Source organism: Adiantum capillus-veneris, chromosome 1 (genome assembly GCF_014529385.1).
Source record: "Adiantum capillus-veneris isolate H3 chromosome 1, ASM1452938v2, whole genome shotgun sequence".
Lineage (NCBI taxonomy): Eukaryota > Viridiplantae > Streptophyta > Polypodiopsida > Polypodiales > Pteridaceae > Adiantum > Adiantum capillus-veneris.
In genome coordinates, this window is record NC_140931.1 from 176,755,430 (window position 1) to 176,899,608 (window position 144,179).

The 144,179-nt window shown below is 43.2% G+C and overlaps 1 protein-coding gene and 1 pseudogene across 1 annotated transcript; both read right to left on the reverse strand.

Moving 5' to 3' along the window:
* Positions 1 to 2,649: 2,649 nt before the first annotated feature.
* Positions 2,650 to 66,205, reverse strand: LOC147466056 (membrane magnesium transporter-like protein). Its single transcript, XM_086523589.1, has 4 exons — positions 66,010 to 66,205; positions 15,683 to 15,735; positions 15,491 to 15,591; positions 2,650 to 2,996 (listed from the first exon to the last, which is right to left on the reverse strand). Exons 1-4 carry the CDS (start codon positions 66,080 to 66,082, stop codon positions 2,903 to 2,905), a joined length of 321 nt encoding a protein of 106 aa, XP_086379715.1. The 5' UTR covers positions 66,083 to 66,205; the 3' UTR covers positions 2,650 to 2,902.
* Positions 66,206 to 73,053: 6,848 nt separating this feature from the next.
* On the reverse strand, positions 73,054 to 73,914 carry LOC147466057 (homeobox-leucine zipper protein ROC1 pseudogene; annotated as a pseudogene).
* Between the last annotated feature and the right edge of the window lie 70,265 nt (positions 73,915 to 144,179).

The window sequence follows — 144,179 nt, forward strand, 5'->3', positions numbered from 1 at the left end:
CAACATATGCTTTCTCAATCTACGCTTTGCACCCTCTAAATTAATCTTTTTTCATGTTATCAATGCCATTTTGGTTGCACCCATTCCTGGCCATTCTGCTGTGCTGTGATGTGCTCACTTTTGGCTCTTTTTTTACCTAGTTAGACGAAGGGCCATTTGACAACCCATTGGTCCCTAGAAAACCCCCCACAAACATCTCTCTTGATTCTTGTTAAAACTAATGGGTTAGCATCGTACCATATGGCGAGATGATTTGTTGTTGAATAATGGAATTGACGTGGTGCTTGGGATTAACGCTTTTGTCAACATACATGTACTTTATGTGCAATCATAAACGCACAAGAAAGTCATCCCATAAAGGATGTCATTCCTCATGATATATGCACAAGCTGACATAGCTTAGGGTTGGTTTTGCTTTAGAGGATACGCTTGCATCTTGAAAATATTGTAAGTATTCGCACTATCTGGGACACAATCTCTTTCACTTCACTCATTGCAAAAAAAAAAAAGGCTTTGGGTTGGTTTTGCTTTGGAGGGCCACTTCTAGGATAGAGGGGCCAATAGAAAACCGGTTCCTCTCCTAGGACCTATTGGCCCCTTTTAACAAATCTATTTTGCTCTAGAATTGGGATGGAGTGAAGCTGGTGTTGGATTGGTTAGCATATGGTTGAACTTCATCCTCGTTGGATCCCTAGTTTGAGCCTCGCTGGCATATTGGCTCAAGTTATACCCGATGTTGGCTTCTTATTCATGGCCGTTTTCGGTACACACATTAAATTTTGTTTGGTGTTGTGCATCCTGCGTGCCTCACCATTCACCACGTGGCTTTTATCCCTGACATTCCTTGCAACTCAACTCTCGAATGCACCCTCCCAAGCTAAACACGGTGCAACATAGTGGCTGCAATTTGTCGCTCTCTTAGGTGGCCTTAACTTGGCCCCTTTACCCTATAGGTGAAATCACGCATGATTTTATCTTGAGTCCATGTGACATCACATAAACATTGACCATTACAAAAGAAATTCATGAGGAGTTTGGGGCTAGTAGAAAAAGGACTTGATTTCTTGCAAATCTACCTTGGTTCACAATGTGATTTTCCTTCTCTTCATTGTGCCACGTTCTTCTCTTGAACTCTTTAAGCTTCTTCTAAAGTTCTAGCTATCTTATATCCTTTGCTACCTCTAAAGCAATCCTTTTTTAACAACTCTACTAGTTTGAGCACATATTTTGAGTGAAAAGCCCTACTTAGAAAAAGATTTTCTTGCATATGTTACTAGAATCAAGGCCCTTCTAACATTGCAAAATTCATATGCCTTTACTGAAGAATTACATCGCTTGTTATCACATGCTTTGCTTTCATTCTGATTCTTGTTATGATTGGTTACCTTTTCAAATTGAATTTAAAGCATGAAAAGTTTATAATAAAAATTTTTAACCTATAACTTGATCTATTTATTATAGTGGTTGTCTCAATGGAGCCAAACAATGTTGAAGGCAGTAAAACACAAGGTAACAAAGAATATTAAAAAAGACAAGGTACGCTTCTTCAATGGGCTAGTCTATTAGAGCTTCAAAGGAAGATAAGAGCAAGAGAAGCTTTCCAAGAGAGTTGGCTTCAAAAATTTGATTGGCTTGTTTGTGATCAAGAGGTCGCAAAGATTTACTATAATGTTTGTTGCATTGTTCTATTTCATGGCATATTGAAGATATGGTTGAGGTTATTGTGTTTTGAGTTGAGTGAGTAATATTTTGAATGTATGCATAATGATGTCTTTTGTTTACAACTTGGTCTATATGGATTTCGACCTCATGAATGATGTCTTTTTGGTCTACACTACCATGTGCATTGTCATATTTGGCACATTGGAAGTACAATTGAGGTTAATACTGTAGCTTACTTATGTTTTTAATGTACGCCAAATGATGTCTTTTGTTTACAGCTTGATCTATATGGATTTTGAGCTCATGAATGATATCTTTTGGTCTACACTACCATTTGTGTTGTCATATTTCATGACACATCGAAAATATGCTTGCGGTTAGTGTTTTGATGCTTAATGATTTCCTTTGTCAACAGCTTGCAAGAAGAGTCCAAGGGTTTTGATTAATCTGTTTTTGACATTTGAATCTTTGGAGTTCAAAATAGCCAAACCAAATCTCAATACAATTGATCAACATACATTAAACATTGTGGTGGTTGAGGCAAGCGATTCAAATCCTGTAAGGATTTGACATATATGTAAGTTTTGTAGTATGCAAACTTTCCTCTTTCACAACTCAATAACTAGTTGTCTTGGCTTTGGAAGGTTGAAAACTTCTTAGCGAGACTATAATACTCAGAAAATAACAAAACTTAGTAAAAAACCTATCTTAATTGTTTCTAAACGAATTATAACTAAACCCTTTCAAAAAGGCCTTAGGCAAAGCAAGTTAGAAAAGCAAACTAGTGAAACAAGCAGTATAAGAGCTGAAAGTGAGCATAGCACACAACCATATTGTTCAAACAAAAAACGGACAGAGTTCCCCCCCTCTCTCTCTCTCTCTCTCTCACACACACACACACACACACACACACACACACACACACACACACACACACGGTCTGCCAACCTCTTATACATACACAGACATCCTATCATGCAATCTAGAAACACTAAAATCATGAACTTTGTTAGTGCCAATATACGAATTTCACAACAAATGTTGTATGACATATAGGACATGAACTTAACTTGCACATTTGAATCAAAGAGACTCCTTCATTCAACGAACTATGTTTGACAACTATTGCACAGAATCCCGGCTTTAGGAGTGTCTATTTGCAATACCTTGCTAAAAGAGCCATTCACAAATGCTATGTGACGCCCTTGTCCATATGAAGCCCAAAAAAAAGAGGCTAACTTTAAAGTTCCACCTTTTTCTCCATCTTTAAAGGAAACAATCGTCCCCTATGAGTGAATGTCATGAAGTCCAGGTTCTCAGAAAGGTGTGTGAGCCTAAGAAAGACAGCAGTCAAGAATTCTCTCTCTCTCTCTCTCTCTCTCTCTCTCTCTCTCTCTCTCTCTCTCTCTCACACACACACACACACACTTGTACCGTGTTGCATTACATACAATCAACCATAGGTCATCATACAAGAATAAAGGTAAACCCATGCAGCATATACGACGATATGGGTGGGAAAAATACCCGATACAATCCGTGAGGAATGACATGAACTCTACAGGCTGACTAAATCTGTCAGGTGCTCTCTCCGCACGCAACGATGCAGCGAAACATATATATATACATACACCTTCATAAGTTCAGAATAGTCTGAACTCACAAATTATAAGAAGGAATAAAGCACTCATAAAAATATAAAAGCAAGGGACACAAGAAAAGAAAAGAAAAAACAAAAACAAACAAACTAACTAACTAAATCACTTTGTTTGCTACCAAACAAAACTGGAAAAAACAAACATTATTAACTTAAAAATGTTTTTAGAAAAGGCATGCGTAAAATAAGTTGACGCTTTCCCGCCTTCCCTGCCACAATGATCTCAAGTATCATAGCATATGTGTGTTAAAAAAGGGTTTGCAGGGAAACACACGCAGCTTGGAGAAGATGAAGGAAGCGTAAGGCACACAACAGAGAGTAGTAGTGTGCAATGGAAAGATAAGTTAGCCCTAGAGTGATGGGCGTATATACAATGCACGGGGGAAAAAACTCCTAGTGAGGAAAAGAATGCCCCGGCGGTCCTAAGTGTGTTCACACACACCACTACCACATGTATATGGTAACAAATCCCCCTTGGGAGAGATACGATGAACAAAATCTGGCACATAATGAATAGGGAAGTGCAGGGAAACACGCACAGCTTGGAGAAGATGAAGAAGCGTAAGGCACACAACAGAGAGTAGTAGTGTGCAATGGAAAGATAAGTTAGCCCTAGAGTGATGGGCGTATATACAATGCAGGGGGGAAAAACTCCTAGTGAGGAAAAGAATGCCCCGGCGGTCCTAAGTGTGTTCACACACACCACTACCACATGTATATGGTAACAAATCCCCCTTGGGAGAGATACGATGAACAAAAGCTGGCACATAATGAATAGGGAAGTGCAGGGAAACACACACAGCTTGGAGAAGATGAAGAAGCGTAAGGCACACAACAGAGAGTAGTAGTGTGCAATGGAAAGATAAGTTAGCCCTAGAGTGATGGGCGTATATACAATGCACGGGGGAAAAAACTCCTAGTGAGGAAAAGAATGCCCCGGCGGTCCCAAATGTGTTCACACACACCACTACCACATGTATATGGTAACAAATCCCCCTTGGGAGAGATACGATGAACAAAAGCTGGCACATAATGAATAGGGAAGTGCCATGCCCCGAGTGCATGATCAATCTACAAAGGGGAATAAGCCCAAAGCTTTGTAGAAAGCTTCGAACTTCTCATGAGGCAATGCCTTTGTGAACAGATTTGCAAGGTTGTCCTGTGTTGGCACATACGCCAAGCTGATCTCTCCAGCTAAGAGTCTCTCCCTAACATAGTGGTAATGCACCTCAATGTGCTTTGTGCAAGCATGAAAAATTGGGTTCCTCGCAACTGCCAATGCGCTCTGACTCTCAGTGGAGATGATGTTGGCAGTGTCTTGTCCAACACTCAAAACAACCACAAGGCGTCTGAGCCATACACACTCAACCATAGCAGTGAAGACTGCCCTGTACTCAGCCTCACTAAGGGAAGTGGCCACAGTAGGTTTCTTCTTGCTCAACCATGATATGCATGAACTGTCGAGCATGGAACAAAAACCACTTGTAGACACTCGCATGTCAAAACAACCAGCCCCATCTAAATCCGAAAAAGCATGTAAATCTGGCGACAATGATCCCCCTAAAGATAAACAAACCAAGATGCAAAGTGCCACTGAAGTAGTGAAAAATCCTCTTGACAGCTTGCGAATGCCAATGCTTAGAACCTAGGCTATGCATACAACAAGTGGGAGCAAAAGTCTCTTCATAATATATGCCTTTCTGTTATGCATAACCTTTTGCAAGAAGTCGAGCCTTATAGCGATCAATCTCACCATCCACCTTACGTTTCAGCTTGTAAACTAATGCATAACAATCAAACTAATGCATAATCACATAAGCTAGAAACAACCAAAGCATAACAATCTAATGCATAAGATGCATGACGAGAACCTGAACGTGTACGACTGGACAAAGGTGCATCCAATTTACTATTACGCAAAGTATGTACCAGCCATTTTGGCATACCTCTAGCTTACTCATTCTCAACCCTTGGTATCGCACGACCCACACCTTAGAATGGGTCGGCGAAGAGTCCTTTCGAGGATTCTGGATGTTGTTAGCGATCTCCCTCGATGCCATACAATTCGGTACCAGTACCTCAGTTTGAAAAGGAGGAGATGTCACGTGACACATCCAACCCTATGTGTCCGTGGACAAGCTAGAGCATGACCAGGGTTCAGTTCAGTCAAGTCAGTCTAGAATAGGAAGTGTTCTGGCACTTTTGTGAGTCTGCTCGCAGACCGTTCATGTCCAGACACGTACATGCATATCCTCTGGTTGCACACAGCATGATCATTAGATTTCCATCAGAACCCATCACGAGCATTTTTACAGTGCATAGACCTATTTTTGACATTTTTCACTTATTATTTTTAAGTGACTTTTGTTGGAAACTAGGTAGGGAAAATAGCAAGTGAAGTATATAAGAAAACCTAGCACTAGCACTTTCTGGCAGAAGAGGCAGTAGGAGCACTCGCTCAAAAGGCAACTTCTCAGCAGAACCCCCAGATGCCCTAGCGTTTTTGCTTCACAGCAAGAAGCTAGCGTTTTTGGACCAGATCAGCCAACGTTTTTGCTCTTGCAAATCCCTGGCGACAACAAACCAAGTAGAAGCCCAGTGTTAGCAGATTCTCCGCAGCAAGACTATTTTCAGTCCTAGCGTTTTTGCATCTGCAAGACACTCCAACGTCTTGCAGATTCATCGCGACGGAACATCAAGAACCACCAGCGTTTTCAGTTTTCAGCAGTCAGATACCGCAGTAGAGTCCCCAAACCTCGCAGATCTCACCTTCCCGCAACAGATCCTAGCCGCACGGTCAGATCCAGCAAAGTTTGCAGATTCAGCCCGGAAAACGCAGATTTCAGCATCTGCGTTTCAGCTCGTCATCGTCGCATCGTCATCATCGACATCGTCACCGACATAAAGTCAGAATTTAGCAGATAAATATTTGCAGATTTCAGCCATTAGCGTTTTCACATTTCATCCCGTCTCCTCGTCGTCCTCATCGTCGTCGACATCATCGGCAAGTCCAAGCATTGTAGAGATTTGTGCAATCATAAGTAGACCGCTCTCGCCATAGAGAGTGGGGCCTTCGGAGGAGGGTTTTGACAACATTCTGGTGTCGTATTCTCTTCTCTCAATATCTCTCAGTCTCAGCACCTTCACTCACAGTGTCCATTCACTTTGTTTGTGTCCATTGCACTCTCTCGTTAAAGAACGGAAGGCTCTCCCTTCCCTAAGTAAAAGGAACCTTGAGCACAATTAGGAGCACTCATCTTGAGCAAAGTTCAAGATTCATTTCCGCTACACCTTACACAAGAAGTAGCTGCCTTTGACATACCGCACCATCCACCTGGAGCTCAACCATCTGTGAGAAAAACTCAAAACCCATGAAGCTTTGAAATTCCATCAAAGTTTGCTCTATCAACACATCTTCAACTATAATCTCTATCCAAGGGCGATCATGCATTGTCTAGAATCTATAGCCTATCCACGGACAGCCCTCTGGACCACTAAACACAGGGCACGGTCTATCTGAATATTGTATGAAGACCACCTCAACTTTGAGTGGCCCCGGTCTCACTAGATCTACGGAGATCTTCGTTGGCTTATAGCACCCGTGATCACAATCATCTATGGATAAATCACCCCCTCCCAATGAAAATCAATAGAATCTGGAAACTCTATGGAACGAACAATAGTCACCTTTGCGGAAGGCACAGATGTCATTGTTGTATTGAACACATGAAAGGTATGCCAAAGATAGAAGCCACGTACCTCAACATATTAGGAAGCCTAAACTCTACGGTATTTTTGGAAAAGCTAACTTACTAGAAACCTAGACACCTGACATCCGGCCTTGAAAGTAGCAATATCAAAACCCCGATACCACGAGACCAAAAAGATGATCTCTCTGAAACAGGGAGAGGAGAGCGGGCTATCAAGGTGGAGACAAGCTCCTTTGAAGATGTGATAATATAAAAGTGGGGCAACCAAGAAGTTCTATCATGCCCTCTTCCGTAATGGCCAAAGAAGAAATTAGCCATTCCCTGAAGTTGCCTCTTAAATATGAGCATCTAATCATGCAGCCCAAAATGCCTCTATGACAGAGAATCTAGATATGGTCCCGTATCTTCTGACTCAACACATCAGCAACACTGAAAGATTGAGCTATGGCCTATAGAGAATTCCGACAATCCCACCTTGACTTGACCCAAGTTCCGACTCCAAAGCCATCGCAGAATCTCCAATGAAGCTCAAATAACAATCAGAAAAAAGAATCTCCACATCCCAAAACTCAACCGAAGAATCTTCAGTATCGGACAGCAAGGTAGAACATCAATCAGCACAAGAAATGTATCTTCACTAAGAAACAGTCTGCATCACAATCCAAAATGGAGAGGCTTCAACTTGCATGAAGAAAGACTTGGAGAAGGACAAGTCGAAGGAGCGGATGAGGCCCCAGCCATCCAGCACCACCAACCCAAACCAGCACCACGAAGGAAAAGAAGGGGGGGGAGGGGACTGCCCGCCCCACAAGAGCTGCGACAATGACGACCTCAAACAGCAATGTCGATCAGCGCAGCCACAGCTAAAGTGCAATGGACACAAACAAAGTGGTGAACACTGTGAATGAAGGTGCTGAGACTGAGAGATAGAGAGAGAAGAATATGACACCAGAATGTTGTCAAACCTCCTCCAAAGGCCCCACTCTCTATGGCGAGAGTGGTCTACTATTGATTGTACAAATCTCTACAATGCTTTGGACTTTCCGACGATGTCGACGACGATGAGGACGACGACGAGATGGGCCGAAAATTGAAATCGCTAAGGGCTGAAATCTGCAAATCTTTATTCTGCTGAATTCTGACTCTATGTCGGTGACAATGTCGATGACGACGATGCGACGACAACGCGCTGAAAATGCAGATGCTGAAATCTGCGTTTTCCGGGCTGAATCTGCAAACTACGCTGGATCTGACTGTGCGGCGAGGACCTGCTGCGGGAAGGTGAGGTCTGCGAGGTTCGGGACTTGTTCTCCGATGTCTGACTGCTGGAAACTGAAAACGCTGGTCTTCTTGTTGATCCTATCGCGATGAATCTGCAAAACGCTAAGGTCTCTACCTGATCCAAAACGCTAGGCTGAATTCTGTCTTCTGCTGCTACCGGTTGTCTTGCAATGCAAAACGCTAGGCTGATCTGCTGTTCTAATGTCGCCGGGAATCTACAAGTGCAAAAATGCCAAGGCTGGTCTTGGATGCAAAAACACTAGGGTCTCTTGCTAATGCAGAAAACGCTAGGCCTGCTGGGGATCCTGCTGAAAAGGTGTCTGTTGAACTGAGTTCCTGCTGCCTCTTCTGTCAGAAAGTGCTAGTGCTAGGTTTCTATATATACAAACTTAGTAAATTTGCCCTACCTAGTTTCCAACAAAAGTCACTTAAAAATAATAAGTGAAAAATGTCAAAAATAGGGAAAATAGGTCTATGCACTGTAAAAATACTATTGATGGGTTCTGATGGAAATCAGATGATCATGCTGTGTGCAACCAGAGGATGCATCTAATCCAAGTGTCTGGACGGTCTGCGAACAGACTCACAAAAGTGCCAGAACACTTTCTATTCTAGACTGACTTGACTGAACTGAACCCTGGTCATGTTGTCGAAAGCTGCCTTAGGATCTGGTGCAATCTTTGGCGTAGATGGGGATGGGTCGGAAAAAACTCCTGATGAGGAAAACTCTTCTTCGCCACTCCCATGCTCACCACCTCCAAGCGAAGTATCCATTCCGCTTCGATGATGACCATCCACTGAAGTCTTGGGTTCTTGTGGTCTTGGGTTCTTAAGTTCACGAGGAACTTGGGTTCTTGTGGGTCTTGGTTTCTTGGGTTCTTGGGGGTCTTGAGGTTCTTGAGGTTTTTGAGGGTCTTGGGGTTCTTGAGGTTCTTGAGGTTCTTCTTTCGCTTGCAATCTGTGTTAGAGAAGGATCTTCTCTTCACCCGAGTTCTGCTCTTTTCCGCGGGCGCACCCCTTGACGGCTTTGCGTTCACACCAAGGTTGCTTTCTCCCACCTCACGTTGATTGGCCGGCCGCTAAGTGCACGGTCCGCTCTCAATGAGTGAAAAGAGGCACAAGGGGAGGCTGGACAAGCCCTTCTTTCTTGAGTTTCCTGTCACTCTTCAAAAACACGATTAGGAATCGACACGCCCAAGAGGACTTGGGTTACGTGCGACCGCAACAAGAAAAAAAAAATATGTGGTTCTTATGGTTCTTTTCTTGAGTGATACAGAACATTACCAAAGCTCTGATACCAATGTAAGGTGCAGCGGAAGTGAATGTTGAACTTCGCTCAAGATGAGTGCTCCGATCTGTGCTCAAGGGTTCCCTTTACTTAGGAAGGGAAAGCCTTCCGTTCCTTTAGTGAGAGAGTGCAATGGACACAAACAAAGTGGTGAACACTGTGAATGAAGGTGCTGAGACTGAGAGATAGAGAGAGAAGAATACGACACCAGAATGTTGTCAAACCCTCCTCCGAAGGCCCCACTCTCTATGGCAAGAGTGGTCTACTATTGATTGCACAAATCTCTACAATGCTTTGGACTTTCCGACGATGTTGACGACGATGAGGACGACGACGAGACGGGCCGAAAATTGAAATCCCTAAGGGTTGAAATCTGCAAATCTTTATCTGCTGAATTCTAACTCTATGTCGGTGACGATGTCGATGACGACGATGCGACGATGACGTGCTGAAAACGCAGATGCTGAAATCTGCGTTTTCCGGGATGAATCTGCACACTACGCTGGATCTGACCGTGCGGCGAGGATCTGCTACGGGAAGGTGAGATCTGCGAGGTTCGGGACTTGTTCTCTGATGTCTGACTGCTGAAACTGAAAACACTGGTCTTCTTGTTGATCCTATCGCGATGAATCTGCAAAACGTTGAGGTCGCTACCTGATCCAAAAACGCTAGGCTGAATTCTGTCTTCTGCTGTTGCCGGTTGTCTTGCAATGCAAACCGCTAGGCTGATCTGCTGTTCTAATGTCGCCGGGAATCTACAAGTGTAAAAACGCCAAGGTTGGTCTGTGGATGCAAAAACGCTAGGGTCTCTTGCTGATGCAAAAAACGCTAGGCCTGCTGAGGTCCTGCTGAGAAGGTGTCTGTTGAACTGAGTTCCTAATGCCTCTTCTGTCAGAAAGTGTCAGCGCTAGGTTTCTATATATACAAACTTAGTAAATTTGCCCTACCTAGTTTCCAACAAAAGTCACTTAAAAATAATAAGTGAAAAATGTCAAAAATAGGGAAAATAGGTCTATGCACTGTAAAAATGCTCTTGATGGATTCTGATGGAAATCAAATGATCATGTTGCGTGCAACCAGAGGATATGCATCTAATTTTAAGTGTCTGGACATGCACGGTCTACGAACAGACTCACAAAAGTGCTAGATCACTTCCTATTCTAGACTGACTTGACTGAACTAAACCCTGGTCATGCTATAGCTTGTCCACAGAGACATAGGGTTGGATGTGTCACGTGACAGCAGGAAATGATAAAGATGCATCAAACAAAACCCCCACATCAACTTCCTACAATTGAATGGGAAGCACGCAAAAAAGTTCAAAGGAAACATAAAAGCAATATCTTGAAAACAGATGGATGCAAGACATAAAAAAGTGGTTTGTGATGCCTCAATAGACTTCCAAGTGAATGAAGATTTTCTACAACACCAATGTATTTTGGCTTGAGAGGAATCCAATGGGTCATGCTTCATACACTACACCACCCATATTGCCCTGAACTACAAAACCATGTTCTTCCCTGATAGAGCAAATTGTACTCACTTTTATATGCTTGAGCCTATCCCCTTGTTAACGATACACACTATTGCAGCCATTCAGCTTAGCTCCCACTCCTTTCGATGTGAGACAAGAGTCCCATCGACTATGCACAATAAGCTCACTACAAGTTCGAGAATCTTAAGTGTAATAGACTTGGAAACCCCAAGCCAAAGATCAAGAGGAACACGCGAGAGAAAACTGCAAACAAAAGAACTGAACTTGAATAGACACACACACAGAGCACGGTGGAGTTTCGTTCCCTGACGCACTGGCCCCAAAGACTGGCGCCTCTTCCAGTATTTCCTCATTGTTGCTTCGCAAAGGTGCAACTCTCCGAGGGCCCACTTCTCCGAGACTCTCCGTCCAGATGCTCTCCAGAGATTGGCCCAAGGGGCTCTTATAAAGAGTACAAGGGATGCCTAAAAGGAAAGCCCCAAAAGATCCTAAACCAAAAGCACTTTGAAACCAACCAATAGCCTCACTAAAGGGCGGTAGCTTTGGCTTTCATCCGATCAATACTTAATTTAACTTGTACTCTAAGACGCAAAGTAACTTCACAAATTAACTTGTAACTAAAATTCAACACTTCAAAACAAATCACGACTTGGTAGCTAGAATGCTGCCAAGTAGACAATGACACCCTGTTGGCCCCAAAGGTTGGCACCCATTTCGATATTTTTTCATTCCAATTAAACTAGAGAAAACCTGTAAAATTCTACGAGCTGTCCCACTGCTATTGGGCTGAAACTTGCCTACTCTAGCCCAATTTCAGCAACATAACGACAATAGAAGGTTTCACAGACAAATCCCCATGTACTAGGTGACTTTCCACGCGAATTAAAGCACTTTTGCAAACCTGGTGAGAAAATAGAGCACGCTAAATTCTCTCTTTTCACCCTTTAAAACGCCCCAAAACGCCTATTTAGCAATTCCCTACCTTCCCCGAAGCTCCTTGGATCTTTAGGTATCAAAAAGGGTTTAAACCTGCAAAAAAATTACGGCTCTTTGTTTTGGGCTCCGTTTTGCATGTTGGTCGCATCTGTAGCAAGCCCTCGTGTTCCCGCACCTATTGGGCTACTTGTCCTTTGATTTGGACGAGAATTCTCGCGAGAAATCTCTTCGAATCAACCTGTACCTGCTGGGGATGAGCAGTTAGCTAATCCGGTACATGTGCAAGAGGCTCTTGCCTCAGCAATCGCACATAAACCCACATAAGTGTATATACAAATGAATAGCCCTTCATCTGGGCATCACGATTTTGTATTCATAAGGGGAGAGAGGTGCACCAGACAAAATCATCGTGCTACATAAGACAGAGGAGAAGGCAAGCTTTCCATTAAAGTTGTGATCGCCTGCACCACCTACTCACACACACGGTAGTAACTTAATGAAGTCAAATCAGCTCCTCGAGTTAATTTCCTAGTACCCACCAACTTATGAAGTGTCGTGTGGGGCCTAAATGACTTTAACGGAGCCTAGCCACCCTTTTACTACTGGATTTCAATGCCGATTGGCCCAACCAACTAGTGGCTGCCTGGCCTTCACTGCTGCGGGTGAAACTCTTGGACATAGCCCATTTCACACTCGCCATACAATGTCTGGCCATTTGTGACTTCAAAAAGAGTGTCCCAAAAATTAAATAAAAATCAAGGGAAGCAAACCAACAAATAAGGTTAGTGTTTGTCACAATCTTGTGGCATACCCCCTCTTGAAATCGCAAGCGTCCTTGATTGCATGCCAGATATACATGCCATAGATGATTTAGTGTGATTAGCACCCTTTTATCATAACATGTATCCATAAGAAAGGTCATGAAACATAGATACAAATGAATTAATGAAACCTTCATACTTTTCCCATTTTTGTCTATCATAAAAATGAGCATTGTACTTTTAACACTTGTCAAACAATGGGCACTTCTATTGCATTGAATCCGTACATACATATGATGTGCTAGCTCCAGTATCACCCCTCTTTCGAACACGTTGAGTTGGGGCATGCGTGGGTTGTAAACCAAAGGCTTCAAGGTCAAGCTGCAATACATTTGGTGACTCTAACAGTTCACTCTCTTCCATCCACTTTGCATCCATAGGTGGATAGTTTTTGAACTTCACCAAATAACGTCTTGCAACTTTCCCCTTAACTTATCTTTCTTTATGTGCCAAAATTTGCTAAGGTACCAAGATCTCATCAAGTTCCTCAACTTCAGGTTGATTTTCATCTGGCATATCTTCCGGCACATCACCCCCAGCATCACACCTCTTTCGAACACGTTGAGTTGGGGCATGCGTGGGTTGTAAACCAAAGGCTTCAAGATCAAGCTGCAATACATTTGGTGGCTCTTAACATTTCACTCTCTGCCATCCACTTTGCATCCATAGGTGGATAGTTTTTTAACTTCACCAAATAACGTCCTGCAACTTTCCCCTTAACTTTTCTTTCTTTATGTGCCAAAATCTGCTCAGGTACCAAGATCTCATCAAGTTCCTCAACTTCAGGTTGATTTTCATCTGGCATATCTTCCGGCAACCCACAAAAGGTCTTAAAAGACCCATGTTCGAAGGAACAAGTATCTACGCCACTCCGCTACCTTGCAGGGGGCTGCTAAAGTATCCCACTGGCTGCAAAGAGTACGCAACAGCTAAGACCTCGATGCAAAAAACCTAACCTCAAAACCCGTCCCAAATATAGCATTGTATGATTAGACCATGTCCCATTATATGGCATATAAAACATTGGTTTGGCCTCCACGTGACAACAATCCTCTGTGTACAAATCACTCCCTTCCACTCAAAAGCATCAATCTCAAGGAACTGCTTCGAGGGAGCCTCCCAACCACCTTTACAGATGGGGCAGATGTATGTAGGTGTACGAAACGCATGAAAGGGGTGCCAAGATAGATTCCATATGCTCCAACATAACAGGCAACCTGAGCTATGTAGGAAGCTTTGGAAAAGCAATTTTCACTAGAAAGCGAGGTACCTCTCACATATGTCCTCAAAGCCAACAATATCAAAATCCTTGTACCTTGGAACAAGAAAACAAGCTTTTCCTAAATGGAGAGGACATAATGCCATGAGAGCAAACTTCAAAGGCACATTCTTCTAAAGATGAAACAATAATTAATGTGCTCCGACATAAAAGAATATATTTCTCAATACGCCCATCTCTGAAAGTCATAAAAGCCCACAATCAATATCAAATAGAGCTCCTAGAATATAGCATCTGCTAATATGACCACAGAGGCTTTGTTAGAGAGAAAATTTTGATTCAGTCCCCTATCTCAAGTTTCTCTTAGAAACTGAAAGATGAAGCCATATATATTAATTGCAGGCTCCTGAAATCCTTCTACTATCCCTTCCCCAAACCGGACCACCTTTCTCTCTGCCCACGGTAATAAGTGTCTGAATTACGATGTGTCTGAACGTGAGTGAGTGTCTAGGTGTCTGTATTGAGTAATTGTGTGCTGTGTGAGGGTATGTATGTGGGTATGTCACTGAGATGAAAGTGGTGAATAGAACCTTAACCCTGCTTGAGAAGTCACGTATCAGTGGAAAAGGACAGTGTGTCAATAGCAGGCTGGGGTTATAATGCAGCGGCCACAGGCAGCAGAGTAATAGCTGTTGGATGCAGCAGGAGGGAGCTGAGCTAGGCAAAATGACGAAGCAGCATGTAATGGCAGCTGGGTGTGGCGGGGGGTGACAGGGAGCTGTTTATACCCTGCTACTTCTATGCTAGCAAAAGTAGGGAGACGCTGGGGTTGAAGGTAAGTACGGGACGGGAGCAGGACTGTGACAGTACAGCAGGGGAGGACATAGCAGAAGCAATAAACAGGAGACAACAGCGTTGTGGCGTCTCCTCTCTGGCCCATGATTTGTGCTAGCCAAAAAAGTTGCTCTTTTTTCTTGCAATCTTTCTGCTGCTACCTTGCAATCTCGGCCACCACTATTGCAAAACTGCTGGCATCAAGAAAGTGTTTGATGAGTGGAAGAGCATTAATTAGGAAGTTGACAGATGCCGTTAGGATTAAGTGCCGTCCATATCGACAAAATAAGAAGCAAGGAACTGCCTTGCACACAGCAGCATATCAAGCTAAGCTAGTTCACACTAAACCTTGAGCATTGCCACTGCAGGCTAATATCTTCCACTTGAATCACAGGACGTGAACTGAACAGATTAACTAAAGGACTTTCTCATCACATAACCTCCAAAAACACAGGAGCGATTGAGCAAATTAACTAAAGAACAGTCTCACCGCAAAACCTCAAAAGCACAAGTAACTTTGAATATAACTTTAAATAATATGAAACCTACTATACATGTTGATGAAATCAGAAACATGCAGTGCTTACCTATCTCCCTCCAAATCAGGTAAAATTGGAAGGAACTGCCCCGGGACTCTTAAAGCAGCCCAAAAGCAGAGAGCAAGACTGACGCAAATCTCTGTAACAACCTGGATTGACACACGATTTTGAATCAAGAGCATTAAAAAAATCACGTCCCCTCATTGAGGTAAATGGAAAAGTCCTAGATGTAGAACATACTTGAAATGGTGGCCAAAGAAACTCCTCATCTCTGACCTTCAGAATGCCCCGATCTATAAATTTGTTAAGTATGTCAAAGTCATTATCTGAAAGCTCTTTACTGACAAAAAACATAAACAATTTGCTTGACAAACCTTGCAAAAAAGCAGCTAGGCTAAAGGTGCCTCGTGAAATAAACAATAAGATGAAAAATGGGGCCAGCAAATCAATATGAGAGCAGTTCAATTCAAGCAATGCAGGCATATGGCAATCAAACGGGCAGACAAATCATGTATCCAGGCAGTGAGGTCGGCGTAGTATCCCCAAATATATATATCTAAGGGTCACATTCACCACCGAGTGAAAGTTGTCTATGAGCAGTCTATGAACAGGCTGCAAAGAGGATGGGGGCCACATGTGGCTAAACTCTTGCGAACAGTTCACGGCGTTCTCATAACTTTAAGAGAACAGAATTTGCAGCACAGCCTCTGATGACAAAGGCACTTTTCTAGACCTCACTCTCATTCACAGGGTTCAAGAAATGGATCATGTATAGAACATCATAGGCATCACAAGTGCAAAGCATGATAGAGTCACACAAGGTATCCCCTAAGAGTATGGACTAGATTTGGCTTGAACTATGACCCTTTCAATATGATCTATCAACCGCCTTCAATTAGCTCTCACTAGGGAGAGAAAACAGTTAAACGTTGTGACCTCTAGTGGCTATGGACAATGCGGACATGGGATGATTCATCCAACCCGTTGCCTACAAAAGATGGGAGTGTTATCATGCCACTTAAGCAAACCTAGACTGAATCTCGAAAAAATCCCAATTCACCAGTAAAAACGAGTGCCGGTCAATCATACCGATGGTAAAGGGGGCCAGCTTCAAGAAGACCGGCTCTAAGATGTCAGGTGCAGCGGAAGTATTTAAGGATTTAGCTCGGTACTAAAGGGTTCTATGTCGACGACAATGACAACGACGACGAGGTACCGAAGGGTTCTGTGAGTCCTTATGCTGAGATAGGCAGGAGCCAAGCCAAAACACAAGGGGTACTAGGTGTTGGGGTATTGTGTCGACCACGACGACATCAAAACTGCTAGCGATGTCGATGGCTCGAATTTGCAACCATGACGAGGCAAGGGCTGAATGTTATCGCTGAGGACGACGACGGCTGAAATCTGCTGGCTGTTCTGGCTGAAAACGCTGATGATCAAGGCTGAAAACACTGGCTGTTCTGGCCCTCCAGGCTTCTAGCCCTTCTTCTCCTGCTGCCTCCTCTGCCTGTCTCTAACGCCCAAGAGCTCCCTTTAAAGGTGCATGAGGTTGGGTCAAGCAGTCATCCAAACAGCCCCACGACCAAGGAAGATGTAGGTTGATAATCAATAGTTAATAAATGCCAGACTAAAAGGTGGTTCACATGCGACCAAACACCTACATGCTAAAATGTTGTCTTGTGCAAGAGAGGGTATGCAACTATGACCTGCCTGAACATGCACGTCCTTCTAGAGGCTCACACAATGCCATGCCAGATCCTAAGCTAACCAAGACTGACGCGAGACGGTAGCAGAAGCTTGTCCACGTGGCGTAAGTGCAGTGCGCACGTGACATCCCCCCCTGTTAAAGGTGAGGCACAACTGCCGAACTTCCTGTACTTCTGATGTTGAATGCTTTTGATGCTTGTGGATGCATAAACTCCTCCAAACTAGTGGATACTGCGGATGTAAGTACTCTTGCGATGTAACCACCGACCAACCGAGTTACTAGGGCCTTACTATTGTCACAACATACCAGCCTTGATGCTAACTCTGCCTTGCAAGCAGGTACTACCACTCGAATAGTCCTGGCGTGAAAACATTGCCGATGAAGCTAAAAGGTAAGGGTTTCCAAGAATTGCTTGTCGACGGAAGTGAATGCACGCTACATGCGAATGCGAATGCAGAAGAGGGTTAGGGATTCTCCAACTCCTTCCATATCCGCATTAGAGGCAAGTAGATCTTGGTACTCAAGATCTGGGTTTTTTTGTATCCGATGTCGATCTTCCTTCAAAGACATGACGATGAAGATGGGAGTTGGTATTGGATGCTTGATACTAAGGGTGCTGAGGCTAATAAGTCCGGGATAGGGACATGAAGCTTCTCTACGTAAAAAAACCGGAGAGAGGTTCTTTGGGTTAGTTCTTGGTTCTTTGGGTGCTTGGGGTTCTTCCCTTGAGTTCCCGAAGCCGAAGCACGCACAGAGCTCTGATACCAACGTCAAGTGCAGAGGAAGTGTTCCAAGGATTTAGCTCAGATCTAGTACTCCGCACAAACACAAGGGACACTTTACTTCACTTGAAACAACTGAATTAAACTGAATGAAAAAGAGAGACACCAGAGAGAGAGAGAGAGAGAGAGAGAGAGAGAGAGAGAGAGAGAGAGAGAGAGAGAGAGAGAGAGAGAGAGAGCAAAACGTCGGGTCCCAAACCCTCAAGGGCCCCCTTGCCAGCAAGTACTTTCTTTATCCTTGCACAATGCTAATACAATGACTAATGCTGAGATGTTGGTACTAATGGATACTGATGCTACTAATGTTTTTATCCTTGCACAATGCTAATACAATGACTAATGCTGAGATGCTGGTACTAATGGATACTGATGCTACTGATGTTGGGTACTACCGAGATAATGAAGGGTACAGCGGGTACTAGGGGGGTATTGAAGGTATTGAGGTACTGCGGAGTACTGAGAGGTGCGGAGGTACTGATGGTTTCTATGTCGATGACGATGACGACGGCGACAAGGTACTGAGGGGTTCTATGTCGTCCACGATGACGACGACGACGACGACGAGTTACTAAAGGGTTCTATGTCGACGACGATGACGACGACGACGAGATACTGAGGGGTTCTGTGAGTCCTTATGCTGAGCTAGGCAGGAGCCAAGCCAAAACACAAAGGATACTAGGTGCTAGAATACCATGTCGACGACGGCGACGTCGACGGCGAGGCTATGGCTGAATGCCGAAACTGCTAGCGATGTCAATGGCTCAAATCGGCAACCATGACGAGGCTAAGGGCTGATGCTATCGCCGAGGACGACGATGGCTGAAATCTGCTAGCTATTCTGGCTGAAAACGCTGATGATCAAGGCTGAAAAAGCTGATGGAGAGGAGGCTGAAAATGCTGGCTGTTCTGGCCCTTCTTATCTTGTTGCCTCCTTTGGCTGTCTCTAGCGCCCAAGAGCTCCCTTTATAGGCACATGAGGCTACGTCGAGCAGTCATCCCAAGAGCCCCACAACCAAGGAAGAAATAGGCTGAAAATCAAAAATTAATAAATGCCAGACTAAGAGGTGGTTCACATGCAGCAAAATGTTGTCCTATGCAAGAGAGGGTATGCAACTATGACCTGCCTGGACATGCACGTCCTTCTAGAGGCTCACAAAATGCCATGCTAGATCCTAAGCTAGCCAAGACTGACGTGAGACGGTAGCAAAAGCTTGTCCACGTAGCGCAAGTGCAGTGCGCAAGATCAAGAAAAACTGCGAAGGGATACACAGCTACACCATAGGGCGCCAAGACGAGAAAAGCAGCCACCAAAAGGAGACCAAGAGAGAAGCCAAAAGAATGTCAATGAAGCCATGGCAACCTCTCTCTCTCTCTCTCTCTCTCTCTCTCTCTCTCTCTCTCTCTCTCTCTCTCTCCCAAGAAATAAAAGGAACCATCGTTCGTGCTAAGTAGAACACATTCAAGCTAGGAAAGAACTAAAAATTTATGGAAATCCGATCTCCAATTTTTTTTTCCGCGGCACCTATGGCTTCACGCAAGGATCAGTCGACTCCCTCTGCATCTGGAGATGCGAGCAGGGATCACAACGAAGATTCCAGCAGAGAGTATGGCCCGCCTCGACCTACTCAGGCGGAGCGGCGAGAGATGGAGCGTCGTCAATTGATCGGCGATGTGACGAAGATGATGCTCAATTTTGCGAAGGACCCAAAACTTGCAAAAAAATACGAGCGAGACTTCTTTTCAGGAAGTGCATGAGCAGTGTGGCAGAAAACCATTACAACACCCTCGAAACCCGCTCTCAAGAAACCTTCTACTCACAAGAAATATTCAGAGAAGGAATTAGAAGAGGTGGTTGATGCACGGATTGCTCAGCTTTTTGACGTGCAAAGGAAAGCCAAAAAGCACGGCAAAAAGCAAAAAAAAGGCACTGACTTCGTGGGTTATTTGGGTCGTCAGTCGACATTTGACAAAGCAAAGAAACAGAAGAAGAGTGTTCACTTTGAAGGAGTACCCAGTTCTTCTTCTTCTTCTGCTGACAGTTCTTCTAGCTCTTCAGATTCGAGCGAAGAAGACAGAAAAGGTAAAAAGCGAAGCAAGAAACAACGCTTCGGAAAGGGCAAGAAAAAGGCAAAGAAGGCTAAATCTCGCCTAGAAACTGACAGTTCTACTGAGGACTCGTCTACAGACAGTACACAGACAGCTCAAATTCCGATGACGGAAACTTTTATGCGAACAAGAAGAATTTTTATAAAGCCAACCAGTATGACTTCGGAAGATAAAAGCAAGAAAGTCCGAGAGTTTAAGGAAGGTGGACACTCGATTAAATTTGATACTTTTTCAGGATACTCGGATGCTTCGAAGGCTTTGTCTTTTATACAACAATTTGACATCGCTTTCGCGGGAGGACGCTACTCAAAGCAATCGAAGATTCGGAGAGCTGCCTCTTACTTTAAGGGGAATGCTCGCACTTGGTGGTCCACGCTTCTTCTAAACAAGACTGCGCCAGTTAAATGGTTGAAATTTAAGAAGCTTTTTATTTCTTCTTGGTTGACGCAAGAGTATGAATGAGATATACGAGCTGCTTGGAACCATCTTCGAATAACCAAGAAAGATACAATCAATGCTTACTGTGAAAGATTCTGGAGCTCTTTTACCCGCCTCTTCATTCAAGAAGATCTCGTTCAGAGAATAGATTGAGCGGTTTACCTTGGGTCTACCTACAGAGATCCGAGATCACTGCTTGGAGCAAAAGTCAACTTCTATTCAGGAGTTGATGATTCATGCGAAGCGGGGCTTCGCCATTCACTCTAGCAGTCTGACCTACCCCACAGATGAGGCCATGACACAACGAGCTGAATAGACTTCTGGGAATGAAAGTAGAAAGAAAAAGAGCAACCCAGGCTACATTTTTAAATACCCTTGGCCTAAAAAGTAGTGTACATCAAAAGCTATACACTCTAAAAACATTTGGTCCAAAAGCTGACGCCTAAAAGTTGCTAGTGCGATTTGCGGAAATCCCTACAGCTACCATGTCATCAGTCAGCACAAAACCCCAATCGTTCCTACAACTACCATGTCATCAGTTTTTACGCAGACTTTGAGAGAGTGTGTGTGTGTGTGTGTGTGTGTGTGTGTGTGTGTGTGTGTGTGTGTGTGTGTGTGTGTGTGATAAACTGTTGACATGTCCAGACACTAAACAGCAAAGCCAACCTTCAGATCACGGCCGAGGAGCCTAAACCCTAAGAAGAACAAGCAACAGAAGAAGAAGTCCTACCAGCTAATGGGACCCCGTCCGATGGGGCCCAAGTGACATAAAGACATTCAAAATAAAGCTGGATCCACACACACACGCATAGATTGATGACGTGGCAGCTGTACAGAAAGGCCTAAAATACCGCTGACAGTGCTGACGTTGCATATTTTCGCAAAATGTGCTCACAGTACTGACGTGGCAGTTCTACGGATTTCCGCAAAACGCGCTGGCAGATTTTGGGCATTGCTTTTGGAACAGATGCTTTTGAGTTTGAAGGCTTTTCATATAAACTGCTTTTGGGCCTAGGGCCTTTAAATATGAGGTCATGGGCTCATTCTCGTGCATGCTTCCTAGAGAAGGTGCAGAGTCTGGAGTACCAGATTGTACTATGTTGATACAATAGGGGCGCCAAGGTTTGGGGCCAATACTCTCTGGGGTGAAATTCCGCCACTCCGTGTCGCGTGTCATCTCTTTCTCTCTCTTTCAAATCAGTTGTCATTAAAGTGCTAAAAGTTTGTTCAGTCTGTTATTTTCTATTGGCAAGTGGTGCCCATCTTGTGACAGTGTATGTGTGTGTGCGCGCACGAGCGCCTGGCTTTAATGATTTTGCTCCACTCGCCGAGGATCTGTAAGTAGGTGAGAACTTATGCTGCTTCTACTTCTTCTAGGATATAGGCCCCTTGGCCGGGATCTACAGATTGGCTAGGCTCTTCAATGGCTCGACACGTAAGCAGTTTGTGACAGTGGAATGGCTCTCCTCTTGTGCAGTCCGCACCACACCAGATTTAACCTGCTAATTCATCAATAACTTTCTATAACTGGAGGGCACCACGTGCCAACGAAAAAGATGAGACTAAACAGACTTTTAGCACTTCAATAGCAACTGAACTGAAAGAGATGCACGGCACACGAGACTGGAAGTGACGGAGTTCCACCCCAAGAGAGCACTAGCCTCAAACCATGGCGCCCTTTCAATATTTCTTTATATTACTTCAACTCACTACAACCCCGGTACTCGGTCCTCTGCACCTCCAAACAAGAGCGTGCCAAAGAATGAGCCCATAGCACATACTTAGAGCCCCTAGGCCCCTTAAAAGCATATTACATAAAAAGCTTCAAACTCAAAAGCTTCTAATCCAAAAGCTGGCCCTGAAAAGCTACCAATGCAAATTACGAAAATCCGTACACCTGCCACATCAACAATCAGCAGCACAAATCGCGGAACTGCCACGTCTACATGTCAGCAGAAGAAACAGGTCGTCAGTACTATCTTGCCACATCATCAAATGCTACGCAATTCTTCTGTGCGGGTCTTGCTTTATTTTAATTATCTTTGGGTCACTTGGGCCCCATTGGACGGTGTCTCGTAAGTTTGTGGGAACTCTTCTTTAAAAATAGGCAACTCAATCCAAGATTATATGCCACATGCTTTCGAGCTCTCGCTGTTGCTGCCCCTTCTCCCTCCCCTCGCACTGCCCTGTCCCATCTCCCCACTACCCTCTCCCTCTCCCTTCGGGATCCACCCCTTGCTCGCCCACCTGCTACCGATTTCTCCTCTACCCGCCCCCTCCCTTGCCAGCGCGCAGCCTGCCCGCATCCCCCCCCCCCCCCCCCCCCCCCAAATCAACACGCAGCCCGCCCCCTCCATTGCCCGCAACTTCCCTTGCCGCCCCTAGGAAGGAAAGTTGCTTGTTCAGTTGGACTGGGATCCTCGTGAGTGGCGGTGGCCTTTGTTAAGCAATGATGGAGCTCCTTTTTTGAGTACTCTATCTCTCTTGGGAGAAAGCTTCTTTTGTGGACCCGACATCCACCTCACCGTCCACGCCAACCAGAAGTATGGACGCTATGGACCACGTGGAAAGCTCGATGTGGCCACATTCTCCCTTGCCAGCGCGCAGCCTGCCCGCATCTCCCCCCCCAAACCCCCCCCCCCCCCCCAAGCGCGCAGCCCGCCCCCTCCATTGCCCGCAACTTCCCTTGCCGCCCATGCCCCCCCTAGGAAGGAAAGTTTGGACTGAAATCCTCGTGAGTGCCAGTGGCCTTTGTTAAGCAACGATGGAGCTCCTTTTTTGAGTACTCTATCTCCCTTGGGAGAAGGCTTCTTTTGCGGACCCGGCATCCACCTCACCGTCCACGCCAGCCACAGGTATGGACGCTATGGACCACGTGGAAAGCTCGATGTGGCCACATTCTTGGCTCTCAGTCCTCCGCTACGTCCGCCGTTCTAACAGCCATTTGGGCAAAGCTACTACATACTCTTCGCAATCAGTGGGATTCTTCAGCCAGCTCCTCTAGGGCAACGGAGCAACATCATTGCGTCTTTCTTCACACATGGGCGAGATCGTCACTTCTTTTCTTTTCCGTTGACATCGTGGCCACATCACATAAAATTATGCACGCCCATAGTGGTTCCTTTTACATTCATTATACAGACCACCTTGATGTTTACATAGTGTACACATTGTTAGCCCACTTTTATGCTTCCTTTGGGTGATAGGCCACTGAGCATCTTCAGAGGTCTCTTATGTACAAAGAATACAACCCCTTTTCTCGCCACAGAGAGAGAGAGAGAGAGAGAGAGAGAGAGAGAGAGAGAGAGAGAGAGAGAGAGAGAGAGAGTCTGGGAACACCCAATTTCACTCAAAAAGATAAGTACAGCTATAAGCTCATGGAAGTCCACCACAAGACCATATAACCAAGAGCTCCACCATGTGTAATGACATAAAGCTCCACCATGTGTAGTGACATATTACTATGACATCCCCACTAACATCATCAATGCCCAATAGTAAGTGTACAACCCAAGTATGAACGTTTGATCATGCAGACACAACACACACGTGCACATGAGCATACACTCATCTGAAGCTCTGTGAACTAAGTTTCTGCCATTTTGCTCCAGAGATGGAAGTAGGTAGACGGAAGCCTACCACTAAAGAAAAGCATGCAATAGAAAACAATAGCGAATAGGAGTTACACCATAATAAAGATAGCACAACTTGAACGAAAATTTCACATTGCCAAATTTGCATATTCGACATAACTAAACCATATACCTAGGTGAATTTGAGAAAAGCCCAAATGCACCTATAAGAAAAAGTGCAATTATAAGCTCATGGCAGTCATGCACAACACTTGTAACTGTCAATCGCATTTTACATAGTATTGACCATATACGACGATATCGCCACTAATGTTATTAGTACTTAATAGCCGGTTTAGGACATGGCCATTTTTAAATGCTCTTTTTCTAGAAAAGCCCGAATGTTGGACCAAACAGTTGTACTTCTGACCATGGATTTGAACCTAGGGTCATCTTTGTGATGACAACTACCACGACGGGAAGTTCTACTAATTCTTATAATTAAGTTGCTTGGTTTTCACGCGGCCATAGAGAGCACGTGTCTACGTTAACTTACTCCCAGCCACTCGGAAGGATCGCTCGCTTGTTCTGGCTCCGCTCGCCTTGCGGCCTACTGCAATGGTCTTGGAGCTTGAAGATTGGCAATTGGCTGGGCTCTACCACGCCCACACATGACGTGAATCTGGACCCTCATGCTATAACAAATCTACCTCATGACCTATGAGCGTAGCCACCCTACCAACACAACAAGAAGTATGTAGGGCCATCGGCTTTATACCTTTCAGCCTTTCGGGATCCAAGTGAGGCACTTGGCCCCCTCAACCTTCGCACTACACAATCCTCTCTCTGCAATGAACGCACGGAGTGGATCTTCCAGCTACACGGACCGCCTACAGACACGCGTCGAACAAACCGCCCAACCATAGCCACTATATGGCACCTCCCCGTGCTGGGGCCAGCATCCGAGGACGTAGGCGTGCACCTGTAAGACCGAGCGTCCCATACCACCTAGCCTCACCTCCTCGAGGTGACCTCGCGCACTCCTGGCCTCACGAGCTGTCACAAAAATACGTAAGCGTAAACTGACGTTTAATTGCACTTCAAATACTCAAGAGAATTAGAGGGAGAGAGAAAACTTGACACTCCATTGGGGACCAGAAGATGGGTTGGTCCCCCCCCATAAAGAGAATATCTTTATTACTAAGGGAGAATCTTTACAAGCGCAGGAACGGGGCATACGCCCGTCCTCTATTCTTACTTCTGTTCTATTCTGACTACTGACTGAGAAAGTGTTTCCACTTTCTTTCTGCTTAGGGGATTTCCCATCTTCTGCGAGACTGGTTGGAAGCTCTCGAAAAGAGAGTCTATCTTCCAAAACAGCTCATCGGAAGCTCTCACAGAGGAGAGTCCATCTTCCGTTATGTGTTGCCTTCATGCTCATTCATTCATGCATCGAACACAAAAGAGAAACAAGCAAAATGCACACGCACATGCTTGCTGTAATTTTCTGCACATAACCTGAAATTCTTACCTGTGCACACCCCTATGCCGAAACAGAGGTCTTCTTCGCGATGGAATCGCGCCAAACTTGATGTAGACTTAGGATAAGGAGAGAGAAGAGAATTTCTATGGCTGATCTGCTGAAAACAGCCCTAATCGAGGTGATTAGGGGCTGAAAACAGAGAATTACAGCAGCCGCACTCTGCTAAGAGAGCGTCTACGGCAGCTTCTCGCGATGAAACTTCACCAAAAGGTGTCTATGACTGTGAGATCCCTTGTTCTTGACAATGGGAGCACAAGGCTACCACATATGTCGCAAGGGGCTGCTCTCAAGATTCAATGGAGGGCTCCACCGCGTAGAGCACGCTCACATTAGGGGAGGTAGGTGCACTGCCAGGGAGGGGAGCTCCTAAATAGCCATCAGGGAGAGGGGACGCTAGGAAGAGAGAGAGGGTGAGAGTGAGAGTGAGAGAGAGTGAGTTTGCATTGGTAAGTGTGCCACTTGGCACACTTACTTTAAAAACTTAAAAACCATTCAACTTTTGACTTTAAAAACTTCTAGCTCATTAATTAAAAATGTGCAACTAACTAACAAATGCTACCAATGATTCTTTTATGAGAACACCAAAGGTCTGCCGGCGCAATGCCGCACTTGCACTGCACCGCCTTTACTTGTTCACACTTGTCCGGCCGCCTGCCTGGGCACGGACCGTTAAATTTAATTTAACGAAACTTACCCTAAGGCTTTATTAGCCTTAGGGTCACTGTTCTAAGGACCCCATCTCATTCATGTGCTTGTACTGACGCGCGTATTTTTCCTGAGCCTAAAATCTAAGGCTACTGCTTACCCCTTTCTGAAGACCCGATTTCCCAATCACTAGGGCTTCAGGGTAATTTCTGCTAAGGTCTCTCTGAGGTGTTGTGGCCCGCATTTAGGCTCACCTGAGGCCTTAGAACTGCTAGGTCTATTCTGGTGTGCACACAACTAATTAGATAATTCTTTTCTCGTAAATAAATTAATTATTTACAAAGTCTGACTTAGTTACATCCCTCTTGGTTCTAAACAGTTGACCTCAACTGTAGAGCGTCAACATAACTGTGCAAGATGTCAGGGTAGTCCTTGAGATCGGACTCAGTCATCCACTTTGCATCTAAAGGAGTGTAATTCTTGAACTTGACTAAATACTTTCGATGTAGACTCCCCGACTTGAGTTGTCTCTCCGAGTGGTGTATTATCTGTTCAGGTTGAAGGATTTCCTCGGTCTCTTCGACTTCTGGAGGATCTTCTTGTACGGGCGCCACTGGAGGAGGTCCAACATAGGGTCGGAGGAGACTGACATGAAAAGCATTATGGATTCGCCAATTATAAGGTAAATCCAATCTGAAAGTCACATCATTGACTTTATCTGTAATTTTGAAAGGGCCGTAGAATCTATGGGAAAGTTTGACAACTTTCCCTTTGCCGACCCGCTTTTTCAATCTAGCTTTCTCAAACCGAAGCAGGACATATTGTCCTTTTTCAAGATTGAGATTCCTTCTGTGCTTGTCTGCTTTCCTCTTCTGTTGCTCTTGAGTAGGAAGAATCGCTTGCTTTACTTGTTGATGGGCAATATCAATATTGCGCACAAATTCATCTGCGGCGAAGATGTTTTCTTTGGTCACCATAATAGGAAGCAAGAGTGGCTTCCCGTAAATAATTTCGAAGGGGGCTTTACCAGTTGAGGAATGTATGGTATTATTATACGCAAACTCAACTATTGGTAAGTACTGTTCCCATTCGGATTGTCGTTCCGAAACATAGCACTTGAGGAGATCTAAAACAGTGGCATTAGCGATTTCGCTTTGACCATCTGTTTGAGGGTGATAAGCTGATGAAAAATCAAGCTTAGTTCCCAAGTTTTCAAACAATGCCTGCCAAAATAGACTAGTCATGCGGGGATCTCTATCGCTGACAATAGTCTTTGGCAATCCATGGTGTTTAAAAATCTAAGCTAGAAATATTCTAGCCATGTGATCAGCTTTGATCGTCTTCTTTACTAGAAGAAAATGGGCTTGCTTACTGAATCTGTATACTATAGTCCAGATTGTATCATTTCCATTCTTGGATCGAGGAAGATCCGTAATAAAATCCATGGCAATACTTTCCCATGGCATGTTAGGCACAGGGAGCGGCTGAAGCTTGCCATATACTTTATGTCTGTCATATTTTACCTTTTGGCAGACTAAACACTCACGTACATATTTTTCAATGTCCGCACGGAGTGTTGGCCAAAAGAAATACCTTTCGAGGGCACTAGTGGTGGAAGCAATTCCCCGATGCCCGGCATAAGGAGAATTATGTGCTTCATCCATCACCTTTTGTCGTAAGGGCTGAGTTATGCATATTGCTTGTTGACGATAGAGTGTATTATCCCTGATAGAATAAGGTGGCTTTGAGTGACCAGCTTGAAGATCTGCCCAAATTGTGGCGAAGTCTGGATCTTGAGGATACATCTCGCTAAGAGATTCTAGTTCCTCATGATAAATTGTTGTTAGTGCATTGATCTTTGGACGCCTCGAGAGAGCATCTGCAACTGCATTCTTTGTTCCAGAAGTGTGTAAAATCTGAAAATGAAACATTGAAAGAAAGTTGGCCCATCTCATCTGCTTTTCTGATAACTTTCTCTGTGTGAGAAAGTAGCGAAGACTTTGATGATCTGTCTTGATAATAAAATCAGCTCCTAATAGATAGTGTTTCCAAATGGAAAGAGCTCTTTCCATTAGCTCTTTTTCGTATATGGAGGCATGCAACTCTGCATCTTTAAGGCGCCGACTTTCATAGGCTATCGCGTGACCTTCTTGGTTCAAAACTGCTCCTACACAATCTCCAGATGCATCGCAGTATACCTCGAAAGGTTTGCGAAGATCAGGGACGGTGAGAACAGGTCCGTGACTGAGTAGATACTTAAGCTTTTCGAAAGCTTGTTTTTGTCCAGACCCCCAATGGAATGGAATCCGCTTCTTTGTCAGGTCATGGAGGGGACCTGCTATCGCGGCAAAAGCTCGAATGAAACGCCGATAATAAGAACAAAGGCCAAGGAAACTTCGTACATCATGTACTGTAGTTGGCGTAGGCCATTCTACAACTGCTTGAATCTTATCAGGGTCCATTCTCACCTGGTTGTGAGATACTATATGGCCCAAATAGTGGATTTCTTTTAGAAAGAACTCACTCTTCTTAGCATTCACAAATAATTTGTGTTTGCGTAATTCTTCAAACACTAAGGCGAGATGCTTATAGTGTTCGTCTTCCATCTCTGAGAAGATTAAGACGTCATCAAAGAAAACGCCTGTAAAGCTTCTGTATGAGTGGAAGATTCTATCCATCATTCTGTTGAATGTAGCTGGTGCATTAGTGAGCCCAAAAGGCATCACTAGAAATTCATACAACCCGAAGGTTGTTCTAAATGAAGTCTTATGCACATCCTGAGGAGCTATGCGGATTTGATGATAACCGCTCTTCAAGTCTATACGACTAAAGACACTGGCTCCTTGTAACTTATCAAGAATGTCGTCAATCCGAGGGATTGGAAATCGATTCTTGATTGTGATCTTGTTTAGAGATCTATAGTCTATGCACATGCGGAATGTGCCATCCTTTTTCTGTACTAGCAAGACAGGTGAACAATATGGAGAAGTACTAGGCCTTATTAAGCCCTTCTCCAAAAGTTCATTAGCCTGCTTGAGAATTTCCTCTTGCTGCATTAGACTAACTCGATAAGGGGGCTGATTTGGAGGAGGACTTCCTGGGATCAAATCAATTGTATGATCCTCATGTTGCGAAGGTGGGAGTTCATTTGGAAGTTCATCTGCAAAACAATCTTTATATCTTTCTATCAACTTAAGTCTTTTTTGCTCTAAAGAGGAAGAAAGTTGTGAAACAGACACATCTCTCTCTCTTGCAAAAATCAAGTACGCTCAAACACACACTTTCATTTCTTTCTTGATGGCAATGTGATTGGCGATAGGAATACGCCAATCACCTGCATCTGCAAGTACAAGATACTCCTTTCCTTTATGAGCAAAAGATAAGGTTTTCTGAACATAGTCAGGAATGGGATGCATCTTGTAGTGCCAAGGCATTCCCAAGATAACATCGCATCCTTCAAGTGAAGCTAGTAAGAAAGATTCTTGATCCTTGTAGTCGTCGACCTTTAGATTCAACTTCCCTATGATTGGAGTAGAGTTTGAGTTCTGCCCTTTGAAAGCAGATTGCGCTTGAATAGAGACTCCAAAACGATTGGGCTGCAAGTTCAGGTCGTCAGCTAGCTTGGTAGAGATGAAGTTGTCTGTACTACCAGGGTCAAACAAAATAAGAGCCCGCTGGTTGTTGATACTACCCCATGCTTTGAGAAGAGCTCTTTCTTTTCCATCCTTGGTTGTATTTCCCTGTACATCTGGGACTGCATTGGAAGAGGGTGGTTGTGGAGGTTTGATAGGACAATCACCCTTCATATGACCAACTTGTCCGCACTTGAAGCATCTTCCTTCACTAATGTATGTTCGCAACTCAGCAGGAGAGAGATATCTCCCTTTCTTGGGCTGATTTGGCTTTGCTTCTGCTTCGGAGGCGGTTCTTTTCTTCTTTTGAGAAGAAGTAGAAGAGGTAGGCTGCTCATGGAGAGCCTTCTGCTTAGCATGGTAAGTGCTTTGCTCCATCTTCCTGGGAGCACCCTTGTCATGTATTCCATCAGCTATGCGGGCCGATTCCATAAGTATCTGCAAGTTACCTCGAGGGTAAAGCTTCATAGCCTTTGGCAAGGCTTCATGCAAACCTGCTTCAAACTTGCACATCTTCTCCAAATCGTCAATCTTCTTGAATGGAGTGACTTTCAAGAGAACGTCCCAAAACCTATCCACATAGCGTGGAACACTTTCGTTCTCTGACTGTGAAAGTCGATCCCATTCTTTCTTTACCTCTTCCTCATAGTCTGGAGGAAGGAACTGTGCGTAGAACTCCTTCTTGAAAGCAGTCCAATCTTGGGGTTTGCGATCTTCCAGGATAAGGGTTAACCACCAATTACTAGCGGTGCCTTTCAGGTACAAACTAACATGGCGAAGCTTGGATCTTTCTTTAAAATTCCCTTCAACAAATGCAACTTCAAATTGGCGGATGAAAGCCAAAGCTTTGTCATTATCACGCCGTCCATTGTAGGTGTCGAATTTCACATCTCTATCTCCCGACTTGAATGTTTTCTGCCTGTGGTGCTTCTTCTTATGGTGCTCCTTCTTTCTATGCTTAGACTCCTTGGGGACAAGAGTCCTTTCCCTTGAATGTACTTGCTGCGACGGATCGTCGAGAAACATGTCTTCCGGAGAAACTGTCTTCCAGATCCTTCATGAAAGAGAACTGAGGGGAATCAGGGGGATCCTGCTCTTGAACTTTTGGATTAAACCGCACATGACGTTCTGGAGTTTTCTTCTGCCTCTCGTGCATGCGGGAAGTTCCAATCAAAGGATCTTTTCTTGGTTGTGGCGCCTTTGGGTTCTGCGGAATTTCTCCCGACCCCATCGGCATTTTCTCCTTCCCTTTTTCAAGAGTATGGAGAATCTTTTGGACTTCTGGATGGGAGAGAGCTTTCTCCAACTCTTCCACCTGCTGTTGAAGGAGAGAGAACTCTATCTCGCGTCCTCCCATTTCTGCAGTCTGCCAAGAGTCGTCAATCCCTTCAGGAAGAGAGAGAGGACCTTGCTCTGATACCACTGTCACAAAAATACGGAAGCGTAAACTGACGTTTAATTGCACTTCAAATACTCAAGAGAATTAGAGGGAGAGAGAAAACTTGACACTCCATTGGGGACCAAAAGATGGGTTGGTCCCCCCCCATAAAGAGAATATCTTTATTACTAAGGGAGAATCTTTACAAGCGCAGGAACGGGGCATACGCCCGTCCTCTATTCTTACTTCTGTTCTATTCTGACTACTGACTGAGAAAGTGTTTCCACTTTCTTTCTGCTTAGGGGATTTCCCATCTTCTGCGAGACCGGTTGGAAGCTCTCGAAAAGAGAGTCTATCTTCCAAAACAGCTCATCGGAAGCTCTCACAGAGGAGAGTCCATCTTCCGTTATGTGTTGCCTTCATGCTCATTCATTCATGCATCGAACACAAAAGAGAAACAAGCAAAATGCACACGCACATGCTTGCTGTAATTTTCTGCACATAACCTGAAATTCTTACCTGTGCACACCCCTATGCCGAAACAGAGGTCTTCTTCGCGATGGAATCGCGCCAAACTTGATGTAGACTTAGGATAAGGAGAGAGAAGAGAATTTCTATGGCTGATCTGCTGAAAAAAGCTCTAATCGAGGTGATTAGGGGCTGAAAACAGAGAATTACAGCAGCTGCACTCTGCTAAGAGAGCGTCTACGACAGCTTCTCGCGATGAAACTTCAACAGAAGGTGTCTATGACTGTGAGATCCCTTGTTCTTGACAATGGGAGCACAAGGCTACCACATATGTCGCAAGGGGCTGCTCTCAAGCTTCAATGGAGGGCTCCACCGCGTAGAGCACGCTCACATTAGGGGGGGTAGGTGCACTGCCAACCCTGAAAATGGGGGAGGGGGGCTCCTAAATAGCCGTCAGGGAGAGGGGGTGCTAGGAAGAGAGAGAGGGTGAGAGTGAGAGTGAGAGAGAGTTAGTTTGCATTGGTAAGTGTGCCACTTGGCACACTTACTTTAAAAACTTAAAAACCATTCAACTTTTGACTTTAAAAACTTCTAGCTCATTAATTAAAAATGTGCAACTAACTAACAAATGCTACCAATGATTCTTTTATGAGAACACCAAAGGTCTGCCGGCGCAATGCCGCACTTGCACTGCACCGCCTTTACCTGTTCACACTTGTCCGGTCGCCTGCCCGAGCACGGACCGTTAAATTTAATTTAACGAAACTTACCCTAAGGCTTTATTAGCTTTATTAGCCTTAGGGTCACTGTTCTAAGGACCCCATCTCATTCATGTGCTTGTACTGACGCGCGTATTTTTCCTGAGCCTAAAATCTAAGGCTACTGCTTACCCCTTTCTGAAGACCCGATTTCCCAATCACTAGGGCTTCAGGGTAATTTCTGCTAAGGTCCCTCTGAGGTGTTGTGGCCCGCATTTAGGCTCACCTGAGGCCTTAGAACTGCTAGGTCTATTCTGGTGTGCACACAACTAATTAGATAATTCTTTTCTCGTAAATAAATTAATTATTTACAAAGTCTGACTTAGTTACACGAGCTAACCACTGGCACTCTGTTACTGGGAGTCGATAACTGCAAATGAGGCCTTGGCCTCCCTTTTATAATAATGACCGGCCACACTGGCCGAGTTCACACTACGTCCACCCGGACACTAGATGCCCATCTCGACGGCATCTAGGCTAGATCCCCTCTCCTATAGAGGGACATAACATACTTTCCCCCTTAAGAACCATTGATGTCCTCATCAATGAAGTGGGGATACTGAGCTTTCGAAGCTCGGAATCGGTTAGAGCTTTCAAAGCTCTAACCGATTCCCAAGTAGCATACCTTTCAAATTGACCTGCCATTTAATTAGGTACTCGTCATAAGCCTTTTGGCGCAAATGACGGGTACGATGATCTAAAACCGCCTCTGATTCTTGAGAAATATACTCAGTTTGCATATCTTGCCATACATTTTCCTCGATAGGCACAACAACGTCGGCCTCGCCTGATTTTTCTTTAAGGCAGCTGACATGAAATACTGGATGTACACTACCATCTGAAGGAAGCACCAGTTTGTAGGCAACTTGGCGAATTTTCTTTGTGATCAAGAACGGACCACGATACCTAGTTGAAAGCTTATAATGCTTTCACGTTCGCATAGTCTTGGAATCCTTGGGTATTCCTCAGATAGACCCATTGTCCCATATCTAAAGTTCTTGGAGATCTTTTCTGATTAGCATAAGTGGTGACTCGATCACGAACCGTTCTTATTGTCACAAACTGGCGACGTGGCAACCTTGGAAGTTGTCCCAACTTATGGCCAGTCACAAGGGGACACCGGGGACACAAGGAAATAAGTGAAAATAAAGCAAAAGGCTGGCTGTTGTACGGAGATCCGCAATTCACGTTGCTGACGTGGCTGCCGTACGGAACTTCCACAATTTGCGGCGCAAAAAGCGCTGGCCAAGCTGTACGGAATTCCGCCAGAGCGTTGGCTGATTTTATTGGTAGCTTTTGGGACAATTGCTTTTGAGTGAGAAGATTTTTAATTAATGCTTTTGGGGCTCTGCTTTTGGGCATCCCTTGTACCAATAAATAAGTGGGCTAGGCCTCACTTCTCAGAGCATCTGGACAGTCTGAGAGTGAGCGCCTACCTACTCTCTTGTACTTTGAACACAGATTAATATAAAAAGAAATACAGAAAGGGGTTTTGGGGCCAATACCTCTGGGCACGGAACTACGCCAGGCCGTGTCATCTTTGTGAACTGTTTTGAAGTGAATCTTTGTTGTGTCGCAGTAGAATCTTGACTTGGGGTGCCCAAGTTTGTTACAGTGGTATCAGAGCATGGCCAATTTCTCTTCTACCAAGAAATCCGATCCTTTTCTCGCGACACTTATGGATTCCAACAAGAATCAGTCGACTTCTGCGAATGCAGGAGGAGATCACGAAGAAGATTTTCATGATCAATCAGAGGAAGAGTACGGCCCACCTCGGCCTACTCAATTTGAGATTGAAAGAAAGGAACGTCGACAATTGGTTGACGAGGCAACAAAGCAGATGGTTAAAATTGCGAAGGATCCGAAATTTGCAAAGTTTTTATCTCAGAAATCAACCGCAGAAGTGCACCCCCAGTGGCAGAAAGCCACAGAACCACCCATCAAACGGGCAATCAAGAAACCTCCTTCTTCAAGGATGTTTATAGAGCAAGAATTACAAGAGGTGGTTCAAACACAGATTAGCCGGCTTTTGGACGCAAACAACAAATCCAAAAAGCACGAGAAAAAGCACAAGAAAGGGACTGACTTCCCGGGTTATTTGGGTCGTCAATCTTCTTTTGCATCGGCAAGAAAGCAGAAGAAGCGTGTACGATTTGAAGGACTACCCAGTTCTTCTTCTTCTTACAGTTCTTGTCACGTGCACATCTAACCCTATGTGTACGTGGACAAGCTACTTCATGACTAGGGTTCAGTTCAGTTCAGTTAGCTTAGGTTTTGGCACTTTTGTGAGTCTGTTCACAGACCGTGCATGTCCAAACACTTAAGAGTAGATGCATATCCTCTGGTTGCACACAACATGATCATTAGATTACCATCAGAACCCATTAGGAGCATTTTTACAGTGCATAGACCTATTTTCCCTATTTTAGCCAATTTTCACCTATTATTTTTGAGTGACTTTTGTGGGAAACTAGGTAGGGCAATATGAGTCAGGCACTATATAAGAAAAGCTAGCGCTAGCAAATCCAAGCAAAAGAGGCAGCAATGACCTAACATCCAGCAGTGCACCTTCTCAGCAAGAAACACCCCCCCCCCCCCCCCCCGGCGGATGACTTGGCATTTTCAGCCAAGAACAGCCAACGTTTTCTTCAGCTTTGTAGATCTCCTAGCGTTTTGCATTCGCAGCAGCCTGGCGCTAGCAGAACCAAGCAGATCACTAGCGTTTTTGCAGATTGACCCCGATTCAGCCCTAGCGTTTTGGAGCAGCAAGCAGCCCAGTGTTTTGCAAATTCATCGCAATAGAACCCAGATTAGCAGCGTTTTGAGTTTTCAGCAGCAAGACACCGCAGTAGAAGTCCCAAACCTCGCAGATCTCACCTTCCTACAGCAGATCCTCGCCGCACGGTCAGATCCATCGAAGTTTGCAGATTCAGCCCGGAAAACGCAGATTTCAGCATCTGCGTTTTCAGCGTGTCGTCATCACATCGTCGTCATCGACATAGAGTCAGAATAGCAGATAAAGATTTGCAGATTTCAACCATTAGCATTTTCAAATTTCAGTCTGTCTCGTCGTTGTCCTCATCGTCGTCGACATCGTCGGCAAGTCCATGCAATCAATAGTAGGCCGCTCTCGCCATAGAGAGTGGGGCCTTCGAGGAGGGTTTGACAACATTCTGGTGTCGTATTCTTCTCTCTCTATCTCCCAATCTCAGCACCTTCATTCACGGTGTTCACCACTTTGTTTGTGATCACTTGCACTCTCTCACTAAAGGAACGGAAGGCTCTCCCTTCCGTAAGTAAAAGGAACCCTTGAACACAGTTCGGAGCACTCATCTTGAGCAAAGTTCAACATTCACTTCCGTTGCACCTTACATTGGTATCAGAGCTTTGGCAGTGTTCTGTATCACTCAAGGAAAGAACCATAGAATTTTTTTTTGCTTGTTGCGGTCGCACGTAACCCAAGTCAACTTGGGCGTGTCAATTCCTAATCGTGTTTTTGAAGAGTGGCAGGAAACCCAAGAAAGAAGGGCTTGTCCAACCTCCCCTTGTTCTCTTTTCACTCATTGAGAGCGGACCGTGCACTTAGCGGCCGGCCAATCCACGTGAGGTGGGAAAAAGCAACCTTGGTGTGAGCGCAAGGCCACCAAGGGGTGCGCCCGCAGGAAAGAGAAGAGCTCGGGCAAAGAGAAGATCCTTCTCTAATACAGATTGCAAGCGAAAGAAGAACCTCAAGACTCCATAACCTCAAGAACCTCAAGACTCAAGAACCCAAGACCCACAAGAACCCAAGTTCCTCATGAACTTAAGAACCCAGGACTTCAGTGTATGGTCATTACCCGAAGCGGAATGGATACTTCGCATGGAGGTGATGAGCATGGTAGTGGCGAAGAAGAATTTTCCCCACCAGGAGGTTTTTCTGACCCTCCCCCTTCCCCATCTACGCCAAGGATTGCACCAAATCCTATGGAGACTTTGGTCAAATCGATGATGGACGTGATGTTACACCAAGAAGCGCGACGCGATACCTTGAAGCATGAGCGCCAAGAAAGACACGAATCCGTGGAACTGCCAAGAAAGACAAGCATCCTTGGATCGCCAGTGTGAACAAGTGCGCTTGGCGGCCAAGGAACGAAAAGAAAGAAAAGCAAAAAGAAAGGCAGCTATTGAGCGTGAGCATGAGCAAGCGCGCTTGGCACCCGAAGAAAGATAGGCAACTATTGAGCGTGAGCGTGAGCGTGAGCGTGAGCGTGAGCGTGAGCGTGAGCGTGAGCGTGAGCGTGAGCGTGAGCGTGAGCGGACTTGGCGGCCGAAGAGAGACGAGCGGCCTTGGAGTCAGAGTGTGAGGCGTAGAGAGACCAACGCATGCAAGAGTTGGTCCGACAAGTACTCACCTGGAAGTCCGAGCCGGTCAAAGAAGTTGGTAGTTCATCAAGTAGCACAAGCAGAGATTCGGACTCCAACAACCTCGTCACAGAGAAGGTCACGTTCAGTAAGTATGATGGTAAGATGGATGCTAGTGTTACTCATTCTTGGTTGAATCAATTCAATGCTTATTTTGCGACAACTAAAAAGACAGGAAATAGCAAGGTTTTGACGGCAGCTATGTACCTTGCCGATGATGCCATTAATTGGTACCACGCATGGCAAGAGGCACAGTTGACCGCGCACCTAGAGGAAGCCGAGGAAGGCGTGCCCCTTTCTTTCAATTGGGCCGACTTCCAAGACAAGCTCAAGGCGCGGTTTATGCCACCACAGTACCTAGCGCAGTTGAAAGAGGATTGGCACAATCTTAAGCAGAATGGTATGCCAGTCATGTCCTTTTCTAAACGTGTTTTGCAGCTCGGCACCCAATTACGCAAATCGGATGATGAGCGCAAAGAAGCTTTCCTTTTTGGATTGGACGAATATATCAAGTTTGATGTAGAAGTCTTCGACCCCGCGGATCTCAACAAGGCGGTAGCAATTGCTCTCTCCCAAGAGATGAAGCACTACAAGGGAAAGCCTAAGGAAAACAAGACTTCTCCAAGTACCATTCAAACTTCTCAGAATGGTAAGAACAGTAAGAATGGTAAGAATGGTAACACTTTTAACCAATCTTCTTCTAGTCTCTCAGAAAAGAACTCTCCAAATGAACCTAAGGGTAAAGCTAACACAATTGCTAAACCTGAGCTCACTCCATATGAAAAGGCAGAACAAGGAATTTTAGGAGGATACATCACGTCGGAAGAACAAAGCATTTATTCCAAGGAAGGTCGTTGTTTTCATTGTCACATCAAGAGTCACATAAAAAGAACATGTCCTAAGGTTGAATCAAATGAATCTAAAGTGCCCACAGAACCCACTTCCTCTGTCAATGCAATAAATGAGAATACGAGTGTGACCCAAGTTTCTCATGATCCTACCATTGATGAGTCTCTCATTAAGTGTTATGGTCATGTGAAGGGTCAACGTTTTGTCATATTGTTTGACCCAAGCAGTATGCATGATTTAATTAGTGACTTGTCGAAAGAGCCCGCTTGGAGGTTAGCAAGACATCTCCTTTCGAGGTGTAACGCTTCTCTCCCCGTATGGACTCTCTCATCACGCACGAGTGCCTTGATGTTTTGTTCACTGTTCAACAAGCGTCCTTCCGCAGAAAATTTGTAGTCTCTCCTCTTTCAAGATGTGGTAAACTTGACTCTCCCATTGTCATTCGTGGAGAGCAAGGTGTTCATTCTTCATCTCTCATTTCTACTGTGCAGGCGAAGATTGAAAAGAAACAGGAAAAGGAGACTCTCTCAGTCTCTTCTTTTCCAAAGCACGACACACATGATTTGCATGATAATGATAAACATGATGATTTGCATGATCAAGATGTGATTATTCACGAGCATGATGATTTGCATGATAATGACGTGATTGTTCACAAGGTTGATGGTTTAGTTGATACTTTGTCTAGTGAAGCTAACCTCATTGTGTAACAAACTTGGACACTCCAAGTCAAGAATCAACCGCGACAGCACCAAATAACCACTTCAAAACAATTCACAGATCACAATAGATTTGCACTGGCCCGGCGGAGTTCCGTGCCTAGAGATATTGGCCCCAAAGACTGGCGCCCCTTTCGGTATTTCTTTTTGTATTAATCAATCATCAAAGTACAAGAGAGCGGTTAGGGTTTCACTCTCAGACTCTGCGTCCAGATGCTCTGAGAAGTGAGGTCCTCACCACTAATTTAAAGGTTACAAGGGATGCCCAAAAGCAGAGCCCCAAAAGCTTTTAAAATCAAAAGCATCAGTTCTCTCTCTCTCTTAGAGAGTCTTTTCTCTTTTTTTTTTATAAAAAAAAAACAAAAGCAAAATTCGCGTCGCTCATCATTTTCCAAAAAAAAAAAAATTATTTTTTATTTTAATAATCCGCCTCCGCGATTTCCGGAATTTAGGGTTTTTGGCAAAAATTAGGGTTTGCAGGAATTTTAGGGTTTCTGTTGTCCGCCACGTCATCACTTTGTGACATACCCCCCTCTTGAAAGCATTGTAATCGACCGCGATTACGCCTGCAAAACCGACAAAAGCCATAAACCGTCTTAGCAGACACTGACTGTTAGTACCTACGTACTAGGAACGTACATCTAGCACATGTACAAAATCGACAGTCACGTCACACGACATCACAGGACATCACATGACATTCAACATTCATTCGGATCTTAGACCATGATTTATCGGCAATGTAGCTAGCAATCACATCTAGGTCCAATCGGGACCTCATCCATGTCCGATTGACTAACCCCTATTGCAACCATGTCTATTCGAGATCAATCAGACCAAAATGCTGCAGTCATTTCGGCATCAGTTCCTGCACTCACAAGAAGTCAAGAACAAATCAGTATCATAATTAGGAATTCCATTTCATAAAGTCATCCAGCAGAATACTGTCAGCTCTCAGTATCCCTGAAGCTCAAAGAGACATCAGTGACTTTAGTATCAAAATCGAGGCATCTGTTGACAAAGGAGTGGAGCGACTCCCCTCTTGTGCATCCCACTGCACCAGATCTTCGGCCAAGCTGAGTTTCTGGGTTCCGTTTGGAGTAGACTATGCTAAACCAAAACATCGAGGTAAAGTTTCACAATCCGAGGAGTATCTGCTAGGTCCTCCTCCTCCATCCACTTCGCATCAAATGCAGGAAAGTTCTTGAACTTAACCAAGAACCGCATTATCAGGCACATCACCCTTAACAGGGTTCAAGAGACTCACATGCAATGCATTATGAATCCTCCAAGTATCTGGCAGTTCCAATCGGAAGGAGACATCATTTATCTTGTCAGTAATCTGGAAAGGTCCGTAGTATCACATACTAAGCTTTGGAAAAAGCCTCTCCTTTCCCTTTTTTTTTCTTAGGCGTGCCTTCTCAAAAGTAAGAGCAAACAATCATCCTCCTTCAGTTTCCAGTCGCGACGATGGCGATCCGCTGCCTTTTTTCTGTCGTTCTTGAGACTCCTGCAAAGTCTCGCGAACCTTGGCAAAAGCCGTATCCAAATCTCGCGAATATTCATCCGCTTCAAATTTCTAATTTTTCGTGCTCAGGAAGGATGGAACCTTCGCAGCAGTTTCAACAATCTCACATGGCATCTTCCCCGTCGAAGAGTGTATCGTGTTATTGTAGGCAAATTCCACCAAAGGTAAGTTCTTTTCCCATTGAGTCTTCTGATCCGAGATACAAGACTTCAATAAATCTAAAATCACTGAATTGGCAATCTTAAATTGCCCGTCAGTCTGCAAGTGGAACGATGACGAGAACTGCAACCGCGTGCCAATGTTCTCCCAAATTGCCTTCCAAAACAAACTCATAAATCTGGGGTCTCTATCGGAGACAATCGTCTCAGGCGTGCCATGTAATCGGAAAATCATCGTGATCATTCTGTATTCTCGGGAGATAAAAAAATGAAATCCATTTCAATATTTTCCCAGGGGCGGGTGGGTATGGGTAAAGGCTGTAACAATCCCTGTGCCTTATGCCTGTCAAACTTGACCTTCTGGCATACCAAGCAACTGCGCACAAACTCTTCCACATCCTTCTTCAGTCTCCGCCAAAAGAAATCTCTCTCTACCCCTTTCATGGTGGTAGCAATGCCGCGGTGACCCGTAAAAGGTGGACAGTGGCAATCAGTCATAACCTTTTTCCTCAACGGCTGTGTAACGCACAACATAGTCTTTTTCATCAAGTAGCCTTCCCGAAGGGAGTATCCAGCTACTGTCTCCCCATCCCGTATCCGTGTGAAAATATCTGCAAAATCTGTATCTGTGGCACACTGATCGACCATATCCTCGAAGCTCCTATGATGTATCGCGGAAATAGCCAAAACCAACGGTTTCCGAGACAAAGCATCTGCCACCACATTCTTCTGTCCCTGCACATGGACAATCTGGAAGTGAAACTGTGACAAGATGTTCGCCCACCGCATCTGCTTTTCCGAAAGCTGCTTCTGTGACAAGAAGCAGCGCAAACTCTGATGGTCTGTAAAGACAGTAAAATCCGCTCCGAGTAGGTAATGCCGCCACTGAGTAAGAGCATGGATAACCGCCAAAGCTCTTTCTCATAAATCTGTGCTGTCATCTCCGGCCTAGAGAACAAACGGCTCTCGTAAGCTATGACATGGCCTTCTTGCATCAAGACCGCACCCAGACTACGACCACAAGCATCACAATATACTTCGAATGACTTCAGCAAGTCCGACAAAGTCAAATCTGGTCCTGTAGTCAATTTCTCTTTCAATGTCCGAAAGGCAGTCACCTCTGTGGGTCCCCACGAAAAAGGTATTCCTTTCTGTGTCAAGGTATGCAAAGGGGAAGCAACCTCTGCAAACTTTCGTATGAACCGCCTGTAGTACGAACACAATCCCAAGAAGCTTCTAACTTCATGGACATTCCTCAAATCGGGCCAATCACAGATAGTCTCTATCTTGGCCGGGTTCATTTGCACTCCTGCTGTTGACACAATGTGTCCCAAAAAATGTATCTCTGGTAGGAAAAATTCACTTTTCTTAGCATTAATCACTAATGTGTGATCTCGTAATGCCTGAAAGACTTAAAGCAAATGATCTCTGTGTTCTGCCTCATTCTTGGAGAAAACAATGATGTCGTCAAAGAAAGTGCCAACAAATAGCCTCTACTCTCGAAAAATCCTATCCATCATCCGGTTAAATGTCGCAGGAGCATTGGTTAAGCCAAAAGGCATCACCAAAAACTCAAATAACCCAAAAGTCGTCCGAAAAGCTGTCTTGTAGACATCTCCTGGCGCTATCCTGATCTGATGATATCCACTCTTCAAGTCAATCCTGCTAAAGCACGAGGATCCCTGTAACCTGTCGAGTATATCATCGATCCTAGGAATCGGAAATCTGTTCTTGATGGTGATTTCGTTGAGAGTGCTATAATCGATGCACATTCTCCAAGATCTGTCTTTCTTCAAAATCAACAACACTGGAGAGCAATACGGTGAAGTACTAAGCTGGACAAGACCCTTTTCCAAGAGGTCTTTCACTGAGTTCATAATCTTTTCATTCTGTACTCGGCTCACACGATAAGGTGGCCGATTCGGTGGCGTGCTTCCAGATATCAGATCAATGGTATGATCTTCAGGCCCTCTCAAAAGCAATCGGCATGAGCGTGGAGAAAAAAAAATCTTGGCGTTCTTTTCTTCAGGTCAAAACATATTCAACTTTTATCCATCGTTCAGTTCTCCCAAAAGAATGAGTAAGAAAACTGAAGTTCATCAAGTACAATCTCTAAGCCCTTCATTTATCAAAGTCGCTTTCTCGGCCCGGTAGTCAACCACGGCGTAGTTCTTGTGGTACCAAGGGATCCCGAGTAGAACGTCACTCACGTGCCCTGAACACCCCTGTCATTGCAAACGAAGTTTGCCAATGCTCGGTGTAATGGCAACATCCCATCCGGGTGCCAGTCGAACTACCTCCGCCAATGGCGTCAGTCTGTCGGGCGCAGTTCCAAATCAAGCCGCCAATTCCAAGTGAAAAGAAGTTGGCCTTGGCTCCTTCAAAAGAGCTTCCTGATCCTTCACTTTGCCCCAAAAAAAAACGGCAAAGTTTGTACTTTCATTCATTTGATTCGGTGCAAGTCCCACGCCATGTGGTACCAGTTCTGCTTTTCTATCTGCATTTTCTGCCACATTCCTCAGCTGCTCTCGAACTCTCAGACCTGTCGTCGTCTTTATCATTCTGTTCTTTCTGTGCCTTATCAAGGCACTTTGCGGAAATATGTCCATGTTTCCCGCATCCAAAGCACTTCCCCTCTCTGATGAAGCGAGCTCTCTCCTCAGGAGTAAGCTTGGGTCGTGCATCCTTTTTTTTTCTCTGGGTTGCTCTTTTTCATTCTACTTTCATTCCCAGAAGTCTGTTCGGCTCGTTGTGTCATGGCCTCATCTGTGGGGTAGGTCAGACTGCCAGAGTGAATGGCAAAGCCCCGCTTCGCATGACTCATCAACTCCTGAATAGAAGCTGACTTCTGTTCCAAGCAGTGATCTCGGATCTCTGTAGGTAGACCCAAGGTAAACCGCTCAATCTGTTCTCTGAACGAGATCTTCTTGAATGAAGAGGCGGGTAGAAAAGAGCTCCAGAATCTTTCACAATAAGAATTCACTGTATCGCTCTTGGTCATCCGAAGATGGTTCCAAGCAGCTCGTATATCTTGCTCAAACTCTTGAGTCAACCAAGAAGAAATAAAAAGCCTCTTGAATTTCAGCCATGTAACTGGCACAGTCTTGCTTAATAGAAGCGTGGACCACCAAGTACGAGCATTCCCCTTAAAGTAAGAGGCAGCTCTCCGAATCTTGGAGTGCTCTGAATAGCGTCCTCCCGCGAAAGCGATGTCAAACTGCTGTACAAAAGACAAGCCTTCGAAGCATCTGAGTATCCTGAAAAGTATCAAACTTGATCGAGTGGCCACCTTCCTTAAACTCTCGGACTTTCTTGCTTTTATCTTCGAGAAAGTCATACTGGTTGGCTTTGTAAAAATTCTTCTTGTTCGCATAAAACTTTCCGTCATCGGAATCTGAGCTGTCTGTAGACGAGTCCTCAGTAGAACTGTCAGTCTCTGGGCGAGATGTAGCCTTCTTTGCCTTTTTCTTGCCCTTTCCGAAGCTTTGTGTCTTGCTTCGCTTTTTGCTTTTTCTGTCTTCTTCGCTCTAATCCGAGGAGCTAGAAGAACTGTCAGAAGAAGAAGAAGAAGAAGAATTGGGTACTCCTTCAAATCGAACACGCTTCTTCTGTTTCTTTGCCTTGTCAAATGTCAACCGACGACCCAAATATCCCGGGAAGTCAGTGCCTTTCTTCTGCTTTTTGCCGTGCTTTTTGTCTTTCTTTTGCACGTCGAAAAGCTGAGCAATCCGTGCATCAACCACGTTCTCCAGTTCCTGCTCCGTATATTTTCTTGGAGGCAGAAGGTTTCTTGAGAGCGGGTTTCAAGAGTGGTGTTGTGGTTCTCTGCCACTCCATCTGTACCTCTTCCAAAGAGGTCTGGTTCATATATTTTGCCATCTTCGGGTCCTTGGCAAAATTACGCATCATCTTTGTTGCATCGCCAATCAATTGACGACACTCCATCTCTGTTTGCTCCGCCTGAGTAGGCCGAGGCGGGCCATACTCTCTGTCTGAATCTTCGTTGTGATCCCAGCCCGCATCTCCAGATGCAGAGGGAGTCGACTGATCATTGCCTGAAGCCATAGGTGCCGCGGAAAAAAAATTCGGAGATCGGATTTCCCGTAGAAGAGAAATCGGCCGTGCTCTGATACCACTGTAACAAACTTGGACACTCCAAGTCAAGAATCAACCGCGACAGCACCAAATAACCACTTCAAAACAATTCACAGATCACAATAGATTTGCACTGGCCCGGCGGAGTTCCGTGCCTAGAGATATTGGCCCCAAAGACTGGCGCCCCTTTCGGTATTTCTTTTTGTATTAATCAATCATCAAAGTACAAGAGAGCGGTTAGGGTTTCACTCTCAGACTCTGCGTCCAGATGCTCTGAGAAGTGAGGTCCTCACCACTAATTTAAAGGTTACAAGGGATGCCCAAAAGCAGAGCCCCAAAAGCTTTTAAAATCAAAAGCATCAGTTCTCTCTCTCTCTTAGAGAGTCTTTTCTCTTTTTTTTTTATAAAAAAAAAACAAAAGCAAAATTCGCGTCGCTCATCATTTTCCAAAAAAAAAAAAATTATTTTTTATTTTAATAATCCGCCTCCGCGATTTCCGGAATTTAGGGTTTTTGGCAAAAATTAGGGTTTGCAGGAATTTTAGGGTTTCTGGCAGAAATTAGGGTTTCTGCTGTCCGCCACGTCATCACTTTGTGACACATTGCAAATTCGATCAATCACGAAGAACCGATCTTGGCTCTCGACACGAGGTCCAATGAACCCCCACAGGAAGTATTATGTGTACGAATGATTAGTCAGCACGCATTGTTTGAGTGTTTCATTCGTGATGCTTTCCTGTATTTTAGTCACCGTCCTTATGTGATCCCTTTTCACAAGCATGCCATATTGTACGATGAACACGATTCACTCATGAATGAGCAAGGATGTATGCGGATTACTCATGAAAAGATGAAATGTTTGCACCCAAGGAATTCACATTCCATGTCTCTTCCTTGGCATGACACGGTCTTCGATAGAGCACAAGTAGGATTGAGCATCAAGCATCGGCATTTTCATTATGATTTGCCACAGTTGATAGATTTAGATCAGAAGTCAAGATTCAATTCCATTATTTGCGAATGTTTTATGAACGGTTTGGCACTCCGTCTATATGTTCATCTACATTGCATGCACAGTCTTTAAAGAAGACTAGCATTTTTCTAGTCACTTTACATGGAATGGGTATGCTCATGTTTTTGTGTTGGAAGTGGTTTTTGGAATTTTCATCCTCGGAGATTCTTGAAGAAGGTAGACGCATGACTAGACGAAGTTGAAGCATTGAAGGAGCCACACATGACTTTGTGTCGCTTTCGGCGCAGCCCAAAAAAGCAAGCGTTGCAGACCTTTATGAAGTTCAAGTATCGCATGACCCACGCTTCAGAGTGGGCCGGCGAAGAGTCCTTTGTAGGATTCCAAACACTGTTGGCGATCTCCCTCGACGCCATACAATTCAGTACCAGTACCTCACTTTGAAAAGGAGGGGTTGTCACGTGCACATCTAACCCTATTTGTACGTGGATAAGCTACTTCATGACTAGGGTTCAGTTCAGTTCAATTCAGTCAGTCAGCTTAGGAAGTGTTCTCGCACTTTTGTGGGTCTGTTCGCAGACCGTGCATGTCCAGACACTTAGAGTAGATGCATATCCTCTGGTTGCACACAGCATGATCATCAGATTACCATCAGAACCCATTAGGAGCATTTTTACAGTGCATAGACCTATTTTCCCTATTTTAGCCAATTTTCACCTATTATTTTTAAGTGACTTTTGTTGGGAAACTAGGTAGGGTAATATGAGTCAGGCACTATATAAGAAAAGCTAGTGCTAGCAAATCCAGGCAAAAGAGGCAACAAGGACCTCATTTCCAGCAAAGCACCTTCTCAGCAAGACCCCCCCCCCCCCCGGCGGATGACTTAGCGTTTCCAGCCAAGAACAGCCAGCGTTTTTGTCACCAGCGTGTGACTACTATCTATCCTTTTTGTTGATTTCTTTCTTATTATCTATTTACTTTCACTTTTTGGAAACACCCCTCGGGAAATCTAACTGCCCTGCATTGCATAGCTAGTGTGGAACTGTCCAGAGGGAGTCCGGGCCTGAGGGCAAGAGAGCACTAAGGTTGGACAAGGACTATGGTTAGCCAAGTGGGGTCATTGACTAGCCAAAGTGGAATCCTTTGCTACAGAGGCTACATTTCAGTTTTGGATGTGGCCACAGTGTACAAAGAGGGTCGGATGACCTAGAAAGATATAATGGCAGCATCTCCTAAAATTTAGGGAACTGCTATTTTGGGACCTGAAAATGTCTTCGCGTCATTACGTGCAGTTTGACATGGGGATCATTTTGTTACTCTGTGGCCAAGTCAACAGAGGCTGCAGGTGAGATATTTTTAGACCCGAGGGTCTAAAGCGGGAAAATGCACAAATGAGTGACACTTGGCACTCTGAGGCCAGTTTACTACTTATAGAGAAGGCAAAAACGTGATTTATAGCTGGGAGGCTCATTTTGCAAGTCTCTGTCACAGGTTAAGAGCTATGGAGTGCTTGCTTTCCCTCTTATGCACAGTGCGGTGCCAGGAGTGATGCCCTGCACGCTACGCACTGCCCTCTCTCTCCCCTTTGGCAGTATGTTATGCCCCTCTAGTGGGCTTTTCATTTGACCAATGTACAGTTGTGTGGGTTCATGCGCGATTGCCGAGGCAAGAGCCTCTTGCACAGGTACTGGATTAGCTAGCGGCTAATCCCCCCGCAGGTACAGGTGAATTCGGAGAGGTTTCACGCCAGAAATCTCGTCCGATTCAAAGGGCAAGTAGCCCTACAGGTGCGGGAGCTCGAGGACTTGCTAGGGATGCGACCGGCACGCGGAACGGAGCCCGAAACAGTGAATTACAGCCTGCTGTGTATTTTTGCAGGTTTAGGGTTTTGGCCCTAAACGGACCCTAATACCCCCAGGAGGTTCGGGGACGCAAGGGGACCGCTGTACAGGTGATCTGGCGCATTTTCAGGGCTGAAAACAGAGAATTCAGCGTGCTGCAGATTCTCGCCAGGTTTTGCAAAGTGCCCGTAGGCGTCGGGAAAGTCAGTCAATGCGTGGGAATACTGACCGTGAAGGGTTCTAGTACAGTTATGCTGCCGAAATCGGGCTGGAACAATGGAAATTCAGCCGAGTTTGTGCGGGGCAGCTTGTAGGGAACCACAGCGTTTATTCCCTCTTTTGAACAATAAAGAAATACCGAAAGGGGCGCCTAAGTTAGGGGCCAATCTGGTGTTTGTCTACTCATACAGGTGCAATCTAGCAGCCTGTATCCCTCTCCCCTTTGTTGTGTCTTGAAAGTACAGGTAAAATAGACGACTAATAATGGGTGAAAGCTAAATCAAGGTTTAAAGTAAAGTCTACCGCCCTTTTCGGATTGAACAGGCCGGTTACATGGTTCCATCGACGGGATTAAATCACTTTTTTCCATAGAAGTGAGCCTTGGTCAGTTTTCGGCTTGAAGACACAGGGGATCATAGACCAGACACAGGGAATTGTAATTATGGCTGACAGACCAGATGATGTGACTGAAGAGGTTTCCTCTTCACAGGGTCAACAGACACATGAAGTGGGTGAGTCCTCAAGACCACCACAGACTGATGATGATATATTCAGGACCCAGTTGGTTACTGCTGTGGCTATGTTTACACAAGTAATGCAGAATCCGAGGTTTTTAGCCTTTCTGCAACCTCCTGTTCCGTCTCAGCAAGTTGGGTCACTGGATCATATTCAAAAGCCTGTTAAGGCTCGAGCACAGGTGATTCATACCGCACAGTCAATGGAAACACCTGTACACTTGACGGAGAACATGCAGTCTCCACAACGTATGCCTAAGGTGCAAGAACAGGTGGCTGAGATGCCAGTTTTTCAAGCTGTACCAATTCAGCCCGCCACCTTTCAGCAGCCTATAGCTGGTTCTAATGGGCAGGGAAGCAACCTACAGGCTATGCAACAGGTCTTCCCACCACCTTCAGTACACCCTGGCTATTTTGGAGGTGGATCGGTATTTCAGAGCATGGCTGGTCATGCACCTGGAAATCAGTTTTACATGCCAGGAACAGTGTTCGGGGGTGCTCAAACGATGATGCCTAACCCCATGTATGGTGTCACAGGCATGCTACCAGGGTTTCAAAGCACTCAGGGACAATTCGGGATGCCACAAGCAAATTTTGGTATGGCTGGAATTACAAATCAGCAGCCAAATATGGCATTTCCAGGTCAAGTTAATAGCGGCCAAGGAACACAGATGAACCCTAATAGTGTTCCCATGTTTCAGTCACTTCCATATGACAATTTAACGCCGCTGGAGAGGCCAACTCCGTACAAAGAAGGTGGCAAAGGAGTGTCATTCACGACCTTTACAGGGTTTGATGACAGGAAGAAGGCTCTTTCATTCCTCCAGCAGTTTGATAAGGCCTATGCAGGGGGAAACTTTACAGAGGCTTCAAAGGTCCGCAAGGCAGCCACTTTCTTGACAGGGAATGCGGGACAATGGTGGACAACTTTATTGCTTCAAGGGCAAGCTCCGTCCACATGGATTTACTTCAAGCAGATTTTTGCAGCAGCATGGTTATCTGATGATTTCGAAGCAGATGTCATGACAGAATGGCACCAGCTTAATGCTGCCACTTGCAGAAATCTGGATGATTACAATCGGAAGTTTTGGAAAGCTCTACTTCCAGTAACTTCCTATAGGTTTGTGCCATTGACAGAACAGATTGAAAAATACTGTTGTGGCCTACCCAAAGGATTGAGAAAATACTGCACGAAGACAAAAGTCACTACTTTGACGCAGCTCATCGAGGTAGCAAACACTGGCAATGGTTTGCTCAAGGGAGAAGATTGTGAATTTAACACTGGCGTCAAGGCAGGATCAGGCAAGAAAAATTCAGCCAAGAAGCACGTTCCCAATGAGGCTCCTAAAGGGACTCAGGAGTCAGCCAACACAGGGAAAGACAAAGCTACGGCTGAATCAGAAAAAGGACCAGCAAAGAAATGGAAAAGACGTTTTCCTCGCAAGTCAGAAGAGCAAAAGAAGGTCCTGAGGACAGAGAACAAATGCTTTATATGTGAGCAACCTGGCCACATTGCTTACAACTGTCCTACAAAGAAAAGGCCAGCTGATTCTGAAGACAAGGAGGACAGGAAGGGAAAGAAGCCCATGGCTGGTCTAGTGCCAGATATGATGGGCGACAAGCCAAATTCAGATGCAAGTGAGCTTTGCAGAGCATGGGGAAAGGTTAGGGATCAAACAGTGCTTATCTTCTTTGATCCAGGTGCCAAAGCCAACTTTATTTCCCCAGAATTGGCTTCAAAGTTGGGAATCAGACCTGAAGAGATGGGGTATACAGCAGAGGCAGGTTTGGCATGTCCTGGCCATACAGAGGCTGTGACACCCATCATTGGAAAGTTGCGTCTACATATCCAGTCCTATGTAGATGCTGAAGAATTTTACATCATGCCACTGGACGGATGTGATGTGTTGTTAGGTATTCCTTGGTTGTTTCGTGTACAGGGAATCATGGATGCCTACAACAAAAAGATCACTGTACAGAGCAGGGGAAAGACTCACATTCTGGATGTAAAGCTTAAAGGGGAGTCTATTCCTACTGTATCAGCTTCTGCTATTACTTCTGTAATGAAAAAGCATCTTTCTGCGTACTTGGTTTTTGCACGTGAAGTGTCAGATTGTGATGAATCAAATTTATCTGTGCTAGATAAAGAAAGGTTAATGTTTTTACAACAGTATAGTGACTGTTTTTCCGATTCATTACCGTCTCAATTACCGCCAGAGAGACCCGAGGACCATGCGATAGATTTGGTGCCAGGCTCTAGCCCACCAAACAAGCCTCCGTACAGGGTTAGTGCGGCTCAGCAGAAAGAGATAATGGGCCAAGTACAGGAGCTGTTAGAAAAGGGGCTGATTCAGCCCAGTTCATCTCCATTCTGTTCTCCAGTGTTGTTGGTGCAGAAAAAGGATGGCTCATGGCGTATGTGCATCGACTACCGTGCACTGAACAAGAATACCATCAAGAATAGGTTTCCTATACCTAGAATTGATGATATTATGGACAAATTAGAAGGAGCAGCTATGTTTAGCAGGATAGATCTAAAGAGTGGGTATCATCAGATCCGCATTAGATCAGAGGATGTGCACAAGACTGCTTTTAGAACAACGTTTGGCCTTTACGAATTTTTAGTGATGCCCTTTGGTCTCACAAATGCTCCTGCTACGTTTAATAGGATGATGGACAGAATTTTCCGTCCACACCAGCAGTTTGTTGGTACGTTCTTTGATGACATGATAGTCTATTCAAAGAATGAAGAGGAGCATAGGCATCACTTGGCCATTGTGTTCAAAGAGCTACGCAGTCATAGGTTGCTCATCAATGCAAAGAAAAGTGAGTTTTTTCTGGAAGAGATTCACTTTCTGGGACACATTGTCTCAAAGGACGGTGTCAGAATGGATCCTGCAAAAGTTGAAGCGATCAAGTCATGGCCAAATTTGAAGACGGTGCATGATGTCCGAAGCTTCTTGGGACTATGCTCCTATTACAGAAGGTTTATCCGAAATTTCGCTGAGATTGCTTCACCTTTACATGCTCTTCAAAAGAAGGCAGTCACCTTTAGATGGACACAAAAAGAGATTTCAGCTTTTAATCTCTTAAAGGAAAAGATGACTTCAGATCCAGTCATTGTGTTGCCAGATCTTAGGAAGTCATTTGTGGTCCAATGTGATGCCTGCGGTAGTAGCATTGGTGCAGTGCTAATGCAAGATGGCAGGGTAGTAGCCTATGAGAGCAGAATTTTGCAAGGGCCAGAGATGACCATGCAGGTCTATGAGAAAGAGTTACTGGCTGTGATTCATGCGCTCTTAAGTTGGAAACACTACCTGCTAGGTGCAGATTTCGTTGTCCAAACGGACCATCAGACCTTGCGATACTTCTTGACACAAACAAAGTTATCTGAGAAGCATATGCGATGGGCAAATATCTTGTCCATGTTCCATTTTCAGACTGTGCATGTCGAAGGCAAGAAGAACATTGTGGCTGATGCCTTGTCAAGAAAGCCACAAATTTCAGCTGTGTCGATTCCTTATCATCATGAACTTGATGATATGAGAGAACAGTATGCAAATGATGAAGATTTTGCAAGGGTCTTCGAGCAACTAATGGATGGACAACGTCATGAACACTATCTTCTTAAAGACGGGTCCATGATGATGCATGGCAGATTGTGTGTCACAAAGCCATTGCGACACAAAGTTATGGAAGAGAGTCATGTCCCACCGTATGCAGGGCATCGTGGTATCGATGCTACAGTGAAAGCGGTTGAGACATTCTTCTATTGGCCTACATTGAGAAGGGATGTGGATGCCTTTGTGCGAGAATGCCTAATATGCCAAAAGGTCAAGTTTGACAGGCAAAAGGCACCAGGGTTATTGCAACCCCTACCTATTCCAGATAAACCATGGGAAAGTATTGCTATGGATTTTATCTTTGATCTTCCAAGAACGCAGACAGGAAATGATGGTATTTGGACCATTATTTGCAGATTCAGCAAACAGGCTCATTTTATTCCTGTCAGGAAGAAGATAAAGCCAGATCAGATGGCACGCTTGTTTATGAGCAATATTTTCAAGTATCATGGCATGCCACAGTCGATTGTTAGCGACCGTGATCCACGCATGACAAGTTTGTTCTGGAGAGGCTTGTTTGAGAATATGGGCACCACGCTCAAATTCTCTTCGTCATTTCATCCTCAAACAGATGGGCAGTCAGAAGAGGCAAATTCTACTGTCCTAGATCTGCTGAAGTGCTATGTGTCAGAGCATAAAGGAAAGTGGGAGCAGTATTTGCCATTGGTGGAGTATGCATACAATAATACAGTGCATTCATCAACTGGCAAGGCACCTTTTGAGATAGTTGAAGGTGGCAAGAAAGTTCCTCCCATACTGCATACAAAGGACAAGATATTTGAAGCAGATAAGTATGTTCAGGACATGGATGAAATGTACAAGAAGGTCAAAGTGGCCTTAGAAAGGACTCAGGCAAAGCAAAAGAAAGCAGCTGATCGTCACCGTCGTGAAGTGGTATATTCACTTGGTGATTGGGTGCTTCTACGGTTTGAAAAGGCAAGGTTAAAGAAGATGAAGGGCAAGGAAAGACTGTTTCCAAAGCTCAGCATGCGTTACTATGGGCCTTTTCAAGTGTGCGACATAATCAGTGATGTTGCATATAGGCTGAAATTGCCTGACAGTTGGAAGATTCACAATGCGTTTCATGTGAGTCTTCTCAGACCCTATGTGGGTGATGTGCCAGAAGCTATTCCAGCTGAAGATCAGCCGGAAGTCGAGGAACTTGACGAGATCTTGGTCCCTGAACAGATTTTGGCACACAAAGAAAGGAAAGTGAAAGGCAAGGTTGCTAGGCGTTACTTGGTAAAGTTCAGAAACTATCCACCAATGGATGCTAAGTGGATGGAAGAAGGTGAACTTGCAGAGTCACCAACTGTGTTATCACTTTACCTGGAAGCCTTCGATTTGCAACCTACCTTGACCCCTTGAGTTTCAAAGCTACATGGATTGTCAGTGTGACAATGGCTTCTGAAACAAATGATGTACATGGTATTTAAAGTGAGCTCAAATCAAATACCTGTTACATGAATGTTAGAGCTGTCCAGATTGTCAGTTTGGCAATTGCTCTTATGGAATGTCCAAAAGTTTGATTAGTGCTATAGAAGTGAGTATTTCTTGTCAGTTTGTCAAGGATACAGTGATTGCTTCTATTGAAGAGTACATGTGTAACTGCATTCTTAAACTGTCGGTTTGGGTATGCTCGAAAGTGTTACGGGATCCAACGTGTACTATAAGACAGTGGCAAAATGTGCAGCTACCATTTTGTCATTGGAAAGTTCGTGACTCAAAGCAATGGCAGAGTGCGAAGCTACCACTATGTCATTGGGACAGGGTTCACACGCAGGCAATACATGAGTCGACGAGGTGTTGAATACACCAGGGTTGACAATGAGCATGTATGTGTCGTATATGTGTCGACAGGTGTTGAATACATCAGTGTTGACAGTAAGCATGGACGACATAGATGCAAACGAGGACGTTTGAGATTTCAAGAGGGGGGTATGTCACCAGCGTGTGACTACTATCTATCCTTTTTGTTGATTTCTTTCTTATTATCTATTTACTTTCACTTTTTGGAAACACCCCTCGGGAAATCTAACTGCCCTGCATTGCATAGCTAGTGTGGAACTGTCCAGAGGGAGTCCGGGCCTGAGGGCAAGAGAGCACTAAGGTTGGACAAGGACTATGGTTAGCCAAGTGGGGTCATTGACTAGCCAAAGTGGAATCCTTTGCTACAGAGGCTACATTTCAGTTTTGGATGTGGCCACAGTGTACAAAGAGGGTCGGATGACCTAGAAAGATATAATGGCAGCATCTCCTAAAATTTAGGGAACTGCTATTTTGGGACCTGAAAATGTCTTCGCGTCATTACGTGCAGTTTGACATGGGGATCATTTTGTTACTCTGTGGCCAAGTCAACAGAGGCTGCAGGTGAGATATTTTTAGACCCGAGGGTCTAAAGCGGGAAAATGCACAAATGAGTGACACTTGGCACTCTGAGGCCAGTTTACTACTTATAGAGAAGGCAAAAACGTGATTTATAGCTGGGAGGCTCATTTTGCAAGTCTCTGTCACAGGTTAAGAGCTATGGAGTGCTTGCTTTCCCTCTTATGCACAGTGCGGTGCCAGGAGTGATGCCCTGCACGCTACGCACTGCCCTCTCTCTCCCCTTTGGCAGTATGTTATGCCCCTCTAGTGGGCTTTTCATTTGACCAATGTACAGTTGTGTGGGTTCATGCGCGATTGCCGAGGCAAGAGCCTCTTGCACAGGTACTGGATTAGCTAGCGGCTAATCCCCCCGCAGGTACAGGTGAATTCGGAGAGGTTTCACGCCAGAAATCTCGTCCGATTCAAAGGGCAAGTAGCCCTACAGGTGCGGGAGCTCGAGGACTTGCTAGGGATGCGACCGGCACGCGGAACGGAGCCCGAAACAGTGAATTACAGCCTGCTGTGTATTTTTGCAGGTTTAGGGTTTTGGCCCTAAACGGACCCTAATACCCCCAGGAGGTTCGGGGACGCAAGGGGACCGCTGTACAGGTGATCTGGCGCATTTTCAGGGCTGAAAACAGAGAATTCAGCGTGCTGCAGATTCTCGCCAGGTTTTGCAAAGTGCCCGTAGGCGTCGGGAAAGTCAGTCAATGCGTGGGAATACTGACCGTGAAGGGTTCTAGTACAGTTATGCTGCCGAAATCGGGCTGGAACAATGGAAATTCAGCCGAGTTTGTGCGGGGCAGCTTGTAGGGAACCACAGCGTTTATTCCCTCTTTTGAACAATAAAGAAATACCGAAAGGGGCGCCTAAGTTAGGGGCCAATCTGGTGTTTGTCTACTCATACAGGTGCAATCTAGCAGCCTGTATCCCTCTCCCCTTTGTTGTGTCTTGAAAGTACAGGTAAAATAGACGACTAATAATGGGTGAAAGCTAAATCAAGGTTTAAAGTAAAGTCTACCGCCCTTTTCGGATTGAACAGGCCGGTTTCAGTTTTCTTCAACTTTGCAGATCTCCTAGCGTTTTGCATTTGCAGCAGCCTGGCGTTAGCACAACCAAGTAGATCACTAGCGTTTTTGCAGATTGACCCCAATTCAGCCCTAGCGTTTTGGAGCAGCACAACAGCCCAGCGTTTTGCATTTGCAGCAGCATGGCGTTAGCACAACCAAGTAGATCACTAGCGTTTTTGCAGATTGACCCCAATTCAGCCCTAGCGTTTTGGAGCAGCACAACAGCCCAGAGTTTTGCAGATTCATCGCAATAGAACCCAGATTAGCAGCAGCGTTTTCAGTTTTCAGCAGCAAGACACCGTAGTAGAAGTCCCAAACCTCGCAAATATCACCTTCCTGCAGCAGATCCTCGCCGCACGGTCAGATGCACCATCGCCGTCGTCATCGACATAGAGTTAGAATTCAACAGATAAAGATTTGCAGATTTCAGCCATTAGCGTTTTCAGATTTCAGCCCGTCTCATCGTCGTCCTCATCGTTGTTGACATCGTCGGCAAGTCCATTGCATTGTAGAGATTTGTGCAATCAATAGTAGATCGCTCTCGTCATAGAGAGTGGGGCCTTCGGAGGAGGGTTTCACAACATTCTGGTGTATTTTTATGTCTCTATCTCTCAGTCTCAGCACCTTCATTCATAGTGTTTACCACTTTGTTTGTGATCACTTGCACTCTCTCACTAAAGGAACGGAAGGCTCTCCCTTCCGTAAGTCAAAGGAACCCTCGAGCACAGTTCGGAGCACTCATCTTGAGCAAAGTTCAACATTCACTTCCGTTGCACCTTACAGTTCTTCCAACTCTTCTGACTCGAGCGAAGAAGACAGAAAAGGCAAAAAGCAAAGCAAAAAGCAAAGCTTCGAAAAGGGCAAGAAAATGACAAAGAAGCCTAGACTTCGCCCAGTTTCTGACAATTCTACAGAGGAGTCATCCTCAGATAGTTCAGACTCCAACAATCACATGTTTTATGCAAAGAAGCAGCATTTTTACAGAGCCAATCAATATGACTTCCTCAAAGATAAAAGCAAGAAAGTAAAAGCATTCAAAGAAGGTTGACAGTCGATTAAGTTTGACTCTTTTTCTGGATTCCAAGATGCTCCGAGGGCTTTGGCCTTCATTCAACAATTTGACATAGCTTTCTCTAGAGGGTATTACTCAGAGCACTCCAAGATTCGGAGGGCTACCTCTTTCTTCAAGGGAAATGCTCGAACATGGTGGTCCACTCTTCTTCTGAGGCAAGAAGCTCGAGTTAAATGGTTGAAATTTAAAAGGCTCTATATTTCTTCTTGGCTGACTCGGGAGTACGAACGAGTTATACGAACCGCTTGGAAGCAACTTCGGATGACCAAGGGAGATTCTCAGGACGCTTATTGCGAGAGATTCAGGAAGTCTTTTCTACCAACCTCTTCGTTTAAGAAGGTCTCGTTTAAGGAACAGATTGAGCAGTTTTGTTGCGGACTTCCTACAGAGATCCGAGACTACTGCTTGGAACAAAAGTTTAATTCATTTCAAGAATTAATGGGTCATGTGAAATGGGGTTTTGCGATACATTCAGGAAATTCTGATGAGATCTTGGCTCAAAGAACCCAACAAACTTATAACAATGAAAGTAGAAAGTTGAAAGAGAAAGAGTTCCCAAGAAAAGAAAGACAAAGATACACGACCCCGGCTCACTCTTCGAGGGAGAGGGCCAGTTACATCAAAGAAGGGAAGTGTTTTGGATGCAAGGAACATGGACACGTCACCGCAAAGTGCCCTATAAAGGCACAGCAAGAATAACATGAAGACAGGCCACAAAGTTCGAGAGAAGCTGAGGAACGTGGCAGAAAAGGCAAGATAAAAGCAGGACTGGTTCCATATTGCATGGCAACTGACCCAAGTATGATTGATGAAAGTAAAGAACTTTGTCAAGCTTGGGGCAAAGTGAAAGATCAAAGCCCTGATTTTCTTTGATGGAGGAGCCAAGGCCAACTTCATTTCACCTGAATTGGCAGCGTGGCTCGAGATTACACCCGATTGGATGGGACCACCAACAAATGCAATTTTAGCGGCACCTGGACTGGACATAGCCATTACACTTGTCATTGGCAAACTTCAGTTGCATTGTCATGGGTATTTGGGCACGAGGACTTTTACATAATGCCCTTGGAAGGTTGTGACGTCCTCCTTGGAGTCCCTTGGTACCATAAGAACAACGCCATGGTCGATTATCGGGTGAAGAAAGCGACTTTGACAAATGAAAAGGGCGAGTATGTCCCTATTGTATCGGCTTCGACCGTTTCCAAATTAATGAAATCCAATGAAAGAGTTAAATGATGGACACAGAACGAATATGTCGGAACTTCATAAAGAACGCCAAGATTTTCTCCACACTCATGCCGATTGCTTTTCTGAGGGCCTGCCAGGCGAGTTGCCACCATCTTGTCCCGAGGATCATACTATTGATCTGATACCTGGAAGCACTCCGACGAACCGGCCACCTTATCGTATGAGCCGAGCCTAGAATGAAGAGATTATGAACCAAGTGAAAGACCTATTGGAAAAGGGTCTTATCCAACCAAGTACTTCACCCTACTGCTCTCCGGTGTTGTTGGTTTTAAAGAAAGACGGATCTTGGAGAATGTGCATTGATTATAGAGCTCTCAATAAAATCACCATCAAGAACAGATTTCCAATTCCGAGGATCGATGATATTCTTGACCAATTACACGGATCCTCTTGTTTTAATAGGATCGATTTCAAAAGCGCATATCATCAGATCCGAATCGCGCCGAGAGATGTCTACAAGACAGCTTTTCGGACGAGCTTTGGTTTATGTGAATTTTTGGTGATACCTTTTGGCCTTACCAATGCTCCAGCGGCTTTCAACCGAATGGTGGATAGGATTTTCAGAGAGTACAGATCTTTTGTTGGCACTTTCTTTGATGACATTATAGTCTTCTCCAAGGACGAGGCAGAACATAGAAACCATCTGCTACGGGTCTTTCAGGCATTGCGAGATCACAAGTTAGTAATCAATGCCAAGAAGAGTGACTTTTTCTTACCGAAGATACACTTTCTGGGACACATCGTCTCAGCAAAGCAGGAGTACAGATGGACCCCACCAAGATTGACACTATACGTGATTGGCCCGATTTGAAGAATGTTCATGAAAATAGAAGCTTCTTGGACTTATGTTCTTACTACTGGCGGTTCATTAGAAAATTTACAAAGGTCACTTCCCGTTTGCACATTCTGACACAGAAAGGAGTCCCTTTCTCATGAGGGACCCACAGAGGTGACAGCCTTTCAAACTTTGATAGAGAAATTAAATACGGGACCAGTTTTGACTTTGCCGGATTTGCAAAAGTCATTCGAAGTATATTGTGATGCTTGTGGTCATAATCTTGGTGCGGTCTTAATGCAAGAAGGCCATGTCACTGCCTATGAGAGCCAATTGTTTTCAAGGCCGGAATTGAGAGCACAGATTTATGAGAAAGAGCTTTTGGCGGTTATCCATGCTCTTACTCAGTGGAGACATTACCTACTCGGAGTGTCACAAAGTGATGACATGGCTACCAAAAACCCTAAAAATCCTGCAAACCCTAATTTTTGGAAACCCTAACCCTAACTACTGGCTGAAACCCTAATTGGCTGGAAACCCTAATTTCTGGCGCCAGTGCCACGTGGCAGCAATGTACGACTTTTTTCGGAAATTACGAAAGCTTGGGAAAAGCAGCTAGCGACGCATTTTAGCAGGCTTTTTGCTACGCAAAAGATTTGGAGAGGGAGAGAGAGTTAAATTGCTTTATTTTGCCCTCTCTTGAGATAGAGAGAGAGACTGCTTTTGATTTTAAGCTTTTCGGGCTCTGCTTTTGGGCATCCCTTGTAACCTTTTTATTAGTGGTTTAGGGCTCACTTCTCAGAGCATCTGGGCGCAGAGTCTGAGAGTGAAACCCTAACCGCTCTCTTATACATGGATGATTAATTAATGCATAAAGAAATACCGAAAGGCACGCCGGTCTTTGGGGCCAATATCTCTAGGCACGGAACTCCGCCGGGCCAGTGCAAATCTATTGTGATCTGTGAATTGTTTTGAAGTGGTTATTTGGTGCTGTCGCGATTGATTCTTGACTTGGAGTGTCCAAGTCTGTTGTACGGAGCCGATTTTACGGTCTTCACTGATCATCCGAGTTTACGCTACTTCTTGTCACAAAAGCAACTTTCGAAAAAGCAGATGCGGTGGGCTAACATCTTTCATAGTTTCACTTCCAGATTGTCCATGTACAGGGACAGAAGAACTTGGTGGCAGATGCATTGTCCCGAAAGCCGTTAATCTTGGCTATTTGGGCGATTCATCATAGAAGCTTCAAGGACATGGTCGATCAGTACGCCACAGATCCAGATTTTTTGGATGTATTCACACAAATACAGAATAAGGAGGTAGTAGCGGGATATTCCATACGGGGATGGCTACTTGATGAAGGAAACGATGTTGTGCGTTACACTGCCATTGAGGGAAAAGGTTCTAACTGAATGCCATTGTCCACCATTTACGGGTCACCGCGGCATTGACACCACCTTGAAAGGTGTGGAGCCTAACTTCTTTTGGACGAGACTCAAGAATAATGTGGATGACTTTGTACGCAGTTGCTTGGTATGCCAGAAGGTCAAGTTTGACAAGCATAAAGCACAAGGATTGTTACAGCCTTTACCCATTCCCACCTGCCCCTCGGAAAGTATTGCTATGGATTTCATTTTTGATCTCTCTAAGACACAGAGTGGGCACGATGGTATCTAGACTGTTATTGACAGATTTAGCAAGCAAGCTCATGTCATTCCAGTGAAGAAAACAGTCAAGGCGGATCATTTAGCGAGACTGTTCATTGCCCAGATATTTAAATCGCGTGGCATGCCTAAGACAATAGTTTCTGACAGAGATCCCCAATTCACGAGTTTGTTTTGGAAGGCTACTTGGGAGAACATTGACACACGGTTGCTGTTCTCGTCATCTTTCCACCCGCAAACAGATCGACAATCTGAGATTGCTAATTCAGTCGTACTGGATTTATTGAAGTCTTACATTTATGATCAAAAGACTCAATGGGGAAAAAAATTGCCCTTGGTGGAATTTGCCTACAATAACACGATCCACTCTTCGACGGGGAAGGCACCATTTGAGATTGTTGAAGGTGCTACGAAGGTTCCACCCTTCCTTAGCACGAAAGATAAGATTTTTTTAGCCGAACAGTGTTGCTAATTGGACTATTTTCTAAAAAAATTTAATGATTAATCTCTTTTTCTAGGATATTTTATTGTGTACACTAAGAACTGTTAAAAGATTGTAGCTACAGGAAGTGCCATCAAGAATGGACAACTCTGATGTGTCATTTGATGGGTGACGGTAAACATCGCGAAGGAGTTTCCGTAAGTTCGGTGGAAAGGGCCGGGTTACGAGTGCCCCTGATACGTCACAGGATGGGTGACGAGTGCATCAGAAAGGGGGCATTCCGTAGGCTAAGGAGGAAATCCGAACTGAGTAATAAAATACGCGTAAGAACGCAAGCACAAGAATAAAGATGGGTTCAATGAAGCTTTTTACGAAAAGCAGGAACATTCGCGAGAGGGCAGATGCTTTCCCGCGAGGAGTCTGTGTCTGCATTGCATCTGTGCTCGTGTTCTGCACCCGGGGACGCATGGAATGTGTTCGTGTAGCATTGTTTTCACTAACTGAGTGAGTTTTTAAAGTTTGAACAGGTTCACACTTTATTTTATAAAGTGGCCGGTCACTTTTAAGTGGCCATCCCTCTTATAATAAAATAAAGCAAGGCTCTTTTTTTTTAAAAAGCCTGCGTTAAAAACCCAGCACTAATAAGCTACGCAGGGCTGAAAATAGCGAGCTCTCTCTCCTCTCTCTAGAAGCGCCAGAGCTTCTACTTTTTGTGCCCTATTTCCGCCGGGTGCCCGGGCCTATAAAAAGGCAGCAAGCGTTCCAGTTTTGGACACACGCCAGGAGCAGTAGAAGGAGTTAGCGCTGAGGATTCTGGAGCAAGTGCTGGCGACGGAAATTTGCAAGTGTTCGTGTGACGACTGAGTACAGAGGTCGCTTTTCCAAGCAAGGAGCGACAGGTATAATGTGTTGATACGCATTGAGAGTTGTTGCTTTGTGTGGTTTGTTTTGCAGGAATTTCCCTTCTTACGGGAAAGCCCCTCACGGGAAGTACGGCTTCACGCCTAAGTCCCATACGGGAAAGTACGGCTTCATGCCTAAGTCCCTTACGGGAAAGAACGGCCTTGTGCCCAAGCCCTTTACGAGAAAGCACGACCTTCGGGTCTACGATTACAGAACGGAGGGGTTTCCTCGGGTTCTTGTGCTTGTATATGAATTCTCCCTGAATAAAGAATACTCTTGACGGGGGGGGGGGGGACCAGCCCATCTTCTGGTCCCCAATACTGTGTCAATCTTCTCCCTTCTCTCACATTTGCAAAGTATTTTATTTTTCAGATTTCTAAGTGCTCGTGTACGCTCCCGTTTTGTGACAACCAGTACACGAGGAATTTCGACAATGCTTTTGCCAAGGTCCGAGAGGCTTTAGCGAAATCTCAGGAAAGACACAAGAAGGCTGCAGATCGACATTGTCACGATTTGAAATTAAAGGAAGATGATTCGGTGCTCTTACGTTTTGAGAAGGCACGCTTAAGAAAGAAAAAGGGAAAGCAGCGGCTTTTTCCAAAGCTTAGCATGAGAACTATGGACCTATACATGAGGCATGTCCTACTTAACAAAAACAAGAGAGTGATGTACATAGTCTATATACAATGAGTCTTGTTTATCATAAAACCATGGAATTCCTAAAATAACATTTGCTCTATCCAGGCGCATGATGTGGAAATCCAAGTTCTCTTTGTAATCAACTAGCTCGAGCGACAAATCTGGGACCATCTGATTCCATACATATATATCCTCGCCAAGAGCCATCTTCACGCAATACTCGTGGTCACTATCCTGCACCTGCAGGCTCACTTTCTGCATCAATTTTACATCCACAAAATTGTGTGAGCTTTCATTATCAATAAGTACGGTCACGTCGTGACCATTGATCTTCTCGCGGAAACGGAGAAGATCGTGCTTATCAAACACTTTGGTGCTAAAAGTACAATTAGAGCTGGATTTCAACTTGAATAACATCAGAGTTACCTAAGATCTCGTGAATTTGAACCGAAGGACAACCTTGCGGTTTCTTGGTCTTCTTTTTCAGGCAATCCTTGATTTTGGTGACCTCTCTAGCCACATCCTAAGCAAGCCCCCTTCTTCACTGTATCAGCAGCTGAAGCATTTTTGGCTTTCTTCTTCTCCTGAGAAGGTCTTGGCGGTGATTTGGACTTTTGTTGGAATCGAGGTTGCTTCCTCGAAGCGCCCGCACCAAATTGGTGATCTGAAGTTCTTTTCTTCTCATAATTCGCTCCATTTATCAAATGGAACGTCCTAGCCTTTGCCACAGCATCCTCGACGTCAATCGGGGCTTTATCCTTGATTAAGGCCCAACGGTAATCTTCATGTAATCCCAGCAAGTACATATGCACAATGTGCATAGAATCCACAGAAAGTGAGCGCTTCTTTGAAAGCTGTTGTGTACTTATCAAAAGACACGGCTTTCATCGAAAGACTCTGCAATTTGGTGTAAGCTTTCAAAGGATCCATTTTGGCGAAATCCTTCTTGAATTTCACATAAAAGTCAGCCCACGTCGTAGGCTTCTCGCTCATATCACGCCACCAGGGAAGCGCCTTGCTGTGCAAATAAAGAGAAATCGTCTGAATCCTCCATTCATCATGCTCGCATAGAGGTCGAAATACGTAGTCCACTAGTGAAGCCAATTGTTTATGGCCAATTCCATACATTCCTTCTCTTCTCCTGAGATTTGTGGTTTTGTACGAAATCGTGGCAATAGGACCACCCTGTGAACGCCCAAAACAATAACCTGCATCTGCAACTGTTGCAAATGGGTTTCGCCCTCGGAGATACGCGCAGTTGTCGTGTCGGCCCCTTCGAGAGAGGCCAAGTGAATGTTCGTCTGAACGTTCACGTTTTCCAAAGCGGAGATTCGCTGATCAAGGCTCTGGAAAGTGCATGTGATCCATGTGTACTGAGCATGCGTAAACAGAATTTGAATGTTAACTGGTGCGTCGTCACGCTGCGCATCCGAGACGGAGGACTCCATGGCGAAATGCGTGAAAATTTGAAAATTGCGAGAACGGGCTTTTTTTGCACTGTTTGATCGCAAAAAGTTAACTCTATGGAGCTGCACGCGACGGCGTGAGCGCCCGAAGGCAAGCAAATGATGACAGGAACGCGAGCAAATGAGAGAGGGAAGGCTCGGGAGAGAAACAAAGAGCTTTAAAGTAAATTCTTTGCAAAAAAACTCTCTCTGTAAGTGGTTTTTATGAACCAATAGGTTTCACACTAACCTTTTAAAAAAATCAAGGTGTCCACATTTAAAAGGACCTAGTCATTTAATAAAATAAAAGACAACCCATCTCGTAACGTTGAAAAAAAACCAACGCAAGAAAGAGACCAGCGTAAGAAAACTCTAGTGTTTGAAGCAATCGAACGCCACGGAAAAAAGCAAATGACGCGTGGAAGGGGAAGAGAAAAGAATCTGGGCGTGTGCCCGCTTGTGCATACACACGAAGACTCCACGCTGGCGTGCGATTTCTCTTTTCGCCTACGCAGACTCACTGCTCGATCCTTCTCTTTTATGCTACTGAGAGCTTCTCTCTCTGTGCAGGGCAGCAAGGCTGCGTTTTTAGGGTAATGGCAGCAAAGGGTTTCTTCTTCTTCTCCTCCGGGTCGCCTTGCTCCGCCGAGGTCCTTCACTCGCCCAACTGCTCTGATATCATGTCAGAGTCGGCGTTGCGGAAGCGTGTAGACCAAGGTGAGAAAGCACGCGGGAGAGAGAGAGAGAGAGAGAGAGAGAGAGAGAGAGAGATGCACTGAACCAATCAACCAAGGCAATGAGATAATAGATAATAATACAATGGGGGCTGAGGGTTTCTTATATAGAAACCTCAGTAAATTGCCCTACCCAGACTTTGACAAATAAGTGAAATAAATCCCTAAAAGCCAAAATAAATATTGGATTCACACTGGGCAATTCACTTGAAATGCCTAAACTTTAACAAATCTGTCGGGAAGAGAGGCCATGGCTCTGCTTATAAACGTTTTACATTGGCCTTTCGCCCAAAAGCACCTGGTATGAAACGCTTTGGCGTCCAAAAGTAGTAACCCCAAAATGTGGCGTCCTAGAGCTTAGGGGACAAAACACGAGCGTCCGTACAGTGTCACGTCATCAATCTCGTAAAGCGCGGGCCATCCATACAACAGTGCCACAACAGTAGCCTTTTGTAAGTTTGGGTCCTTGCTTTATTTTTAAAAGGGCCTGGGCCCCTTGGCCTGGTTCTGTACGTTGGGTAGGGTTAGGCTTTTAACCCTAAACCCCCTTTTGGTCCTCTCAACCAAAATCTTCAAGTTAGGCCATGCCACGTCACAAATTTGTGACAAGGCCCCCCAGCTCTAGAAGAGAAGCTCTGTTGGTGTTACATCATGACCTAGTTTAAGATTACACAAAGATTCTCCATCGAACCACTTCTCCATCAACAATCCAAGACAGGTGATGTTATCTTATAAGTTTTGCTTCACTGCTTGCTAAGCTTGCAAGTCCTCTCTTTGATGTGAGAAAGTAGCAATAGAAGACTCCAAGCTTTGCTAAGGGAATCCAATACGGAATCCAGGAGAGTTCGAAGGGTTGCCACACACTCCGATGTAGATAAGAGTCTTTGGAGTGGAGAGCTTTTGCTCTTGTGATACAGTTTAGAAAGAAACCAAGTACCATCAAGATCAAGATTAAAATGAAGCATGGGCCTCAGGGCCCCACCATCCGGTTCATGTGCTTGTATTCTCTCTTTCCTCGGTAATGAAGATATTCTTTTTTGGGGGGTGGGGGGAGAACAATACATCATCTGATCCTAGTCTTGTGTCAATTCTCTCCTCTCTCCCTTTCTCCTATCTTCAAAGAGATTTTCTATGTCTTTAGTACTAAAATTCAGTTCCACTTCCGTCTTGCTATACAAGCCATGACACGGAAATTGAGACATTAAAAACAATACACGCGACCTCAATTGGTCACAACTTGGACAAAAACTTCATAATGTAAAATCTACATGTTCACTATACCTAAGTAAATATAAGCCCTTGATACGCATCGGATGGGAACTTCTGCATTTCATTACATGATAGAGACACAAGACGGTATAGGGACAGCTCACACTTAGGATGACTCATTTGCAACCAAGACTCATACTTCTTCTTAAAGAGCTCCATATGCACACAATAGAGCTATGGATTGCCTCTGCTAGACTACCCTCACAAGTAGACATAACTCATGAGAACAATGATGTTGTAAGAGAAGAAAAAATAGATTTGACACTTGTGGACACGTGCAAAGGGAACACGGTGAGAGGCTTGAAGGCATAGTTGCATGGTTAGTTGAACCATACCGATATGGAAAACTGTTTTCATACGCGTATGAAAAATGATATCAAACCTGGCCAAAATAATCCAAAAAATCAAGGTAATGAGGTTGATGGGGGTAATGATAATAGAAATTCATTGTAGTTTGAAGACCAAAGTAAGATATGAAAAGTTCTATATTTCTATGGTGCTATGAGTGTGCTTACCATGTGTAATCGTTTGGGTTTTTTACAAATAAAATTAGAGCCATGTATGTTTCAAATTCAAGGGTTGAAACATACTCCAATCATCCTTCCATACCCATATGTGTTTGACGTATGGAAACATATGGAAAAAACTATGCTTGAAAGATGGCAAAAGGATAAACCGATAATCAGACAAAAAGCACATTCAGAGTAAAATGCGTATTTTGGCAGATCTAGTACTTTCTGTATTGCCTGCAATGACACTAAGTGTGCACTAACCAAATCTCTCTGTCAACATCCCCTAAATTTATCTGAGAACTCACATAGGCCCCATAGACTCTTCTTTTGCAATGACTTCCTCCTCGTGAGAGTAGAACAGGAAGATCTTTTTTATCAAAATGGTGAAAAGGAGTTGACCTCACTGCGCGTAGCTTCAGTAGACCCCACGACCGTCATATTAGCACCAGAACAGAAAAAGAAAATATACAATTAGCTTACATTGGACAGTGGCGAAGGCGGCGTGTGCAAGAACGACAACACCCAACAGACCAATGACAAGATCCACTCCCATCTGGTGCTGAAGGCTCTACTCTGCGGCTGTTCCTACGATTACTGTTTGGCCTTCTCACCCAGACCTTGGGGTAATAACATGACAACAGTTTAGGTGCCAATAGAATTTGCCTATTTGCCCACCCTCCCTGGCTTGCAGTGTAAATTTTCCGATCGACAAAATGAAAGAACATTCGTGGCGTTTCAAGGTCAAACTTGAGGCATTTAAAATTTTAACCCCAATAAGTTATCTCATTGGTTTGACCTTGAAAACAAGGCCAAGAAATTGGTTTTTTTCAAGAAGTGGGCTGTGTGCATAATTTAGCATCAGGTGATCATGTTGTGGATGTTTGGAATACTCATTTAGATATGATGGAACTGTTTTCTCAATTGAATTGTGCATGTGCTAATGCTTTCCACTGGGTGCAAGAGTCCGTGTGTAAGATTGAAGCTAGAGGAGCGGCTGGCAAGGCCCTTGCTATGACAGTGCCAATGATAAGCATGTCACCCATTGCCATCTGAGCACACCAGGGCTTCCAGCTGGCTCTCAAGGATGTGATGGGACAACATCATCCGCTCTCAAAATCTGGAGGGACAACATCATCCCCTCTCATGTGGGGTAACTGAAGAGCACGCTTGTCTTCTTTGTAGAGCTTAAGTCTGATACGTATGTTCAAGGTTCATTACATTGACTTCTCCTTTCAAACTTTCTATAGTTGAGTCTATGCAATAATCTATGGTCCTTTACCTTGAATTATTTGTCAAGAACCAAGGTTTGATATTATGTTGCTACGTTTGTCTATGCTACCCACTATGATGGAGCATCATTTTCAGACAGCACAATATGGCACCCCGCAGTCACTCCGACTCGAGCCTAGTTGCTTCCAGCTTCTTGCGAGTATGCAGCACAAAACGAGGAGCCCAAGCTACAAAATTAGAAATTTTCAACTTGGTGCAAGAGTCCGTGTGTAAGATTGAAGCTAGAGGAGCAGCAGCCTTGCGCTTGTCAGCGACCGGCAAGGCCCTTGCTAAGACAATTCCAATGATAAGGCCATCTACATGTCACCCAATGCCATCTGAGCACACCAGGGCTTCCAGCTGGCTCTCAAGGATGCGATGGGACAACATCATCCCCTCTCAAGATATGTGTCTAGTCCTATGAAATATGGGCATGCAGACCCACAATGTGTGCTATGTGATGTGTGTGGGTCACATCCGGGGCGGCGCTCTAGCCACACTATGTGCCAAGTGGTGCTGACAAGTGGCCTTTCTGGGTGCCACCATAGGGCGCTCACCATCAACTCACCTCGCATGGGAAACACCGCATTCAGGTTGGACTTGAGAAGCAAGTGGTGATGGATAACAGCCTGAGCTAGCACATGGTAACAAGCGTGATGTGGTGCCCTGCATGCCAAACCTATTGACATACCCAATATTTGCCTTGGCCTACAAGCATGTAGGTCATCCCATTTACCTGTATGAGGACACGCTTGGCCAAATGTCATCTCGCCTAGAAGACTATCATCCTAGCAAACTCAAATTGGGCTTCTCCGACTTTGATAGCTCGGTCATCACATTAGCATGAGTAGATTTAGTATTTAACGAGGTAGAGGGAATTATAAGTAAAACAAGCAAGGAGTTGGTTGACAATTCTTTGCATCTCACTAGCATTACAATTGTTAGATTTCTTTTGTAGTTTTAGGTTGCCATTCGAAACCGTTGGGATTCTAAAACAAAAACAATGTGAATCTAAACTCACGTGGACATTCTATACTAGTCTATCATCTATACTACTCTATTATAAAGGAGGAGAGCTTCGAACTTGCCATGTGGCGTATGAAGTGGAAACATGAAGGCAGTGAGCGGGGGACCAACCACGAGGTGAGGAGGTGGCGCGGGGGAGCTACGTGAGCCTCGAGTGGGACATGAACTCGCGACATGCTGGATGTCGTGCATGGCTTTTATCTTCTATAGATGCACTACATCATGGTTCTCTCTCTCTCTCTCTCTCTCTCTCTCTCTCTCTCTCTCTCCTTCTCTCTCTCTCTCTCTCTCTCTCTCTCTCTCTCTCTCTCTCTCTCTCTCTCTCTCCTGCAAGGGTCATACATAACCTTCCGATCTTGAGATAATTTTTTACCTTTGCATTATTAAACAAACGATGTGGTAGATGCTACAAGTGATGTTAGCTTGATCTTCGAGTGCCGTATTAGAGAATACACTATGAAAAAATCATGTTCATATCTCAACCATCTTTAACCCTATGCAAATCATTTACTTACATGAACTCTTTGAAAAGGTAAATATACACTCTTTGTTTTAGAGCTATACCTTATGACCATTGTGTAGTGGCTCTTGGTATATCTCTAATGGAATTAAGACTTATTGTAGGTGAAGTAAGTGGTTGATAGGTCATTTGTAACATTCTCTCTCTCTCTCTCTCTCTCTCTCTCTCTCTCTCTCTCTCTCTCTCTCTCTCTGTGTGTGTGTGTGTGTGTGTGTGCAAAGACCAAGGAACCATATATAGAGAGTAGTAATAATATACATGAGCCCCCTTTTGAATAGAATCCCTTTGTTGCCAATAATAGGGTCTCCCAATTGAAGAGATTGGCGAGAGCTTGAGAGTGATTACTAGAGAGGGCCACACAATTCTCATTGTCTCATATGCATGCAAGTTGATAAACTTCAACCAATAAACCAACACATTTTCCTACTTTTTGATAACATGTCTGAGATAATGACTCGACGACCTCTTAGTGTTAAATATAGAGGTGATGCTCTCTCTCTCTCTCTCTCTCTCTCTCTCTCTCTCTCTCTCTCTCTCTCTCTCTCTCTCTCTCTCTCTCATTATTTTGAGTTTTTCCTATAGTGGGGAGAAGGAGAGAGTAGACTCCATATATAGAGATTGAATATAGTAATAACAGACATGAGCCCCCTTTTGAATAGAGAGCCCCTTGCTGCTATCATAGGGTTTCCCAATTGAAGAGATTGGCGAGCACCTAAAAGTGATTACTAGAGAGGTCCACACTGATTTTCATTGTCTCCTATGCATGCAAGTTGATAAACTTCAGTCACAATAGTTGAGATCGGGAAAATAAGGAGAGAGAAAATGTTGAGCTAATTCAATGTAACTCCAATTGATATGTTTTTCATTAACACTCCCTTGCAAGGAGCAAAAGAAAAATCTCTCTCTCTCTCTCTCTCTCTCTCTCTCTCTCTCTCTCTCTCTCTCTCTCTCTCTCTCTCTCTCTATCTATCTATCTATCTATCTATCTATCTATCTATATATCTATCTATATATATATATATATATATATATAAAGACGATAGAGAATGGTTTCTTAATAAATATGTTTTTTTTTTCCCTCTTTCTTCCATGTGTATCTATTTGCAGTAAAATGGACCTAACTTGCACTACACTTGTACCTCTTGCATCTGTAACCAATGGTGCAAGCTCCTCTCACATAGAAGTATATACTTCAATCAATGATGATGAAGCCATTGTGAAACCTCTTCCTCTTCGTAGCATGCACGATGCAAAGAGGCTAGCCTGAACATTGGGTGGGCTAACCAAGAGACAAGTTCTTGAATCTCTTTGAGAAATCAGGTCTGCCTACGAGTGGGTAGAGACAACATTGTGGAGATGCTTTGAACACTTAGCTCTAATGTTCAGGTGGAGGGTGGACTCGCATGGAATCTGCATGATGAAAGGAAAGAGACCCAATCAAAGATCTTGGAAAATCAAGTGCACTTACAGACGACCATAGCTCGGATTGAGGCGAGCCAGTGACAAGTCTTGGAGTTCCTTGGGAAATTTTGCACAGAGGTCTTGGGAATTCCTGAGGGCCAGCACAATGACCAAGATCGTGCCCTGGATGATATTGTACCCATTTTAAGAAAAATTGTGAACAAATTGGGTGCCTTAACAAAGCTACAAGGTTTTGGAGTTTCACAGATTCGAGCCAGTGCATATCGCCTATGATATATGTAAAACATTGCTATGCAATAACAAAATGGGAACTTTGCTTTATGTAAGTTTTTAGAGTTTTTCAATTTAAAAAAGAGTTTTGAAATGCATTTGCATGCTTACTTATATAGATGTCAAACAACAAAGCCACATTATGGTGTATCTTCCTCCACACACATGATTGCACACAAACTTTAGAAATAGCAAGAAAAGAGGGAAATGCAAATGGTGTGTGTGTGTGTGTGTGTGTGTGCACGCGCGCGTGTATGAGTGTGTGATGTTGGACAACTATGTAGATGCATATGGTAGGATAGAACTCATAGCACATATATGGTACATATATAGAACTCATATCACACATATATAAACTAGTACTAATCTCTCTCTCTCTCTCTCTCTCTCTCTCTCTCTCTCTCTCTCTCTCTCTCTCCCCCTCCCCCTCCCAACTAAGAAAGATCACATTAGAGTGTAAAGTCTTATTCTAAATAAAGTGTGTGTGTGTGTGTGCGCGCGCGTGCATGCGTGTGTGTTTTGTGTGGTAGGTAGTCAACTAGGTATATAGAACTCATAGCACACATATTGTACACATATAAAACATGTATGTAAACTAGGATTATGGTGTATCTTCCTCTCTCTCTCTCTCCCTCTCTCTCTCTCTCTCTCTCTCTCTCTATCTATATATATATATATATGTGTGTGTGTGTGTGTGTGTGTGTGTGTGTGTGTGTGTGTGTGTGTGTGTGTGTGTGTAACTCATAGCACACATAGCACATGTATGTAAACTAGGATTATAGTGTATGCTACAACGGGAGCGCGGAGAGCCCTGCAAAATACCAATACTATATACTATAGACGATGAAACACACAAATCTTCATACCTGGCAACCATCCTTGCACATAATCAAGCTGCACACGAGCAGAGAGAGACAAAGAGGGAGATAGAGTGAGAGAGCACGTGCAGGCGCACCTCCTAGAGCGGAGTGCTACGCCAGCACGATGAGCGAGAAGAGAGGAGAGAAGAGAAGAATAAGACGATGCTGGGTGCAATCTCCCCCCGTGCAAGAGTGACCATTTCCCTCTTGCACGTATTTCATTTATAGATTTCTTGAATGGTCAAATTGAGTACAAACTGGCCGGCCGGGCATAATTGGCCAAAGCTCATAAAAGAGCACTTGAATAATAAAATGTACAATGTATATACTTTCATTCGCATAGGCCTAGCTCGGTCCCAGTCTTTTCCACCTGTCAGCTGCAACAAATAATAAAATATCAATTCCATAACATACCTCTCCGTTGGAAAGCAACTGTCCTCAGTTGTTGCGAAGATAGAAATCTGCAAACAATACTTGTCAAAAACAATGATTAGAAATCTGTATCAAATAGTAACAAAATTCATAAAATTAGACAATATTGCTTATGCCTGCCGTCATCCACATACTATCTATTCTAGTGTCCCATACCACTAGAATAAGTAGTATATGTCATACCCTGATGAATCAGGATATCATTGGTCACACTCATCATCAATCGCACAATGTCAAGTCTCATGTCATAAACAATGCTGTAGTAACCATCAGATACCAAATCCCAATCCAATTCCAATTCCACAATCTAATTCCAAATCCAAATCACTTTCATTATGTACCCCGGGTAACAAAATCATACCAGTTACAGTGGTGGCCAACCACTGCAGCATGATTTTGTGATTGGTGTTGCCTCATCCTACGAGTCTACACCAATAAAGCGTGCTGCCTAAATCGGCGAATCTGCACTAATGCTGCCTAAATCGGCGGATCTGCATTGGATATTGTGTAAAACTAATAAATCCGAAGTTTATCAATGTGCTGCCTAAATTGGCGGATCTGCACCAAGATGAGTATTTACACACTGCTTAAATCGGTGAATCTGTGTGTTGGTGACCAATGGACTAGGCTAGACATAAAAAGGACAAAGAATGTACTACCTGTGTGACACCACATTGAAGTATAGTTGAGTAGCAGAGTACTTGCAAATTGTTGTTCACTAACCCAGAGCACTGTAGCTCACATGAGTAGTTGCATAGCTTATAGACAAATCTTCTTTCAATACATTTAGAGGGCAGGACCTTAGCAGTGTTTGCGGATTCTGCGTTGAACATAATGCAGAGAACTGAGATATGAAAAGAGGAGTGACGTATGTGAGTACATACCAAGAGGGTTTGGAATGGGTGTCCTTGAGTATGCGTGTCGAGAGAGCCGTGTTGTCTCTTTGAATGGTATCAGGAAACACAGGTAGGAGTTTGGCACAATCTTGTATGACAGAGGGAGTAGCAATGTAGCAATGTAGTTGAATGTTATCTGCAAAAGTATTACTAAAAGACAAGGTGCTAAAATATAATTAAAATCGCACATCAATATTGTCAAAGTTGGTAATGGTAAAACGGATGCAAAGTTAGGATTGAATGTGGGAGAGTTTAACTACAAAAAGGGGAATAATGAAGGTCCTAAATGAGAATACCTAGCTGTCAATTTTTAGCTTTGCGAGCCTTATACAACGGTTGAAAAATTACAACAAGAAGAGTGACAACAATTGACCTACATATCTATAAAAGTATTGCAAACATGATAGCATGTTAATTATTAGCTTCTTATGAAGTATCGTGTCCCTGTAAGGACTTGGAGTGAATAGAGTAGTGAATGTGGGTGCATTTGTAGATGATTTCACAAAGAATATATATTAGCTTGGACAAACCAATAATGTCGTTCAATATTTTGTGTGACATGGTGTAAATTTAGAGAATAGGGGAAAAGGTGGGACATCGTAGGAAAATGCAGAAGCGTCAACATCAAACACCCTTGGTTTTGCTTAGCCAGTTTCAAAAAAATCATTCAATTTAAATAAAACACCGACCGATACTGCTGATAGAATGAGATTTTTCTTTTGTGAGCGGTATTGTTTTGATTACACAAGAGGTAGTTGCACGAGATTGTTAGCAATAGGTTTCAGAGTGCTTATAGAAATACCTCGATTGTTAGTCAATGAACACATTCTTAAATAAGTGAAGCAGTTATGACTAGTGTATTCCACACATGGCCATTCATATCTCCAGTTGGTACATTATTTGCTAAGATACTTGCAATTCTCTCACACTGCCTTTGCAATGTGCATATCCACTGTTGAGCACCAAATCCCATACCGCAGTTAACAAATGATTGCTACAAATTGTGAGCCCCTCTAGAATCAGCTTCCACATGCTCTACCCAAGTGACCTTGGAATATCCGCTGGGCATCTCCTCAATAACACAGCCAGAAGGGCGCTTACTGCATCGTGGGCGGGTTCCCACGTAGACTATCGATCGAGACGTCTACAACAACCCATAGATGGCCTATGCGCTTCGAATATCTCGAGATGTAGTTTTCCTGAGTGGGAACCAATTGGGTAGGCAGCTAAAATTCTGAGTACATCAGCTGAATGGCGCCATCAGTAGAAAGGATCTCAACAGTGTGAACTTGAGAGATAATGGAAGGGAACATTTCTGCCTAGCGTCCCACATCCATAGGGTTTCAACAAGGGAGGGAGAATTCATGATGACAAGGCCAGTGTGGCAGGTACTCTCGGAGTGTAGCCCCGTAGACGTAGGGCCAATTGCCGCAAGGGAACCGTTGGACATAAACATCATGATCAATACATTTGAGAGGATCACCTGTGGTGGAATAAGAAGGATGACGAACCCACAAGGATTCAGAAGCTTGGGCAACTTGTAAAAGTTCTTCCAAAGCAAGCTCAACAACAAAGGGCTTCTCAAAGAAAAATTTAGATCGAGCTTCGGGGCGCACGCTGCGGCATGTACAAGAAACCCTTGGAGCGCCAAGCCATGCATTTTGCAGTAATAGAGAGTGGTCCAGGCCATGGTTTTATGTCAGAGCTGTTGAATGAGCACTAGCTGCTAGTGGACGAGGCGTGCAAATCTAAGGTGCCCTGGCTTGGTGCTACGTCTCTGGTGGTCACACGTACTTAAGCAGCCTCGATCTTATAACTGATCAGCGCGCGCCATGGAAGGCTTGTTGCCACACTGATAACAATATTGTAAGGAGTTCGTATGTTTTTCGATAGTAGTAACTAGCAAAGGTGGTGCTGCCCATTCCTTGTTGCCAACAAGGAGAGCAGAGAGTTCGTATGGATCCGGTTGACTGGTTGAGAGAGAGAAAAGGAGTGTCAGGTGGTTGCATCAAGTGAGGGAGAGAAGCGGGACCATAAGGGTGGGTTGGCAGACGATCACAGCCGCAATAGAGTGGTTGGAGACTGCATGCGGCCACCGAGTGATGAGAAGTGGGGCGAGGGATGAAAGAACCACTGCATGGGAGTGGTTGGTGATCGGAGAGAGAGGCAGATGTATGGTGGTGAACCAGCGACGACAGAGAGAGATATTGAGACTGGGTGTGTGTGTGTGTGTGTGTGTGAGTTTGGTGGTTAGCCAAGCAAAAAGGGTGGCGGCTGGATAGGCAGGAAGAGGGTGTGAGAGAGAGAAGGTTCAGTTGTCGCAGGAGTAATGGGTGGTAGGGAGAGAGTGAGAGAGAGTTCAAGTTTGCATGGCGGCTGGGTGGTGCGCAGCCTAGTGCCTGGCATCCATCAACTGAGGAGGGAGAGAGTAACGTGGGGTGCGGGTGTGTCCAACAACCGAGACAGAGAGAGAATGCAATGGTTACTGGCTGAGGACGCGACCGAGAGAGAGAGAGAGAGAGAGAGAGAGAGAGAGAGAGAGAGAGAGAGAGAGAGAGAGAGAGAGAGAGAGAGAGAGAGAGAGAGAGAGAGAGAGAGAGAGAGTTTGAATGCGCCTATGTGTGGCTGTGAGGTGATGAGAGTTGCTCGTTAACGCACCACAGCTGCATGCTGCATGGTAACTAGCCAAGGAGAAGTGGGGGGGCGAGGGAGAGAGAGAGAGAGAGAGAGAGAGAGAGAGAGAGAGAGAGAGAGAGAGAGAGAGAGAGAGAGAGAGAGAGAGAGAGAGAGAGAGAGAGAGAGAGAGAGAGAGAGAGAGAGAGAGAGAGAGAGTGGACGGCTGGCAACTACCTGCATGTCTCACCATTTAAAAAAAATGGTGTGAGTGTTACTTGTAATTGCTTGCGTATGCATGTCGCTAGAGAAACAGTGGCGTATGCATGTCAGTAGTGATGCTTGCCAGGCTATGGGGATGGCTACGCCAAAGTACGAGTATGGATGGGCAGCGACTGTCGTAGCTTGGTCGATGGTGTCTCATGACGTCTACAGCTGCAGATGACGTGGCATGGCTATTCCTGAGCCTTTCCCATTTTATTTTATTTTTTTAAATATTGCCTTCTTTTCTAATTAAAACCCGAGCTCTTGAGAGCCAGGCCCTCCTCATAGCATCGAATTCAATGGTCTCCAACTTGCCAGAAGCAAAAGAATCACCTCGAAACTGTGTGCCAGGTGGAGTATTGATTATCGAAATTCCCACCCGATCGGCTATTTTGAGCATCTTCTGTTGGGGGCGTGGCAATTAAATTTTTTTTTCTACTCTTGTCTCTTCTCCCTCATCTTATAGTTGCATGATCCTACTCTCTACTTGTCGTTCATCTTGGACATAGTTGCACAATTCCGGACACGATTCAAAGGTCTCTTATGATTATTACTACAACAAATCGCCTTAATTTCTTCTTCCACTTATTTTCCAGCTCTATGAACATTCATTAAGTCTTGATGATCGCGGTCTCATGTGCTCTCATATTCTCTTTGTACTCACAAAAAAAATTAAAAAAAATTACCACTATTGTAGAAACTAAAGCCTCTAATGAATCATCGTGCCATTACTACGGGTCCTTCAACACTCAATTTCACGATTCTAGCTATCTTATTCGAGTTACTTACTTTTCTCATTCTAATTTGATGAGGGATTGACCTTAACTATCCTAAAATTAATTAACTTTTTTTGGTGAAAATCGTGCGTATGGAAAAGGAACAGACTAATAAATTTAGATGATTGCACTTAGCTTTCTTCTGATTATCTGAATCTTCAATATTTGGAGCGTAGCCTTGGCTCTGATACCACTGCTACAACGGGAGCGCGGAGAGCCCTGCAAAATACCAATACTATATACTATAGACGATGAAACACACAAATCTTCATACCTGGCAACCATCCTTGCACATAATCAAGCTGCACACGAGCAGAGAGAGACAAAGAGGGAGATAGAGTGAGAGAGCACGTGCAGGCGCACCTCCTAGAGCGGAGTGCTACGCCAACACGATGAGCAAGAAGAGAGGAGAGAAGAGAAGAATAAGACGATGCTGGGTGCAATCTCCCCCCGTGCAAGAGTGACCATTTCCCTCTTGCACGTATTTCATTTATAGATTTCTTGAATGGTCAAATTGAGTACAAACTGGCCGGCCGGACATAATTGGCCAAAGCTCATAAAAGAGCACTTGAATAATAAAATGTACAATGTATATACTTTCATTCGCATAGGCCTAGCTTAGTCCCAGTCTTTTCCACATGTCAGGTGCAACAAATAATAAAATATCAATTCCATAACAGTGTATCTCTCTCTCTCTCTCTCTCTCTCTCTCTCTCTCTCTCTCTCACACACACACACACACACACACACGCACACACACACACACATTAATAATTGAAGTTTCATAAGAGATGATGTTAGGACCATGAAAGTTGTCCCCAGGGCATGCAAGGCATACTAGACATCTTGATCAATTTCAAAGATCTAGGTGTGAGATAGCAAGAAATAGAGTTGGGAACTCTTTGTGCAACAAGGCATTGGGGGTCTTAGGGTTACATCCATAGATTTCTTATGAAAGAGAGTGTTATGAGAGACCGGCACCACCCATTGTTGGCCAAAGTCTAGATCATGAGTGCATGGATATTCATGTTGAAGACCATCAAATTAGAGCAAGTGTGCATAGAGCCCCTGATGCTGATGTGTCTCATTCTCTTTATCTCCTATTAGATGTATTTTCTATTGAGTACTTTGAATGGTCTTAACGTTTTGATAGTCACTGGTATTTAAATTGATAGGTTTTAAATTAGTTGGCTTTGAAAAATGTGTGTCACTGTAGTGGTTGAATGATGATGGTTAGGTCACGTTTTTCAAGAAACACATAAGGCTTTGTTGTGATGGGTGTTCATGACTTTGGATATTTCCAAAGCCAATGTTTCACAGTGTGTTTACACACTGCTGCTTGAGCAAGCCTTGGGATTGGCAGTATATAACTGTTTGGGCGTGAGTGCCTTTTTAAGTTTATTCTTTGATAGTTTTTTTGAAAAGAGGGTATTCTTTAAAATAAACTTCTTTTAATCCCATATAAAAGAATAAAAAAGAAGTGAAAATCGTATAGATCATTTGTGTCTTTAATTCATTTTAATCAAGTAGGGGAGGGAGTGGTGTTACATCATTGTGGAGATCAAAGGCATTTAAGAATGTACTCATATAAGAATATTATGGATATTATTAATATTTAAAATATTCTTATGGATATCATTAATATTTAATATTTTAATGATATAAGTTTGTGCATATGTTGTCTTGAAACCTATTAAAGATTTTTACTTTTGAAAAACAAATTATATTCGTTTCTAATCTTTTACTGAAGGACAAGTGGGTGTGAAAAGAACTTTTCCCTTTCTTACCTCTTGAGTTATAAAAAGACAGAAGCCTCTGTTTTCCTAACAGTTGCTGCTCGTTTTTCATTTGCCAACATCTTTGCTTAGAACCTTTTGGCGCTCAGTTACCCCCACAGCTCATCCTTTTAGTTGGGCATTAGCCCTTCCTAGTAAATCTCTGTTATATAGCCATTGCAATCTTTTGCAAGGTTGTTGGTAATTACTAATCCCTTATTATAGCTTCTAAACATCTTTCGTTAACCTTCCAATGGATTCTGCCATGAATGGTTGGCAGCTTCCTCAATTTATCTTGCTTACTTGATCTTGAATCTATTGAATCTTACTCTTTTTTCTCATCAGACGTAGAAACTCACCCGTCATTCAGTGAGGAACTCGCTGATATTTGTGAAACGAATAAGAAGGAAGCAGAGATACTCTCTCCTACATCGTTTCTTGATTGCAAGCCTTCTCTCGTTGATGGGGTTTCGGCTCGTGCATCGCCGTCCAAGTTTCTTAGCCCAAATTCCAAGCTGAAAAAGTATTCCCCCTCCAGATCGATCAAAAAGGCTCTCTCCATTGTTAGAGGTAATTTTGTGTTTGCAATGGGTTTTACCGTTTTGAGGTTGACAATGCCTCTCGTGTAGGTCGCACAAACGATGGTTCTTGTTCAGTTCCTAGCAAAGTTGTCAGGGATTTGAAAGAAGTCTTCACTTGTGGGAAAGTTGGAAGTGTACCTGTTGATAAAGATGAGCCTTTTTCCGAAATTTTTAGTTCCCAGCTTGCTCTTGTGAAGCCCCTTCCATTATTACTAGTGTCCGAGCTTTTTGACTCTGTAGTGTTTCGGTTCGCATTTGAGGGTAAAATCCTTGTTAAGTATGGCACTTATAAAGTTCAAAAATCTGCGTATAACAGGTTCTTAAAAGCTAATTTAGTTGATAGGCTAGCTAATCATACAATCACCTTTGTCGTTAGTGAAAGATATATCTCTCAGTTTGTGGAGTCCTTTGAAGTGGGTGATTTTGTGTGCATAGAGGGTGTTGTTGCGAGAAAGAGAAATGCTAATGATGGGGGGACATCTCCTTTCTCTTTGTATGCCGATGCTACCACCTCCATTGTTAAGGGTGAGCCATTTAATTGCGTCTTAGCCTTGTTTCCTGAGCACAAAATCAGGGAGTTGGTGGATAGAGACTCTTCTTTGGTGGATATTGTACCGACCATAGCTTTCACAGTGGTGCAAGTTGAAAACGTTGCAAAGAGCGATGGTACAAGTTCTTCTTTGCTGACTATTGCTGATGGTCTTGACTTCACCGATAGAGCTAGTGTGAGTATCGTTGCGTTTTGTTGGTTCAAATTTCATGCATTGTCTAAAATTCTTTATTGCAGCTTGTTTTTGTTCCATCTAGGAGATGCGATTACCATAACATTGTCAACGAAGTCCAAGAGCATGGTTTCTATGCGTGTGTAGCTCACAACATTAACGTCTACAAGCAGTTCTCTAATACCCTTTCGGTTGTAGACTACACAATTTTATGTCCCTTGCCTGAGAGTTTGGCAACAAGTTTCAAAGACATACATGCTAAACAGCTCTCGCTCCTAGGATTTGGCGCTAAGGTGATTCTTCACTTTCTATGAAACAATCAACGTTTTTAACGCTTTTTAACTCACTTTGTGTTGGTTCAGGTGTTTGGAACTCTTGAGGTGGTGAATGTGAATAGCCTTGGATTCGAGTTTAGTTGTAGCGGTTGTAAAAGCAGTCAAGTAAGCCGTCAATCGTCCAATCCCTATTGCTTTGCATGCAACAAAGTGGTGAAGGTTGTTCGAGCCCCTACTGTTCACGCACGGGTGGTGGATCGAGATGGTAAAGCAATAGCTATCGTGCTGCATGGTAAAGTTGTTGATGAAGTCTTGCGATTACCTAGAAGTTTTTCTCAGCTTTATGACACTAACCTTGTTGATCTAAAGTGTACACTTCTTAATGTTAAGAAGATTGGCACATTTTCTATCAACAAGCAAGGTTATGTGATTAGCTTCAAACCAGAGGTGTAGTTCCTTTTGTGGCATATTTTACATATATAATTATTGCACTATTAGCTTTTTGGCTGTTATTTTACTCTTGCAAGCAATTGACAATGCCTATCCAAGAAGATCTTGTGACTTTTGCTGCAAATTCCAGTTTTGATGTCAATGGTAAGAATGTAAAAATTGATCTGCCCTACTTAAAGAAATATCCTCTTAATCAAGTTGTGTTGTGTGCATTGCTGTTTATATTTCAGCTTGATTGGCCCTCTAGTATGTTGCTGGAATCTGTTATTCATTTGATCATACAAGATTTTGAGACTAACAACAAAGATGTTGTAGACTTTTGGTTGTCGTTGTGGGAGCATGATAATATCCCTCGACCTTTGGACAACAATTCACTTCAAGTTCTTTTGCAATCATACCTTGGAAGCAATAAATCTCTTGTCATCTCCAATCATTTAATCTCCTGTGCTTGTCGTGTGCTAAGAGAGCAGCTTGTTGTTCATGAGTTTAATTGTTTGAACTTTGAAAAATCTTTGGTTCATAATCCAACAGGAATTGTGCTAAAAGAAAAAGGATCTTTGCTTGTGTTTCGTTTTGAATTTGATACATTCTTCTTCCCTCAGAGTAAAGTGCTATCTAAGAGGAAGCATTGTGTGTGGTCAAAAGAACTTGTATCCACTTTAGAAGATTATGTTCATTCTCTCCCACAATGTACTGCTCCTGAAATAGCAACAACATTTCAAAAATAAGTAGCTTGTCCTTTTAATTTAAAACAAATCCAAACGAAGATTTATTCTTTGTGGAAATCTATCCGCTCTGATGCGGGCGTCTCATCGAGTGCTAGACCCAAAAAACATAAATACTCAGAGGAAATACTTGACACACCTTCTTTTCCTTGTTTGTGTTGTGGTACTCTAGTCTTTGGACATCTCTTCGTCGTTCGACTCTGGTTGAAGTTGGCTCGTTGAAAACCTTGTTGGGAGAAGGTACGACTGCTTTGGATGTGGGTGTGAAAGTGTGTAGAGCTTGTAAGATGCAGCTGCGGTCTAGAAGAAATTTTGTTGTCCACATGAATGCTTCTTTTAAGCTCAATGAAACTATTGACGAGGTTATGATGTTGAACCCTATTGAGAGACGTCTTGTGTCACTTTGTATACCCTTTGTGCAAATAAGAGAGCTTAACTATGAGGGTCAATATGGCCTGCGAGGGAGTGTAGTAAACGTCATGGCCGACTTATCCAGGGTCCAAAGGATACTTCCTCGCTTTGCAGATCAACATGCAACAATTTTGATTCAAGTGAAACGAAAGCTTGAGTTTCATCATGCATACGTTAGTGGAGCAATCAGTCCATTTTATGTGCTTAGAGCCTTGGCTTTGTTGATTCACACTCCCTTCTATATTGAGTATAATACTTGTATAGATGAATCTTGGGCATCCACTATCCAAATAGTTCCTGATGTTGAGTTGCCGGAGCCAAATGAATTTGGGGAATCAATCGGTGACCAAACCGATACACTTGTGCATGGGATCTACTCTTCCCAACAAGTGGTTGATCATAATGTACATGCACATAGTGTTGCACCATTCGAAGGTTTTAGTCTTCTCAGCTTATTTGACGATGATGCATGTGAAGAGCTATCATTCCCATCTCTTTTCTTTGGACAAAAAAGAATCTATGCCCAACTTGCTAAGACTAAGTACCAAAAGGTTGCACAATGGGAACTCAAACACAAAGATAGACGATTTTCTTCGGACATTGAGAATCTTTTCTTCAAGGTCATGAAAATCATCATTGCCAAGGTTTTGGGCTCTATATGGGTACATCTATGAAAAGGCAAACTACAAGGAAAACAATTATGTGCAGGTGACGTCCAAAGCAATACTAATATTGACCAAGTTCTCCAGTCCCAACTTGGCTATCGTGATTTTGAGACTCTTCGCACATCATGCGATTACAAAGCTAAGCTCAAGCGGAATGTCTTCGCAATGATTCGACAAATAGGTCAACCCACATTCTTCATCACCATATCATGCGCAGAGCAGAGGTGGGAGCCTTTGCATAAATTTATTGCACTGCTTAACCCACAAATACGTGCATGTGATTTCCAAAGCAATAGCGCTTTCATTCGAGCCTTGGTTCGTTCTGATCCCATTACTACTGCTCGTTACTATGTTCATAGATTCAAATCAGTGAAGAAAGAACTGAAACGCAACTCCAAAATACTTGGCGAGATTCTCGACTTCTTTTTTGTTACTGAATTCCAGAATAGAGGAAGCCAACATGACCACGGGTTGCTTTGGATTAAAAATGCACCATTGTTTGGTGTGTCTGAGGATCGCGATGTGAGTAGCTTTGTGGATACGTTTATCTCCATTGACAAGGATGAGTTAAGTGATGAGCTCAAGAATGTTCAGACCCATTCACATCAAAAGACATGTAAAAGCCATAAAAAAGCTTGTCGGTTTGGATTTCCTCGTCCTCTTGCTAGGAAAACAATAATATTGCACCCAATAGAAACAAGTGATTCAAGGAAGAAAATGCTTCTTGCAAACAAAAAGAAACTTGATGAATCGCTTGCAAGTCTTGGCCAAGACCCACCATTGAACTTCAACGAATGGTTGAACTTTTTATGTATGGACGAGAACTCATATCTCGAGACACTCTCTTTCACTCTTACAGAACCAACCCTTTTGCTTAAACGACATCCAAAGGACATCTACACAAACAATTTCAATAAATCTTTGTGCACGTTATGGGATGGTAACATTGATATCCAATTTATTTTCAATGCTCATGGAGCTGCAACATATTGCACATCCTACATACAAAACACGACTCAACAACAAGTAGGGCAATTAAAATTGTTCTTGATAACTGCAAGGAAAACAATTTGCCCACCTTGGAACGACGTAAGAAAATTGGAAGTACCCTTGTCAACAGCAAGGAAATTTCAGCACAACAAGCTGCATATATTGCACTCTCCTTGCCATTGCATAGTGCTAGCAGACAGTTTGTTTTCATCAACGCAGATTTCCAGCCTCAAAGGACACTATTACTAAAGAGACGAGGTGCTTTGGAGATGCTTCATCCTGATGACACACACATTTTCTTCGATGATGTTGTCACTAAATACACTAAAAGACCACACCATCTATCACATCTATGCTTGGCCGAATTTGCAAGCCAGTTTACCAATACAGATGGTGTGCAACGCAAGCGAAAAAAGCCCCGAGTCATAAGATATGCGAACTTCAATAGAGAGCTCGACGCTGAGAGACATTATCATGAGGTTTGCTTGCTCTTTCTCCCTTTCACAAGTAGCGAATCTGAATTTGACACAAGTATCACAACATGGAGAGAGACGTTCGAGAGCAACATTGATATAATTGCTGAAAATAGGAAAAAGTTCATGAAAGTTGAGATCTTGGCAAGCAGCAAGCAAAACTCATCATCTAATTCTTCCACAAGCAGTCATCATCAAGAGACATTCAATTATGAACTCGACCTTGACTTGCCAAAAACTAGACCTCACAATACAAGTATTCCAACACCATTAAAACTTCTTGGAATCCCAAATGAAGAGTACCATACACTTGTCATGAGCTTAAACACAGAACAAAGGCAACTTTATGATGATATTATGACAAAGAAAAGGGTGCACTCAAACATCCCTATCCACCTTTTCCTTACAGGTGGTGCTGGCACTGGGAAGACTTTCACAATACGCGCCATTGTCCAAGGTTTAGTGCGACACTACAACACATTGATTGCAAGTGACATTAACCTCCCAACAACACTTTTGATGGCTTACACAGGCAAGGCAGCTTATAATTTTGGTGGCACCACCATTCACTCAGCCTTGCGGCTTCCATTGATGCTCAATGGCAACATTGCTCTCTCAAATGAGACCTTGAGCAATCTATCCCAAATGTACATAAATCTCAAGCTGGTTGTTTTTGATGAGGCATCCTTGATTGGCAATAGATTGCTTCATGTAATAGATACACGGCTTCGAGCACTCAAGCATAATCACACTCAACCATTTGGAGGACTAGATGTAATTTTTTGCGGAGACCTTTGCCAAGCAAGCCCTGTGCGTGATCGTTGGATATTTAATGATCCTAAAAACACACTTGATATTCTAGCCCCTTCATTTTGGAATTCTCACATAAGGTGTTGTGAGCTTCGAATACCCATGCGCCAATCGGACACATCATTCATAGAGATCTTGAACCGTATGAGAGTTGCGAAACAAACCGAGCAAGACTTGCGCCTAATCAACTCCACACACATAAACAAGAGCTTCGACATCGTGGAGACTCCCCATCTTTTCTTCACCAACATATTAAAGGACTATCACAACCAAAAGGTTTTTGCCATGCTACGTACATATGCATATGTCATTACCGCACGTGACAAACCACACAAGTCAGCCTCAAGGAACCTTCTCATTCCAAACAACTCACAACTAACTGTAGGACTTGCTGGGGTTCTCGAACTAAAGCCAGGGATGATAGTTGAAATGTGCTCTGGGAATATCGACATCTCCGATGGCCTTGTGAATGGAGCTGATGGAATTCTCAAAATGATAGAAACCATCGAACATTCCCATGTTGCATGGATAGCTTTCTTCGATAGAAAAATTGGGAACAAACAAAGATCTCAAAATCAACATCTGCTGAAGAATCACTTTGAGCCACATTGGACACCCATATTCGAGACAACAAAAGAGTTCCAAGTAGGAAGAAATCAACTCAACGTAGTCTCTAGGAAGCAACTACCAATTCAACCTGCCAATGCACGTACAATCCACATATCACAATGTCTAACCATGACTTCCCTGGCTTTCGACCCTACTAGCATACGAGCCCACGGTTTGGTCTACACCGCATTGTCGCGTATCAAGGACCCTGCCAACCTACACATTCTGAGCCCGATATTGAATACACATATTCGAACTGACCTTGCAGTGCTCAAGGAGCTTGACCGCCTCCGAACAAGTGCAAGATGGGAGCACTCAACTGTACAATTGAGTCTAGTAGAAGATACCCATTACATAATTCAATCATTGAATGTCGTCTCCATCCAAAAACACATCAACTACATAAAAAATGATCTCAACTTCACCTCATCATCAATTCTATGATTGCAAGAAACCAAACAAAAAAATGAAAAAAACTTCCTTGAACCAAACTTTCAACACATACATCATCACAATGGATATGGTTTATCAATGTATCACAAAACTTCCATCAAGGTGCACAATGAATCTTCCTTTTCATTACCAAGCATTGAGATAATACAAGCATTCTTCTCCCTACCCATCAACAACATCATCCATATAGTGAATGTCTACAAATCACCTAAGGTATCAATACAATCACTGCTTTCACAATTGAGAAACCTCATGGAGACCATTGACAACAACATTATGAGCATTATCATAGGTGACTTCAACGTCCACATTGACCATGACAATAGCCAATACAAAAAACTACATACCTTTCTCCAAGAAAACAACTATACCCAAACAATTCAAGAAACGACAACTATCTACAATTCAATCCTTGACCATATTTGGGTGAAGAACTCAAGACCGAACTCCATGAGCGGGACAAGATTTTGCTTCTGGTCCGATCACTCCTCAACATACATACTCCTCCCGAAATAAACACCACCTAGAATAGTCCTCAACCCCCTTGTCATCCCCCACTAAACCCACCCCTGCCCCTTCCCCACGGGGGGGGGGGGGGGGAGAAACAGATGATCCTCTGTCCCTACCCACCCCATGGTGTACATACAAAAAAATTATTTTGGAGCTTTGACCCCTCTTCACAGAACTCTTGTAACTCTTATTTAATGAAATCCCATTTTTCGCATGTACGAATTAATTTTCAACCTTTCAATTTCATTGCCTTCTTCTAATGGGCAGGCCTCGTGAGTTTGTCACTTGTTTTACCCTTTTCCCTTAAGTTAACTTTTGGACTACCTTTTCCTTATTAGAAAACTCTAGCCACCATTTTGTCCTTTGAACTTACAATTTACAACTAAAGAGTTTCTTAGGACTCATTTCCCATGCAATCGGTGCTTCCCCCTGCACATATTTGTCGGCTACCCATTCGGTCTTGGTATACCAAAAATTCATCTTATTGTCTCCAGACTCTTGGAGCTCCACCGCATTCCAACCCCTACACGCCTTCTGAACTTGGTAAAAATCACACGTTCTCTTCTGTCCAACAAGTGATCTCAACTTCAATCCCCCATATCTCACCACCTGAGATCTCGATTGACAATCCATCAAGTCCGGCCATCTCATGCTCTTGAAAAGCACATTCAAAAATGGGACAAGCCACCTGACGATCCCTTTCTGCCGTTCTTGCATGCCAGCTTGAACTGGGCCTACCTCGATGCCCATAACTCCAATCAGCGAGCTGCAGATTTTGGTTGACTCCTCGCATCGCATGCAACTTTCAAGAATTCTAGCGAGCTTAAAAAAACTCCTATCGACGCGCCTACCAACACGGCTGGGTGAGCACATACTCGACCCTTGGAAAATATTCCACAGGCCATAACTTGCCCATTTGAAGCCCGATTGATAATCCGAAAAGACCGGCATGCTTCACAGCTTGAGCTTTACAAGTGTACCCATTGATCCCATTTTGGCCACCTGTCTGTACCTGCCCTGCTTGTCGGAGATCTGCAAAGCATTCCATCTTCGGACAATCATAACTTTCACACCGGGACTCCGTTTGATGAGCCGTCTGGACGGGCCCATAGAGCATCTCAAAGATCACATTTTAGAACACTGACTCAACATTCCGGGCACCTTTACCTGCTATTCCACCTGGACCATTCTGGGACCTTTTTGGCCTTAAAAACCGCATTAGACATACACTTCTGCCCCGACATGCTCTCCCAAGGCCCTCGTTCCTGCTTTAGCCCTTTGCCATGCGCGTGCTAGCACCCATAGCTCGCCATAGAGCACTTCCCTTCATAGACCAACTTTGGTTGCACCAACATGTTATTGCACATATGTAGAAGTGATTTTTCATATCGATTTGGCTTGCTTTTATCCCTAAAATTTTTGGCTATGCATGTGTACATGCTCTAGTCTGCTTGAGACATGGGGCGTATCAAATTTTTGCATGTCATGTTGCAAAGTTTTTGTGCATGCATTAATATCACCCAATACAATAATTTCACCCTTTTCCTTTAAGTGAATAACGTCTTCCTCTAAATTAAGAAAAGTTTGATCTTCTACCCAAGCAAGTATAAAAGTTGGAGTCATTGTGAGGAATGTAACAACCTGCCATAAAATAGGTGTGTTGATTGGTGTCATTATTGTCAGCCTAAGTGCAATGTTGATGCTTGCCATCCTTAACAATATCAACATAATATTTCAATCTCTTGTTAATCATACGTACCACACCTCGTTGTCCTCTTTTTTGCCTTGGATTTTTTGTCCAAATCAAAGAATATACATTGTATTTGTCCAATCCAAGAATCATTGAGCATCATGCTCCAATGTTTCAACAAGAAGCATGATATCCAACTCATTAGTTGGCTCATTTATGCCAATTTTTTGATTCCATGGACATTTTTTACAATTCCAAACCACACTCGCGACCATGAGTTAGTGTCATAGAACATGTGTCCCTTCTTGTCAGATGGTGTTGCTTCCTGAGGTAGCTCACTCTTCGTATTTTTACAATGAGCATTTTGTTGCAAAAGGGTGCAATATTTGTACACAAGACATCCATCCACTTGAGGTAGATAAATATATTTTTACGGATAATCTTTCACTTTGTTTCATCAATCGTAGTACATAAAATAGGTCTTTCTCTTGAATGATGGGCTCCTTGTTTGCGAACTCTATGTGCACCATAAACCGTGATTTCAAACATGCATAAATGAATTTTGAACGACTCTGCAATGGAAATTGCAATAGATGGAGCTGTTTCCAACACTGCTTTGGCACTTTCATACATACCAATGATCTTGGAACATTTTTCTTGTTCCTTCAATTTGTATCATTGACATTCTTTGCATTCTTTGCTTGAGCCATAACTTGCATGATAGATGAATATCCTTACATACATTAGCCCATGCCTTGGATACATTCCTCATTTCAGTTACGCCACGTCTCATTGTATCCATCTTTCATATCAGTTACGTCACGTCTCATTGTATCCATCTTTTCCTCTTTTAATGCATAATTATTCTCAACTTTGCTCAAGCGCTCTTTTAAACCATTCATGCCCACAAGAAAGAGCTTACATTCTAGAACTTCCTTCTTGATTTACACCAAGCATGCCGTTTTCATTTCAAGCACCTTCTTGAGATGCTCCTTCTCAACAAGAAGAAATGCTAAAGTGTTATTCTCCATCACAAGTACACATAGCTCTTCATCTTGATCGTAAACAATTTTTTGCAATAAGGCCAAGTAATCCATAATCATGGTTCCCACTATTAATGATGTGCTTGTGTTGGGATTTAGAATCTTTGGGGATTTGTCATAAAAACTAATATCTAATACTTCCAAATGATTTTCTCATGTTAAACTGATCATTTAATATGGGGAAGTACCAGGGGAGTAAAAGCTAGAATATTGGTAAGGCAACCACTCTTTGTCAAGGATCCAAAGGAGGGGAAATAGGGATCCAAAGGGGGACAGTTTGCAAAAGAGCAATGTGCTTCAATGGGGCGTAAAATACCTAAGGTTTGTTGGGGTTAAGGCCTATGTGCCTTGACCGGTCGCCCAGGTCATGGGCGCCCGCCCACTGTTACCCTATACTTATAGTGAGTATACTGTATAGGGGGAGCTGCCACTCTTTGGAGTCTCCCCACCCATATCTGTGTTGTGTGTATCCTTCTCTCTCTCTCACTCTCCGTCTGTGGTGCTCCCCGATCCCCTTCAATTGGTATCAGAGCTATGGTGACTGCGGAGAGCACGACGGCTTTGAGAGCTTCGAGGCGATAGCTCGCTCGCTCTCGACGGTAGAGAGATTAAGAAAGCTTGGAAGCTTTGTGAGAATGCAATGGGAGCTTGTGAGCTCAGTTGAGCGTGATGTATGCTCTTGTGGAAGCTCAGAAAGGAGTGTGGAAGACTGTGTGTAAGTGAAGGTGCTGCCCTAAAACTGTGTGCGCAACAGCACTATTTTCAGATTCGTTTTTCTCCTTGTAGAATGCAGATCTGAGAATTCTGTCCACGATGCCCAAATCCTTTTCGACGTGGTCTACAACTTTGCAGAAGAAACTTTTTGCAAATTCCTCACCGTTTTCCTGATATTCAGCTCAGACTGACTGTATACAGAAATTCCAGATTTTCCGTTGTCGCATTGTGTGCGAGTTTGATGCACTTTTGGAAGCACGGGAGATGCTTGAAATTGAGTGCATAAATTCTGAGCTGAAGATGCAATTGCAGCTTGTGTTAAGCTTGTGGTTTGAGGGTTTTTTGGTAGACTTGGGCAACGAAGTACGGAGGCGTTTACACACCATCGAGGCGGTCTCTTGAGAGACGCAGTTTTTTGGAGCACACAGGTGGAGCTTCTTTCACTGGTTTTCACAGGATACTTTGGCAGTGATTTTGTGCTTGGATTCATGGTCTTTCCGGATGGTTTGCATATGGTTATGGCGCATGGTTGATGCCCATTATACATGCATTTTGGCGAGCACTTTCAACTGCCGGTGAGCTCTCTTGAGAGCATTGTTTTCGCATTGAATAAGTTTCCGGATTGCAAATCTTTTGGTGCTTGCTTATGCGCGGTCACTCCGTTGATGTATGTTGAGTGTAGTTTGATGCGCATTGATTGCTCATTGTATTGAGCTTGCAGGACAATGGTTATTTTGTGTTGATAGCCATTGTGCGTCGAAACTCTGGCGAAATTTTCCCAGGAGTTTTATGCGTATCATTTATGTGATCTAGGTAGAGATTGCGGGTTGCACTCAACATTTGCGTGCGGTGTTCTCTGCAGGTGGGAGATTTGTGCGTGTGTATGCATCGATACCGCACAGTGTGGGCTTGGTGATTAGCTCACAGATTGCAGTGTGATACTAGAGCATGCGAGGCTTGTATTGACATTGCGGGAGCTCTATTTTGGAGTGTGTCTCACAGGTTTTACATTGTGTTTCTGGCCATATTTGTAGACAGTTTCCAGGTGTTGTTGGTGAGGTGGTTTTGCTTTCTAGTTTGCTACATTGTGCTCATGGCAGAGACAGGTGATCGATCAGATTGTGACCTCTCACAGATGCGCGTGTTTGATGGGTCAGACTTTGCGGCATGGAGAGAGTGTATGCTTGATGCATTGACACAGCGAGGGTTGCATCGACCATTGAGTGGTGATGCAGGTAGACCTTCAAACATGTCTGACGATCAGTGGCAGGAGCTAGAGGAGATGACACTATCTACGCTCTCTTTGCACCTTGCGGAATCTGTATATGCTCTTGTTATGTATGAGACTACTTCGAGAGCACTTTGGCGCAGATTACATGATATGTATGATAGATCTGAGTCATCACGGACTCGTGTGAGACATGTACATTCACGCGCACGTCGACAGGTGACATGTTGGTATTGTGGTTATTCTGGACACGTTAGACGGCGTTGTTTTCGTCGTATGCGACATCGTAGGAGACATGGCAGTCTCAGAGATGTATGTAGTGATGCCATGGACTCAGTTGCTTTGACAGTTGAGGCACATGTAGTGTCGGAGTATACTAGTGACGGGGATGTCACTTTTACCTCGAGCTATACACGAGATGCTATACATGTGGATAGTGCACTCCCTTCGCAGTGGTTGCTAGACGCAGATGCTATGTTTCATGTCACGCCGCATCGTGCATGGTTTTGTAGCTATTCTAGCGGGATGCTTGGCAGTGTAAGTTTGACCGATGGATCGGTGCATGCGATAGCAGGTGCAGGAGATGTGAGACTGTCATTACCGAGTGGTGCATCTTACTTGTTACGACATGTGCGTTATGTACCAGATTTGACAGTGAGTTTGATCTCGATTGGTCAGCTTAGAGATTGTGGATGTCAGATTTCGCTATGAGAGCGAGATTTTGTGATGCATTTGGGTTCGCTAGTGATTGCGAGAGGTGCCAGGATTGGTACAGGTTACCCATTGCATGTGGATCACGCGAGAGATGGTGTTGTCTCTGTGATCATGCAGCCAGGTAGAGAGCGAGAGAGCAGGCGAGTCTCTTTTGCTTGTGGGTTGCAGGATGCTTTGCATGGAGTGCAAAGCAGTGACCTTGTTGTGCAGGTTGCGTCTACGGATGCACAGGTAGAGCGGGATAGCTCTAGTGAGTCACAGCAGGATGAGTCATCAGAGGTGATGACAGAGATGACTCACATGGATGCTGAGATGTCGGCTATTGTGGAGTCATTTCTTGATATGCTTATTCCAGAGCTTGATGCAGATTCAGGACAGATGGATACTCTTGGTACACATGTGATATGTAGTGGGCACGAGGAGTCACTCCAGAGCTCGGAGTCAGAGTGCCATGGTCTCTATGATAGGGGACAGGATTGCCATGAGTTGAGTTCTGAGTTGGAGGTGGCAGAGGTTGACAGGGTTACATCAACGTTCGGTGTCCTCATGTACGAGATGCTGATCTCGAGGCCCGACATAGCAGCTGCAATGGGAGCATTTGCAGCAGGGTTGATCAGTCGTTCGATGACTGATCTCGGCATAGAGCATAGGGGAGGCTTGCAGGTATTGGACCGATACTTGCAGGAATGCATGAGCTCTTGTAGACTCTTTGCAGAGCTTGGAGCTAGCTCTGTGTGGCTTCCGCAGCGGGATGTTTGTCTATCAGTAGAGCGGGATGCACTAGCTCATCGAGAGTCAGTGGGCATAGGTTGAGAGAATCTCTCACCTTCTATTAGTTGTACACTAGTAGATCTTGCTTAAAGGCACATTGGCCTTTAAGTGGGAGGTTGTTGGGGTTAAGGCCTATGTGCCTTGACCGGTCGCCCAGGTCATGGGCGCCCGCCCACTGTTACCCTATACTTATAGTGAGTATACTGTATAGGGGGAGCTGCCACTCTTTGGAGTCTCCCCACCCATATCTGTGTTGTGTGTCTCCTTCTCTCTCTCTCACTCTCCGTCTGTGGTGCTCCCCGATCCCCTTCAAGGTTCAACTCCATTAAGACTTCCATAGGCTAATGTTCCTAAATTTAATTCAATTGTCTAATGGCCAAAGTAGGAAAAAATTGTATGGTCATGGGAAGAATAAAAAGTCTTCCGACATCCCTAAGAAGGAGGGGGCGAGTCCTAATACTAGGGGATGAGAGAGAAACACACACACACACACACACACACACACACATGCACACACTCCCAAGATCTCCCCAAAGGGAAGAATGGACACATGGCAGACTCCTAGGCCAATTGCCTCCAATTTTTCCTCAAATCCTATTGGATGGCCATAGAGGTGGACCAATGACAATTAGGCTAGATTAAAATTATTCTAATCAATCTAAAAACGCTTGATCAAAGAACCTATAGAAATTAAGCTCCCTAGAAGACTATTGGACAGTCTACCAAGGGGTCCAATGAGCATCCAACAGCCCAATGGCTTGCCTGATTCCTATTGGCGAGAAGACAAAAAGGTCCAATGAGAGTTTAGATGAATTATTTAATTACCTAAAGCTCTCACAAAAGGGGAAAGGGGGACACATGTCACAAGGCTATCAATTATGCTTCTAAATTTTGATTGGCTAAGCTTTGCAGGAGCCAATGGGAGTCCAACATGAGTAAATAGCAAGAGGGGTCGACCAAGAAGAGAGAGAGGGCTGCATTTTAGTTTAACACATTGCACACGCGCGTGCGCGCACACACACACACACACACACACACACACACACACACACACACACACACACACACACACACACACAACTCATGTGTGCAAGAAGAACTCCATCTCCTTCTCCAAGCATTGGGAAATTGAGGCCTACATCAACAACTCTTGGCTATGGAATGCAAATCCAACCAAGAGCCAAGCTTCAATGGCATGCTCATCTCCTCTACCATGCTAATTACTAAGCTAAGCTATGTTATTAGAGTGATTATGTGAGGAGAATACTTCTTTCTCGTAAGATAATCTTCTTCCTCTCAATCTATCCTCATTCCTTGCTAGCTCTCACCATTTTTGAAGGTGTGTGAGGTCTTGGGACTGAGGCTAGGGACACTAGGTGTGTTTTTCAAGCATAATTTGGTGCATGAAGCTTACATCTTCATTGAACCAACGAGTTTTGTGAAGGAACACAAGAATTGTATTGTACAAAATTATTCTTTGATGGGAGAAGCTATAATACAAAGCCTTTATGGAGGGGGGACCGGCTCCATGTAAACCCGGTCCTCAACTATTTCAATTGTTCCATTTCTCTCTCTTTTCAAGTATTGTCAATGCGAAATTAGCTAGGTGTAAATTGCTATCTTTCTTTCTTAAATCAAGTACTCTCTCTATGCCAATTAGGAACTTGTTCTCAATGAAATGCTCACTATGTTATCTATTTCCGCTACACACAAGTTACTAGTGCATTAGATGTTACATTGGTATTAGAGCTATTGGTTTCTCTTTTCTTGCTCAAGAAGATGTTGGGGTATAAAGCCCAATGTGGTTGCCCAGATAAGTGGGCGGGCCGCCAGGTATGTACACATATTCTTTTGTAAAAACCTAATAAGAACTAACTATGCACTACACATTACAGTAGAGCGAGTTCACCATATCGTCGTGCTCTTCTTCTCGCACTCTCTCTCGCGTCGCACTTCTGCTCGTACTCCTTCAACTGGTATCAGAGCTCAGATCGAGGCTCGGGGCAGCACTGCAGGAGGCTAGAGTCACCAACTCAGATTGGAGTGAAATTCGACAGGCAAAGACACGGCCCCAAATCTCGTGCGAGACCGAAGGGCTCGGTGTTCTCAGAATTTCATTCTGAGGTCATCTCGGCCACCGTTCGGCTTTGACAAAGGTCTGCGCAGGCCATTTTCGACTATGTGGTCTCGGCGGGTGCAGATCCGACTCTGCAAATTTGGGGTTTTCGGCCTACGACTGCAGGTGGTGAGGATATCGACACTCCCAGAGTGCTGATTTGTGGCTGTCTACACATCGAAGGACGGCTCACAGTTCTTGGAGGCGTGTCACATACGACACGGGCGCATCTACACACAGACTGTAGGCAACATCCACTAGTTCATCAGGTAGCTTGTGTTTCAGAATGGCTCTTCTTTCACGCTGAAGAATGTGAGACATGTTCCCGCAATTACAAAGAGCTTGATCAACACAGGTCTACTTGATGATGCTGGCTACGTCACCACTTTTGGACAGAACATGTGGAAGATATCCAAGGGTTCTATGACAGTAGCACATGGAGTAAAGTCTGGAGGACTTTACATGATTTATGTATCAAATGTCTCTAAAAATGTAATCAATGTAACCGAGCAGCCGAACGTTTCTTTGTGGCATAGCCGGTTAGGACATATGTCCAAGAAGGGAATGGAAATCTTGTCTCGTTCTGGGTATTTGCCTGGCTTTTCATTTAATGATTTTGAATTCTGTGAACATTGTCTGTATGGTAAGCAAACACAGCAACCACGTAAGCATAGAAGCAGTAGAAGAGATACACAGTTGGCACTTGTTCATAGTGATTTGTGTGGACCTATGCCTAACCTATCTCTAGGGGGAGCTTCTTACTTTATGACATTTATAGATGATTACTCGAGGAAAGTATGGGTTTACTTTCTCAAGCACAAGGATTAAGCGTTTAGTGTTTTCAAAACGTTTGTGACACTTGTGGAGAATCAGAGTGGCAAGAAGCTTAAATGCTTACGCATTGACAATGGTGGAGAGTATGTTTCAAAGGCCTTTCAGGACTTTTGTGAGTCAAAAGGTATAAAACGTGAACTTACTGCTCCTTACAATCCTCCTCAAAATGGTGTTGCTGAGAGGATGAATAGGACCATACAAGAGAAAGTCAGAAGTATGTTGTCTAATGCACAGCTGCCAAATGGGTTTTGGGCTGAAGCTGTATCAACAGCTGTTCATCTTGTAAATAGATCTCCTAGCAAGGTTTTGCAGAAGGATTCAGTGCCAGAGATGGTATGGTCAGGCAAAATGCCCTCATACAAGCATCTCAGAGTCTTTGGCTGTGAGGCATATACTCACGTTCCAAAGGAATTTAGGAACAAACTTGAGCCAAAGAGTAGAAAGTGCATCTTTCTAGGCTATGGTAATTCTGGTGAGATGGGGTACAGACTTTGGGATCCCGAATCCAGAAAGGTTGTCCGCAGCAATGATGTTCACTTTAATGAATCCAAATATCATTCTAAACCAGAGAGGGTTGAGGAGATTAGAAGAGTTGTCTTCCAAGAAGATGGACCTGCACGTGCAAGACAAAATGTCAGGGCTCAAGAGGAGCAAGGGCAGGATAGAGTGGAACCACAGGTTGTGGCTGAGCCTGAGCCACCTATTGTGCATAGATCTGGACGTGTCACGCGACCTCCTGATAGGTTTGTTCCATCTATGAACTATGTCATGTTGACTCATTGCAATGAGCCTTCATGTTACAAGGAAGCAGTGCAAATGAAGGACTCCGGGAATTGGCAATTGGCCATGTAGTCAGAGATGACAGCTCTACATAAAAACAAGACATGGAAGCTAGTTAAATTACCACAGGGCAAAAAGGATCTACCTTGTAAATGGGTTTACAGGTATAAGATCACCGCTCATGATAGTCAGCCAAAGTACAAAGCAAGGCTTGTTGCCAAGGGCTTTAAGCAAGAACAAGGCATTGACTTTGATGAAGTCTTCTCTCCGGTGGTCAAGATGACTACATTGAGATGCTTTCTTGCATTGGTTGCCATATTAGATTTGGTGTTGCACCAAATGGATGTCAAGACAGCGTTCTTGCAGTGGGAGTAGTAAGTCGATACATGTCAAACCCAGGCAAGAAACATTGGGAGGCAGTGAAAGGAATATTGAGATACCTGAAAGCTACAAAGAGTATGCGTATATGCTATGGGAGTCAGGAGCTAAGTGTAAAGGGTTTTACAGACTCAGATTATGCAGGTGACTTAGACAACCAAAGGTCTACGTCAGGGTATGTCTTTACATTGGCTGGTGGAGCAGTATCATGGCGTTCTAGATTACAAGATTGTGTTACTCAGTCTACTACAGAGGCTGATTATGTTGCAGCATCAGAGGCATGCAAAGAAGCAATTTGGCTTAATCGACTAGTAACAGATTTGGGAATCAAAGAAGAGATGCCTGTGTTATATTGTGATAGTCAAAGTGCTATACAATTGGCTCGCAATCTAGTTTATCACTCAAAGACAAAGCATGTGGATGTGAAGTATCATTTCATCAGGGAAATGCTCGAGGATAAGCAACTTCAGCTTGTCAAAGTTCACACCACAGAAAATCCTGCTGATCTACTTACAAAAGGACTTCCCTCAGAGAGCTTTGCGCATTTTCGCAAGCAGTTAGGTGTAGGGTAGTACATCAATTCTCTACATCTCTTGTATATTAGCTTGTATAGTAGCTTCTCTCACACTTAAAGTACCACATTGGACTTTAAGTGGGAGGTTGTTGGGGTATAAAGCCCAATGTGGTCGCCTAGATAAGTGGGCGGGCCGCCAGGTATGTACACATATTCTTTTGTAAAAACCTAATAAGAACTAACTATGCTCTACACATTACAGTAGAGCGAGTTCACCATATCGTCGTGCTCTTCTTCTCGCACTCTCTCTCGCGTCGCACTTCCGCTCGTACTCCTTCAGAAGAGAGGTCCTCAAGCTTGCTACAAATGGTTGGTGCTATTAATTGCAAAAGAGTAAGTAGAATAGGTATTTATCATCCTTGAAGCACGCCTGCTTTATGCAGTTAACGGGGATACCGTCGAGAGCTATGGTTTTAATAATGGAGTCCTACGTGGCTTGCCTATGGATTAACCATTATTGAGCTATTAGAAGCTTGACAGGAACCGGTGCTGTCTTGGCTCTGTTGAACCTTCTCTTCTATTCCTTTCAATTAATAATATTCAAGCCACGGGTATAGATGCTTGAGTGCTTATTTTGAAGGTAAAGAGGAGTAGCAACTAGGGCTTGAAGTGCCAAAGTATAAGTAAAAATTTACACATAAAATTTGCTAGTATGGCCGATGAGGGAAAAGAGATTGAAATGAATGTTGATAGCTTTGATTTTGCTAATGAAAGAGCAACTAATACTGCCCCTATGCTTGTAAACTATCTTGTTTCTAGGCTTCAACAAGCCTTGGGCAACCCATCCCTCCAAGGTGAAGTGCTACAGCAATTGCGCACCCATGGTATTCTCCAAACTCCCCACCAAGAAGAGAGAGAACTTAGGAAATCTCTTGGTGAGACTTCCAGAAGAGGACTCTCTTCGATAAGGGAAGAAAAGGAGGATCTGTATGAAGGGCGCAAAAACTTACTACTTGATGAGGCATCTCCCTCCCAAAGGAGAACCCAAGTTTCAACGATAGAGCCCCCACCGAAAGAACGAGAAAGAAGCGAGTCTCTTGCCACCTTGGTGGCGATGGCTCTACAAAGACGGTGGCAAAAAATCTCTCCAACAACCTATAAAAGGAGAAGACCATCGCATACTTCTCTACACCATAATTCAAAGAGGGAAGAGAAAAAACAAGAGAATAAAAAGGTGAGAAAGAGGTCACCCTCATCTCCATCTTCTTCATCCTCTTCCTCGTTTGAAGATAGTGATGGTGTAGACAAGGAGGAACAACGCAAGAAAAAGGCGAGAAAGAGGTCACCCTCTTCTCCATCCTCCTCATACTCTTCCTCTTCTGAAGAAAGTGATGGTGCAGCTCTCGAACAACCTAAAAGAAGAGGCCATAGAAAATCCTATGCCACCTGGAAGAGGTCGTACAAGTTCAAAAGCTCAAAGAGGGAGGAAAGAACATCTCTTTCCTTACCTATGATGGCACTTTTGGTGCTACGGACAAAGTCTTTGCCTTTATCCAACAATTTGATGCGGCGTTTGGAGATGAGGAATTCATGGAGTCCTCTAAGCTATGTCATCTAGCCATGCATTTTCTAAAGTCCGCCGGGCAATGGTGGTCTAGCCTATGAGCAAACGGTGAAACTTCACGAATGTGGAAAGCTTTAAGAGCTTCCATCATGAAGCAGTTTTTGGTTACCGATGCCAAAGACAAAGTACTCACCGAATGGCGAAGCTTGAAGCTCTCTCCCTATGAATCTATTCGCAAATATGTAGACAAGTTTTGGGATTTACACCTCAAAGCCATTGTCTTCAAAAAGATGGATTTTGGAGAGAAAAAATAACAATTTTGTGCGGGTTTATCTGAGGATATGGCAGAGTATGTGAACTCCCAAAGGCCACACACCATATCTGCGGTCATACACCATACCATGGTGGCTTCCAGAATCAACTTCCAACAAGGGGCTAAGAGAAATCTTAAGCCCATGAGAAACAAGGACCGTAACGAGCCCAAGGGGAAGGACAACGTCCAAAAGTTCCCCAAAGGCAATGCCAATAACAACAAAGCTAAGGAGAAGGGAGTTTCTAAAGGTAAAAATAAACTCTCTCCTGAAGAGCTAGAGCGTTATCAAAAAGATAACCGTTGTTTCAAGTGTGAGGAGCAAGGGCATGCCTATCGTACTTGTCCCCACAAGAATACATGTAATGAGCCTCCTAGAGCTACCTTGGTCGAAATTCAAGAAGAGGACGCTCATCACAAAGGATCTCCTCCATGCCATGCTTGGGGAAAGGTAAGAGAACATGATGCTTTCATTCTCTTTGACCATGGTTCTACTCATAATTTCATATCCACAGAGTTGGCCACCAAGCTAGGCATCCAAGCATATGAGATGGGAGATGTCCTACCTGCCGATGGTACTTTTAAGGGGCAAGAAGCCTCAGTCACTCCCTTGATTGGGAAATTGAGGCTCCATGTCCAAAACCATGTCGACATGGAAGATTTCTTCATCTCTCCTCTCAAGCATGAGGATGTAATCCTAGGGGCACCATGGTTTGATTGCATGGCTGCCAATTTTAAATTCCCTAAAAGACAAATCTACTTTAGGTTCAGGGAAAAAGATGTGTACATAGATGCTAAGGAGTTGGGTAGTACCATACCCATTGTACATAATCAATCTCTCAATAAGTCAATACAGAGCTCTATTTTCGTTATGATTTTTGTTAAAGATTCTCAAAATGAACCTAATGTTTTAGCAAAAGAAGATATAACCAATCAAAAGGAATTCGAGTTATCGAAGTTCTTCAAGGGATTCCAAGATGTTTTTATTGACGACATCCCTTGTGAACTACCTCCCAAACGAGGGGATGACGACCATGCAATTGAACTTCTACCAGGAAGCTCACCGCCTAATAAACCTCCTTACAAGTTTCCCAAGCTCAACAAGAGGAGATTATGCGGTAAGTGCATGAGTTGGTTGCGAAAGCCATGGTTAGGCCTAGCTCATCTCCATTTTGTTCACCATTGTTATTAGTGCAAAAGAAAGATGGCACATATCGTATGTGTGTCGACTATAGAGCACTAAATAGAATCACTATCAAGAATAGGTTTCCCATTCCACGGGTAGAAGACCTATTTGATAAGCTACAGGGGTCGACCTATGTTGACTGAGTCAACGTAAGTTAACTAAAGCTGCTAAAGACCGAAGATGTACGGATGCACATCGAAGATCAACATGAAGAAGCAATAAAGATTGGAGTTACACATTTTTCACGTTTTAATTGAAGCTGCTAAAGATCGAAGAGGTACGGATGCACATCGAAGATCAACATGAAGAAGGAGTAAAGATTGGAGTTACACATTTTTCACGTTTTAATTGAAGCTTCTAAAGACCAAAGAGGTATGGATGCACATCGAAGATCAACATGAAGAAGCAGTAAAGACTGGAGTTACACAATTTTCAAGTTTTTCCAAAATGGTCATGTAGTGTAAATTCCCGATTTATTTCAAGCCATTGTGATATTTTAATGTGTTACGGGCTCAATGGGAGTTCCAAGCTGTAAAGAACAGGTCACTTAGTGTGCTTAGGTTGCAGATTCAGTAAGTGGTGGATCCCTAAAGGCCTTGGGCGCTCGGAGATTGCATATTTTTACCCTAGGTACATAAGGCAGTGTGTAAAGGAAATTGGGGTTCTCAAGCTCATTTGTTGAGAGCACTCTTTGGTGAGATCTCTTGAGGTGTGTGGCTATGGATTCCTTGAGCTTCTCCTTGCTCATGAGACTTGATTAACACTAATCAATGATTCATTCTCTTTCACTGTGCCTCTCTCATGCTTCTTATGATTGCCTATGATGCTTAGATTAGCTAGATCTTAACTAATTAGTGGTTAATCTCTTTCTAATCTTGTGTGATTGCCCTCTTTTGCTTGTGTGTATATGTAGGTTTGATTGGAGTGTGGTGTTCAATAGATCTATGTGTATGTGCTTGCGATTAGTGTGTTGCATGATGGGATTAGTGTTGTGTGTGTCTTGCAATCGTTAGTGTGTGTGATTGCATTGATTAGAGGTGAAGAGAAGTGGATGTGGAGATTGCCCTTCATTGTGGCTTAGTTCCTCCATAGGCCAAGAAGCTCACCTCGTAGAGTTAACCATTTGTGTTGCCGTGATTAGCTCACGAACCGTGTGAGTGTTTCCATGCCCTAGCTGGGTAGCTCATCCTCTAGATTGATAATTTTGTTGGTCATTGGAGCTATTGCAACGATGGAACCCCCAACATTTGGCACCGCTGCCAGAACAAGGTCGAAAAGCAAAAAACAATACCCAAATGTTGGGGGTCCCATCGTTGCTAGCTCCAATAACCAAAAGAATTATCAATCCAGAGGGATGAGCTACACGGCTAAGGCATAGAAACATTCACGCGGTTAGTGAGCTAATCATGGCAACACAAATGGTTAACTCTACGAGGTGAGCTTCTCGGTGTCGTATGGAGGAGCTAAGCCGCAATCAAGGGCAATCTCCACATCCACTTCTCTTCACCTCTAATCAACCCAATCACACACACTAAGATTGCAAGACGCACACAACACTAATCCTATCATGCAGCACGCTAATCGCAAGCACACACACATAGATCTATGAGCATCACATTCCAATCAAACCTACATGCACACACAAGCAAAAGAGCGCAATCACACTAGAGAGGGATTAACCACTAATTAGTTAAGATCTAGCTAATCTAAGCATAATAGGAAATCATAAGAAGCATGAGAGAGGCATAGTGAAAGAGAATGAATCATTGATTAGTGTTAATCAAGTCTCATAAGCAAGGAGAAGCTCAAGGAATCCATAGCTACACACCTCAAGAGCTCTCAGCAAAGAGTGCTCTCAACAAATGAGCTTGAGAACCCCAATTTTCTTTACACACTGCCTTATGTACCTAGGGTAAAAGTGTACCTAGGGTAAAAATATGCAATGTCCGGGCGCCCAAGGCTTTTAGGGCTCCACCACTTACTGCATCTGCAACCTAGGCACACTAACTGACCTGTTCTTTACAGCTTGAACTCCCATTGCGCCCGTAACACATTAAAATATTACAATGGCTTGAAATAAATCGGGAATTTACACTACGTGACCATTTTGGGAAAACATGAAAAATGTGTGACTCCAATCTTTACTGCTTCTTCATGTTGATCTTCGATGTGCATCCGTACCTCTTCGGTCTTTAGCAACTTCAATTAAAACATGAAAAATGTGTAACTCCAATCTTTACTGCTTCTTCATGTTGATCATAAGCTTAAATTAGCTTATATAAAGACTGTCTTTGAAAATATTGCAAAAAAGTGCTCATTTCAAGCCTAAAGTTAATAATCATGATTATTAACTTTTTGCTCTAAATTAGCCAAGGTTCATACATTGACTCATTGCATGTGTACAAACAACTTTTGTAAAGGCCCAAGAGATGTGGATCACTAAACTGGCAAAAAACTGGGTAAAAACTAAAGTTTGTACTGACTTTTTGAATCTTGAGTATAAATTGGGGGAAAATTTATCCAAACTTGTTGAAAGTGATTCATAGGCTTATGTTGATGTGATAAACATGTGTACATGCTCAATTCACCAAAAAATTATAAAAATTTGTCAGATGTAAATAATCGCGATTATTTACATATGCCCACTTTTTCAACTTTTTTGACCAAGTCTGCATACCACTAGTTTTACATGTTGTAATAAGTCCACAAACCAAATTTGGTAAGATTTGGATCACTGGATTGAAAATTGTGACTAAATTTGCATAGTTAGTCTGCAGACAGATAGTCGATGACCATTTGACAAACAAATGTCCAAACTTGATGAAACTTGGCTAATGAAGCTTAAGGTGCTTAACAGATTTGTGTCAAAGTTGAGGCAAAAAGTTGCAAAATTATAGCTGGAGTATCGCGATTATTTACATCTGCTTCAAACCTTGATGATTTTGCAAATTTTAGTACACCACAAGGTCAAGCATAACAAGTAGACCTCACAAATCCATTTTGGTGAAATTTGGATCCCAAAAGTGAGACTTAAGCCAGATTCTCGAATTCAGAGTCTGCGGACACAAAACAGTTGATAAACTTGATCAGATTTTTTCCAAACTTGTTGAAACTTGTCCAGAGACTTTAACAAGTTGTATACTTGCCAAACCAATCCAAGAAGTGCAAAAAACTGACAAAAGTAAATAATCGCGATTATTTACTTCTGCTATCCAGAGACATCAATTTTGACTTTTGAACTTATACAGTGTTAGACCAATATAATATAAAGCCACAAGGCAATTTTGGGTTCAATCGGATCAGAATTGATACATGTACACTTAGTTTACAGGTCGCAGATAAAACCTTTGAATTTTTGCTAAAGTCAAATCTAAAAGTCAAATTTTGACTCATAGCTCGATTTGAAGTGATGCACATAGACCAATCACGAGAGTTAGCAAAAACTCTACTGTCTTTATAGAAGAATAGCTAACTTGATCAAATTTGTACAGGAATCAGGTTGCAGAGCAATCAATGGCTTGACAGAAAGTTGCAATTGAATTAAGTGGAAATTGACGACAAGTCAATCCAAAGGTGAGTACTCTATCCAAGGCTTCATAAGTCTATATGCAGAACTGGTCGTGTACTAGGAAATCAGGGCATACTCGGAGAAACCTCCAGTAGAGTATCTACCAAAGAAAGCATGAATCAAGGCAATTCCTTGCACACAATTCCTGAAAAAGTCTCAGACTTTTTTTCAGATTCAACATCCGAAATGTCTTCTTACTAGACTCACTCGAAAACTGGAATGATAGTGTGCATATACTATCTTTTTACAAGACTAACCGTCATGGAGCCCATGTTTACTTGGACCCTTACGAGGAGTATGCTATTCGCATTGATGACCATGGTATTGAGTTTGAAGAAGAGGTTAGGGCAAACAAACAAGGAAAAACGCACATGGATCAAAACGGAAATCAATATTTACAAGTCGAAAACCCTAACGTGATAGACAAATGGGGGTTAGAAGTAAACACCATAATCTTGTATATGTCAGCAAAAGAAGGACCACCAACTTTAGAATTCGAGGGATACGATCAAGTAGACTTGAAGCCTTTGAAACGGCATAGTACGGATAATCCTAGGATTGGAGTCTATTGTTGGGCAAATAGAAACATAAAAGATCTTCTGTGGACTTCTCATGCCAAACCAGGACAATTAACGGCCATGAAGATCATCTATATCTTCAAGATCAAAGATAAGGGATCAGTGGACCTACCAACCTACCTGTTTAGGGATTGTTGTAACAACAACTTTGTTATGATGACTCCTGAGGAGGTAGAACAAACCAAATACCAAGGGTATTCCATACGGGATTGGATATTGGGGCAAGGACCAAAAACAATTCCAAGAGATGAACATCGTGAGAGATCATCTGAGAGTAATGTAAAGAAACCAGAAACCACCTCATCACGTAGAAAACGGTGACACTAAGGCCAATCCAGGCTACATGAGTCACTATTTCCAACAGGCTAGTTTAGAGGACTCGGAACAAGACCAACTGCTAGAAGACCGGGAGTTGAACCAAACAGATGCATCAGACCAGCTGATTTTCAGAAATGGGCCAGAAAATATCGTGGATCAGGGGATCCATACTACCACTTAGCAAGCTTTAAGCAAGTGCTAAGAGCAGAGCATATATTTGATTTCCATACTCAATTCGAGGGGTTTGGAATGACATTAGAAGGAAAAGCATTGACATGGTTCCAAAACATTTCACCAAGGTCAATCATGGACTTGAACACATTAGCTCAAGGATTTGTAGATGCTTGTTCCAAAACGGGGATCAAAAAATACAGTAGCTCAAATCTACAGCTTTAAGCAGAAACATGGTGAGTCTGTTAGGGATTGTGTAACTCGAATGAAACAATACATTGTCAGATGCCTAGAGCTGGAGATACATATAGACGAACGACTTGTATCATTATTTTTGGAGGGATTGCTAAACAAAGAACTTCATGCTATACTCTATAGTAAAAAGCATACAACCCTAGAAGCGTGTGTGTCGGATGCTATCGACCTAGGAGACAATTGCGAGATTTTCAACGAAGAAGATGTCCCTAAGGATAACCAAAGCGAGAAAACAACATCCACTAAACTAGCACAAGTGGGAACGACTGCTGGCGACACCACTCTCAGCCATAGAAGATATGCTAAAAAGGATGAACGACATGATGAACAACATGCAAAAAGCACCTATGAGGGGACCAGGACAAGGGATACCTCCATAGGGACAACCAATTAGGCCACAAAAATGGTGTGCAATCAAGGGTAAGTGGACCAACCATGAGACCCACGAGTGCTAGTTCAGACCAAAGTATGATGGGAATGTTCAGTACGTGCCCATGAGGCCACAAGGACAACCCATATACAGATATCAACCTAATATGGCCTAAGCTCAAAGACCACCAATGGGTATGGAAAGACCTCAACCGGTGTTAGGACAACAACCTCCGTATCCAGGACATAATGCAGTGCCTGTAAAGTACATGCACTCTAAAGGAGTCATAGATGAACAAGCATTAGTGCCTGTTACACCCTATGCAGAGCTTAGTCCATCTACAATAATGGTAGAAGGAGATTGGTATAATTCACATCCACCACCAATGGAAGAAACCGTGACTTATGCTCCACCAGAGCTCACACCAATGTATTATGTAGCTAATCAATGTGTCAGACCTGCCATGGTAAGACCCATGATGAAGCCAAGAACATGAAACTATCGTAACTGTGGTGCTGATGATCATTGGAAAAATGAATGTGTAGAGCCTGACAAAAACCTCAACTAATCGAAGCCTATTGCATACAATGTTGCAAAAAGGGAGGACACTTTCTGGAAGATTGTCCTTGTAACATTTAATGGCCTAATAACTTATGTGTAGCGGAAATTAGCATGAACATAGTGGGCATTTCATTAGAATAGATTCCTAATGAGAATTACAAGAGTGCTTGGGTGGAGAGAGCAACAAAAAGCATAACACCTAGTTAGATAGCATCGATAATACTTTCAAAAGAGAGAGAAATTAAGCTATTGACAACAGTTGAGGACCGGATTTGCATGGAGCCGTTCCCCCCTCCAAAAGGCTTTGTATTATGGTTTCTCCCATCAAGAGAGACATTGTACAATACAATTCTTTGTGTTCCTTCAAGACTAGCTAGTGCAATGAAGATGGAAGCTTCATGCACTAAGCAAAACACTTAATCAAACACAACTTGAATTATCCCCGTTCTCAGACCCAAGACCTCACACACCTTCGAAGATGGTGAGAGCTAGCAGGGTATGAGAGTAGATTGAGAGGAAGAAGGAGTATCTTACGAGAAATATGTACATCTCCTCACATAATCACTCATATTAGCATAGCTTAGCTTAGTAATTATCTTGGTAGAGAAGATGAGCATGCATTGAAGCTTGGCTCTTGGTTGGATTTGCATCCACATGCCAAGAGAGTGTTGATGTAAGCTTCTATCTCACAACCTTGGAGTAGGTGATGAGCTCTCCATTAAAGCTTGGGAGGAGATAAAGTATTCTTTCTTCACACATGGTCAAGTGTGAGTGTGTGTGTGTCAATGCCCAACAAAAATCAGCCCCCTCTCTCTCTTGGGCGAGCCGTTCCTGCTAAATTGGTCTGGCTTTTGCCTCATTGGACCTCCCCAAGTCAAGCCAATGGGTGTTAAGCAGCATAAGTGATAGCCTTCTGACATGTGTCCCCCTTTCCCCTTTTGTGAGAGCTTTAGGTAATTAAATAATTAAACTAAACTCTCATTGGACCCCTTTGCCTCCTGGCCAATAGGAATCAGGCAAGCCATTGGGCTCCTGAATGCTCATTGGACCCCTTGAGAGACTACCCAATAGTCTTCTAGGAGACTTAATTCTCATTGGTTTCTTTTATTAAATGTTTTTAAATTAATTAAACTAGATTTACTCTAGCTTAATTCTCATTGGTCCACTTCAAGGGTCTTCCAATAGGAATTGGGCACACCTTGTGGGCATCTGGCCTAGGGAGCTGACATGTGTCCCTAATTCCCTTTGTGTAAAGGGAGCCTGTGTGTGTGTGTGTGTGTGTGTGTGGCTTTCTCTCTCATCCCCTACTAAATGGGCTCGCCCCCTCTTTTGTAGGCTTTGAAGAAGACTTTTGTACACACACTAAGCATCCAATTTTCCCTAGGGTTGACCTTTGGACACAACCTTTGAATTTTGGAACCTTAGCATTTTGGAAGTCTTAATGGGCTGAACCTTAGGGTCTTTTTAGCCCATTGTTGCACATGGATCTTTTGCAGTTGGCCCCCCCTTTTGATCCCTATTTTCCCTCCTTTGGATCCCTATTGTGGCCGGTCTGCTAGCTTAACCAATATTCTAGCTTTTTCTCCCCTGGTACCTCCCCACATTAAATGATCAGTTTAATATGAGAAAATCATTTAGGAGAATTAGATATTGATTATTATGACATTACCTCTCTCTTGAAATCATAGTCGTCCTCGACTATGGTGTAGAGAAGATAAAGCATATTCATGAGTCCTTTTCTTAGCGGGTAGAGGATCCCTATGTTACCCTACGACATCATTCCATAATGGATGACTAGTCCATTTGGCGCTTGAGAGCCTAAGGCTGCTGCAAGCATGTCTGCACATCAGTCCTATCAGTCTTCCATAGTAGAGTGACAAGCTCTACTTGGTGTTTGGGAGACGTCGTCTCCACAAACTTGATCTAAGCATGCATACTACTTTATTTTTGTGCACAAATAAAGAAAAAGAGAGTCTTATAAGACAAAAAATTTGTTCATTTTTAACATTTTGTACATTTGCTTACTCTTGGGAAGCATTGTAAGCATTGACAAGGTTTAGGTTATCCTTTAATTGTATGCCTTGCATCCATCTAGCATCTTCAAAAGGATAATTATTAAACTTAATAAGATATCGTCGGATAGTCTTACCGCCTCTTAGTACCTTGTCTTCATGTCGGAGAATGGACTCGGGCTGCAGCACCTCCTCTTGGTCCTCGATCTCCGGTGGGTCTTCAATAGTTGGTTCTTGAGGTGGCTCTCCTTTGTAAGGCTTTAATAGGCTCACATGGAAAGCATTGTGTATGAGCCAATGATTGGACAACTTGAGTTGATAGGCCATCTCATTGATTGGCCTAAGAATCTGAAAGGGACCATAGTAACTTTTTGCTAGTTTAGCATAGTACTTTTGGTGGCCCGTAGGATTCTTGCCCGTCGTGTGCCTCAATCGAGCCTTGGGAAACTTTAACAAGACCCAATCGTTTTCTTTAAAGGCTTGGGCTCTTCTGTGCTTGTCAGCAGTAGCCTTTTGCCTTTGCTGTGAGATAGAGATAGCATCCTTAATCTTTTGAAAAGATTCTTGTAGGTCTCGGCTATACTCATCTGCAGCGAAGATCTTCCCATGTACCTTAAGTAGCAAGGGACTTTTTGATCTTCCCTCAATTACCTCGAAAGGTGCTTTTCCCGTGGAAGTATGTACAGTGTTATTGTAAGCATACTTCACTAAGGGTAAGTGCTTCTCCCATTGGGATATTTGATCTACTTCCGTTACATAGGCTTTTAGTAGATCGAGAATGGTTAGGTTAGCTATTTCACTTTGGCCATCAGTTTGTGGATGATAGGCCAAAGAGAAGTTTAGCCTTGTTCCTAAATTCTCAAAGAGACCCTTCCAGAAATTACTGGTCATTCTAGGATCTCTATCCGACACTATGGACATGGGCAAGCCATGGTACTTGAAAATTTGTGAAATAAAGAGGGTTGCCATTTGATGGGCTTTGATAGTCTTTTTGACAGGTATAAAATGAGCTTGTTTACTAAACCCGTCTACTATCGTCCATATTCCCGTATTCCCATGGATAGACTTAGGCAATCCAAAGATAAAATCCATGGATATGCTCTCCCATGGTGAATTAGGGATTGGCAAGGGTTGAAGCAATCCAAGTTGCTTCCCTCTATCAAATTTTGTCTTTTGGCATACCACACATTTGGAAACATACTCTTGTATGTTCACTTTCATGGTAGGCCAATAGAAATATGTTTCAATTCCCTTTAACGTAGACTGAATCCCTCTATGCCCCGCATAAGGTGGAGCATGAGATTCATACATTACTTTCTCACGTAGTGAGTTAGTAACGCATAGTCTATTGCCATAGAGAAGATAACCATCTTGTAAAGTAAATGGTTCTTCTTTCTTCCCTAATGCAAGGGCTGAAATCACATCTCTAAAATCGGGATCAATAGCATACTCATCTATCATTGAAGATAGATCATTGTGAGTTGCTATGGAAACCGCATTCACTCTCGGCCGTCTTGAGAGTGCATCAGCTACTTGATTATGCTTGCCAGCAATGTGAGCAATATGAAAATGAAATTGCGAAAGGAAATTTGCCCACCTCATTTGTTTGTCGGAGAGCTTGGTCTGCGTCATGAAGTACTTAAGACTTTGGTGATCCGTTCGCAGAATGAAAGGAGTCCCCAATAAATAGTGCTTCCATGAGTCTAAGGCATGTAGAACTGCAAGGAGTTCCTTTTCGTATATGCCTAGAGCTTGCTCAAGAGGGTCGAGCCTTCGACTCTCATAGCCTATGGCGTGCCCTTCTTGGAGCAAAACAGCTCCAAGGAAATCACCACAGGCATCACATTGGACCTCAAATGGTTTTGAGAGATCCGGTAGTGTAAGCACAGGTTGAGAGATAAGCTTTTCTTTAAGATTTTCGAAAGCATTGTTCTCCTTAGCAGACCATGTATACCTAACGCTTTTCTTTGTTAGGTCATGTAATGGTCCCGCAATTTGTGAGAACTTTTCTATGAAGCGTCTATAGTATGCACACATACCTATGAAGCTTCTTAGTTCATGAAGATTCCTTGGTTTAGGCCATCCTTTTATTACCTCTAACTTGGATGGATCCATTTGGATGCCATCTTGAGAGATAATGTGACCTTAATACTGAATCTCTTGTAAGAAAAATTCACTTTTCTTTCGATTAACGTAAAGTTTATTCTCTCTTAAAACTTGAAATATTACTTGGAGGTGTTGCTTGTGTTCCTCCAATGAATTAGAGTAGATGATAATATCATCAAAGAACACTTCAGTGAAGGTTCGATGAGGCCTGAACAGCTTCTCCATCAAGCGGTTGAATGTGGCTCGTGCATTGGTCAAGCCGAAAGGCATGACAATGTATTCGTAAAGACCAAATGTAGTACAAAATGCGGTCTTTACAATGTCTTGATCAACTATCCTTATTTGATGATAGCCACTTTTTAGGTCAATCCTACTGAAGTAGGTCGATCCTTGTAGCTTATCAAATAGGTCTTCTACCCGTGGAATGGGAAACCTATTCTTGATAGTGATCCTATTTAGTGCTCTATAGTCGACACACATACGATATGTGCCGTCTTTCTTTTGCACTAATAGCACAGGTGAGCAAAATGGAGATGAGCTTGGCCTAACCATACCCTTCTCAACTAACTCATGCACTTGCCGCATAATCTCCTCTTGTTGAGCTTGAGAAACTCTATAAGGAGGTTTATTAGGCGGTGAACTTCCTGGAAGAAGTTCAATTGCATGGTCATCATCACCTCGTTTAGGAGGTAGCTCACAAGGGATGTCGTCAATAAAAACATCTTGAAACCCCTTGAGAAAATTGGATAACTCTAATTCCTTTTGGTTGCTTTTATTTTCTTTTGTTAAAGCATTAGGTTCATTTTGAGAATCTTTAACAAAAATCATGTACACGGAAATAGAGCTCTTTATTGACTTGTTGATAGCTGGCTACTCCTCTTTACCCCTTTAGAAAAAGCACTCAAGCTACTGTACCCGCAGCTCGAATACCATTAATTGCAAGGAATAGAAGAGAGGGTCTTTCGACACCAAAACAACACCGGCTCCTGTCAAGCTTCTAATAGCTCAATAGTGGTTAAGCCGTAGGCAAGCCCCGTAGGACTCCACTATTAAGACCATAGCTCTCGACGGTGATGCCCCGTTGACTGCACAAAGGTAGGCGCACTGCAAGGCTGAAAAATCCCTATTCTACTTACTCACAGGCAATTAATAATACCAACCATTTGTAGCTAGCTTGAGGACCTCCCTTCTTGAGCAAGAAAAGAGAAACCTTGAGCTCTGATACCAATGTAACATTTAATGGCCTAATAACTTATGTGTAGCGGAAATTAGCATGAACATAGTGGGCATTTCATTAGAATAGATTCCTAATGAGAATTACAAGAGTGCTTGGGTGGAGAGAGCAACAAAAAGCATAACACCTAGTTAGATAGCATCGACAATACTTTCAAAAGAGAGAGAAATTAAGATATTGACAACAGTTGAGGACCGGATTTGCATGGAGCCGTTCCCCCCTCCAAAAGGCTTTGTATTATGGTTTCTCCCATCAAGAGAGACATTGTACAATACAATTCTTTGTGTTCCTTCAAGACTAGCTAGTGCAATGAAGATGGAAGCTTCATGCACTAAGCAAAACACTTAATCAAACACAACTTGAATTATCCCCGTTCTCAGACCCAAGACCTCACACACCTTCGAAGATGGTGAGAGCTAGCAGGGTATGAGAGTAGATTGAGAGGAAGAAGGAGTATCTTACGAGAAAGATGTACATCTCCTCACATAATCACTCATATTAGCATAGCTTAGCTTAGTAATTAGCTTGGTAGAGAAGATGAGCATGCATTGAAGCTTGGCTCTTGGTTGGATTTGCATCCACATGTCAAGAGAGTGTTGATGTAGTCTTCTATCTCACAAGCTTGGAGTAGGTGATGAGCTCTCCATTAAAGCTTGGGAGGAGATAGAGTATTCTTTCTTCACACATGGTCAAGTGTGAGTGTGTGTGTGTGTCAATGCCCAACAAAAATCAGCCCCCTCTCTCTCTTGGGCGAGCCGTTCCTGCTAAATTGGTCTGGCTTTTGCCTCATTGGACCTCCCCAAGTCAAGCCAATGGGTGTTAAGCAGCATAAGTGATAGCCTTCTGACATGTGTCCCCCTTTCCCCTTTTGTGAGAGCTTTAGGTAATTAAATAATTAAACTAAACTCTCATTGGACCCCTTTGCCTCCTGGCCAATAGGAATCAGGCAAGCCATTGGGCTCCTGAATGCTCATTGGACCCCTTGAGAGACTGCCCAATAGTCTTCTAGGAGACTTAATTCTCATTGGTTTCTTTTATTAAATGTTTTTAAATTAATTAAACTAGATTTACTCTAGCTTAATTCTCATTGGTCCACTTCAAGGGTCTTCCAATAGGAATTGGGCACACCTTGTGGGCATCTGGCCTAGGGAGCTGACATGTGTCCCTAATTCCCTTTGTGTAAAGGGAGCCTGTGTGTGTGTGTGTGTGTGTGTGTGTGTGTGTGTGTGTGTGTGGCTTTCTCTCTCATCCCCTACTAAATGGGCTCGCCCCCTCTTTTGTAGGCTTTGAAGAAGACTTTTGTACACACACTAAGCATCCAATTTTCCCTAGGGTTGACCTTTGGACACAACCTTTGAATTTTGGAACCTTAGCATTTTGGAAGTCTTAATTGGCTGAACCTTAAGGTCTTTTTAGCCCATTGTTGCACATGAATCTTTTGCAGATGGCCCCCCCCTTTGATCCCTATTTTCCCTCCTTTGGATCCCTATTGTGGCCGGTCTGCTAGCTTAACCAATATTCTAGCTTTTTCTCCCCTGGTACCTCCCCACATTAAATGATCAGTTTAATATGAGAAAATCATTTAGGAGAATTAGATATTGATTATTATGACAGTCCTAAAAATCCTTTGAACAAGGGTAAAAACCTAGTAAAGGTAGTCCAAGTGATACTTAGTAGCTCATCACAGAGTGAACGGATTGTTCCAATCAAGGTAATCACTAGAGATGAGAAAACAAAAACAACGGGTTGAAATCGAGGAGAAAGCAAAGAAGCTAGTTCAGAACAAGTTGAAAGAAACTGGCAGTGAATTCAAGGAAACAACCATGAAATCTGGAGGATCCATTCTGGTTGATAAAGTTTTTGAGCCTATTAATGCCGCCTTGGAAGCCTACCAAGCAAGACTTAAAGCAGGCCAAAACATGGAAAACAAGTGGAAAATCCATCTCCAGACATGGAAGCAGCTAAGCTGGAAGCTTATCAAAATTTGGTAAGAATCATGCAAGATATGCTGGAAAAACAAAAACCCAAGCTTGAAAGTATTGCAAAACCTGAAGAGCTTGTGGTAAAAGAAACGAAAGCAAAATCCGATGTGGTGGCATAACCCCACCTTGACACAAAAGAACCAGAGCTTATAGTGCCGGACATCGAAGATTCCTTAGACGGAATTCCATTTGTAGAGGAAGATTGGCCAGGACACTTATGGGAAAAAGTGAGAGAGATCAATGATGGGAGCATAACTCTAAAGTCAGCTCCTATAGAGAAAGTATGGTTGGATAACCTACCTTCTGATATGAACATGGATGTACAATCCTTGTATGGGGATTGCAGATCGAAAGCTTTAGGAATGTCGAAACCATTGACCTTAAAAACATTACCTTCTTACTTGGGAGATCACGAAGATGAATCCATCGTATGTAGGACCACTCAAGTAAAAAGAGCTGAACAGACTCTAGAAGTAGACAACATTCATTCAATCATGTCTACACCCATCCAATGCACTCTTACCTTGGGAGAACTGTTAAAACTCAGACCCTACTTGTGGAATGATTTATAGAAAACCCTAGAGAAGGTGGGGATAACTGGGTTAATCTCAAAAAATTTGGAAAAATTGAAAAATAAAAATGGAAAACAAAGAGATTCGATCAGTTCGTATGAACAAAGCCGGAGAATATTATGAAGGGGAAGAAGGAAACACCACCCTCCTAGTGAAATATAATGACATTGAAACCATGGCGATACTGGATAGTGAAGCTGATATAGCCATAGCCACTAAAGCAGTATGGGAGTCCTGGGGATAGCCAACCATTAGACAAACTCGAATGAAATTGCAGTTGACTGACGGACACATTGAGAGACCATTAGGGCTGCTTGAAAAAGTGATAGTCAATTCCTGTGGAATTGAATATCATCACACTTTTGCCATAGTAGACTTTGGGATAAAACTCAACTACGAAATCATATTGGGAAGACCTTTCATGCGACAGGTACAACTTATCCAAGGTTGGGGAAACAACTATCTGTACTTGAAGCAAGTGGAATCTATAACAAGAGTAAATCTAAAAGATCACACTTATAGAGATGTCTTGAAATCACCCATCCAAGAGTTTGATTCAATCTCTTCGGCTGAAACTAAACTCCCATCTTAGTTAAACAAAGACACTTTTATTTGGATGTGTGGAGCTTCAAAAAACGGAAGCTTAAGACGAGAAGAATGTATCCTAGAAAGGGACTGCACAGACGAAGCCTATGTACCTAAACCCTTTCCAGAGCATTTGTTTGAGCCATTTGAGTGGACTCAAATTTTAATGACAATGGATGTATGTGTGAATACGTCTATGTCTACTCAATTTTGCAATGAGGATGGCTATGACATAATTTCCATCCAAATGGTTTCAATCCTCAACACTGAAGATAAAGGTGAGGAACCCAAGGACTTAATAAAAGCTCAATTGGTCTTTTCGGACCTCTATTACGATGCAACTGATGAGCTAGATGAACACTCAGCTACCTCAGAAGATTCGGGGTCAGAAAAAGAACATACGAGAGCTAAGTTACTCTTAAAAGGAGGGGAGGAAAAGTTTTTTAACTCTCCAAACCAGAAATCAAGAAGAAAAAAATGGTATAGACCAAAAAGAGACACCAGAATTGTGAAAACACGATCTATACCATCAGTCTCCAGTAAAACACAATTCCTGATTCAAATAGATGCAAATGATTGCGTCAAGGACAAAATCACTGGTAGATATCCTTCAAACAAAAACTCAAAAACGTCTCAGACATCGAGGAAAACAAGGAAGGGTACTCAAGAAAAATCACAGGATAAGAAACCACTCATGACCAGAGTCGAGTGGAAAAAGAAATATCAAGAGTTGAAAAAAGCTCTAAAGGAGATATACACAACTGAAATTGAAACCACGGAAGAGGATGGTAAGGATGTAATGCACGTTCCATCCCATTATAAAAAGTATACTCTCCAAGATCGAAAAATCATAGTTGAACAACCTGTTAGGGAACTACGAAAACAAGGTGAGTCTTACGAAGGATCTGAAGAGCTAAAAGGATAGACTTGGCTAAACCAGGAGAAGAGGCTAAACCTACTTACATTGCGAATGACCTAACAGACAAAGAAGAAAAGCTTTTGCTAAGCTTGTTAAAGGAATACCGAGATATCTTCGCTTGGTCTTACAAGGATCTCAAGGGTGTTGATCCAAAAATTTTTCAACATATTATACCCATGAGAGATGATGCGAAGCCAAGTAGACAGAGACCATACACGTATAACGAAACATTTGCCAGGAAGATAAAAGAAGAGATTGAAAAACTAAAGGTATCCGAATTCATTTACGAAATTGAACACACAGATTGGGTGTCTCCAATTGTTGTAGTACCCAAAAAGAATAGAAAACTATGAGTGTGTGTTAATCTCAAAAAGGTGAATGCAGCTACCATTAGAGACAACTTTCCTCTTCCAATAACTGAGCATGTTTTAGAACGAGTTGCAGGAAAAGAAGCTTACAGCTTTTTAGACAGATTTTCGGGATACAATCAACTTTTGGTTGACCCAAAAGATCAGCATAAAACCGCTTTTGCAATAGAATGGGGTATATTTGCCTATCGGGTTATGCCGTTTGGGTTAACTAATGCTCCAGCCATGTTTCAAAGGTTGATGAGCCATGCTTTCAAAGAATATCTTAGGAAATTCTTAGAAGTATATTTGAATGATCTATGCGTACATTCATCAATCCGGGCCAATCATTTTGAGCACCTCAAAAAGGTATTCGAAAAATGTAGACTTTATAGGATTTGCTTAAATCCTGAAAAGTGCACATTCATGGGTAGGCAAGGAAAAATTCTTGGACATATAGTGTCTAAAAATGGCATAGCTACTGATATTGAGAAGATTCATGTCATTGCTAAATTGCCAAGACCAACAACAGTTAGAGGGGTACAAGCCTTCATGGGGCATTGTGGATATTACCGATGGTTCATCTACATGTACGCTATAATTGCAAAACCCATGTATAGCTTGATTACACACTTTGAATGGACCGAGGCATGTGAAGAATCCTTCATGAAGCTTAAGCAAGCTCTCACCTTAGCTCCAATATTGAAAGCACCAGATTGGGATAAGGTATTCCACATACATGTAGATGCTTCCAATTTTGCTATCGGTTGTATACTAGCTCAACCAAGAGATGGGAAAATTGACTTTCCTATTTCTTATGCTAGCCGACAATTGAACGTGGAGGAAAAGAATTACACCACCACCGAAAGAGAAGGATTAGGAATGATCTATGCCTTAAAAAGTATGGAGATTACCTATTAGTCAACAAGTTTGTGTTCTTTGTGGACCACCAAGCTTTGTTGTATTTGATCAACAAGCCATGCAGCACAGGGAGAATAGTGAGATGCTTCATCATTCTCCTGGAATTTGATTTCACTGTGGTTGTAAAAAAAATCACTACACATACGAGCATATCATTTGTCAAGGATTGTTTCAGGAGAATCACCTAAAGGGGTAGATGATGATCTACCAGATGTCTATTTGTTCTCCGTGGAAATGATACCTAGATGGCTCGAAAACATTGTGTCATTGATGACAATAGCTCAAGTGGATTCACAAATACCACTTCCTATCACGATCAGATAAATCGAGCAATCGGCTATGTATCAATTACTAGCTGGTAGGCTATATAAAAGAAATCGAGACGGGATATTGCTCTTATGCATTAATCCTAAAGAAAAAGAATAGTACCTAAGTCAAGCACATGTTACTATAGTAGGACTTCAATTTGCGAAAGACCAAACTATGCAACGAAGCTTGAGACTTGGAGTATTTTGGCCGACTATGAGGAGAGATGTTCAATCTACCCTCAATGTCAAAAACAGACACCCATACCTCATGTAACATTGTTTCAAATGTCACCTACTCCTAACTGGAGTAATTATCTGGTTACTTACTTATCGAGCCAAACATTTCCTGAGGATATGAGTAAACACCGTCAAAGAGCAATTGAAACAGAAGCAAGAGACTATGCTCTTATTGGGAACCAATTACATCGGAGAGGTAAAGATCAACATTTGTGTCTTTGTACAAATGAAAACGAGTATATTCCGATTATAGAACAAGCACATGCTGAATTAGCTGGAGGTCACTTTTCTAGTGAGACCACCACAAGAGCAATCTTGATGGCAGGCATATGGTGGCCAACACTTTTTGCACATGCCAAAGAATATGTTCGAAGGTGTGATGCTTGTCAATGAGCAAAAATGCCAACCTCGAGTAGATAGCATGCTCTTAAGACTAATGATGGGGACTAGAGCTTTCGTAAAATGGGGTATAGATTTTGTTGGACCAATACATCCACCTGCTTATAGAACCCAAGCTCAATATATCATTGTAGCTATGGACTATTGGACCAAGTGGGCTGAGGCTAAAGCGAATCAAAAGAATGATGCCAGAACCACTGCTGCATTCTTATATGAGTATGTATTCACAAGACATGGACTGTCAATAGAGATTGTCAATGATCGGGGAACTCATTTCCTCAATAAGGTAATGGAGTAATTGCTTAATGAGTTTATGGTCATCTATAACAAATTAGCTCTCTATCACCCACAAGCAAAACGGACAAGCTGAGTATACGAATAGAACTCTTAGCTCGGTGCTAACTAAAGTGGTTAATTTAGGAAGGAAAAATTGGGAAATAAATCTCCATGCTGCTCTATGGGCTTATCGAGTTTTATTCAAAACATCTTTAAATGCTACACCCTTTAACCTTGTTTATAGCGTTGATGCCATACTTTCAATAGAATTTCTATTGCTGACATTAAGGGTAGCATAGAATCTTGAGTGGACTGGACATGAATTGTCAGAAAGACTTGAAGATTTGGAGAAGCTAGATGAGCAAAGACTAACTGATGTAGCTCATATCTATACACAAAAGAGAAAACAAAAATAGTTTTTTGATTCCCACTTAATCACAAAAATCTTCAAGAAAGGGGATTTAGTTTTATTCTATTCCCTTAAGCAACACATTCCCAAGTTTAAGAAAAAGGGAAACGGACCATTTATCATTGAAGATGTATCAAGTGGAGCAATAAAATTGTCCACCCTAGATGGTGAACCAATGGCTAATTAGATTAGTGGATGTCATTTAAAGAAATACAATTTTCCACTAACCAATGAGTTGCTAGAAAGAATGCATGCAGCCAAACAAAGGAAGATTAAACAACAACAGGTTATTGATGAAGCCCAAGAGGAAGCTCGGCTTCCGGTACTCAAGCAGAAAGCTGCTCTCAAGAATCAACAGATACAGATTCCCATCAACACTCTGGAAATAGATGATCGACAATGGGAATTACCTAAAGACGCAGTTTCAACAGATGATGACTGGTTAGATGGAATGGACCTGCGCATCAAAGTACAGCTCAAGAATCATAGCACCAATGCTTTGGTCCACAAACCCTCCCTTGTCACACAACCTATTTGCTCCTACAAAGGCTATATTTTTGGAAAAGCCTCCATATGGCTTCACTTTGAACTTTTCCCTATCCTCCTCACTTATAAGCAAAATCTTAAAAACTCTCTCACCCTCATCCAAGACCTTAACAATCTCCCCCTCCCACCCAATACCCTCTTTTTTACTTTTGATGTTGAGGCCCTATATCCCAGTATCCCTATCAACCAAGGACTCCTATCAACCAAGGACTCTTAGCCCTCAAAGCCTCCATAGCTACCCATTTTGACCCTCCTAAAACTCGCTTTATCCTCTCTCTTGCGGCTCTCATCTTATCGCACCATTTCATTACCTTCAAAGGAAAGTTTTGCAAGCAAGTTAAGGGCACGGCTATGGGTTCCAATTTTGCCGTAGTGTATGCATGCCTTTTTCTTTGCCATTTGGAAGCCTCTTCCTCTCTTTTACACAATCCCAACCTTCTTTACTTCAAGCGCTATGTAGATGATGCCTTTGGATTATGGGTTGGCTCTTTGACTTTCCTCGCCTCTGTTTTGAATGATTATGGGAAACTGCTTCAAGAACACATTAGAATCTCAAGCCACATCTCTCCCAACCACGCCACTATCCTCGACATAGAAGTTTATAAAGGTACCAAGTTTGCCTCCTCAAGCCTGTTGGACTCCCATTGCCTCCAAAAACCTTTAAACGCTTATAACTACATCCCTTGGATCTCTTGGCACCCTACGCATCAAAAAGTGGCCTTCATCATCAATGAACTCAAAAGATATAGAAAGCTCCTTGGATGGCTTCCTCATTATCTGCAGCCTCTTCTACAAACGCCTTAGGACAAAAGGCTACCACAAGGGTTTTTGCATAATGTGTTCAACAAAGTCACCTATCAGAACCGTACCTCCCTCTTGGAACCATCACTCCGACTTAAGAAAACACCCCCCATAACCTTCAAGCTACCTTTTACGCCTTCCACAAGAAGGCTATCACCCTCTCGCTGTATCAATAACCCCATTGCTCGGGCTTGCCAGTGAAACCCCACTCTCACACCTACCTAGACCCACCATTTGTGGACCTCGGGACCCAGCATCCATAAACTTCTTGTTCATGCCTTACACCACCCCGGTGAACACCCTAACCTATGATGTAGCGGCTCTCTATGATGGTTTTGCTCATAGGGGCAGTAGCGCTCACCCCTTCCATTTGTATCTAAACCCACACCACTGATGAACTCATTATGAGTGAAACGCATTTGGTGTCCCACCCTCTTTACCTTAATCATCCCTTAATCCCCTCGTTATCCCTTTCTTCCTAAATTTGGAGTTGTTTCGCACGCTTTCTTACGTTTTTATGCAACAAGAACCCAACTCCAACATTGGGAGTAGTCAACTTGAACGTGATAGTACATGGATGTTCATGTCCTCATCAGTTTGTATGCTTACCAGATGAACACATGAAGGAGATGATGATTCTTGGAATTCCATGGATGCGAACATACAAAGCAATACCAAATTGGGATACAAATCAGCTAAAGCTATCACCTAAAGGAGGGCAACTCATTATTCCAATTGCACCAAGCAAGGAGGAATTGAAAAGAAGCAATCAGCAGACCCAAACCACGAAGTAGTCAATCTTCTCCATCCTCTCGACAATCAAATGCTACAAGTAGCATGCAAGGAGTCAAGCAAATTTGGGTACCAAAAGCACAGCTTAAGGATAAACCAATTCAAATCTGGGTGCCTCAAACTTCACCAACAAAACAAAAGAAGGTTCCAAGGGTTAAAACACAGAGACGAGCATCTCCGTGCAAGGAACCTAACATGGAAATGGTTTGGAAGAAAAAGGAGCACTTATCTTCACCACAAACCGCAAAACCAATCAAGCAATGGGCGAGTTAAGTCTCAAAAGACTCCACCATACCATGCAGCACCGAGCCGACCAAGCTACCAATGGTGAGAAAAAGCTCGACAACAGTCAAAAGTGCTCCCAATAGCTCAAGCAACAGTGTGCTGAAGCATCATGATGGGACAATCAAACAGAGAGCACACAAGCTACAAGATTTGCTCTTTGGAAGACATCAACAGCAAACCTCGACATCGAAAACCCTTGAGTCAATTACTCAAGACCCAACTCTTGCAAAGCATATTGGTTTGAATTGCATTGATCTTCATAGCATGGTAGAGCCAACCACGGCTATGCATAGACACAATTGTTCAACCCATGCACACAGTCGTCCAGGAGTACACCATCTAGGAGGGGTGGAAGGACACTAAGTACCAAGTAATTAAGGGCAATGTTTGAAGAGGGAGGAAAAAGTTTGATGTTAACGTGTGAATTTTTGCAAAATTACCTAATAATGTCCTTATAATTCATCATCTAGAAAAAATTCACAGATAATATCTTTCGATGAGGGTAAATAGTGTATATACTATCAAAAAATCATAAAAAATAGTCATTTTTCGAGTATTTTTCATCATTTTTATTGATAATGAGACTTAAAAATAGAAAAATCCTACAAAAAACAATAAAGTTGTGTTTTTCAAGGGATTTTCTTGATTACTGGATTTTTACTTTACTTTTTTAGAGCATTTTGCTATTTTCTTTTATTTTTTCAAATAAACAGGTTAAAAATTAATAATAAATAGCACGGAAGCTCAGATGGAAAAATAGAAGACATGATGGTGATCAGAAAGACAAGGCACACCAAGCATAAAAAATTTCAATGAAATTAGAAGATGGAAGCAGGAAGCCTAAATTAGGCGGCCAAGCCTACTTTTGCAAAATTCTTGTAGAATGAGCTACAGGAATCCGATTAGGGAAATTTTTGAGTCTAACATAGATTTCACGGCCTAGTAAGACTAATGGGGGAATTTGGTTCAGGAAGTCCGGGTATAGATATCCAAGGTAGGCTAAAACCACCTCATTTTCACTTGGAGCTTTTGCAGAGAGAGATTTTGGCCTCTTTCTCACGACTTTTCTGGGGCCCACAGTTGACCATTTTTAGCGTCGTTTCACACAAGACATGAGGGGTAAGTTCTTTACTCGCCAATGATCCATTTTGTACGGCCGGTAGCTAGTCTAAAGCTCTAGAAAAAACCCTAGAAACCGAGCAGTGCACGAAGACCTACGGCATAAAATTGACTATAGCGGCCTGCCAGCTCGACCAAATCAGATGGAATTTGAACCATAGCATGCCCTAACATAATAGAACCTTTCTATATCATCAATTGACCATTCAGTTGGGGTCGAGGGGTCCCAATAGAAAAGTGAGTTTTTTGACAAATGCCAAAATTCCGACCTGACTCCAGAGATGGCTTGCTTATGAGGACCATATACAATATATATGATTGGTTTGGTGAAATCCATCAAGCAAAGCCTCGAAAAGAAAAAAACGGCTCGAAGGTTACAAAGCGTCAAATTTGACATAGGGGGTCAAACTGACTCCAAATGAGCTTGAATTGGACAGGTTGCTCACGACTATGTTGCAGACAAGTCCAAAGCCTCAAAGTTGACCGACCAACCCAACTGACAATGTAGTCACAAAAAACGGTGAATTCAGAGTCGACGAAGCACAAAGTGATGCCGGCATGACCAAACTTGACCAAATTCAATTTAGGACTTGTATTAGGTGTATGGAATATGTCTATGTCAAAATTTGTGAGTTTTACAAAGAATTTTCACTGTTGTAAATAATCACGATTATTTACTTTTGTATCAGTTTTGCTTGGAAATTGTCACCTCACCTCACCTATCATGTGTACACACCTATTACATGCCAAAAATCAAGTATGAGCCAAAATGACCACCCATTACTTGGAAAATTGTCAAAAAATGCAAAGAAGTCTTTGCAAGCCAAGTTCTTGGTTATGGACCACATTTTTTGATCCAAATCACCTTATATCTCATATACAGGGTCTATACAATGTCTAGAGCCAGATTGTACTGTGCGCGTATGTCGCACGTGTCAATGCAAGGAACTTGCCGATACACCGTGTGCGAGCCACAAATGGCTCCAAGCACACAACAAGCCTAAACTAGTAAGCTCAAAGAAGGCGATGGTGTGTCACTCACCGCTCTACGCTTGCTTTGTGGAGGATTCCTCGCCGCGAAGAAGAAGGAGACACCGCTACGCCGCGTTCAACCGCTTCACCACCGTCGTGCCTTTGTAATGCTCGATCGCCCACACACTCTCTCTCTCTCTCTCGTACACACACACACATACACACACACACAAGGAGGTGAAGAAGAAGGAGATGGAGATGGAGCAAGAGCACTCCTCTATTGCACAAAGGAGAGAATGAGTGAATTTTAGGTTTAGTTGACTTTTATATGAGCTCGCCCCATTCACACTTGGGCGCCCATGCTTAGCCAACTAATCCCTTGAATGTTCCAGTTAGAGTGCGCCTCTCATCGGCGATCACTCTTACCCTTTTCCTATTGGACCGACAAGCTCGGTACCTGACTCTACCAAATAAATAATACAATGTCCGCTGTAGGTTACAACGTCCATCGTAGGTAAGAGGGTGTCCGTGAGCCGTGAGGGTTAACATGTCCCCCTTCCTGATGTAGATTCCGTCCTCGGAAGCTATTGAGTTGAAGCTTGTTATGTCCATGTTGTAGAGCATCTGGATTTGAATCTGCAAGGCAAAGTCACTGTTTCAGCAAGCGGAATTATATTTTCATAAATCATGAGGGGAATGTAAGGTACATGTGGAAATGAGTAAATGCAAGATTTATGAGATGTTAGACTGCCATTAAGGACAAATAAATCGCACTTTGAGTAAATTAATTAATCAAGAGATTTGGGCTTATGGGTGAGTCTATCAATTAGTTAGCTATGACTAAGGTTAAAACAACTACTCTAGTACTAGCTAAGCTAAGAAGATTATCTAAATGCAAGATTCCCTAATTGTGCTTTTCAGCTTTGATTAGCCAACTAGCTCTCACAACTGCAAACAAAAGCTTGAAATGTTAACTGTAAGCTCGATGGAAGTCTTTTAAATGTCATTCATTTTTTTCTTTTTCTCTTTTTTACTTTGGTTCACAATCATTTGACGTGTGTGCTTATTTGTATGTCCGGGGCTTTTTGCTTCTAAAGGAAAAGCGCCCACACCGGGAACCTCTAGGGCTCTAGTACCATAGACAATACATGTGAGTGAAGTACCAAATCAAGCCAGGATTTCTCTTCCAGCATTATATTTTTCATTTGGGCACTTATGTTTTTTGCTTCCATTTCCTTTGTATTCTCACTAGTGTTTTTGTTGTTTAAGTGAGCAAGCTTCTCTATTCCTTAAACATTCCTAAGGTCTCAAATACTCAGATAATTTTATCAACTAGGACTAGTGGTCAAGTAAATGAGTTAACCTAAAGTCACGGTCTCCTAATCTCAAGGCTCATCCGTAAGATTAAACTCTAGTTCCATCAACTTAAGCAAAGACAAATTTATACATCTATAATGGCAGATAACAAACATAACTATTGCACTCAAACAAACCATGAAAAATCATTATTAGCAATTATACATATCCCCCAACATGAATCATGGAAAGTAGTACACTTGGAGGTATGGAGTTTCTCATTTCGTCGAAGCAGATGTCCTCAGCCATGTGGATGGAGATCCATATAAGTCCTACCTAACACATCCAAAAAACAAGCACTATACCTCTAGGAGGCATGTCAGTGTGAAAAAATTAAAACTCCTAGAAAACAAACTCAAAACACAATCCAGACCCCTAACCTACCTATCTGTCATCCCTTTTAGAATCAAGGAAAGAGGATATTATATAAACCGGGTGGCCACCCTAAGGCTAGGCCTCTATCCTCATCATCTAGATAAACGAAATCATTTTCCGTGAGGCCATAGTCTTCCTCGGTCTCTATTATTTCTTCTTCATCATCCTCTTGTGCAAGCGTGTTAATCAAGAACCTCGTGATGCGTGGATACTCATCCTGTGCAAAAGAATAAGCATGTGCCACCGGAGAAACATTCGCTACTGGGTAGGGATCACTAGTTATCCATAGACATATCAGCCATTCTAACTCCTCAAAATTTCGCTTACGTGCAAGTCTCTCTACCAAATCCCATTCGCAAGAAAGTACAGGGTAGCAGATGTGAAACACTTGAGAAAAAGAAAAAGGGTACCTTTCATAAAAAATAGAAGCGCATGTCTCTGGTGAACTAGCCATCTCTGAGAATACAAATAGATTTGGTTAGGTCTTTAAACCATGAGTTGTTTTTGTGTGTTGCTTGATGTGACATGGTGAATTTAGACTTATGTGTAGGATCTGATAGGGTGCTCTCTCGTTGCTAGTCGCTCTTGCTCTTTTACCTTTTTATCTTGTTTTTGTGAGTATAAGGATTTATATATACATTCCCTAAGATTGGAGATTAAGAGGTCAGGGAGAAAGGTTGAGAGGGAAGCAGGTGAATGATGGATGTCAACAAACACTCCCCCTTCCTTGGGTAGATCATATCGTTTGAAATGATGTCATCACCCTTTGAAACCAGTTGTTCCAAGTCGTTATAGGTGAAGGCTTTAACCAATAGTTTTCGACCGCTCTATGCGTTTCATCTAGTTGCAAGGGTGGTAAGGTACTCTCCCATGATTTTATTTGCAACATCGTTGTAGGTGGTGAACTTACAACGGGAGGTGTAAACTCTCTCTTGCTTGTATGGATATGTACAATGGTAGGTGGAGGTTGTATCGAAGCTTCTATTTTTGTATAGGAACTACATGAAGAGCAAGAAGCTTCATTTGCCTTCCCTGTTCTTGAGCTAGGTGGAACAAATCGTTCTTTCTTTGGTACCCAAACTAGCTCTGGAGCAGGTGTGTCGCATTCTGTGATTTTTTCCTTCCCACGATCTTCAATTTGTTTTGGAGCCACAGGATTGAGCTCACATGGGCCCGCCGGTGACAGGTAAGAGTAAAATTTACGTTTGGGCACCTAGATTTGATCATTTCCTTCATAGTATCCTTGGGCTTCCAATAGTCGTTTAGGAATCCAACGCAATGTTTCTTTACATTTCTTGGAGTGAGGGGGACGTTTCTTATGAGGCTTCCGTTTTTTAGCATCAGCCATGGTTACTAAAGAAGCTTTAGGGACCCACTTGTATGTTTTCTTTGTTATATTAGGATGGTTCTTGTGTGTCTCAAGCTTTCTTTCAACTACATCAGTTGAATCTCTAGAGAGTTGGGCTATGGGGACGTATAGTTCAACCTCTTGGACATGCAATGTCTTGGGTTTTATTTCCTTAGGCAATATCTTAGGGACTATGGCTTGAGTGGTAGGGATAAGAGTTGGATTTTGCGTTGTGACACCCCCAGTCCCCCAATCAATAGTGCATTTGGTGGCTATCATCCACGTGCGTCCTAGGTTTATATTACCCTCCATAGTTCCAACAGGCATGACCAAAAAGTCTTGAGCTACAACCCCATTGTCATAACTAACAGAAGTGTGCCAGATTCCAAAAGTCGTAGTTTTTATCTTGTTGACACCCTTGACTTGGATAATACTCTCAGATAGAGGTGGCTTCCCTAACTGACACCACACCCCATATGATAGCAGATTATATTTAGCATCCGTGTTCAATAAGGCATTATATAGCACTTTTCCATAGGTGCTATTTAGCTCAATAGGGTATCGTAGAGGTGTGTCAGAGTCCAACCAATCCTCGTCAATTTCAATGTGGAATGCATGTGTGACTCCAAGGTTAGCCTCTCGTTTTCGTCTTATACGTTGTTGTCGCTCCTTAGCCTCAGCTTGAGCTTGTATCTTCTTCAATTCTATTTGTGCCTTGGTTGCCTTTTTTGTATGGATGGCACGCAACTCCTCTTGGCTTAAAGGATCATAGTATCTTTTAAATTTGCTCCCATCGAGGAATCCAATGGTTTCAACTCCATCAAGAGTCTCCACATGAATGGTTCCTTGTGGGGTGATCTCACATACTCTATATGGTCCTTTTCCCGCATACTTCAACTTTTTCTTTTCGTTACACACTCCATACATAAGGACTTTGTCACCAACATTGATATCTTTGTTCTTTAGATGACGGTCAAACCATTTCTTCCTCCTATCTTTCTCCACAAGTGCATTTTGCACTGCTAATTGCCTCTCTTCATCTAGCCTTTCAAGGATATATAATCGCTCAACTAAGGGGTTACCATCCCAACCTTCTTGAGAAGCTACTCGAAGACTAGGAACGACAAACTCCCATGGCATAACCGCTTCTTGGCCATACACCATCTTGAATGGTGTGCAGTTAATGGCAACTTTATACGCAGTTCGATAAGCCCATAGAGCTGATGTAAGCTTTAAATCCCAATCTGTGCGATGAGCTTCCACCGTTTTGGTTAAGATAGAGATTAAGGTCTTATTGGTGCTCTCAGCTTGGCCATTTGCTTGGGGATAATAAGGTGTGGATTTATGGTGAGCTATCATAAAGTTGGTAGTGAGTTCTTTTATTACTCCATTTATAAAATGAGTACCATTGTCACTCACAATCTCAAAGGGACAACCAAATCTTGTAACAATGTTCTCAAAGAGAAACTTGGCAGTTGACCTTGCATCGGCCTTACGTGTCGCCCTGGCTTCTGCCCACTTTGTCACATAGTTAGTGGCAACGATAATATATCGAGATTGAGTGCTACAAGCTGCCGGACTAATTGGGCCTACAAAGTCTAAACCCCATTTTTCAAATGGTTGAGTCACTTTAACAGGATGTAAGGGCATCCTATCCTTTTGTTGTGTGATCTTGTAACGTTGGCATTCATCACATCCTTTTGAAAAAAGTGATGCATCCTTAAATAAGGTTGGCCACCAATAGCCTGATTGCAACACCTTTCTAGCTGTTAGTTCCCCTGAGAAATGTCCTCCGGCTATACCCATTTGGGCTTCTTGCAGTAAGTATAAATACTCATCCTCACGGGCACAACGTCTAAGAATATCATCCTTCCCTAGCCTGTAGAGAGTTCCTGCAATGAGAGAGTAAGGTTCACATTCTTTTAACAGTTTTCGAGCTATGTCCTTACGAAGCTCTTTGGGTGGAAAACCATTAACTAGAAAGTTCACAATATTCTCACTCCATTCATGTATGGTTTCGACTAGGAATAGAGAAGTATCAGGCAATTCATCATCGACTCCAGTAGGGGCTTCACCATTGGGTATGCGAGACAAATGATCAGCCATGACATGTCTTTTACCAGGTCTCACCACAATGGTAAAATCAAACTCAAGGAGAATTAACACCCATCTTGTAATTCTTCCCGTGGAACAAGGTTCATTTACTAGATACAACAAGGCTTGATGATCAACATAGAACACAAACTTGTTGGCCAGAAGGTAGTAGCAAAATTTCTTCACTGCATAAATCATACCTAAACCTTCTCGCTCTGTAGTGGTGTAGTTTCTTTCGGCATCATTCAATTGACGACTTGCAAAGCTAATGGGGTAGTCCAGTTTATGTTCTCCTGGTTGAGCTAGAACACACCCAATAGCAAAGTTCGATGCATCAATATGCACATGAAAAATTACATTCCAATCGGGCACTCATAGAATAGGAGCGCTAGTCAAGGTCTTTTTCAATGACTCATAAGCATGGTCACACTCCGTAGTCCATTGGAACTCAATAAGAAGCTTGTACAAAGGACGAGCTATCTCGGCAAAGTTTAAAATAAACCGTCGGTAATAACCAACATGGCCCATGAACCTTTGAACTCCTTTATAGTTTGTAGGTGGTGGCAATTCTGCAATGGCTTTAATTTTGCTCTCATATGTGGAAATCCCATTTTTGGACACTATATGCCCTAAAATGACTCCATGTTTAACCCAAAATTGGCATTTGAAAGGGTTTAAGGAGATGCGATACAATCTACACCTAAGCATGATAGATGTTCTTTCCAAGAGGAATTAACACAAAGGTCATCTAAGAAAGCTTCACAAAACTCCCTCAAATATTCTCTAAAAGCAGTGTTTATTAATCTTTGAAAGGTAGCCGGGCCATTGGTTAAGCCAAAAGCCCATAACACGAAATGCGAACACTCCAAACTCGGTTATAAAGGCTGTTTTAGCTTGGTCCTCCAGCGCAATTGTGATTTGATTGTAGCCAGAGTACCCATCCAAAAAGCTATACGCTTCCTTTCCTGCAACTCTTTCAAGCACATGTTCTGAGTATGGCAAGGGGTAATGGTCCCTCCTAGTGGCGGCATTGACCTTCTTGAGATCAACGCACACTCTGAGTTTCCCATTCTTTTTTGGCACAATCACTATTGGAGACACCCATTCTGAGTGCTCAATAGGGTATATGAATCCGCATTCCACAAGCTTTTCAATCTCTTCTTGAACGATCTTTGCATATTTAGGATTCATTGGGTAGGGTCGTTGCTGAACTGGTTTAGCCATGCTATTCATGGGGATTGTGTGTTGCACCACGGAAGGTGGAACACCTTTCATATCATGATAAGTGCATGAAAATATATCCCTGAATTCCTTGAGAAGTTCTTTAAGTACACACTCCTCAGTCTCGGTCAGATCTTGGGCAATGAAAACAGGTTTAGACTCTTCTCTTGGGTCTGCTAACTCTATTTCCTTAGCTATCACTGGACCATCATAGACTCCATTGCTCCAATCGATAGGTTTTCTTTGAGCCTTTGTATACACAACCTTACGTTCCTCTGTGGTATAGGATTTGAAATGTTCAAGTGCAGGGTGTAAGTCTGTGGGGTCGTGTTGTTCTGTGGACTGTGATTTAACTTCTGATTCCTTTTGTTGTTGAGCTAACTCTCGATTTTGTCGTCTCCTTACTGTACGGCTCAACTTTGGCTTCTCTGTAGCCTCTAGTTGTGCGATGTCAATGGGTTGTGGACTACACCACATACCGCTTTGAAGGTATTCACCCCAATTATCTACCAACTTTCGATGAGCATCACATGCCCCTATATAATTAAGCCATTCTGCGGTAGATTTCTTTTCATTTATTCTAGCACGCACATTTGCTCGATATCGTCGCCTCTTATATCTCTTACTCTTCTTGTTTAATTCTCGATTATGGTCGATTTCTAGTGAAGACTCACTAGATGAATCACTACTTGTTTCTTCTGCTCCCTTGGATAGATTATCATCTAGGTTACCACTGGGCCTTGAATGGTTTGTCCCCACATTTGCGCTAAGATTTAACTCAGATTCTTCATCCTTAGAGTCAATTTCAACTGATGATTCTGACCCCAAATCGTGTGGGCTATAGTCTTGTGAGGCGCTACTGGTTTCAATGCCAGTCAAACTTTCATCTTGTAGATCATCAGAAGCTATATGCATTGCTTCTAGCATGTTTAAGGGTACAAGTGGTGGTATTTGATCCCCCTCAGGTGTTACCCAAGTCGTCCCCCTATTTCCCCAAGTGTCTATAGTTGCTGCTAGGTGGACCCAATCCACATTGTCCGACTCAGTCATCCCAGGTAGTACGTCCATATAAGGAGAATCTTCCCCCACATCAGTGTCCGCTTTACACGTGTAACAATACTGCAATGGGGCCGAGTGAACTGTGGTGTCAGATCTATGATCGATTATAAACCTATTTCCTAGAGGATGTGCTCGACCTGTCACAAAATCCACTCGAATGACAGAATCTTGGAACTGCAAGTAGACATGGTTTTTAGACCAGTCATGCACCATTTTTGCTTCCCTCATGAAAGGACGTCCTAAGATCATCTCCGATGCCATTGTGTGTTTGGAGAAATCCATAACAATAAAGGTAATCCTTATTTTATGTCCAAAGACCTTGATCTTGAGATCTTCTAGCATCCCAATAGGTTTGACAATAGACCCATTGGCCATCTTCACTACTATGGTTGTGGTCGCAAGGTGAGGTCTTCCCATAGTTTCCTAGCAATTTTTAGTCACAATGCTAACCCCAGCGCCACCATCAAGGATTCCCTTCACAGTTAATCCCTTAGTAGTGATTGGTATAGTCGCATTGGATTCATCACCCTCAAAGTATTGTCCCAACTTGTTAACAGGTATTTCTATAACAAGGTTCTCATCTAGGTTCGGTTGTGGATCTATGTATTCCTCCTCTATTGGCATCCCCCCAGCTCCATCCATCTGTGCAAATTGTTGTAGCCCAAACTTCAGCTCTCCATTGAGGAAGGCTCGAAGGGCTGAGACTAGCTCGGGGTCTTTATATAGTTTGGACATGATGGTGGTTCTAACTTCTGAAGACATGAAATCCATCAATTTGGCAATGTTTAATGACACCTTTTGGCCTTGAGTCCCTTGACGTGGGGAAGATGGGATCTTCATTTCTTTGCTAGGATCAGGTAGTCCCTCTGTAAACATTCTTTCCATCAAGAAGTGAGTACGCCCACTTTCCCATGACTTTAAGTCACTTTCTTCTTGGATGACACTAGGTATGTCCAAGGGTCTATGGACTTGGTGAGGTTGTTGTTGCGTAGGGAACACGGTGTCTGTAATCTGGATCTTCCTAGGTGCTGGTTCTAGATCCCTTTGGGTATCTTCTATCAAACTCCTTAATTGCTTGACTCGCTCAATCTCCTCTGTAGGGTTTGGGTAAGTTCCTATCTTCTTTTTGGATCCTGGCCATTGTGGCTCATGAAGATCTTCCTTGTTGGTTTCTATGTTAGTGGTCGTTTTGGTCTCCATGGTTTCACCTGAATCAGAATCTTCTTCAGCGTTGTTCATATATACGCGGTCGTCACCAGTCCCTATGTTGGTCTTTGAACTGGGGTCTGACTTCGCTGCTTTTTGCGATCTCTTTCTTCGTGTTTTCTTCTTTTTCTGAGATTGGGCAATTGATGCCGTATCTCTTTCCTCAAGAATATAATTTTGTTTTTGGAGCATCGATCGTGTGAGTACGTTTACTGGTACCACGGGTGTACTTGGTGATGGTTCCTCGGTAACTTCAATCAAGTTTAATGGCGTGATCTTCGGTGCATTTGGATTATTTGGACATTGGGCAATCAAATGATCTATGCCACATCGATTACACATGAGTATCGGCATTGTAGATGTGCTCGCTTGATTGGTTTGCATTAGTGTGGCGTTCTTTTGTAGCCTAATAGGACACTCGGCTACACGATGTGGACCTCCACACTCATTGAAGAGGTGGTCTCTTAGCGGTGTAATTGATATTTTGGCCTCTTGCCGCAAGAGCAGCTACTTGATATACAGGTTTTACTTGTCCCCAATAGTCCTCCATGTAGTATTGTGGAATTTCTTCAAGCACATCCATCCCATAGGCGATATTAGGATCTATATCTTCCTCATAGACTTCCAAACAAGAAATAGATGACTCACAACCCACTTGATTCACAGAAGTGATTCTCGGATGTGGTGGTTGTGGTCCTAGCACTGGAGGTGGTAAGGGTGTTGTTTGAACAACATTTTGGGCCCTAGGGACCATGTGTTGTGCTGTTTGTTCAAGAGGTAGGGCCGGCATCAAGGCAGGCACTCGAGGTGTGTCTGTCCATACTAAGGTTGGTCTATTGGCCATCGCACGCTTAAATACTATGCAATCCTTAGCTTGATGACCATACCTTCCACATGCATTGCAGTTCCCATTGAATTTTACTCTAAAAGTAGGGCATTCACTGGTACTATGTGGTCCATAGCATACTGAGCACCATTGTTGCTCCCTTCTTGGATACATATGATTGTTCTGCGGAGCACGATTGTCTCTAAGACTCTCTTGAATAGCCTTGGTGAGATATGCTAAAGTCATCTCTGATATCTTTGGCTCCTTAGCAATAGGCTTTAGGGTCATTGGCTGATGCCATGATGCTTGCGAGCTAATAGATTTAGGCTCAACAGACACTCTTTCTCCTTGAATCATTAAATTATCCTCCAATTGGATCGCATTGGTGGTGACTGCTTCCCAAGTGGTGATACCTCTAATGACTAGGCCATTGTAGATATCCTCATGTCGCAACCCCCTAATGAATCTATCAAGCAATTGGTTATTGTTGAAGCGCTCATTTGGATTACAACGAGAATTCAAATGCTTCAAGCGACTTATAAAGTCTCTCACCGACTCTCCTTCTTCTCGTTGGGATTTCTGGAGCTGAGAGGCTACACCCCAAAGCACTCCCTCTCGTATGTATTCCTTTAAGAACAGTCTCCTAAGAGTAGGGTAAATCGTTTTTTCTTCCACCCTTAGGGTTCTATACCAATCCCCAGCCTTTCCACTTAAGATTAGGCTTAAAGCATTGCTCTTATGTAGGTCATTGTGTTCTCCTAGAGAATCGCATATTTGTTCAAACACTTTGATATGCTTCCTCACATCCCCGTGTCCGCTAAATTTTTGTGTGAGCTTGGCTATTTGTACTGCCTTACTTCTAGGCTCTCTATCAGGCGTGTTACGTAGCAATAGATCAACCAATAGCTTGAGCAAATGTTGCCAAGTCACCTAAGTGAGCAGGCACCGTGGGTGGAGGTGCTCTAGAGACTACATGTGGAGTAGGTATTGGCATTGGGCTTGGCACATGGGAAGCCCTTGGGTTCCACGTTGGGTACGATGTTGTGCCATGTGGTGGTCCATAGTTCATATGAGTGGCCCTAGGCATAGTAGACGTCGGATGTGACATGCTAATGCTAGCCGGTGTAGTCCCATGGGAATAAGAACTTGGGTGTTGTGGTTGTGAAGCATAGGTAGTTGAAACAATGGGAGGGGTAGGGACTACTTGAGTACGTGGACCCATAGGTGCATACGATTGGTACGCACTTGTAGGTACTATTGTAGGCATTGAGCTACCATGTAGCGGTGCTTTACTAACAAACGAGGTCCATGGTGTGTTTCTTGGCATGCCCATCATTGGGGTAGGCATAGTATCCGTGGTGTCATCCAGGGAAAGATGAGCTAGACTTGGAAAAGTAAAGCTATCACTTGTGGGCTCAGATTGCATTGAGACCCCTGGCGAAACAACATATGGGGGATCGATGGGATTCACTGGGGGAGTCTCCATTTGTGATAGAGTGGGTTGTTTCCCTTTGCCCGTGTCTAAAAATCGCATAGGACCCGTCTAAGGTATGTTTATTCCTGGATTTTGCCTCTCGGACTGGATAATCCTATGGATGACATTGCAGATCATGTGTTGTTGTTCCTCTAGACTAGTGGCACTAGATGTGGATTGTACAACTTCTAACCAACCCACATGGTATGTGTAACCCATGTATAGGTCGGTCAAAGTCTCCGTGTGTAGGTTATATTCCCAATTTTCATTGAGAAATACCCCGTCCAAACTTGGTGTACTAGAGGGTTGCCGTGAGGTGGATGCAATGTTGCTTCGCGTGTTTTGACTTTTAGTCACCGCCGCTACCTTAGAGGCGACTTTGGAAGGTGGTAGCTCGGTAGGGCCCTCATTAAATGAGGTAGGTGGAATGTCCACGTGGACACTCTGAGGGAGTGTGGGGTCTACAGGAGATGTGAATGGTGATTCTACTTCCCCACCCCCTTCGTTTACTTCACTAGCCGTAGGTTCAAAGCGCATAGCTCTACTAAAAGTTTCCATCAAACGGCTAAAAACACTAGTTCCAAGCTGTTGGACCCAGCTAGGTACGGTTTCATTTGTTCCCCTGGGGCTTTGTGTAAGATGCTCTTCCATAATATCGTAGTCAGAGGAAGAGTCGCTAGCCGCTATATTTGGGTCTTGGGTTGCACTACCTTGGGTCCCCGCCGAGGGCGTAGACCCTAGCGTAGAAGGATAGTGAGTACCCCCGTAAATCGAAGCACTAGCTAGTTGTTCGGACTCTAGCACATGACCAAAGCGTAGATACATGTGCTTTGGGTGCCCTACAGGTGTCAGCAAGTACCCTCAAAGGTTAATTGCTTTGTTTTGTGGGTGTTTTGCACCCCGTTTTCTACTTGATGTTTTCTTGTTTTTGATGTTTTTTTTAATGTTTTTTAATGTTTGATTTTTTTGATTGAAGTGTGTGATAGCTTGAAATGAGCGTATCACTTAAAGGGTCGTTGTGTGCTTTACAGCACAATTTTCGGGCATCTGACGTTCCGTTGGTCCTCAAAAATCAATTTTTAGCTACGTGTGAAGCTAAAATTTGTTTTTTTAAAAGGCGAATGAGCCCTAGGCCTGAGCGTGAGCTTGGGTTTGGGTCTGGTTTTGGGTTTGGGAGATATTCCGGATCCCGGTCCTACCTTTAAAATCTATTTATTTTTTGATTAAAAAAAAAAAGGATAAGGCCGTCGCGGCCTACGCGAGAGCACACACACACTCTCTCTACCTACTTCTAAATAATACACCTACTCTTACACACTAACACACTCTATTAACTCTCACTAATCTACTTCCTACTTAATGTACACAGAAAACTAACTACCTTAATACACAGAGAATAAACACAGAACCTTTGAAATCTCTATTAACAAAGAAAACTAACTACCTTAATACACAGAGAATAAACACAGAACCTTTGAAAACTCCATTAATAAAAAAAACACACAGTATAACACCAAATCCCTCTTCTCAACACACACACACTCCTTCCTTATCTTTCCTACAATAGAAATTGCACCACGGAGAAGCACAGAGTGCTACTCGAGCTTCATGTATGGCACTCCCCGGCAACGGCGCCAAAAATGTGCGCGTATGTCGCACATGTCAATGCAAGGAACTTGCCGATACACAGTGTGCGAGCCACAAATGGCTCCAAGCACACAACAAGCCTAAACTAGTAAGCTCAAAGAAGGCGATGGTGTGTCACTCACCGCTCTACGCTTGCTTCGTGGAGGATTCCTCGCCGCGAAGAAGAAGGAGATGCCGCTATGCCGCGCTCAACCGCTTCACCGCCGTCGTGCCTTTGTAATGCTTGATCGCCCACACTCTCTCTCTCTCTCTCTCTCTCTCACACACACACACACACACACACACATACACACACACACAAGGAGGTGAAGAAGAAGGAGATGGAGATGGAGCAAGAGCACTCTTGTATTGCACAAAGGAGAGAATGAGTGAATTTTAGGTTTAGTTGACTTTTATATGAGCTCACCCCATTCACACTTGGACGCCCATGCTTAGCCAACTAATCCCTTGAATGTTCCAGTTAGAGTGCGCCTCTCATCGGCGATCACTCTTACCCTTTTCCTATTGGACCGACAAGCCCGGTACCTGACTCTACCAAATAAATAATACAATGTCCGCCGTAGGTTACAATGTCCGTCATAGGTAATAGGGTGTCCATGAGCTGTGAGGGTTAACATGTACCAAAAAATGTCAATTTGGGAAGAAAAGTTAATAATCACGATTATTTACTTTCTGGTCAAAATTGGGGACTTTTGATGTTTTGCCATCATACATCCAAAGTACATGATGTGTTGAGCCCACAAGCCAAATTTGAATCAATTTGGAGCTCAAATCCTCAAATTTCCTTCATATCTATTGTTTCAGAGACCTAAAGCCAAAATCTGGTACCATTTTCATCCCATGCATCCAAATGAGCCCATATTTCACTCAGAGCATGTATTTGGTATATACTTCAAGCCTATAAAGCCAAGTTTGCAAAAAGTTGAAAATTTTCCTCAGCTGTAGATAATCACAATTATTTACTTTGGTTGCAAATATTTGTTTTGACTTCACAGTTTTGTTCCTTGCATGTTTTTATGCATCTTTGCTTGTTCAAAAATTGTTTTGAAGCAAATTGGACCAAAATTGTCAGCATTTCAGTCTAAAGGACATTTCAAAGAAAATTCTGTCAAATCTGCTAACTTTGCACTCTATTCACTAAACAGGAGCCATGCAAGTAGCGAGAGGGCTAAAAAGAAGCTCAACCAAAAAGAGAAACTACAAGAACTGCCCGCTTATCAACTAGACCCCGAGTCAGTCAAAGCAGCCAAGGCATCATATCCCTCCAGAGAACAATTAGAAGAACATCGCACTACAATCTTCACTCGCAGGTTCAAGAGTGAAGAGGGGCATCAGGTGGAGTTGCAACTCTTGCCCAAGGAAGTCTATGATGTAGCCGCCAAGCCAAAAACCAAAGAAGCTAACCGCAGGCTGGGACTCAAGGATTTCTACGAACAAGAGCCTTGTGGAGTGGATTTTCAGAAAGCTTACGAGCTTCTATCCACAATCAAGGAAGATGTAACCGCACAGATATCCGACACCCAAGGGAACAAGGTCAAAATAGTGATCACTAAAGAGATAGTGGTAGAGGCACTCAAACTGCCCACAGAAGGAATGACCATGCGAGCAAGGGACAGGAAAATAGCAGGAACATTTACCAAAGAGACAGCTGTGGCTACATTCACCGATTTAATTCACAAACAAGTGGAAGAGCCAGACCGTTTGTACCACCAGCACTTCCAATTTCTAGGCAAAAAGGCCACTAAGGTACACTACGCCAAATCATGCTGTGGCCACCACATTCACTCAAGTTCTCAAGTCGACAACAAGACAACCAGTGGACCATGCGCAGTATGTCTTGACTACTTTGAAGGGCACCAAGAAGGAAGGCAAAATCACTTACTTGGGTGCGCCCGAGGTCTTGACGAGAATAGTATACCATGCCATTGGCATGGCCGACAACCTACCTCCTGATCCTGACCAGAACAGCTGGATATTGGCAGCACAACCCTCTCCAAGAGCGACAAGGTCAAGAAAGAGATCATATAAATCTGATGAAGAGTCAGCTGACAGCTCTCCGCAAAGGCACAGCAGTGAGGGCTCTGACCACGAGGAAAAGAGATCTGATAGAGAAGAAATGAAAAGAAAATCTGTGGCCGCACACCAAGAAGAGCCCGCCAAAAGCAAGCACGCTTTGAAAGAGAGAAACAGGCCTACCAGCGCAATAGACAAGCACAAGGGAAGGACCCAGAAAAATGGGTGCCTGTTGGACTTAAAGGCCCTAGAACAAAGCATCACACACAAAACGAGACTGAAGATCCGACAGAGAGATTGGAAAGAATGTACCAAGAAGCAGAAGCCCTCAAGCTGAAGTAGGTAGAAGATGCGGCAAGAAAAGTCAAAGAGGTGAAAGAACGAAGACAAGCCGAGGAGATGACTAGAGAAAAAACACAGGAGTAAGGATATGGATCTCCCAGACCAACCTCACCGCCTACCAAACAATAGGAACACCCCATGCCAAGCCCACCACCATCACCTGCAATCAAAGAGTCCAATAAAGAAGCGAAGCCAAAGAAAACCAATGAATCTGAATACAACAAAGAAACAGAGTCTGCACAAGAGGCGGACCAACAAGACAAAAATAAAGAAGCAGAGCTAGAGAAAGAGGCTACCAGTGCACAAGGGAAAGAACACGAGCCAGAGAAGGAAGCAAGTCTGGCGCCTAAAGAGATAGCAAGATCTGAGCGAGCACCCTCTATTTCTACTCAGCCAAAAACTACCGAGGCATCAAAGCCTCAGGATGACAAAGAAGAAGACCGACCCTCTACCTCCACACAAGAAGAACCAGCAGCTACGACGCAATAGACAAATACACATGAGGTTGTAGGCACACCTCAACTGGCATGACAGGAGGAGTGGCAGTCAAATGACAAGGTAATAGTACAAGTCAATGAATATGCATGGGAGATGCAAGAAATGATGGAGAGACTCCGTTCAGCAGCTCTAAGCCGCATCACAAAGGCCAAAGAGCTTGAGATGGTGATTGAGGCTCTCGAAGGAGACTTAGAAGACACGATGACTGTCATCACTGATCTTCAAAGGCAGGTGCAAGAGATGAAGGCAGAAGCTGAACAACACTAGCTAACTAGGGACAGGCAACAAAAAGAAATGGAGGAATTAGGTGAATTGCTCACCAAATTATCTGATGCCTGCAAAGCAAAAGACGAGCAGTTGACAGAAGTTACGAATGAACTTCTTACGACATTTGTGTCAGCTCAAAAAATTCAGGTGCAATTAGATGTTGCCAATGCTTCTTTACAGTACTCTGAACAACGGATCAATGATCTGGCAATTTTCTTATGTCAAATAAGAGAAAATCCAGCCGTGGCCTTGATCAAAGGAACCGAGGAAGTGTACAAGGCACTAGAGAAGAAAAACAAAGATCTTGAGTTGGAATTAAAGTTGGAACAATCACAATGTAGGGACCTATCACACTGATGCGGGTTTAGAGAGAAGAGGAGCTCCTAAAGGAAATAGAAGAGCTCAAGCAAGTTAACCAACTCCTCAAAGATGGGAAACCAGACATGCAGGAAGAGGCAGGCACTTCAGAGCCGCCACAGATAGACATACCCTCGGTCTCATTTGCCAAGTTTGAGAGACAGTCCACAGCAGAGCCAAGTGGTGATGAGGATTTTCAGATCAATATCACAGATGCAAACAAAGTGCCAATGGTCCAATTGTCAAAAGCTAAAGAAGAAACTGAAAGAGAAGATCACCCAAGAGGTGGATGAGCAGTGGAAAGCCACAATGGATTGGGTGTTGAGAGTTTTACACTCTGTCAACGTCACTCAACTCACTCCCAATCATATCAATGCACAATGGCACCAACAATCCCTGCCATATCCTCTTATCAAATGGAATTACTATAGGTGAAAGAGAGGCTGTACAAATATATATAAGAAGATGGCGCAGATAAAGACCACCCAAAGTGGAGGTTAAGCTGGCTGAACAAGAATCCGAGATACCTGATTCTGTTCACAAGAGCACCTGCAGCCCTTCAAAGAGATCCAACCTTTTGTCATGTACCTAGAGTAACATGGCAAGAGCATGAAGCATTGACATCAAAGAAGGCCAACTTGGCTTAACTACCCTAGGTTGCCAGCTCTAGAGAGAGGACAAGCAACAGAGGAGTACATGGTGAAAACCCTAATGGGTGCCATGTCCTTCTTCAAGAGTCTACCAGATCTCTCCTGTGCCATGTTATGTAAGATCTGTAGAATGTTGCTCACATGCATCCAAGTTTTTAATGAGCCTGAGCAAACATGAGCCCCATGGATATCATTTTTGGAAGGTAACAAAGGCTTATGCTACGATCTCAGTGGGCAACCTTCGGAAGAAGTCCTTTATGGCTTCTATGCCAGATGTATGTTCTTGCCATCAAATAATATGTTGGCCTTTGAATAAGCTTTCTACACTGGATTCTTCACCTAGCGAACGAAGATATTTGCGCCGGTGATCAACAACCTAACATCCAAGTTTGTAGGCTACTCAGTGATGGAGCCGAAGAATAAAGTGACAATGAAATTTCTGCAAGTGCCCGACAAAGAAAGAAGAATCAGATACTACAAGGCACTGGATGCGCTTAAAGACCACCTCACCAGTCGTCAACCCGAAGACTATTTCAGCCCATAAAGCTGTGTCAAGGGACGACATAGGCGAGGAGGGGGGAATGTTAGCAGCAAGATAACATGGACACCATTTTTTGGAGTTGTCTTTGGAAAACATTTATTATTTTGATAAATCGAGAATATTGTAACTCCTATTTTCTTGAATAAACTCTATAATTAATGAGTCGGGGCTACAGGCTTCCAGATTGTATCAGCCAGTCATTACCCAGCTTTGGTAGAACTCCAGATTATTAGTTTTGACCACCCAAAAACCTTGGCTAAGGTATAAAAACCAATTTTTATAAGTTTTTGGATAAGAAATACACAGCGTGAGCTAACGGCGCTCACTTCTCTCCTTCTCGCGCTTCCTACTCCTTCTCCGGTTGTCACATTGTGATTGCGTTTGTTGCATTTCAACTGCAGGTAAGAACTCTATGCATTGACGTAAATACATCACCGTATTTCATAGCTTTTGGCGTCACTGACCAGCGGTCTAATTTCATTATAACTAGGAATTTACACTTTTAAATCGAAAACTAAGCATAGGCGGGGTATTGGGGCATCATTGCTAAGCATTCAGATGCATTTTGAGTCAAAACCGACTAGGTAAAAAATCCACTGCTGTTAATAATCGCGATTTTGGAACTTGACCTAAAGTGGGGTTTGAGACCATAAGCATGTGTGTTTAGGTCTTATAAACTTGTCCTAGAAGTTTCATTACGTTTGGATGTCATTTGATGTTGTAACAGATGTGATTTGTTTGCCGATGTGAGTGATTGGCTTTTGGTGATTTCAGTCACCAAAAGCCAATCGGTGATTTCAGTCAGTCTACACTTGAGTGTAGCTTGAGTTAGATGCGAGTTGTTAATTGTTTTTCAAGAGATTGACAACCTCTTGTAGCCTCTATGTACTAGTCGAGTCAGCTTCGTCCCATGGTTTGACAAATTAATCGTGGTTCTCGCTAATACTGCAATAAGATAGGATGGTGAGGTTAGACATGCGTCCCAAAGTATAGAAAGAAGGCACATCCTTTTTCTAAGGCTTCACATTCTCTCCAAAAGCTTTATCGGTCCTAGGATTCTAACGAAGCATGGACTTATGAGCATTGTCATGAGAGGTGTCATAAAATCTAATATCTAACCAACCCAAATGATTTTCTCATATTAAACTATTCATTTAATGTGGGAGAATAAACGGGAACAAGGGTTAGAATATAGATATGTGTTTATGGATCTGTCTAAACACGGGGCCAAGGTAAAAGGGGTTCAAATGAGAGATGGTATGTTAAAGAGAAATGCTACCTAATGGAGCTTAAAGACCATAGGTTTAGCTTCATTAAAGACCTCCAAAAGTTAGTGTTCAAAAGTCCTTTGACCTTAGGAAAGCTAGGGCTGACCTTGAGGTGGGAATCCTACCCAAGCATGAGGTGCTGATTGGCTTGTTAAGTGTTAGTGGGAACCTTACCAAAAATCTTGAGGTGTTTCTCACATGCTTAAATGAAGTATTCAATTCAAAGATAACTCTCAAGAGGCATGAACGTTTCCATGCTTGATTGACTAAGTATTCAATTCAACCAAATGACTTAATAAGCATAAAAGACACATGTTCAAATGATCCTCCACATGTGGCCCTCATGATGTGTTTGAATGCTATTGGATAGGTTTTAACGGGGTCCAATGAGAATTTAGATACATAAAAATAAATAATTAAGTTCTTTCTCTCAAAAAGGAAAAAGAGGACGCGTGTCCAAATGAAATTATAAAATAGATAGAGAGATAGATAGATAGATAGATAGATAGATAGAGAGAGAGAGAGAGAGAGAGAGAGAGAGAGAGAGAGAGAGAGAGAGAGAGGTGGACCAAGCATGAGAGGGGGGTATACTCCAACACACACACACACACACACACACACACACACACACACACACACACACACATTCTCTCATTGTGTGGATTGAAAAATGCAAAATATCCATCTCCTTCTCCAAGCTTGTTGACAAGTGGAGAGCCTACACCAACACTCTTGGCTATGGAATGCAAATCCAACCAAGAGCCATGCTTCAATGCTTAAGCTTGCCATCTTCCATCTTCATTACTATGCTATTATGCTATGCTAAGCAATAAGAGTGATGATAAGTGAGGAACTATTTCTTTCTCCTATGGATGATTCTTCTTCCTCTTCCCTACCCTCATTCCCCGCTAGCTCTCTCCACCTTCGAAGGTGTTTGAGGCCTTGGGACTGAGGCTTGGGATAGTTAATGATTTTTGCAAAGTTTATGTTAAGCTCATGATGCATGAAGCTTTCCATCTTCATAGCATCACCAAGGTCACAAGGAACACAAAGATTGTATTGTAACAAGTCTCTCTTGATGGGAGAATCTATAATACAAATGCCTTTTGGAGGGGGGACCGGCTCCAAGTAAATCCGGTCAACTATTTTCATGTTCTCTAATACTCTCTCTCTTGCAAAAGTATTATTCATGCCAAGTTAATTAAGTACTATGTTTATATTGCTACCATCAATTAAGTTCACCCTCCACGTTCTCAAAGTAACCTCACAAAAATGCTCACTCTAATTCTCTTAATTCTGCTATTCTCAAAGTTCATAGGCCATTTCCATTACAAGAGGAAACATGGTCTAAAGAGCATTGTCTTGAGAACGTGCTTGGTCCTAGGACCAAGCATCCAAGCTTTCAAAATCTTGTGACCAAGAATTTGACTGTGGCCTTGTGAATGAGCATCATGTCATGGTCTTAAGAGCTAGCCCCCAAGCATGGTCATGGAACCATGAAAAATTTGTGCATTTATGTTCAAGCATTGTCATGGTATCAAGCATCCAAAAATTGTCATGTTATCAAGCATCCAAATTTTTTCTTATGATAAAGCAAATAACCATGCCCTCGAGTTCATGCATTGTCATGGGATCAAGCATTCAAATTTTGTCTTAGGATAAATCATCTAACCATGCCCTCGAAATAAAAGATTTTGGGACCAACCATGCCCACTCTTTTCACTCATGCATGGCCTAGGACCAAGCATGTTAGCATGGTACAAGGAGCCACCACAACTTTTTTACTCAACTATGCTCTTGGGACCATCCTTGCTCCAAGAGAACAAAATTGGTCCTAGGACCAAGCATCCAAGCTTCAAAGTCATCTAACAAAAAAGCATCTAAGTGTGGTCCTAGGAACAAGCATCATATCATTGCCTTAGGTGCTAGCACCCAAGCATGGTCATGGGACCATGTAAAATTTGTGCATCCAAGTTGGGATGAATAGTCCAAAGTTTGCCTTTGGATCAAGCATATTCCAACCATGTCATTGTGACAAAGATCTTGGGACCAAGCATGCCCACTCTTTGCATTCATGCATTGCTTTAGGACCAAGAATGCTAGCATGGTTTATGAATCCAACACAACTTATGCACTCAACCATGCTCTCGAGACCATCCTTGTTCCAAGAGAGCAAGCATGGTTGAGGACCAAGCATCCACACTTTCAAATTCTTGTGACTAAGAATTCGAGCGTGGTTCCTTAAAACAAGCAGCATATCATGGTCTTAGGAGTTAGCACCCAAGTATGGTCATGGGACCATGGAAAATTTATGCATTCAAGTTTACAGATCATCGTGGGATTAAGAATCCAAAATTTGGTTAGGATAAATCATCCAGCCATGTCCCTAGGACAAAGATCTTGGGACCAACCATGCCCACTATTTGCATTCATGCATGGCATTAGCCCCAAGCATGTTAGCATGGTATAGGAAGCCAACACAACTTTTGCACTCAACCATGCTCCAAGAGAACATGTTTGGTCCTAGGACCAAGCATTCGAGTTTAAAAAGTCTTGTGACTAAGCATTTGAGTATGTTCCTAGGAACAAGCATCATATCATGGTCTTAGGAGCTAGCACCCAAGCATTGGAAAATTGATGCATTCAAGTTCAGGCATCATCATTGAATGAAGCATCCAAGCTTTGGATCAAGCATATTCCAATGCATATACATGGGGCAAAGATCTTGGGACCACCATGCCCACTGTTTGCATTCATGCATGGCCTTAGAACCATGCATGCTAGCGTGGTATAGGAGCCCAACACAACTTATGCACTTAAACATGCTCTCAGGACCATCCTTGTTCCAAGAGAACAATATTGTTGCTAGGACCAAGCATCCATGGAGCGAGGGAGTTGTGGATACTGGTGGGAGAGAGAGAGAGAGAGAGAGAGAGAGAGAGAGAGAGAGAGAGAGAGAGAGAGAGAGAGAGAGAGAGAGAGAGAGAGAGAGAGAGAGTCAAACTTTTAGGGTACCCAGAACTAGTTTCCAAAGACCAAAAGAGTCATAAGTTCTTGACTTCTGAGAGACCTGATCAGGGGAAAAAAAGGATAAGTTGCTTAAAGCCAATGCTTAAAGCCAAACTAGGCTTATAACTGACTACCTTGAGAGTTTTGAGTGAGACTTAACCATTAAAAATCATCCACCACCAAGGTTTTATACTCCACTTGGAGACATGAAAAATGCAAGGAACATTGCAATGCCTTTGAGAGTGAGAACCGACAAAGACCTAGAGGAGAGGCATCTTCTAATCAACAAACGGAATGTGAGATTCATCAAAGCCAATGAATCCATGAGAGTGCTTATGGATTATGTTTATGAGGGCTTGTATAGGTCCACAAACAGAGACCAATACATCTTCTATAGGTGTGTAGAATCCTACGCTATAGAGTTGATGCAACATAAGAATCTCTATGCATTCACATATATAGATGCCCACGAGGTGGGGCAAGTTTTGATGGTAGATAAGTATGGATGTGAGTACAGACTTGTTGATCCAATTGACTTAGAGCAATATATATACAAGGGTACTCAGTCTCTACTTAATTTTAGCCAAAAACAATGCCATCATACACATATCATAGAGGATTCCTGTTGGGGGTTCCATCATTGCATAGCTCCAATGACTAACAAAATTATCAATCCGGAGGGATGAGCTACCCGGCTAGGGCATGGAAACACTCACACAATTAGTGAGCTAATCATGGCAATACAAATGGTTGACTCTACGAGATGAGCTTCTTGGCCTATGGAGGAGCTAAGCCACAATGATGGGCAATATCCACA

Excerpts from the sequence above, each read along its gene's own strand:
- LOC147466056 (XM_086523589.1), bottom strand. The coding sequence starts at position 66,082 with ATGGGAGTGGATCTTGTCATTGGTCTGTTGGGTGTTGTCGTTCTTGCA. Across the intron at positions 15,736-66,009 it reads CGCCTTCGCCACTGTCCAAT|ATCGGGGCATTCTGAAGGTC; the intron begins GTAAGCTAATTG and ends ACAAATTTATAG. Across the intron at positions 15,592-15,682 it reads TTCTTTGGCCACCATTTCAA|GTTGTTACAGAGATTTGCGT; the intron begins GTATGTTCTACA and ends GTGTCAATCCAG.